Source organism: Cricetulus griseus (genome assembly GCF_003668045.3).
Source record: "Cricetulus griseus strain 17A/GY chromosome 1 unlocalized genomic scaffold, alternate assembly CriGri-PICRH-1.0 chr1_0, whole genome shotgun sequence".
Taxonomy (NCBI): domain Eukaryota; kingdom Metazoa; phylum Chordata; class Mammalia; order Rodentia; family Cricetidae; genus Cricetulus; species Cricetulus griseus.
Window position 1 is genome coordinate 12,942,993 of NW_023276806.1, and position 137,198 is coordinate 13,080,190.

Genomic DNA, 137,198 nt, shown 5'->3' on the forward strand with positions numbered 1-137,198 from the left:
CAGTGATGAGCAAAACTGTGCTCTGTGGGAGAAACTAAAACCTCTCCTCTGGATCAGAACGTGCTGTGCTGTCCGGGGCCTCTGCTCAGCACCCTACCCAGAGCAATCAGGCAACAGAAAGCCAGAGAGGCATGGAGATGGGAAAGGAGGAAGTATGTTCACAGATGAAATGATTTGTGGAGAGAACGCTACTGAGTCAAAGAGTCTCGGCACAAATAACCTAAAATCTGTCGGGTTGCAAAATAGAAGAAGTCAAGCCCACAAAGCCAATTCTTCTTCTATACACTCACAATGAGCAATCCACAACAAAAATCTGTAATCAAAACAGAGCAAAACACCAAGTAATAAGCTCGACTAAGGACACAAAAGGCTTATACACACTAGACTATAGAACGCTGATGTCAGAAATTAAAGAAAGCACAAAAAATGGGGAAAACCCTCATATTTATGGATCACAGACTTAAAAATGCTAAAATGTTCCAGACCACTCAAAGTGATCTACAGATTTAATGCAGAAAAAGAAATACTGAAATTCATGAAATTGCTAAATGTTTAAATGGTCAAAGCTAAAGAAGTCACACTTTCTGATTTCAAACCACATCACAAAGCTACAGTAGCTAAAATGGTGTAGGGCTGGCAAAAGGCAGCTGTATAGCTGCCCAATGGGGCAGAAGAGGGGTTCCAGAAACAAGCATCTGTATAAACAGTCAACTGGTGTCTGAGAGTGTGCTGAGAACATAAAGTGGGGGCAGGCTCATCTCTTTGACAAATGGCACCACTCATGTTGCCAATGAGCACAGGCCCTGGAACTATTCAGCCTCTTAGAAGCCTTGCTTATCAATTAGAAATCCACCCAGTTTATTTGTGCCTTGATCTACCCATCTGCAAAATGGAGACAATAAGAAAACCTTCTTCCTAAGACTGTTGGGAGGTTCGATGTGTGCAGACCATTCTCACACACTTCTGATTTGATTACTGTTTCATCAGCGCAACCTATGCAAGGCTACACCCTCTTGAAGCTCAGTTTCTTTGGCTATGGGAGGGACACAAAATGGAGCATGGGCTGTTGGAATGAGGTGAACATCTCAGTGATGCAAAGTCCTGGTCTCCTGCTATGTCTAGAAAACTCAGAGTCCAGTGGTCCCCAGGCTGGCTGTGGAGGTGAGGGGTGGGTTAGAGAGAACATCAGCCAGGAGAAACACAGGGATCAGTTTCCTCTGATGGGGTGGCCATCAGAACAGCCCCCCCAAAGCCGAGGCCTCCTCTCCTCCCCACTTAGTTCAGAGCCCAGCTGATACTTTCTCACCGCCAATGAAAACACTGAGTTTCGGGTGACTATGGAAGAAGAGACTCTGTAGCCAGCGGTGTGAGACTCTGCTGTTTAACCTTCTACCTGCAGACGGTCCCAAACTTACAGCGAACCCATTTAGGGTTTATTTTCACTTTATGTTGGCTGCAAAAGTGATGCCCATCATAAACTGTGTCTCAAATTCTGAATTTTGGTGTTTTTTTCCCTAGACTAGTACTATGTAGTGTGATGGCCTCTCCCAATGCCAGGCAGTTCCCAAAGCTTCCATTTCTGTGTGTGGTCTGTACTCTACAGTGTACCATGTGTCACTAAGGGATGGTACATGGTGGCTGGGGCATATCAAGGGCATTTCAACCTGCGACACTTTCCAGGTACTTCCAGGCTACCAGGAACAAAAGTCAAGCTTTTGCTGACCCATTCTGTCAAGGCATTGGAGCTGCAACATCTTCCAGCTTCCAGTGGTTTCCCTTTCCTTCCCATTAGATTGCATGGGGAGATGTCAGCACGGCGTGAGCAGACTACAAATGGGGTGCTGATTCCCTCTGGCCAGCTCCCTACTTCCTGGCCCGAGGCTCTTTTCATTGCACTCACCCTCAAGGTCTCTTCTTTTAGATAATTTTCTGCTCATCTAAGAAAGGGAATACACAGAATTGTTCTCTATCCCACAAGCTTTTATGGATTCCATAAAATGGTCCGGTTGTGATTAAAAATACTAATAACAAATAAATGCATCTTTCCTTCAAAATTCTGGCCAAAGATTATTGGGGAAAGAGCTCATATGGCAAAATGGAAATGTCCAAATGAAATAAAACACATTAGAGCAAACAGCTGTAATGTCAGCTTTCCTCCATCAAAGAACGCTTGGAAGAAAAGCAATGCAGTCTGTGTTAGTGTTCAGGCATCTGCCCTGGCCTGTCCATATGACAGGATAACGCCCTCCGCTGCAGCCACTAAGAGCACCTCCTGGGCACATGCACTGTGTTCCCCTTTAAAAGGGCCCTGTCTGCCTCCCGTCCCCCCCCCCTCTCTCTCTCTCTCTCTCTCTCTCCTCTCTCCTCTCTCTCTCTCCCTCTCTCTCTCTCCCTCTCTCTCTCTCCCTCTCTCTCTCTCTCCCTCTCTCTCCCTCTCTCTCTCTCTCTCTCTTTCTTTCTCTCCCTCTCTCTGTCTGCCTGTTCCTTTCTCTCTCTACCTCTCTTTCTTCTCTCCCACTGCTCCTGTCCCCAGAGTCTGGTCTTTCCCCCCTTCCCCTTTTTACAATTCTTTCCCCCTAATAGTAAAAAAGAAACCTCTGATTGAACTCTGTCACATGGCATCTTTGTCTCTCACTCTGCTTTTTTTTTTTCTTTTTGAATTACCACAGTAGAACAAATGATTAACTTTTACAAGGCTAGAGACTTCAGTTACCTGACTAGGCTAAATCAGGTAGAAGTAAACTGGGGCAGACCTGGGGCAATCAGTGGAAGTATAACTTTCTGGTTTCTTTGTCTTTCCTTCTGGTTAACCCTGGGATCTGCAGTCATAGAGAGCTTCGTGCATGTGATGGGCGGGTTCCACTGGGCTCCAGGAGATCACCCCCTCACCCACTCACTGATTCTCCTCTTCCCTGCCCAGCTAAAGCTTCTCACTGTTCAGGGTAAATGGAAAAGTGGGAGATAGATAGATAGATAGATAGATAGATAGATAGATAGATAGATAGATAGATATCCAAAGGCATTTATAAAGCTATAAAATCACCCCAGAACGCTTGTAATATAGAGCAGTGGAATCCAACTAGGGATAATTCAGTCCTCCTCCTAGAGAAACCCTGAGACACTTAGACACTGGCAGTGACACCACAGCACACACAGGCCATGTGCAGAGCCATGGGCTAGGGTTGAGAGCCATGAAGCTATGAGTTGGGTGGGAGAAACTGAAGCTGGTGAGGAGATTCGGAATTGTAGGGAAACAGGAAAGGAGATGAACATAGAGTGGTCAGCGAGGGGCCTTCATGGCAGGGAGACTGGTTGCTCTGCATAGACAAGAAATACTCATGATAAGCAGGAATTTCAAGGGAAGCTTTGCACTCGTACACAAAGGGAAAAGCAAAGAAAGGTTCTCCTTGGGAATAACATTAAAACTGTCATTTTTATAACACAAGGCCAAGTATTGAGAAGTGTGTGTGTGTGTGTGTGTGTGTGTGTGTGTGTGTGTGTGTGTGTGTGTTTACTTGCCAGTTCTGTCTTCTGAGAGCTATAGAAACAATCACCAGGGTAACAACGGGTATTAGGACGTTACACGTTGTACATTACATCACTAGACTTAGTCACCTTGACATAAATGGAACTTTGTAGTTTTCCATTTCCATGCCCTCCCACCCTACAGTGTACTGCTGAGGGATGCTCTCAATAATATACAATGCGCAGTGGTCATTTGCCAAGAAGGCAGATGTTTAGATGCTTTTCACACACCCAGCTATATGAGACGGAAGCATGCGAGTTTGGTTAAGTGTGGAAGTCATGTGGTGATGTGAGTGTATTGAGATCAGTGTATCAAAACATCACCTCCAACCCCTCAGATACACAGCTGAGAAAGGATGAACTAGTTTAGAGAATGTGCAAGATGAGCCTGGAACATACTGTGGAAAAACAGAATGAAAGAAAGAAAGCAAGGAAGGAAGAAAAGGAGGAGGGAGGGGGCAGTGGGAGGGAGGGAGGGAAGGAAGGAAGGAAGGAAGGAAGGAAGGAAGGAAGGAAGGAAGGAAGGCTCAATAAACGATGAAACACAAGAGGAACCACCACAGAATTTCCAGTGAGTACAATCCGAATATCAAAACAAACACAGACCTACGATGTCAACATACTGGATACAAAGGTAGTCTCGTGAGTGTTTCCTACTGTAAGTGAGCACAAGCATGAGAAGATGCATTCTTTCTGGAAGAGGATGCCAGCCTATACATGGAGGCGTGTTGGAGATTACAAATCACCCTTGGCAACCTTTACAGACATGGTTGACTCTTGCAGAAGTCATCAATGCATGTCAACTCTCACAGTGGAGGGGCAATGAAGAAAAGGCCACCAACATAGTCTAGAATCCTTCCCCCACAAATAATAATGAACTCAAAAACGAAAATATAGTGATTTAAGGTGGGGCAACCTGGCAGACACCAAAATAACAAAGCGATCAAGGTCTCTATCCCAGAGGTGGCATGGGGTGGCTGCATGTACCCTTGCTGTGAGAAACTGAGGATGGAGTTTTGTTCTGCAATGTTTCTGCTAGTAATCAAGACTTGAAGAGAGACCAAGGGATTGCCTTAAAGTTTCATTCATAAAACATAATCACTGTCTCTGCTAAGATCGTATATTTGCTTGCAGGCCTCGAGCAAACCTGCACACTTCTGCAGGGCTATTTGACCTCCACCCCAGCCCTGCCCCTGGCCAAGCCATCCCTTTATAACTCCACAAGTCAGCACACTGCTGAGTCAAAGCCAGGGCTGGAAGACCCCTCCCCCACCCCACCCAGCCTAGTGTCACACAGCTGTCAGAGGAGCAATTAGGGGGCCTGATTAGCAATCTTAGGAGGGACAAGGCTGGCTGTCCTGATGGGAAACACTGCCTGTCACATCTGATGAAGGGGGACAGGGCTCATGAGAGTGAGGTGACATCAGGGGTCATGGGCAGAAGAGAAGTTGAAAGCTGTAGGCAAACAGGAACAAGTTAGGGGGTAGGAGATAGACAGCCACACCGGGGTGTGGAGGAAGAAGAGGACTGAGGCCTGGAAGACCATGATGAGGAGGTGGCTATAACCCAGGCCCTTGGGACCTCTCCCCCAGGTGGTGCTTCTCTCTTGGCTTATGCTCAGGGAGCAGGTAGCATATGCCTTTCTGACTGAGAGACATGACTAAACTGCCCAGAGTTTGGGCTCGAGGCAAGCTATCATTTGGCAGAGTGACAAACTCAAGTCATCGGGAAGTTACTGAGCAGAGAGGATTGTATCCGGGCTCAGGGCCATTCTAACACAACTAACAACTGCTCTTCCTACTCTCTTCCTGACTTTAAGGGGGTCACTAGCTCTTGGGATTTGTGCACCAAGAACCGGGGTGAGAGACATTTTTAATCTTAAAGCAGCATGGAACTTTGCTCTGTGTCTTCCCTTGCCTGCTGTTTAGTAACCTTGGTTCAGCGATTAACTTGCAGTTCCTCACAGAGCCGTTTCTTAAGCTCTGCTTCAGTTTCCTCCCTGGAGTCTAGTATGACCTCAAAGAACAGGAGAGAGAGCAATGATGCCCACTGGGTCCTCAAGACAGCCACATGGAATCTCTGGCCCTCGTGTAACCAGTGTCTGCCTGGGATGGTCCACATCTGGATGCCCAGGGTGTCCACAACTGAATGCCCATGGTGTCCACATCTGGATGCCCATGGTGTCCGCATCTGGATGCCCATGGTATCCACATCTGGATGCCCATGGTGTCCACAACTGGATGCCCTGCCTCTTTAATTCCTACCATTATAAGGCCCCTCCCAGAGTACAATGCTTACATATAGGACTTAATGGGACATGTCATTAACCCATGCAGGTAACCAAGAATATAAATTATCAAACCAACTAAAACTGTGACAAGCAACACTTGAAAGGTCTCAGATCCCACAGAGACGGAGCTGTGATAAGAGCCTGGACTCTCATATTCCAAACACCCATCATTTACAAAGCACAAGCTCTAGACTAATGTTCTCACCCTTCCTAATGCTACGACCCCTTTATTACAGTTTCTCATGTTGTGGTGAGCCCTAACCGTAAAATTATTTTCATGGCTCTTCATATTTATAATTTTGCCATAGTTATGCACTGTAATGTAAATGAGTTTTCTGATTGTCTTAGGTGACCCCTGTGAAAGGGTCCTTTGAACCCCCCCAGGCTGAGGACCACTGCTTTTAGGCAATTATAAAGATAATTCCCTGTGTTCACCCACTCCCCTCACACCCATGGCAGAGCCAAACGATCCCTTCTACACACAAATCCAGGATGAGGACAATGCATCGTCAAGATCAGAGAGAAGGCTCACTTCCTGTAGAGAGTGATAGACAGCCTGGGGAAAGGCCTGTGGTAGATGAGAAGTGTTCCCACAGGCACTGCTTTTGGGGGTTGTGGTGACAAGGCCTAGCTGAAGGAAAAGTGTTTCTGAGGAAGGACTCGAGGCTTATAGCACTGTTTCCTGTCCCCCTAAGTCCTGATTCCCCCAGATGTGAGCAAGCAGCTGTCTGCTCCAGATCACGCCACTAGCGGGCTGGGCCTTCAAATCATAAAACAACGCAAGCGTCTCCTCTCTTAAGTAGCTTGATATCAAGACTGGGGTCACAGAAGTGAAAACAGAAACTAATCCAAGGTCCATGTCCAGGGATGGGGATCACACAAGAGAAGTATGTGCGAGGAAGTCACCTGTGGTTGGAACCTCTGTACACTCTCACTGGACAACGGACAAGTGTAGCCAGGTTGACATGAACGCCAGGACTTAACGTTCAGGAGGAAAAGGCCAGGCACCATTTTAGTACTTCCTGTATTCGAGGGACCCTCTTGAGTTCTCTTTTAATCTTGGGAGTTGAGTGTAATCTTCAGTTTTACAGATGAGCAAATTAAGGCCCAGGGAAGTAAAACAACATGCCTACGGTCACAAAGCCGGCTAGAACAAAGGCTGGGCTGCCTGGAAAGTCCGATCCTCCCTTTATGCCACATTAATAATGGCCTGAGTCTGGCTTGGGCCATTTAGAAGCTTACAATCAGACTTAACCACTGTGTGGGGTATAATCACAAGCCAGAAGGCATTTGAGCTAATGTATATGCCAAAGAGAGTGGCTAATGGGTCATTTGAGTTATAGCAATTCATATCCGAGTTTGCCCCAGCCCAAAAAATAAGGGGCTGGCTTAGCCTATGGTGGCTGCTGATCCTCAGGAGAAGGCTGGGAGCTTAGGGGAGAAGCAGCCACTCTTAGACATGAGGGTTCAGCTCCCAGAGAATTAGCTTTATTTGCTACCTGACTCTTATACTGTGTGTGCATACCATCTGTGCCTGTGTACTTTGGGGCGCGGAGGGGTAACACATTGTAGCATCTCAAATTCAGATAAAGCTACATGAAAAAAAAATCATTGAATATTTTAAAGTTTTCATTCATGAGAACATGTACAAATCAGTTCTGTTAAAAATCTTATAAAACAGCTAGACCCAAATAGACCTGATCTGATATAAAGACTTGTAATTGCTGAATGCATTTGGTAAAATTTAAAAGAGGGTTATTTGTTTCTAGATCAAAGAAAGCATCAAGGTTTTGAATACTGAAGAATAAAAAAATAATAGGGAAAAATTACTAAACAATCTATTTCACTGGCTATGTGGTATTACAGTGCAAATATTGTCCCCATGGTTAAATGTCCAGGGTCACAGGGTCTCCAAGGCATAGGGCCCACCTAACTGGCAGGGTTTGCTAGTTTAGCATTTTAGCATGGCCCAGCTTGCTTAGCAAACTTTATTAACTGATCCAAGCCTGTTCTGACTGCATCATTCCTGGGGAGAGTGGGGAGAGGAGTTCTAATCCCTGGCTCCCTGGCTCATTGGAACCATCACACAGGTTTGAACCTAAACCTCACTGTTAGCAGGACTGACAACTACTGGTAAAGAGTAAACCCGAGAACTCTCTTTAGCAACTCAGGCTCTGCGTGGAGAAAAGGCTGGGCAATGTACGCAACGTTCACACGCTTGCAAAGAGTTTGACTCGGACGACGTTTACTTTATTCTCAGATTTACAAACTACAAGGGGGAATCCTGAGAAGTTGAGCCTTTTACTGCTAATGTGACATTCCAAGATCAAGAGTTAGGCAGAACAAAACTGTTACAATGACAGGAGCAAATTATGAGGGGGGTACTTGGGGGGGGGAATATTCTATTTACAAATTGACCTCTAAGTGCTTTGGAGGGCCCTTTCCATGATCAGGCTTAGAAGACTAAATTGTTTGCAAAATTCAGTCAGTCCTCGAATCACAAGCCTGAGAAAATTCTAAGCAATTCCTGATAGCGATAGCGCAACTTGCACAGAGAAGGCAATGAAGAAGCTGATACAAAAACAAAGCACTCTTGTCCCCCGTGGTGAGGGAGATCCCAGAGACCTTTGGCTCATCCCTCACAATTGCTCAAGGCTGGTCAGAGTAACTATTTTCCAAATCTTGAGAGAATTGCACTCAGCTCGTGCTTTTACCAACAGACAGACCACACCAATGAAACTGTAAGGTGGAAAATGCCGCCTCCCAGGACTCTCGGGGAGAATCCACCAGACAGACTCCAGGGAGTTTGGAAAGCAGCGCCCCGGCAAAGCGCGGTGTGATGGAGCTGGGTGTCCTGCATCCTGCCAACCAGCTCACAGCCAAGGCCGATGCAGCCCGGTTTGGGGGCTTTTGCCTCTGCACTGATTTTTGCTCTTGGGAAACACGAAGTGGGAAAGGACGAGGTACGCCACACTTGGCGGGGAAAGTTCCGTTCCCGGGAGTTGAGAGCGGACTGGAGACCGGAGAACCCCGAGAAAGCCCCTGCCGGGAACCCCCTTCCCGCGCCGCGCACCGCACTCACCGCTCTCGCTCGCTCGCCCGCCCGCGCCGCCGAGCCCGGGAGCCGACTGTCCGGCGGCTGCCGCATGCCCTCGGGGGCGCTCGACGGGGCGACCGGGCGGCCGGGCTCCGGCCAGCCAGCGGCGGAGGACGGGGCACGCAGAGCCGAGCGCCTGCTCTCCAGAGTCCGCAGCGACGCGCCTGGAGTCCCGGGCAACTTTGCCAGGCAAGGGGGTGGGGGTGGAGGGGCGGCCCGGTCCCGCCCGGCCCGGTGCGTCTGCCAGTTCCCACGGGGAGCGCCCCCGCCGCCCTCGGCTCGCTCGGCCCAGGCTCGGCTCGGCTCGGCTCGGCTCGGCTCGGGCTCGGCTCGGCTCGGCTCGGCTCGGCTCGGCTCGGCTCGGTGCGGCGGGGAGCCCAGGGAGGCGGTCTGCAGAAGCGTGGTTAGGGACCCAGAGCAATGGAGGTGGCGGCTTGGAGAGGCCACCAAAGGCTTCCTAAAGGTCCAGGAGCAACCAGGGCCCCACAAAGACAGCCTTACCTCAGAGGGATCCGCGGACTGCAACCCACCGCTCCGACCCTCCGTCCCCTACGAGGAAAGACAGGTGTTAGAGGAGGCTGCTGGGACGCCTACTGCCAGGACCAGAGCCCATAGACACCCTACAGCCTGAACCCCACGGTCACCCTGGAAGTTCACAATCTGAGAGGCAAGGAACACTCGCCTTTCTGTTACAACGGGAAACAAGGCTTATCTAAGCTTCTTGTGGGAGTCTTTTTGGCCTCCCGCAGTGAACAGTCCCAGATGAGTGTTTCCAAACTGACCCACCTTTGGCAAAGCAAGAGTCTCAAGGCTTAGTTTTAGCACTGGAAAGCAAAATCTGGGTCACAGCGCGCTGGAAGGTGGGCCTTGCTGGCAACTTTTCAAGAAGACACTGTGAACTGAAAGTCCTACTGGGACTTGGGACGTGTCTAGAGTGTGGGTTCGGCTCGGGGCCACTCATTCAGTCACGTGCATCCAATGGGACCCTTCCCTGTGCCCACTGATGGCTCAGTTGGTAAAGTGCACATCTGAGAGTCTTCAATTGATTCTCAACCCCCATGTAAAGAGATGACTGTGCTACACACACACACACACACACACACACACACACACACACACCCGCAAGCCCCATGCTGGAAAGGTGTGAACAGGAAACAGGGTGATCAGCCAATCTGGCTCACTGGTGAGTTCCAGGTTCAGTGGAAAACCCTGTCTCAGAACACAATATGCAGAGTAATTGAGGAAGACACTGAAGGTCAGCCTCTGCCTCCACCCCCACCTCCACCCACCCACCCCCACACACAATGAATGAATGAATGAATGAATGAATGAATGAATGAATGAAACCACCTTCTAGGAGACAGCCTGTCAGAATTTCTGTGATCATGAGGGACAATGGGTCTGACAGATGTCCACGAGATATTCCTGCTTCTCCAGAGGATCTGAGATCTGTTCCCAGGACCCACATCACATGGCTCAAAATTCTTTGTATTTCCAGTTCCTGGGGATCCAACTTCCCTCTTCCAACTTACATACACACACAAATATTTTGTGTTTTTTTTAAAAAAAAAAACAAAACAAAACGGATTTGTGATCTCTGAAGACAGTGTTTTAATGACTCTGTATTCACCCATTGTATCTCCATCCCTTAAACGATGAGAGCCTCATGGGCCTCAGGCAGTCACAGGGATATGGCTAGATTGTGATCAGCATGGGCAGCGATCTATTATTATCTTACCTGTGAATTCAGCAAATCACTGTGCTATATTGCATGTGAACTGAATAGAGGGACACAATTTACTAAACTCATATTAAAGAAATATTGTAAGTTTACCAGAATAAGAAGGAAGCTGGCATGTGGTACACAGAATTGGATAAAAAGGGTAAGCAGCCACTCACAAACCAAGGTGCCCAAGGACAATGCGGTAAATGCAAAAGGTCTCAGACATCAACACTCAGGGTCCCTTTACTCCACAAAAAAAAAAAAACATAAATATCAAGTTGGTGCGTTGTTGTAAGCTGAACTAATAAAAAGAACTGTAAGCTCCACTCCCAACCTTCCATTGCTTAGAAAATCTGCTCCAAGCTACAAACAACCTAGTAGCAAATTTGGAAACATTGCATTGTAGCTTGGGAACTCTGTGAACTTTGCAAAGGAGAACCTTGATCCTGTGGAGTCAGGTGTGGCTAGTGTTGGCAAGGAATCCTTCAAACGGGAGAAAGGGAAAGGGGTGTAATGACCTGTGCCAAAGAAGAATGCCATTCTAACAGCCCCCAACTTTTAACAAATGGGGTCAGGCATGAAGTGAAGGTGCAGAGTGACATAGCTAGACAAGAGCCGTGGTGATGACCTAGACAAGGACAGGATAAAATGAAAAGACACAGAGAAGATGACTCCCCCAAACAAAACACAACACCACCAACTCTTGAGATGAAGTTCAAGGATTAGCCACCAGACTCTTGTTTAAGTCCTTGTTGCATCAGGGATATCTCACTTCTTTACCAAATGTTTTTATTAGTTAAAAACAAATTAAAATTAGTACCACTTAGCAAAAACAAATTAAAACTAATACCACAAATGGCAAGCACGATGGTGGCTACTGGTTGGAAAGTCATCCGAAACCTTTTAAACAAACACTCACTGAACAGCTTCCTTGTGTTCTTATATCTCTGGGAAAGCAAAGGGTTATAGCATTGCTTCACAGAGGAAAGGGAGGAGGGGGCTGGATGGTAGCCTTAAAGGAGCTGCACCCCTCCATCCCACACACCTGTGTGCTGCAATGTAAGTGCTACAAGATAAGGTGAGTGTTAACTGCTACTAAATAAACAGCAGCAGCGGCCCCTCACCACGGAGAGAAGCTACATGGACTCTGAGAAGGACTTCCCTGCCTGGTTTATGGGAAGGGGCCTGTGTTCCTCCATCCACTCTTGGACCGGCAATCATATGGCAAGAATCCACAAACCCTTCATTTTGGGAGCAATCTGAACAGAGGCTATGTTGAAATTCGCTGCCCTGGACTAGTTAGCAAAGAGGGTGCCCCAGCAGAGGGACAGACGTGTGAGAAAACGGAACGGCATAAAGGGGAAGACGTAAGTGGTACCTGAAAGCTTGGTTAGCTAGAAGGTTCTGAGGAAAAACTAAGCAAGCAGTTAAGAACATGGGAGACCAGGAGGAAGCTGTGACCATGTAAGCCGAGTAGGCGGCCCTGTGCTGAACATGTCAGCCTTGTGCTAACCAGCTCAAAGAGAAAATCATAGACGTGACCATACATTCCCCAAAATCAAAAGCCAACATGAACATGTGCCCATTTAGATTGAGGAAACTGTATTTCGTATGAAGTAGAATTTTATTTACATATGGAGTAAAAACTTCATCCATGATTGTCTGAACACCACTCTACTCTGCCTAGTTTTGCTCCCCGGAGTGACCGATTGGAAAATGAGTAATGAGGAGAATTTTGTGTTATCAGATGTGAAAACACGCCATAAAGCCATCTTACATAGGGTGGCCTGGGCACCAGTTTGCCCAGGACAACCCAGGATTTCTCCTACTATCCGAGCATAAATCACTTACAAAAGTGTTTATTTGTTTACTAAATTGTAAAATCATCTTAGTCAATAGTTAAAACAATACGACACTGGAGCAAGAACAGAGAGACAAAGCCTCGGGTGACAATAGCTAGTCCACTGGAACTTCTCAGAGAGGCTTCTATTTGCGGTCGATGGCATAAAATACAGAAACTCATAACTGGCCAAGTGCAGAGAATGAGAAACTGCTGAAGGAGACAGCTGTGCCACACCCCCTCCTCCCAAGGCACAGAGATCATTGCAGGGGATGGGGAGGAAAGACTGTGAATTACCACAGGGAAACAGCATCTTCTGGGCAGAACCGAGCAGTTGCTTATAGAACTCGCAGCCGTTGAGACTGAATGCATAAGATCGGTGCACGCTCTATTCAGACCAAATCCCAGCGTAGAGAGGGAGGGGAAGCATTGGTAGATAGATGATGGGAGGGAGAGGAAGTCAGTTTGCTTCAAGACTGTAGCCCATGGCAAGTCAACCACGCCCAGTGGAAGGTCTCACATCTGAGAACATACAGGGAGCACAAATTGGACTTGATGGATGCAAAATGAACAACAAAAGAGGACACAATATTGGGTGGGAATGTGGTGGTACTTGTTTACGATCTAACAAATAAAGCTTACCTGAAGATCAGAGTGCAAAGCTAGCACACTAGTTAGTTAGCCATAGAGGCCAGGCAGTGGTGGCACACACCTTTAATCCCAGCACTCAGAAGACAGAGGCAGGCAGATATCTGTCAGTTCAAGGCCACTCTGGGCTACACAAAATTTATCCAGTCTAAAAGAGAAACAGAGCTCACACAAAGGTGATCCCACCACTTGGATTAACACATCTTTAATCCCAGCATTAAGGAAGGGATATAACTGGGCAGAGAGGAATCTAAGGTGGGAGGAGACAAGAATTCAGGGTAGCAGTCTGAGGCAGCAGGCTGAGACAGCAGTCTGAGGTAACAGTCTGATAATGCAGGCTGAGGTAGCAGTCTGAGGTAGTTGTCTGAGGCAGCAGGCTGTGGTAGTAGTCTGAGGTAGCAGTCTGAGGTGGCAGTCTGATGATTCAGTCTGAGGCAGCAGTCTGAGGTAACAGTGTGAGGTAGCAGTCTGAGGTAACAGTCTGATGATGCAGGCTGAGGCAGCAGTCTGATGATGCAGGCTGAGGTAACAGTGTGAGGTAGCAGTCTGAGGTAACAGTCTGATGATGCAGGCTGAGGCAGCAGTCTGAGGCAGCAGTCTGAGGTAGCAGTCTGAGGTAGCAGGCTGAGGTAGCAGTCTGATGATGCAGGCTGAGGTAACAGTCTGATGGTGCAGGCTGAGGTAGCAGTCTGAGGTAGCAGGCTGAGGTAACAGTCTGATGATGCAGGATGAGGCAGCAATCTGTGGCAGCAGTCTGGGCAGCAGGCTGAGGCAGCAGTCTGATGATGCAGGCTGAGGCAGTCTGAGGTAACAGTGTGAGGTAGTAGTCTGAGGTAGCAGTCTGATGATGCAGGCTGAGGCAGCAGTCTGAGGTAGCAGTCTGAGGTAGCAGTCTGATGATGCAGGCTGAGGCAGCAGTCTGAGGCAGCAGTCTGAGGCAGCAATCTGAGGCAGCAGTCTGGGCAGCAGGCTGAGGTAGCAGGTTGATGATGCAGTCTGAAGACAGGATCGCCACTTTGGTCTGAGCGTTGGTAGAGCTCTCCAGTGGCTGGCCATTCTGCTTCTCTGATCTTTCAGCTTTCACTCCCTGATAGCTGATTCTGAGTTTTTATTATCAAGACCAAAGAAAATGTGTGCAGCATGGGAGGGGAGGGAGAACGGAAGGAGTTCGGGGAGGGGTGAATACGATCATAATGTACTCTTCAGATTCTCAAATTAATAATTTTAAAAAGTAATAGCTAGGCTGCTTACAGATGCTGTTGAAGATAAAGATATTTGCATTTGATGAAGTTGGCATCTTAAATCAATAAAAGTAAGACAATCCTGCAACTAAGTCCATACCACCCTTAGCATGCCTAGTCTCAGAAGATAAGCAGGGTCAGATCTGGTTAGTACTTGGATGGGAGATAGAATGGAAAACTTAAAAAGCATTACAATCAACATAAGAAAATACATGTAGTGCTAAGATGTCTTTAACAACAATAGAGTGGAAACAAGTGATGTAATGACTTGGAGAACAGACTCCTTTGGATCAGTGATATAATAATGCAAACATATGACTCAATGATTATATTCTTGTACTGTATTAGTTTCCTTATTCTGTCATAACAAGCTATAGCACCAACTGATTGGCTTAAACAACAGAAATATATTTTTGCAGATTTGAAAAAAGAAGTAAGACAATCCTGATGTTGGTACAAGTCATTGAGGGGGGAAGGGATAGATCTTTACAATAAGGTTCACATGCATAAAGAATGAATTCAGCAGGGTCCAGAGAGATGTGTAGCAGTTAGGAGCACTTGCTGCTCTCCCAAAGGCCTGTAGTTTGGTTCCCAGCACTTATGTAAAACAGTTTACAACCACTAGTAACTCCAACTCCAGATGATCCGATTCCCTCATCTGGCCTACTTAAATACCTGTATGCAAACGACATAAATACATACGGATACATACACATAAATAAAATACATGCAAATCTTTAAAAAATAATTTGTCCAACAGTCATGATATATTAGAAAAATATTAATATCTTACGTTTCCAAAAGAACTTCTTAAAAATAACAAGTTATAACATCACAGGAAATAGTCACTGATTTTACTACATACAAAGAGATATGCATGCATGTAACAAAAATAGTTCTATTTTTGTCAATAAAATGATTCCTAATGATATTGTACTGTACTTGTTGATGGCAGTCTAGCATAACCACCATCAGAAAAGCTTCATCCAGCAACCGATGGGAGCAGATGCAGAGACCCACAAGCCAAACCTTAGGCGGAGCTCTGGGAATCCTGCTGAAGAAGTGAGGGAAGAATTGTAGAAGCCAGATGGGTCAAGGACACCACAAGAAAATCCACAGAGTCAACTAACCTGAGCTCATAGGGGCTCACAGAGACTGAACTGACAACCAGGGAGCCTGCATGTGTCTGACCTAGGCCTCTGTATGTGTGCTATGTGTTGCTTGGTGTTGTGGGACTCCTAACAGTGGCAGCAAGAACCGTCTCTGACTCCTATGCCTGCTTTTGGGACACGTTTCCTCTCCCTGTGTCTCCTCATCCAGCCCTGATAGGAGGGGAGATTCCAGTCTTACAGCATGCATTGTTGGGTGAATATGCATGGGAGGCCTGCCCTTTTCTGAAGAGAAATGGAGACGTGTGTGAGGCGTCTGGGGAGTGGAGAGACGAGGAAAAGAAAATTGTGGTCAGGATGTAATGTAATATATGAGAGAAAAAGAAACTTAAAAAATAATTGCAGTTTTTAAAATAACGGACTAAAGGGCAGGAGAGAAAATGTCTGCAGCAGATGGTGACTGGGAGACCGGGCAGCTTTCCTAGAGCAGCACGAGGGGACTCCTGAAACCGTGTTAGTTTATCGTTAAATGTCTGTCTGTCTGTCTGTCTGCCTGGCTAGGTATGTGAGTGTGTTGGTGTTGTGTATGTGTGTGGATGTAGACACATGACAGTGGGTGCCTGTGGGCCCAGAAAGGTCTGACTCTCCTGGAGTTGGACTTAAAGCAGTTGTGATCTGCCCGATGTGGGTGCTGAGAACCATACTGGGGTCCTTTGCCAGAGCAGCAAGCATGTTTTACTGTGGGGCCATTTCTCAAACCCGGACGATTTTTAAAAACATTTCCTTTTATTAGTGTGTAGGTGTGAGTGGGTTCCATGTGTGCATGTGCCCTTGGAAGGTCTCTGACCCCTGGCACTGGAATTACAGGCATTTGAGAGGCTGTTCTGGGAACTGAACTTGTGTCCTCTGGGAGGGCGGTAAGTGCTATTAATCTTGAGCCATCTCTCCAGCCTCAAGAGCTTCTAATAGTTAAAAATTTAATATCAAGACAAAATTAGTCAAGCATGCCAACAACCGGAAGAAAACGGGCTGAAAATATGTGAAAATGCATGTCTACAGTCTCACTGTAAAAGAAGTAAAATCTGAAATGAAAGGCTATGTATTAGCATCCAAACTGCAACTAACTAATCCATGTGCTTTCCGTTAACATATGGATTGATGTGGGCTTCATTAGAGTGTGCACCCATGCTTTCTAGAGCTGCTCTCTCATCCTTCGCTTGCCCTGCCTCCCTGCACTCCTCCACCTGTCTCCCTACACTCCTCCACCTGTCTCCCTGCACTCCTCCCTCTGTCTCCCTACACTCCTCCACCTGTCTCCCTACACTCCTCCACCTGTCTCCCTACACTCCTCCCATGGCCTCCTCTATTTCCTATTGGTCCCCATTTTGCTTTCATATCACGTGGACAGTTTCAAGACCTACACAGCCCCTGCATACATAAAAACTACAATCTAGGGTCCACACATGAGAGGAAACATGTGGCATTTCTTTCTAAGTGTGAGAGACATAGTAATTTCCAGTTCCATCCAGTTTCAGGTAAGTGTCGTGTTGTTACACCTATCACATCTTCTGTCTGCATCTCTCTGTTGGAGGATATCTAGACAGGCTCCTTTCTCTAGCCACGGGGAATACTGTAGAGACTGACCAATGGTTTTCATTATTATCATGGAGGTGCCCTGCTATTGACTAAAATTTAAAGGGAATGTGTAACTTTAGGCACTGCTGATGGGAGCACAAATTAGTTGGGTAATTTGCAGTACATTACTTTCCTTCTCTGAGGTACATGTTTATGTGGGCTGTGCCTTATGGTCAGTGTCAACTAAGCAGCAATGTGGCTCTGTGGTCACTGTCACAGGGTGGAAGTTTTAAGGATGAAAGTCAAGGACTGGAAGAAAAGCCTGAAGCAAAGAAAGTGTTGTTTTTGTTCTTAAGGCTGCCCCGCAAGGCCTCTGATGGTGCCAGACAATCAGCAGGCACGCAGAACTGTACACTCACTCAGAAAAATGAGGAACTTAGGTGTGAATACTTTAGCCAAGGCTTTAACTTCTCCTTTACTGATACACAAAAATAAAATAGAAAATAATTGTTTTGTGTTTAAGTAAGCCCAGAAATTCAATAATCTCAAAAGGAAGGTTGGAAGTGGCAGGAAACTGTTTCTCTGACATCTCTGTACATACATGCATGTATAAAATAATAATGGTACACTGTTCTAACTTATGAGGCCGACATATGAGGAAGCTGGGACGTTATCACCATTTGGCTGTGTAATTTAACAGCGTTATCCCAGACACCTCCGCTATACACTCATGAAGACTTTGATGTATATGCAAACATTCCAGGATGATACACATAATTGATATACTATAAACAATACAAATATCAAATAAAAACCGCAGTGGGAAACTGTTTGAATATATGTCTGTTCATCAACAGAATAGTCTAGTATGCAGGCATAAAAATCATGTTCCCTGGAACAGATAATGAAAGGGTTATATTTATCCTTTCATGTGATATTTTCAATAAAAGCAGAATACAGTACTATATAATCAATTTTGCTTGGTTTTATCATGTAGTTTTTGAATGAACAAATACAGCAAGTCAATGCCCCATTTGTGTGAACTGATATAATTCAGAGATGGGAGTGTGTGTGTGTGTGTGTGTGTGTGTGTGTGTGTGTGTGTACAAATGGATGGATGGATGGATGGATGGATGGATGGATTGTATAGATGTTTCCTGAAGACTGTACACGAATCAGCAGCTGTTGCCACCCTCAGGGCAGGTCATGGAGTCATGGGATTGTGCCCATTCACACACCCTTGTTCAAAGAAGGGAGCTCATGAGATCCCAGGAACCCACCAGCCTGGATGAGCTCTGCCTGAGTCTCTCCTTGCCCTGGGTTTATTTAAATAACAAAAGGAGTGAATGGTTGGGGAGGGGATTTTCCTGTGGTGCAGCCGCCTATTGGTTGCACAGGGGACTTCCCAGGAGAGCTGCCTCTTAATCATGTTTGCTCCTGTTAGAAATCCTAATAAACTCATTGATTCTCCAAGCTGGAATCCTTTCGGAGGCCCTTCCTGCTTTCTCCAGACGAATATAGATAGTTTTCTTTAGGTTTCCCCAGGAAAATCCATGCAAGAGTGGTGAACCCCAAATAAATAGTCACTTCTTTTCAAACATAAACAATTATAAAGAAAATTATAGCACAGTGAAGAGTCAGGGCAGAACCCAATACTTTGTATCAATAATGCCATCAGATGAAGAAGTGAAGGCTTGTGGCATTTTTAAATTGTTCGTGAAACCAGGCCCTGAGCTGAGCTTCCTGTCCTACTCATTTGCTCCTTCACTCAAATGCCCCTTGAGTACTGGTGTGGCACACCTGTGTTTGACAAGAGCCTTGCCATGTGATCCCCAAAGGCATGATTCTTCATAGATTAGTCAGCCTTCCTGACTGTGAACAAGAGATGACACTCTGCCGCCGCTAAGGGAAGCATGCTTCAGAAACTCCCCAGATAGCGGCCCCCATGGGGGCTTTATCCTGGCAGCCTTCACTGTTTCCCAGTGGTGAAGTCACACCGTATTCCCCCTTGATTGGCTGTCTTTCGCTTCCCTAGGACTCTTCCGGCCCCACCAAGCCAAGGGAAAACATGAAATACAACAGCAAACAAGTGAACAACAAATCATTGGAGAAAAAGAGCGAAAAGAACAAACACACCCGCAGCTGCTAAGTTACAGGGAGACTGCCCCAACTCCAGCAGGAAAAAAACTTAAATAAAACAAGGTCCGTGGTTTGCAAAATCCAGTTCTCCAGATTGTCAAAGGCCATGGCTTTAATCCAAAGGCAGAGACAAGATGAAGAGCAAACCATCTTCCCTGGGCCCCAGACAGTTTCCTTCATCATAAAAACTGTGGCCACGGCACCACTAACACCTCACCACCAATTACCTAAGAGACTGACAAGCCCCTTATTAGGAACACGGGAGTCATATGGTAGATTGGGTTTTAACATACTCTCTGTTTCCTGGGATAAACCAAGCTTCTTTGTGCGTTGCTGTCAAGCTTCCCCCTTCGGTCTTGTGTGCGTGTATGGGGGGGGGGGGGTGTGTGAGCCTTGCTAACCTGCACAGGGCTCGTTCTATTCTATTTCCCCTTACCCGCACAGCAGTCATAACAGCTCCTGCCTAAATTCAGGAATGAAGACGCCGTGGAACCCATGGGGCTCCACACTGACTTCCTCAACTACTAAGATTTGGGAAACATTGGTCACCATGACACAGACCACTACATCCTGACTAGACAGAGAGAGAAGTGTGCCCTGACCTCCAACTGCAGCTTCCACAGTGTGCATCGGCTGTGTGTTTCCCAGCATAGCGCTATGGAAACCGGCCACGTGGCAGAGCAGACCCCGGAGACCAGCCCACTGCCGAGGGTTTGTGCGGGCCCCAGGAACGAGGGAAAGAAGCACAGAAGACAGTTACCTGCCGCCAATAAAGACCTGGAAAACTCCAGCAGCAGATGCAATGGAGCCGGGGACCAGAACCTGAAGAATGGCGGGAACATACCGTTCATAACCCATCTGCCGCTTACAAACATCTACACACTACAAATCACTTCAGAACACCAAAGACACAGCACGCAGAACATGCTGAGCTTTCCTTAGTTTGCCTAGAGTGGCAAACCCTGTCAGTGACAGAAACAGATGCAAGAGCGATTCTAGGCACAGGACAGCAGAAGTAGCTGGGTTTCACCTCCCTGAGTTTTCAGCCTATGAAGTGTATGCATCATGGCAAAAAGCTTTCAGAAAGAATGCTACATGCTACTAGGAGTTCACTCAAAACTTAAGCCATGTCTGGACAACAGCAGTATATACATTATATAATGAGCTGTCTTCTCCCAAACCTCATACTCCAGCTATGACTGGATATTTGCCTTGCCTGAGGCGATCAACAAGAACCTGCTACTAGCAACGCTTTCAGCTGTGCAAATATTTATTCTGGTAAACCCAAAAAGAGAAAAAGGAAATACTTGTAAATAAACTCTGCTAGAGTTTTTTGCATTCTATGTACTCAATGTTTTTCCTTGTTTTGCAACAGAAAGTTGTAACGTGATCCTGACATTCTCATCTCTGAGACTGATTTGTTTTTGAGGTTAGATCTGATGGATCCTGGCCAAATTAATATTTAATGTTCTTGTGTAATGTGAATAATAACACAGCAGACTGACCTGAATACACTATAAAAACAATTTGAGCTGTTACTCATTGGTCCCTTTAAGATGTAGGGTTGATTCATTTGAAATGGAAGTCAACAGATAAGCAGGGATTTTTTGTTGTTCTTTTTCATGTAAAAGAAAAATTTGAAATGAAAATCAGATAAAGCAGGATTCTGAAATATTGAAAATAATACATTGAAACAATGGTATCACATGATTTTATGCTTTGTTTTGTTATTATTAATAGTTTTCTTATTACCAACAACAAAAAACACATGTCATTAAAAATTACCTTGCTATCATAGAAGCTTTTCTAGGAGGATCAAATTTTAATCATTTACATGTGGCTTAGTTTAAGTAAGTTGTGTTGTGATCAGAGCAGATCTGGTGGAGATAAATCGTAATGGGGGAGTAAAAAAATTAAAAATTACTAAGAAGCATAATGACCTATGCATTTGAGAATAAGCAAATAACATGAATGAAAACCAGAAAAGAAAAATAAAAAATGTTATAGGGCTTTATCACAGCAATATTACTTAAAGTAATTATGATTCCTTTTTATTTTATTTTTTAAATTTATTTATTTACTGGCTTTTTCAAGACAAGGTTTCTTTGTGTAACAGTTCTGGGGCTGTCTTAGAACTCACTCTGTAGACCAGACTGGCCTTGAACTCACAGAGATCTGCCTGCCTCTGCCTCCCAAGTGCTGGGATTACAGGTGTACACCACCACTGCCCCAGCATAACTATGATTCCTAATCCTTGTAGCCACACTCAAAAGTCATAATGTCACCAGGCATGGTGGCACATGCCTTTAATCCCAGCTCTTGGGAGGCAGAGACAGGCAGATTTCCCAGATTTGGCTAACTGATCTACAGAGCTATTTCCAGAACAGCCAGGGCTACACAGATAAACCCTGTCTTGAAAAACAAAAAATCAGAAAGAAGCAAACAAGAAAAAAACCCTGTAGTGTCTTCTACAATATTCACTAATTAAACTTCACCCAATTTCACTGTCTCCACAACTATAAATAGTGTCTACTTTCAAGTACAATGAGAGTTAAAGGAACCGATATGCAATAATAATTTTAAATGACCTTATTACCTTGTTGTTTAGTGATAACAAAAGGATCGACTCATCAAATAACAGATTTTCAAAATACATGAGAAAAAAATTAGCTAACGGGAGAAATAAAATACCTGTAACTATGATTGGAGATTTTGGTGTTTCTTAGTAATTGATAGTAAAAGTAGGCAAAAAAAAAACTTGATTTAGCCTAGTTGGCATTCATGAAACAGTATCGACTACAAAATACACACACATGAACATGAAACAGTCACCAAAACACACATGCATGCAACAGCCATCAAAATAGACTTCATTTTGTATTGCAAGATGAATTTCAATATACCTAAGAGTTAAAATTATTCTCTGACCAAATTTGCAGTAAGGTAAAATGAAAACACAATATAAGGATTTAGAAAATCTTTGGAAATTAAATCCATACCCATAATAACCCATGAACCAACAAAGATACCACAAGAGAGTTCAGCAAATATTGTGAACCAAACATATGAAAAATTTGTGGGACTCTGTCTTGAAGAGAAGCGGGAATGAGCCAGTGTGCGGTATGTGATTCCCTCTCCTTTATACGATGCAACAAAAGGCTGCTCTCAGAGCACGCAGATTCCTAGGCAGTGTGTCTGGGCTGTCAGACCTCGTCTGTGTACTATAGTGGGTTGAAATGTGAGCTGTGCTGTCCTGGTCTTTGGGCGGACATAAGACTAGCACGTGTCTATGAGATAGAAGGGCACAGTGGTGCAGAGAAGGCTACAGAGAGAGTGCAGGACGCTGTCACTTGGGAAGGCACAGAGGTTAGAGTTTCCATGAAGATCTGACAGCCTGAAACCAGTTTGAAGGAGGCTTTGCTGCAGAGTTCTTCTTGGTCCTTCTGGAGAGCAAAGTGATTCATGAGGGGGCACTGCATGAGCCCCAGAGTGAACAGAAAGGGGTGAGCAACTCTCTACAAATGAGATATTATCCTCTGAGGGTAACTTCGAGTAGCTTGATCCTGGGGTGTGGTGGGTAAATGATGAGAAGCCCAGAAAAATCTCTTGTGAGAGAAAGCACAGCAACTGAATATTTGGGACCAAAGTCATCCAAGATGGTATCAAGCAGTATTATATGTTTCTTTTCTTCCCTAACCTCCTCCACACGTGTTCAAACCATAGTCGAAGGTCACATGCACCCCAGGATAGCTGTAGATGTGAACAACCCAAAATGGTAGATAAACTCGCCTAAAACATCAAGAAGCCTTTGCAATTATGATTTAAACCTCAATTGCATGGTCCTTGAGTATGAACTGAGCAGGTAACGATGCTGTATCAGGATGTCTAAGGAGTAGACAGTCTCAAACAAGAAAAAGAAGCCCCAAACCTCCAGATGCCTCTCTGACACAACAGACTTCCTAGCTGGGAAAACTCAAGCGTTGGAATGAGAGAAATTTTAATGTTGGGTGAAATTCAGGGATGTTATGATTATAAATGGCACAATACAGTTCTAAAATAAGACAAGATGCCTAACTAGTTAGTGATGACTAGAACCTCTCGGAGCAGTGGGAAGGGCAGTGAATTGCAGTGGGCAGACTGAGATTTAGTTTATCTTCCATCATATTGCATTCAGTTCATCTTCTTTAAGAAACCCACCTTTTAGGAAGACACTTTTGAAAGAAAGGTCATTATAAAATAAAAATAAAAGTGAAAACTTGACTTGTTAAAAATACACAGTAAAACCCTTGAGTTTTCTAAGTAGCTGGAGATAGACATAAGGAAGGGCAAGGCACGTCTGGGGAATTCCTTACACGGAAGTAAGAAAGGAAATTGAAAAATCCAAAGTGTTTGTAGTCAGACATAGGAAGCAAGACCAGATACAAAGGCAGAGGGCAGTGTCTACAAAAAGACATGATTAGATGGGTTTTCCAGATTGGGACGGACATGGATTTCCAGAGCCAAGAAACTTAACTAGTTCGAGCAATTATAGTGAGTATACACTTCCGTCTTCTCAAATTGAAGGTTTTAAGATGAACAAACAGCATTACTAATTACTGAGAAAAGACAGATGAGTTGATCTGATCCCAGACTTCTCAGCAGCAATAGAGGCCAGAAGAAAAGGAAACATCACTCCCAAAGTGTGGAAGAAAAATACTAGCAAGCCAGAAGTTAATTTCCATCCAAAGAAGTATTGAAAACTGGGTGGTTTTTTTTTTTTTTTGTGTGTGTGTGTGTGTTTTTTGTTTTTGTTTTTTTGTGAAGATCAAGCCTCAATTTTTTAAAGAAAGGAAGGAAATGAACCCCAAAAGAAGAAGTGGTCTGCAGAGAGCATTTTCCTTGTGGTGAGTGGTGAGCCTGTGAGTAAATGTGAATCCATACTGTCTGCAGCCAACAAGAAGCAAAAATTACAGTGAAGGAAAGAAGAAAAAGAACTCAATATTAAACAAATGACACGTAATGGAGAGTAAATAAGACTGAAGGTGAGCTGGAGCTAAAATCTCAGATCTGTGGTTGACTGGCCTTTACGCAGGGGAGGAGCTTAGTCCCACCTAAGCTTGATGTGCCCAGCTTTGTTGAAGCCAGGGGATGCCTGCCCCTTTCTGAATGGAGACAGAGGAGGAGTGGATGGGGAGGGGAGATGGGAGTTGCAGGGGGGAACGGGAGGAGAGAAGGAGGGGAAACTGTGGTAGGTATGTAAAATAAATAAAAAACATGTTTAAAAAAAAGAAAAACTGATGTTTAGAGTTTATAAGTCAAGTAAAAAAATTACAAGATTGAAAAAGTACTAAAAGAAATGACACTTAGGGGAATACAAAAACAAACAAAACAACAACAGAAACAAATAAACAAGAAATGCCATTGATCCAGTTATTTTTTTTTTAAAAAAAGCATGATTTACAGAAAACACAAATGAAGATTATAGAAGTGAGTGAAAACATAGCAGCAACCACAATAAATGGAAATAAGACCGTCTGTCACATTCAAATAAGGGACCGCCACGGTGACTCCATGGTGCCCGCGCCTGCTGCTGCCCCTGACAACCTCAGGAACAGCAAGGTGGAAGGAGAGAACCACTCAGTTGTTCTCTGACCTCCACAGGTACCCCACGCTCACACTCCTCAAAATATACACACAAATACATAAGTAAATCAATAGCATGTGAACCAACAAATCCAGCTACATGTTATTTCAACGAGACACGTTCAAATTGTAAAAGAAAATTAACCTTAAGCAAACAGTAAAGAAAATTCATGTTCGCTTGAAACCTCCAGCTCTCTCCCCTCCTCTCTCTCTCCCTCCTCTTTCTCCCTCTCTCTCTCTCCCTTCGCCCCCTCTCTCTCCCTCCTCTCTCTCTCTCTCTCTCTCCCTCTCTCTCTCTCCCTCTCTCTCTCCTCTCTCTCTCCCTCTCTCCCTCTCCCTCTCTCTCTCTCTCTCTCTCTCTCTCTCTCTCTCTCTCTCCTCTCTCTCCCTCTCCCTCTCTCTCTCTCTCTCCCTCTCTCTCTCCCTCTCTCTCTCCCTCTCTCTCTCTCTCTCTCTCTCTCTCTCTCTCTCTCTCTCTCTCTCTCTCTCTCTCTCTCCTCTCTCTCCACATCCTTCTCAGAGAATCTCCAACAAAGGGAAGGCACCCAAAGGTCCTGTTCCACATTCTCAGCAGTATGGCAGCTTCCTCCCCTGAAGTTGCCAGTTGTCCTGCCTAAAGCTTTCAGTTTTTGGTCATACTTGGGTGCCCCTGGCCTACAAGCTACATCGTCTCCCTGCTTTAGTTCCAGCATGTGGCTTCTCTGGTCTCCATCTCCGGGACTGGAGAGCCAACCTGGGACTTTTTCAATTTTTGGCTTGATTTTGGCTTACCCTGTTGGTAGAGAAACCTGTTATTGGGGGACAGAAAACCTATTCGTTCATGTAACTGATATAAAACAAAAGAGACCTCACAGGAAAAAAAATGTTGTTTGAAATGAAGAAAAGCATCTTTGCCTATAAAACCATCATTTCACAACCTGCTTCTTACCATTCAAAAAACTATTCCTATCTCGCCTCTCAAATACTCATCTCTAAAACTACTAAATCCAGTTCCTTCCTCTCTCTTGCTGAGGAACCCGTGACAATCTAGCAGGGGTGAAGTCACTCATCTTCTAGCAATGTCAAGACAAACGGCTCCTGTTCAGTCCTTGCCTTGTTTTATTTGCTCCACGGGATACAAAAAGCAGCCAAAGGAATTTAAAATAAAGCAAGAGTTCCCTCTTTGCAGGTTGAGGGCATTGATTCCAGTGTATGAACAATAATGTTAAATGTTGAATATTATCCAAAATAAGTCCGAATTTCCAGGTGTACCATCCAGTAGTCTCAGGATCTGAGGTTTGTGCTAGCTTCCAGATACATCTTTTACAATCTACATTCACATAGAATTACCTTCTCCCCGATTTCTCTTTATGGATGAGGAGTTTCCCCGTGTATGGGGGTGATGACACACAGTGTTACTGTGAGGATAATGATAAAGGGTGAGTGTGAAATCCCTTTAAAAGCCTTTTAGTGTTGTGTGGGTGTGAGAGATTATTACATTGTGCGCATTGTCAACATTAAAAACCACTATTTCTAGCCTGAGCAAGGTATCCCTCCAAAGAGAATGGGCTCCAAAAAGCCAGTTCAAGCACTAGGAATAAAGCCTGGCCCTACTGTCTGCAGCCCCACAGACTGCCCAAGCCACACTCCTGTCCCCCGCATTCAGAAGGCCTAGTTTGGTCCTATGCAGGTTCCCCTACTGTCAGTCCAGAGTCAGTGAGCACCCACTAGCTCAAGTCAGCTGTTTCTCTGGGTATCCCCCAACTGGGATACCTTGCTCAGCCTAGATACAGGGGGGAAGGCCCTGGTCCTGTCCCAAAGAAATATACCAGACTTCATTGATTCCCCATGGGAAGCCTTCCCCTCTCTGAGGAGTGGATGGTGGGTGGGTGGGGGGATCTTGTGGGGGGAGCAGGAGGAGGGAAGGGAGTGGGAACTGGGATTGGTATGCAAATGAGAAAAGATTGTTTTAAAATAAAAAAATGATTTACAGAACACTAGTTCTTGGACGCCTTTATGAAATCTCCGTTATCTGTTATCATGTGGCTTTTCTATCTTTATGTATTTATTCGTTTATGTATTTATTCAAATATAAATAACGGCCAAGCGAATGTTCTCACCACTCCCCTTTCTGTCACTGGATGAGCACACAAAGCCTAGAGGACGGAACACAGTCTGGGAGCTTCAGGCAAATAAACGCTTCTCCACCTCCTCTTCCCTCAGTCATGGCACGGGCAGGGGCGGGTGTCTCTTTTAGAGCTGAGCGTTCAGTCACTCACTCTCAGCAATTTGACCATCTGTGCATTTCTGCATTGATAGGATTTCTGCCTCTATCAGAAAAGAAGTTTCTGTGACCAATGTTGTTCATTCACTGGAGCACAGGTACCGTTCCAGTATCCGCATCTTAAAGAATGTTTCATCCTCCCCTGAGGCTGCCCCTGCCAACAGCTCCTCAGTAAGGGGCGGCTCCTTAAGAGCTCCACCCCAGTCATGGTCGGACTTGGATCCCATGCAGGCACCCAGGGATGCTGTGAGTTCGTGAGTGTGACTTCCATGCTGTCTGTAAGACAGCGTTTCACAGCACTCCTCCTCATCCTCTTACCTCACGCCAGTGCACATGGTGCAGCACCAGTGAGACTCAGCAGATAACAAAAGAGGGCATGAAGTCAGGAGGGAGATGTGCTGTGTGAGACAGCTGGGGACAGTCGGAGGTGGAAATGCAGGTGGATGTGATCACGTTTCATTGTGGACATATACGAGATCCCAGAGACTAAATTTGAAACCATTTTTCTTAGTGACGGGTTTTATAACTCTGGTAAACATGACTCCGTTGACTTCGCTTTGCTGCACTGCATCTGGGTCTTAAGTTTTATTTAGATAATACTGAATCTTTGAGGTAGACTGCATGAATCTGACCCAAACAACAGAAAATGAATTTAATGAATTGCTTAAAAAAAATACAAATTGCAGTGCTATCCCAATCATTGGCTGATTTGCTTGGAGAAGTCATTGAGGGGCTCACCCCACCTGGCTGCATCCTGAACTCGGGATATAAGGGAATTGACCTTAGAAGGAGATTTGAGCCCTGTATACCCTATGACCATAGCACCACTAGGGAAACTTGACATCATGTCAGTCAAAAGAAGAAAAGGAACGGCACATTGAGGGTAGACCAACAGCACTGGATGGTTCTCCCTGGGAAGGATGCTGTGAACCCTGCCCAAGCTGCGCAGCCTCCAGATAACTAGAGGCAAACATCAACAAACGGAGATTATAGTGTTATATGTGTGAACCAATGACCAGTTACTAAAAATCTCTGTGCAATGAAAAGCAAAGGCTGAAGAGCTATCTCAGATTAAAGAAGACCACAGAAATAGATGCCTAAAGTTAGTAGTGACCCTGAGGTGAATTTTGTGCTTAAGGCTAAAAGAATGCTGTGAGAAGAGAGCTATTGAAGCAAGTGACAACACTGGGTTATAGATTGGATATGATAAAAAGCAAGTTTAAAGTCCCCGAGCCCGACCACTGCACCCTGATTAGACAAGGGACTAATCTTGAGTTTAGGGGAGACACATGGGAGCATTAAGCCACCATCCCCTTCAAAAGTATGACACTCATGCTGTGGCCCTTTCATCACAGTCAACCTTATCTCAGAGTGTTCAGAAAAGTAAATTTTGCAAGTTAGAGAGGTCCCATGGAGCTGATCTTCTGAAAGACGCATTCCCTAGGCTGCGTGGACAGCTACTGACGTCATGGGTGATGGGACACTGCACGGAAGCCTGGAAAGACCAACATGTCGTAAGGTTGGCTCTCCTGACTCACGGCCAATGGCAAGAAGCACAAGCTGAGTCCAGTTGTTATGGGTGAAGCAATAATCTTTTTCATGCCCAATTATTTGGTGGCTTATTGCTCATTCCAGAAACATTCCTGGAGGATGCATTTTTTAAAATTTCTTATTAGCATATATCAATCCTCCTAATAATGGCTTTGGGTATGACATTTTTATATGGCTATACAATGCATTTTGATCTTAGACACCCTCTCCTCCACAATCCCACTGATCACTCCCTCTGTCCAGTTAGTTCCCCTTCGGCTTCCCCAACACACCCCACCCTTAGTTTTTTTTGTTGTTATTGTTTTTGTGTGAACCAAGGTTCCTTATAGAGGTATGGGCAACTTACCAGTGGCTACACCACTGAAGAAATTCCTCCCTCTCTGGCAACCACCAACCACCATGAATCTTCAAGGAGGGCAGGATTTTGTGATATCCTCCACCCCCACCCCCTGCAGTAATGTGGGGTTTTTATTATTATTATTATCTTGTTTTTTTGTTTGTTTAGTTTGGTTTTTGCTTTTACAAGACAGAGTTTCTCTGTGTAACAGCCCTAGCTGTCCTGTAACTAGCTCTGTAGACCAGGCTGCCCTTGAACTCACAGAGATCAGCCTGCTGGGATTAAAGGCGATTGACACCACTGACCAGCTAATGCTGTTTTTTAAAGGAGTAGGAGTCTAATTGTACCTGTGCTGGCTTTTGACCCACTAGTGGCAACTGCCACACTGACTTACCTTGAAGGATTGGAGGGAAGCGATGGCTTGTCTGTCCACACATAATTTGAACTACATTTGGAGATAGATACTGGGCTGATAAGGATTCTGTAGTCATCTGAGACAGACTACCTGCTTCTCACAATTCTTACACAAATCAGCCTTAGGTTTTACACAAATTAGTCCTTCAGGTTTTATCTTGGTTCACCCAAACAACGACAAGCCATGTAGTGTTTTCACAGCTTGCCTCACACACTTCTCCTGGACATCCCATTGACCCAAGAAGACTGTGGCTCTCAAGAGGGGCTCCTTTGGTCTCACCTGGCTCTGGCAGTTACCTTGTGTGACCCAGACTATATTACTGAATCTTTCTGTCCTCTCCATTTCATTATCTGTATCCTAAAGATAAAGATTCCAAGACCTAAAGCAATCGCCCAACTTGTCTAAATCACCAAGCAACTGAGTGTTAGACTGGGAGCCCCTGAGGGCCTTCTGACTCCTCCACAGAGGTAAGAAACGATCTTCTGATATCCGTCAACCCCAGAGTGTCTGGTGTTGCTTGAAACACAAGTCCTCCATCTCATGAAGCAAACTTGGCATTTTTCTGCTGTTCAGTTTCAGTGAAGCATTTCCTCACAAAGGCAGACAGCAGAAGGGGAAGGAAGGAGGTGGCTCAGGTGTCAGAACCCTTGTTGAAACCAACCTTCAACACCTTCTCAGTGCTTGGTTTTGCTCCAGTAAAATGGAAATTTTTCTGGGTATGTATGTGTGCATGCATAGGCCAGAGGTCAAAGAGGTGTCTTCCTTTATTAATCTTCATCTCATTTTGGGGATAGCCTCTCACTGAGCCTGGAGCTTACCAGTTGGCTAGAGTGGCTGGCCAGTGAGCCCCAGTATCTGCTTGTATCCACCCCTGACACGCCACCACTCCTAGGACAGCTGCAGATGCATGGCCACTGTTCACAGCCTTAGAAATTTGGTACTTATCCCTCATGTTTGTTAGGACAAATAATAATAAAATATGTGGATATTAAGGAGTAAAATCAAACATAGTAACTAAAAATACATGTTGTCTATACATGGTGGCCCTGCACTCAGAGGCTGAGTCAGGAAGATCACAGTGAGTTTAAGACAAACCTGGGCTATATAATGACCTCCAGGTCAATCTGGGCTACAGAGTAGACCTTGTCTTAAATAATAAAATAAAAGAAAATGGCTTTGTTGAAGGCCTGCCGCTCTCCAGGGACTTTCAATGAACGAGAGCCAGAAAGCGGTGAGTAATAATCCCTTGAGGAGCAAGACTTCAGATGCAGTCAAAATATGTCCCCACTTTGTACTTTTGAAGTCTTATTTCCACCCCTAATTTTATGAAAGTTTTGTTGTTGTTCTGCTTTGCTTTAGATAATAAACTCTATCTCGTTTTCTTTTTTTTGGGGGGGGTGAAGTGTTTCAAGACAGGGTTTCTCTGTGTATGTAGCCTTGGCTGTCCTGGAATTCACTTTGTAGACCAGGATGGCTTCAAACTCACAGAGATCCACCTGTCTCTGCCTCCTTGGTGCTGGGATTAAAGGCCTGCACCATCACACCCCTCTTACCTGGATTTTAAAAATGGTCTCTTGAAGTCTTGAACTGAGGAAGTCCTTCCTGAGCCCTGGGGTCCGATCAGCCTTCATCTGTATGTTTCCTCATCTGCTTCTAGGCTCTGTTTTCTCCACGTTGAGCTCTATAACAAATCTGGCATGTCTGAGGCTAAAAGACTCTAAGGTATGGAGTAACTGTGGTCCAAACACAGAGTCCTCACTACACAGCTCCCTGACACTCACTCGTGGAGCTCGGCATGAGTGTATTGTCTTCTAAGCTGCCTACTATGGATCACTATTCTTCAAAAAAGCCGGAGAAGAAATGTGTACCTGTGAGGTTTGTCCCATTCAGTTCCTTCATTGTGTGATATGATTGTGTGTTTTGTACATGTTCATGTGGGCGTGTGAACACATATTTGTGGGTACACATACAGCATACGTGTCTGCTGATATGTATGTGTGCATGTGAATACATGTCCGTATGTACCTGTACACGCCAGAGATTGGCATGGTGTCTTCCTTTATCCACCTTATATTTTGAGACAGGGCCTGCCGCTGAGTCTGGATCTCCCTGACTTGCCTGGGCAGGCTGGCCAGTAGGCGCTAGGAACTGTCTCCACATTGATGGTGCTGGAACCCCCGATGTACCACTGAACTGTTTATGTGGGTGCTGAAGACCGGAACTCAGGTCCTTCCTCCTGCAGGGCAGGCAGGAGTCTCCCCAGCCTCTAGTTGCCTCATTCGCAATGCAGAAAGTAAATGAGGGTCTTCTGTGTCGAGCAAGTGTGGACATGTTGACAAAGTATCTCATGTAAGGCCTAAAGATCGAGGCCTCCTTAAGCCTAAAGAATCAGAGAGAGGTAAGCATGTCACCACTCTCTCAGCCGCCCCCACACCCCAGCATCCCTTAGTGTGAGGTCCCATCTCCTTGTGCTCATCTTTTCCAAAGTCCTGTGGAACCACTGATGCAAGAAGATGAAGATTAGTGGAGGAATCGGCACAGATGCACCGGCCCCTTCATCCGTTCTCTGATGCCTTACAAGCTGGTCCAGGAACGTGACCTTCAGAGGAAGAGAGGAGGAAGTCATCCGCTTCTGATAGCACAGTGAGTGGGGAAAGTGAGGAGGGGCTTGGGGAAGAGGCGTGGGGAGTGTGGTTGATACACCCAGAGTCGCTCCCTTGGAGAAAACTGCTTTCCCGTTGCCCGGCAGGTTTCAATCGCAAATAACTCCTCGGTTAGTGGGGTGGGGTGGGGTGCTGTCCATGTCCACTTCTCTTTCTCAGGCTGGGATTTTGTCCAGTTTGAACCTGTCCATGCTGTCACAGTGTCTGTGAGTTCAGCTGCACCCTGGCTCTAGGTGCATAGTCCCTCCCCTCACTTTCCCCAGACACACCACACCAGCCCCAGGGAGTCATTTTCTTGGAACAGTTCCTCCCGGGCAGTCACATTCAGTTAGCAGTCTTCACAGTACCACTTCCAAATCTCCCTGGTGGTCATACTAAGTGGGTACCTCCATTACTTACGGAGGGTAAGGGGTGGGGAACAGGGAAGTGTAACAGGTGGGGGCAGGGCGAGGAAGAGACTTCATGGAGTGCACGGCCAATGGTGATGTTCGCAGTCAGGAAATCAGGCTGCTCCTTAACACCCACCTCTTGTCATCTTTGTAGACACAAAACTGCTGCAGGCCGGGACCAGGGAACTCACAGGTGTGTGGGTGTCAGGAGGGTAGGGAGGGGTGACACAGAGCAGTGTCTTGGAGAAACGCTTTTCTTCAACCCTCCCTAAAAAGGGAACTAGCTGTGTGCTAGAAACACTTATCACCCATCTGTCCTGTATGTTCCTTTGCAGACAATGTTTAGATAAATTTTATTATGTTTGTCACCACATTCAATAACAAAACCTCTCTCTCTCTCTCTCTCTCTCTCTCTCTCTCTCTCTCTCTCTCTCTCTCTCTCCTCCCCTGGCTTTCCTGCCTGTCTCACTGCACTCCAACCCATGCAGGTCACTTGGCTCCTCTCAGGTCTGCAGTCCTCTTAGGGTTCACAGAGACATAGGTCTGTCCCGCCTGGTCACTGCTTTAATCTCGTCTTCTATAGTTTTCCCTATGCATGATCTCCTGTCTCCAAAGTATACATTTCCTAGCTGACCATGTTCTATCTCAGAAGTCCCTGCCTTTGCTGTTCTGTTCCCATAATTGCCAAAAGGCATGCACCCCTACTTCTCAGTTCTTGGGTTGTCTATTTAACTCCACCTCATTTCACCCATCAGGGAGGCTCTGGTATGGCCTTCCTGCTCTCCTGAGGGAGGCTCTGGTATGGCCTTCCTTCTCACCGCCCTGAGGGAGGCATGGGAACAGCCTTCCCGATGTCCTAGGACACCTTGGTTAGAGCTTGTGCCCGAGCATCACCCTTGCCTTTGATGTGAGGTCAACTTACTGAGAACAGTGATCTTGTCATTCATTCCTTACAGCCTCAGTACACAGCACAGTCCTAAAATTTAACACATCCAAGTGTTGAATTCATGATTCTTAATAGTATCATCATTTTCCTTCCTACGCCATGTAATTATCTGGTGTTTGTCAAAATTAATAACGCTTACCCCTCCCCTTTCCTGCCACTGGAAACACCCATGCTTATTACCTAAGTCCACCTTTAACTCTCACAGTGGGAGAAGATTAAATTCTGATAGCAGCACCCTGATTCCCTCCCTAAAGGCAAACCAAGAGGTAGGACCGAATGCCCCGCCCTACCCTCGTGGACAGTGTGGGTGGTATGACACACACACAGGCCATCGTCCAAAGGTGCTGTTAGTGCCTTCCCCTGTGACTTAGTGAGTTGTGCTCAAAGGAAAGATACACGTCCACTTTGTCAGAGCAAACGTTCCTCTTGGGGGCCATCAGCTTAACCTGGAGGAGAGAGTAATGGCCACAGCCCACTGGCAGCAGGGGATGAGTAATTTAATGTTGCTAGGCAATTAGTGCTGCTGGGGGAAGCCTTTCATTTAAAATTCTCTTTAAACCATATGTATCATGGCTCAGGGGATAATTTATGTATCATTAGGAAGTAGGAAACATATATCACACTAATAAATTGTCTTTCCCATTCACCACAGTCAGCAGCTCCCGAGGGTCTTTAAGAAGTCGGGCTTCTGCTGTCCTTATTATGCAAGGGTGTGACAGGGTCCATGTTCTCATTTCCTCCCTAGCTCACTCACTGGCAAAGACTAATGGCACAGAAACATTGGCCATGCTTTTTACAGCTGTTTTTTGGCAGCATTTGCTATAAGGGGCCCCATGCAGAACAGCCATGCAATATATTGTTTCCCTAACAGCTTAAGCATCTATTTAGAGATTCGGTTTATCTCTTCCAGGGCTGATGTTAGCCATGCCACAAATCCTTCAAATCAAGGTGGCTGTGGAAGCACTGGAAAATTTGCAGGGTTTGTGTTTGGGTCTCAAAAGGCCAAGAGGGTGAAAATCCAACCCTGAGAAGGATGCTCTTCTCTGAAAGACATGAGCCCAGTGCCCCGAAAGGGATCACATCTTCATCTACCTCAACAGCACAGGCCCTGACACCACCATCCCTGTGTTCATTCTCCTCCATGATCAGATAAAAAGTAGCCCACAGTCACATATTTGTGGGGACATGAAGGATGGCATTATTATGACATTTTTGTTTGTCTGTTGGTGGTAGTAGTGTCTTGCTTTGGTCTTATTTAGTTTTGCTTGTTTGTCTATTTTGTGCTTTTGAGGAACTGAACTGTGTGTTTATTAAGTAGTCAAGGACCTTGAATTTCTGATTCTCCTGCTTCCACCTCCAAAGTCCTGGGCTGACATTGGTTTATTTGGTCCTGAGGATCAAAACCAGAACTTCCCACAGGCTGGGCAAGGCTCTACCATCTGAGCTCCCCTCACCCCCCTCCACCCAGGAGACTGTGAATAAGCAGTTCCATAAAAAGACTCGGGGGAAATGTGGCTAACACTTGTGAGTGAAATAGATCAACGAGAAAGGGCGATAGACTGTGGGAGTCCAACCAGATTACACACCCCAAGAGGAAGAGAACAGAGGCCATGCAAAGATGGGGAAGTAGTTATGAAGACCGGGGAAAGAAGGAGGCAGAAAGGACCAAGCAGAGTAGGTGGTGTTTACAGCAGGGAGAGCACTCTGCATGAATGTCCAACAGTGGGTGCTATGTCACATTCTCCCATCCTTCATGAAAGTCTAACAGTGGGTACCATCACACAGCACCACCAAAAGTGAAGCCTAATGCAGCTATGAGCTGTGGGTGGCAATGAGCCCGTGCAGTTTCACAGATGGGCTTGACATCCAATGTACCATTCTGTTCTGGGAGCCTGGTAAATGGAGAGGCTGGGCACCTGTGGGAGGAGAGAAGCCGTGAGAATTTTCCTGTGAACCTAAAACTTCCCTAAAAAGTAAAGTTTATTGTTTTAAGAAGTGCAATTCCAACTCCAGTTCACTTATTTTTAGTATATAGTTTAATTAAAAGGTTCACTTGGCGTGGCACATACCTGTCATCCTAGCACTCAAAGAGGCTGAGGCAGGGGGATTTCTGTGAGTCCAAATTCCTGCAGGGCTACATAGTTAGTTCCCGGTCAGCCTGGATTACCCAGGATGATCCTGCCTCAAAAACAAAGCAACGACAAATACAAATACAAGCCTAGGTTTCTAACCCTTTCTTACAGGCATGCTTCTTCCGAAATGCTATAATCTCAAGAGAAGGAAAAATGAAATTGTTTAAAGCATGCCTCAGGGGCTGGAGTGGTGACTCAGCAGTTAAGAGCAACTCCTGCTCTTGCACGCCACCTCAATTTGGTTCCCAGCACCTTTGCTGGGTGTCTCACAAACTCCATTTGCCGGGGTTCAATATTAGATTCTCTGAGTACTTGCACACTGAGATATACAAAACAAATCAGATAAATGTGTACTTTTTAAATTAAATTTAGGGCTGGAGAGATGGCTCAGCCATTAATGACTAGGCTCACAATCAAAATTAAATTAAATTAAATTCAAATCTAAATTTTAAAAGCATGCCTTTAACCATTGAGTAAGTCATATCAGGGTGAGCTACTATCCTTGCAGAGCCCACTGAAAAATGAACACATAGGGCCTCTTGTCCGAAATACACTAAGAATTCCAGAGTTTTGATGACAGGCCATTAAGCCAAGTGCAGGGCCCTTTGAGAATGCGCAGGTCATACCACCACCAAGCTGACCCAGATACTATCCGGGACTCTCAAGTGACACAGAAAATCCCTCCAGTTCCTGGGCTGTGGCACGCCTTTTCCTGCACTGTTGGCACACAGTATTCTGTGCTTGGGATAGCTCCTGGGTCCTCTCCACCCTGTCATAGAAGAGGGGTTCACATATGCTCTGAACCATGGGAGGTTCTAGGTATTTGGTAGTGAACACAAAGTTGAAGTGTTCAAACTCTAAGTCAGACAGAGCAAATTAAATTTGCCAAACTCACATGAAAATAATGGTGGAACCAATTCACAGTGAAGTCAGCTGGTCCAACGTTACTGCAAGAAAGGGCTGTCGTGGGTAAGGGAATCACAGCACCTGTATTGTCAGCAAAGGACTCTGGCCAGCACCAGAGGACAGTTCCCGAACACACTTTGCTAGTGACCTTTGGACTCCTGGTGCAACGCCAGAGCCAGGCTATCTTTAGGTGAAGGCGTTCGGGACTGCTGTTTGCTCCTCAATAAGAAGTTGTGCCATGGGCTTCCTGTGCTCATCAAGGCTGCAAGCCTGGGTTCTCTATGGGCCAGGGTTCCTCTAGATGCTGAGTAGAATGTGATGAAAAGCTTGTCATGGTTAATCTCATCAACTTGATGTGATTAAGAAGTGCCCAGAACATTAATGCATCACACCTGGTGAGACTGTGAGAGCATTTTGCTAAAAGACTGATTTTGGAAACAGAAAGTGAGGGAGCATTTCCCCTTTCTCTGCTTCATGAAGGAGGTATGTGTGAACAAGCAGCCTCGTGCTCCTGCTGCCATAGCCAAGAGCAGTTCCCAAAGCCATGCCTTGTCTTTTCTTCCATGATGGGTTGGCTGTGCCTTCAATTCTAAGTCTGAATAAAAATAAAGTTTTCGTTGTCACACAATCAAAATTGTACTGTGGGGCTTTGGGTAAGGACCCCTCACCTCCTATACACCTGCCACATAGGATAAATGGGCCAAGGATGAAGGTGCCCTTTATTTTGCTGTTGGGCACGTCTGGCTAAGGACACAAAGACTCCTGACAGAGGACTGGAGACTGGGAGAGTCTGTGTTCCTCAGGATCTTTACTGTCTCGTCTGGACAGTTGGGTGACCAGCCCCAGGACATTTAGGCTGCCTCAGCCTGAACACTCCACACCCACTTGTGGACTTCGAGGGTTGGATTTTTGTGCCCCTAAAGTCATACCCAAAACAAAGTCCACCAAGAGTGTACAGTAATCACACAGAAAAAATGAAGCTCTCCCCAGCCGGCCACGAATAGATGTGCACACTGTAAACCAAGCAAGATGACTTGATAGTGAAGAATTAAGAGCCATGCCGCTTCCTATGAACTTTAGTTTGACTCTTAATTTTTACAATCTCCATCTTGCACATGGGGAGATGGAGACACACTGTGTGGTGTCCAGAGATGCCCAGAAGAAGACCCCTGACAAACTAGCTCTGAGGTGAATGTTCTGTGCCAGCACCACGCATGAATGGATGGCTTCTGCTCCTAAACATGGCAGAGGATGCTGTGGAAAGGGGCTCACAGTCTACACTAGTGCCACAGTCTGCAGGAACCATGAGACTCAAATCTCAGTCACTGAGATTTTTCACCACCACCTCAAAGCAGACAGTGACTTGTCCAGAGCTCCAAACCCACAGGCTGCGTGGAACTGTAACTCAAGGGTCTCCCATGCCGGGCTTGTTTCTGCCATGCCAAGCCAGCAAGCTTAAGATATTATGTGCACCTTTGACTGTGCCACAGTAACCCAAGGAGGCAATTTCTGCAAGAGATAGAGAGTCTACAATGCAACTAAGAGGTTGGAAGATGCATCCCCTGTCACAGCGAAGTCCCCGGGTTAAGGTCTAAGAGGAGAGAGGAAATGGTTTGTCCCAGATTTGCCTATTAACAGTCACCATACCACATTGTTCAATGACATCCAAAATATAACAGTGAGAAAAGTGGCAAACAATGTTTCCATGGTGACCTTGAAAGAGATTTTTCTATCTGAAAGTACTAGAGCCAACCAGAAAAAAAAAAATGAAAGCCAATTTAAAAACTAGCTGAGAATGAGCTAAGAATGGGTGAGGCCATCATTAATTTTCTGTTCCTATGGCAGTCACAGCAGCAGACTGGAAATCTAGACTGTTCAGAGCCAACCATAGCCCTGAAATGAGTCACTTGCTTACAACTTTAATGTTATTGACAGTATGATTTTTCTCTGCCCATATTTGATGTCAGCACATGATAAAGATCAAGGGTAAGGAGCAAGCAGAGAATCAGACAGATGGTTCTTGACAATGGGGTCTTGGGGTATGAACAACGCCCGGGAAATGTAGGATTTGAGATGCCAATTCAATTTCACTCAGCACCAGTACATCTCATGGCCCCTGAGATAGCTCAGCTATGCCATAAATCTATGTTTAAGGTGATCTTAATCTCCTGCCATTAGGAGTTTACTAAATAGTTTCTATGGACCAAGCCCCGTAGCTCCTCCAACACTTGTTCAAAAATGAGAGATCTCTCATGTAGACAAAGTGGTTAAGAGGGGTAGGACATGAAACTTCCACTTGGCAGCTGTCGAGAGACATTGCGTTTTAACACAGTAAGAATGCGAGACGACACCATGAAAATAAATTTATTTACGGAAACATACACTACATTTCTTTGCTTGACAAAGGTAAATCCCCACCACAGTGGAGATGACTGATGAAACAGGTGGCCACTCCAAGTTTAGCACCACTCATCTGTGTGTACAGGCCAGGGAAAGCTCAGCTGAGGAGATATCCAGATGTTCTGTTTCATCCCACTGCCTGTGCTAACAGACACTGTGTGGCATGCCCAAGAAGCGAGTTCACAGTACAACCAGCCAAGATCTGAATTCTTCTAGACATCTTTCTGTTAACGTCCGAGTGTCAGCCTTACATGGTTTGCCAGTTCTCCAGATTCAAGCCTTAATTTGGTATTGAAACCAAAAGTATTTCTGTGCTGACCATGAAGTAAATGTCTTTAATTCCAAGGATCACATTTTAAAACAAATATTTTTCTGGCGATAAACATGTATCTTTACCTGGCTTTGAGCATTGCTTACACAGTCTGAAATGCTAGTATTTTTTTTCCATCCTAACATTTTGATGTCACAAAGGAGCAGACTACTGATAAATTTCATTATCACACTTCCATTACATTAAATCTCAGGAGGGGCCTACCCTCTACCCTCCACGTTTATTAAAGAGTAACTTGGAATGTCACTTCTGGTCAGCAGCTGGCAGACACCCCTCCTTTTGGATCCACAATTCAGTAAGACAATCTTTTAGTGAACTTCTGCTCCCTCCAGGGTCTCTGCGCTACCACAGGAGAAAGATGTTTGGACTTGATTGACATTAGCAGAAGGGTTTTAGTCAATGAGAATCAAGTGGTCATCACTTCCTCTCCTGTAACAGAAAAGTAAGAAAAAAGACAGCAATGACTTAAGAATTTTTGTTTGGGTAGCTGTGTTTTGTTGTGGTTGTTTTAGGTGTGGTCTTATGTAGCTCAGGCTGGCCTCAAACTGTGCAGAGGAGAATGACCTTGAATTCCTGGTCTTCTGCCTCCCCTCCCAGAAGGCATGCCTTACCATGCCTGACACTCACAGTTTTTAAAACTTTATTATTTATACAGCGGGGCTGGGGATCAAACTGAGGGCCTTACCCAGTCTAGGCGAGTGTTCTACCACTGAGCTACACCCCACCCTGACTCCCCAAAAATCATTACAAAAAGCCTAGGATAGTCTACATTCTAGATGCACACAGCTTACATGAGCTAAACGTGAAAGAGGAAGAAAACTGAAGAAGGGAAATGTGCGTTGTCTGAGGCACGGATAGACGCTTCTGGAAACAACCTAGAAGCAGCCGCCATCTCTCAGGACTCTACTCTAGCACAGGGCCAGGCACTCCTTCACAGCAGGGAACACTCGACAACTCTGTATCTGCTCAGCCAACCCTTTCTCTCCATGTGAGGCCCAGGAAGAGGACTCAGAGGCCGCCAGCCTCACCCTGACTGACTGCAGGCACCAAGTGGCTCAGAAGAGGCATCGGTGTATTCATCTGGGTACAACTTTGGGGGTATTTGTAGAGATGTTTCACTGAGAAGGGAAGACTACCCTGAACGTGGGGAGCCCTATTTCATGGGCTTGGGTCATGGGATGAATAAAAAGGGGGGAAGAAGACTAACTGAGCACCCCCACTTATCTCTTTCTGCTTAGCTGTGTGAGCAGTGTGACCAACTGGTCACCAAGCTTAAGTTCTTCAAAGTCTGAGCTGAAGGAAACCCTTCTTTCCTTAGGTTGCTTCTCATCGGGCATTTTATCACAGCAGCAGGGAAAGTCACGAATATGAATCCACGAGAGCAAGGCAATCCCAAGAGACCTGCCTTACCCTTCCCATCCTTTAGGAGGTCATTGCCAACTAAGAAAATCAATTCTCCACAGCAACGATTTGATGCTCTGAGGCGATGAATTACAATCTTGAAACCAACTCAGAAGACCGCATTTTATGTTTGCCAGACATTCTTTACATGTGCTCAGTCACTGTGATGATATATTGTGTGATTTATTAAAGCCACTGGAGATTGAAATTGCAAAAGCAGCCATACTTGTTAGCCCTAGAGCTAGGTGGTAGTGGTACACACCTTTAATCTCAGGACTCAGGAGACAAAGACAGACAAAGCTCTCTGAGTTCAAGGCCACCCAGGGTTACTTGAGATTGAATCAGTCTAAAAGAGTAACAGAGCTCATGCCTTTAATCCTAGGACTCAAGAGAGGTATGTAAGACAGGAACAGGGTCTCAGAGCTGGCATTCGTTCTCCAGTCACATTGAGGATAGGAATGATTGGTTCTCCAGCCATTCTGAGGAGAGGCAGCAGTCTGAGACTCGGTGAGAGCTCATGGAGACAGGATCAGCCCTTTCAGCCTGGGGTAGAGGTAAGAGCTAGTTGCTTGGCTGCTTTGTTTTTCTTATCTTTGGCTTGAAGCTTGGACCCCAATATCCGTCTCTGGGTCTTTTATTATTTGTGTTACAAATCACCTCATTGCAAGCCCCAAGATGCAGTGTGAATCATGTGTGTATAAGTTATGGTCTCCCCTCTTCCTGCAGGAATTTGAATTATAGAATCCTCCTCAAAAAACATGGGTACGGTATACCTTAAAAATTCCTACTTCCAGCCGGGCGGTGGTGGTGCATGCCTTTAGTCCCAGCACTCGGGAGGCAGAGGCAGAGGCAGACGGATCTCTGTGAATTCGAGAGCAGCCTGGTCTACAAGAGCGAGTGCCAGGACAGCCTCCAAAGCCACAGAGAAACCCTGTCTCAAAAAACCAAAAAAAAAAAAAATCCTACCCCCAACTCAGGTGAAAACACAGATGGATGCACTTAAGAAAACCGTCACCATATGACCTCCATCCTGGTCCCCACACAACTGTGTGATACACTCTGATCCATATCCTTTCTCTGAGAGTCCAAACGGCCAGCAAAGCAAGGCTGAGCACTGAAGAGCTACTGACGCATGCTTTTAACCAAGAACATGTTGGTGGCTTGAAAGATAATGTCCCCCATAGGCTCGTATATTTGAACACTCAATCCCCAGTTGGTGGCGCTGTTGGGGGGTATGGCTTTGTTGGTGGTGTTTCACTTGGAGTGAACTTTGAGGTTTCAAAACTTTAGCTCTCTTTGCCTTGTGTTTGTGGATCGGGATGTGGCTGCAGCTACTGCTCCAGTGAGTGTCATGCCCGCCTGCCACCATGCTCCCCACCATGAAGGTTGTGGCTTCAACCTCTAAATCAGTACACCCCAATAAACTCTGTCTTTCTCTGTGTTGCCTTGGTCATGGTGTTTTGGCAGAGCAATAGAAAAGTAACTAGGACAGACACCAACAGCCTCCTCTCCACTGGGTCTCCATCTGTCCAAGGAGCTGATTTGTACCACATTCTGGAGGGGAGAAACATATCTGAAATGCCTGGAAGTCCACCTCCAAAATACCTTTGGTCCCTTCAGAGTCCACCGTTGGTCCCTTCAGGGTCCAGCCTCTTGACTTGGGTCGAAGTTCATCTCCTCATGAGGCACTTATAAGGTCCCTAAGAGTTTCAATCATGCCATGGAGTTTTCTACACAACCTTGTTGTATAGAACACTGTTTTATAAGAAACAATTCATTTCTCAAACAAATTTGTGTTAGGGAGGAAAGAAAAGAAAACCCAACTATTTCCCACCATAAGCTGACTTCAGAGTGCAGTATTAACTTTCTTCCAGCTAAAGACACAACACTGACCTCCTCAGACAGCAGACACAGGACAGCAAGGCTGGTGGCTCTTTCTGGTACCCTTCTTTGCTACTGTGTTCCTTCAGGAATTTCTGCAGATCCGTTTCAGGAAACCCATTTTGCTGGTATTTCTTTGGAAAAGCACACACTGCCATTACCTCCTCTCTAGAGCATGAGAAATTGTTCCCTTTGTCAACAAAGCAAACCCACCTTTGTGAAATGACACTCCCGCAGTACCAGATCCAAGAAGGACTATGAACAATGATGACTCATTCTGTCAGTCCCAGAACAGCTAAGCAAGGGAGGCTATGGGAGCTGAGAACAAGGGAAAGGAAATCTCCAGAAAACAAACCATTGGGGAAGGGAGAAACGGTGTGTTGAAAAGAAGAATGAAAGAAATAGTCAGAACCACAAAGCTAGAGTGTTAATAATGAAACCAGCAGGCAAATTTCACTCTGTACACTGCCCACCTAGAATCTGCAATGAAAAGGCTGAGGACCATGTACATGAAGAGGCCGGCGAAGGAATACAACCCAGACATAAGCCCCGTTCTCTGCATACGTGGAAGGTGACCACAGAGTGACACAGAGGGTAGATTTCTGCCAACAGACAGAAAACACCTAGCTTCCAGTCATGGTTAGTAAGGTCATCCAGCTCAGCACTGATACTTGCCCCACACAAGGACACTGCCATGTCAAAGACATGAATCCTTGTGACAAGAGCCTGCAAGTCTACCCAACACACCCTGCCACAGGGACCAACTTCCATGCACCCTCTGACTCTAATCCCTCATACGGATCACCGACAGCTTTCTTCTGAGTTAGCCTGGGAAGGGCTGAGCAGAGGGCAGCACCCTCTGTGGCTTAGGTGCTGGTCCTGAAGTGCTTTGGCCAGCACAGCCGTCCGCTGTGGAGATAACAGCTCCAAAGATAACAGCTCCTTAAATTCTAAATGGACCTCACAGGCCCATCTGAAAGGGTGCGGGGTACACCATGGCTCAGGAAAGCTGGAACCTTCCTGTTCTTTACCTTAACAATGGGGCACTACATGCGTGCCTATCACCAGGTATGAGGTATGTCACTATCTACCCAGTTGCCAGGGTGACAATCAACTCCTATCACTGGAATTTATCCTGAAACTTGCGTCCCAGGTAGCCACGCAGGCAGAAGCACCTGGCAGTGCCAAGAGCAGCCGTCTGGTTGTTGAATTAATCATACCCAGCGTCTCTGCCTTCCCTCTTTCCCAGCATACCTCCAAACCAAGCCACCTTCATCAGGGCAGCAAGTAAAATGTTTCAAGTACCGTGTTGGCCAGTTTTATGTCAACTTGACACAAATTAGAGTTATCTGAAAGAAAGGAATCTCAACAGAGAAAATGCCTCCATAAGATTTGGCTGTAGGGCATTTTCTTGATTAATGATTCATGGGCCAGGGCCCAGACATTGTGGGCGGTGCCATCCACAGCACCCCTCACCGCCATGGCCTCTGCACTAGCTCCTGCCTCCGGGTTCCTGCCCTAACTTCCCTCAACGATGGAATAAGATGTTGAAGTGCAAGCCAAATAAAATAAACCCTTTCTTCCCCAACTTGCTTCTGGTCATGGCATTTCATTTTACAGCAATAAAAAACCCAAGACAAGTCCATATTTAAAATTTGTCATCAGAACAAAAAGGTTAATTTTCTAAATGTTTAAAAACTTGAATAAAATTATATTTTAGTAAGATTACAGCCTTTTCTCATGCTCCAACCCACACAATGTTTACGGTGCTTTGGGGCAGCAAATACTGATTGTGACGTACCTTAATTGTGTGATAAGAATCGGTGATGAGAGCAATGAAAAGGCTGAGGACCATATATATGAAGAGGCTGATGAAGGAATACAAGTAGAGGCGGCTGAACAGCCACACCAGGGTGCTCTTCTGCTGGATCTGAGCGAAGGTGGCAAACATGTCATCACCGTTGACCAGAGAAAACAGGCACTCAGACACTATATTCAGGTTTTCAAACTGCAGGGGCAAACACAAAGGAACTCCTGAATCCTGGCACTGCATGGTAGGAAGCAGGGAGTTGGAGCTGGCGTGTTCTCTTCTAGCTGCTGTTATCATTAGTAGAACTGTAGTGTCTGTGTCTCTCAGCCAGCTACGTATGGAAGTGGCTAAGACAACACAAGATCAAAGGGTTTTCCTAAGAGGCCATACCATAGTCTTGCCAACCACACTGAGGAACACTTTTCCAGGAACTTCCAACCTCCACAAGTGGACAGGCCACAGCTAAGATAGCCAGCAAGTTCCTGTGGCAGAGTTGGGGTGGGACATACAAGGCCAGTGGTGCACTGAACTAGTTCTCAGCAAGGGAAAGAAAAGGTTGTATTCATGACTATGGAAACAGTGACTATGGAGACATGTGGTGCCGAGACATAGCAATGGCTAAGCAGAGACACTTGTGACGAATTGCCCTCAGTGACGTGGGCATACATCAGGTTCAATCCAGCTCCCAAGCAGGCTTGAGTGAATGACATCTGAGCCATGGGAGTGACGTGATTTGACACATGCTTCTTTAAAAACTAATGGCACATGGGAGATCTCCTAGAGCAGGAGCAGCCCAGGGGCAGGTGCCAGTCAAAGGTGACATTAGGAATCCACTTGAGGCAGAGAGTCCTAACCAGAAAAAGAGACTCTGGAGAAAGTCTACCTGCAGGGAAGTAAGGGTCAGGGCTGGAATTATGTGATGGTGAATATTGCTGACACGACAGGATCCAGAGTCACCTAGGAGACACACCTCTGGCAGGTCTTTGAGGGGTTTTCAGAGTAGTCACACTTAGGTGGGAAGATCCACCCTATATATGGGTGGCTAGACATAGATATATGTGTGTGTGTGTGTAATCCATACTATAATATGTTATAATAACTATAACCAATATAATAATGCACTATATATTCCCAGGACTGAATAAAAATGAGAAAGTGAACTGAGCACCAGCATCCACCTGTCTCTTCTTCCTGACTGCAATGTGACCAGACACCTCCTGGTCTCACCACCATGATGACGTCCCCACCACAATGAAATGTACCCTCAAACTGTAAGCCAAAGCAAATTCTTTCTTTAGTTTCTTTTGTTAGCTATAGAAGAAAAATTACTAAACATAGGCTTTTAACAGACAGCTTTAGACCCAGCACATGTGAGGTACCAGGTGGGAACTCGGATGGTAGATGGGTCAGCTGAGGGTGTGCACACAGAGCTTAAGCACTGATCCGAAGCTAACACAGGGTATCACCAGAATCCACAGCCAGTCATCCCAGCTTTGAGAAGCTATCAAACTGCTATTCATAAACATGCTATTCATAAACATGTCCCAGTAGCAAGGGGTTTAAACAATAGATTACATGAAAAACTTATGGAGCAATAATGACTAAATAAACAAAAGACAGAATTTTCAATCAATTCTCAGGGTCTCTGTGTTCATTAATTGAGCATTGGGAACGAACACCTATGGCCTCAATAAACATCTGGGACATCTCCCCAAGAGGGAGGAGGGACATGCTGTCACTTTACAGGTAACAAAATGAGCCACCCATCATCCCACCCAAGAAAAGGGCTTTCCTTCCAAATTCCTCTGTCTGTAATTGATTACAGCCTCCAACCAAAAGAAACAAAATAATCGGATACATTCCACTTTGTGCTGGCTTGGCCAGTCTTCCCACTACCTTGGTCCTCTGAAGCCTTTGTCTTCCATTCTGATGTCACTGCTAATGCTGGCTTATTCCGGAAACTTCTGGGGAAGTCTTTTAGCATGCCAGTCTCTCCCTCCCCAATCCAAACTGAAAACAAGAACCCCAGATCTCATAGAGATAGCTTTAAAGCCATTTCTCTTGCTTATGGCCATGAAACTGGAAACATAAGCACAGAAGTTTCCAGTAAGTCCTCATTCTGTGTTGCCTCATGGTTCCTGCTTGTCAATATTAACACTGGAGCTTAGCTCTTCCTATAACACATTTCCCTGGTAGATTTAATCTCTTCATCTCATATATTCTTCCTTCCTCTCTGTGTCAAACAAAGTCAACAGTCAAGGGCCAATTCAAAGTCTGCTTGGGGACAGAGCTCTGAGCCAGCTTCAGCCCCTGCTCCACTGTCAGCAAGAACTACAGGGAACATGGTAGGGCAGTCTTCTCACTGCTCTGAAATGCATTTCCACACCTCAGTTGGAGAGCAAACACCATATCGTACACGTGTTCTCCTACACACACTATCAGTATAAATGTGATGCCCATCTCAACATTAGTGTATTCATAACCATAATATCTCTCCCTCTGTGGGCAAAGAAGACCTGTTCCAACCTTCCAGGTTCAAGCAAAGACCCAGTAAGGTAATTAATATACAGGCTCATTTTTTCTACCACAAGAACAGATTATAACAGAAATCTATTTTAATGGCCAAACTCCAAACACATAAGCATAAAAGAGGCCCATGGTCAGGGACTAAAGTATCACCAGTTATATAGCACACTGGTCACCTCCTAAAAACAGCAAGTCCCCATGTCTAGCTGCTTTTCTTGTCACTGTGAACAAACGCCTGGCAAGGAGGGAGGGTTATCTTGCTCATGGCTTGAGGAAGATACACAATTCATCTTGGCAGCAAGTCAGGGCCGTGGGAGTGGACAGTAGCCACTTGCTCACATCTCAGTGGGACAACAAAGTCAGGGGGCTCCCCTGGTTCTCGTCCTTTCCCCTTTCTATTCATTCTGGGCTCTGATCCTTCCACTGGTGCCACCCATGTTCAGGGTGAGTCATCCCTCCTTGCCCTAGAGGCATGTATCTGAGGTGATTCTCAATCTAGGCAGGTTGATCGTGCAGAGTAACCTGGAGACAGATCAACCATCTTCCAGAGGCAAACTTGCTGAGCACCTGACACATTCCAGGCCACAGGGTGGGCACTGGAAACATGAAGAGGAAGGAGCCACAATCTCTGCCTTCTAAGAGCACTTTCCTGACAGAGCTGTGTGTGCAGAGATAGTAAACAGCCAATAGGTATGTGTAGATGCACAGATTAAGATACATGGGACTAGCACCTGTGACCACGCCCATTTGGTGTGGCTGGTTGGATCTCTCACTTACAGGTATGTCCATTAAAAGTTCTGGCGTGTTCAATGAGATCACAGAAAGAAATATTTATGTCACAAATGACGTTTGTGAGCAAGTCAAAAGACCTTTCGTTTGAAGGCAGATATAACCTATATTTGCTTCAGTAAGGGAATGTTTAATGTTTGCTCCAAGAGCAGGTAGTAAGAATTTCTTGTAATATTTAGATTTATCATTTCAGCTGGCTTGTGATTATTTTAAATAACTAGGGTGCCTGGGCAATACTGCCCTAGCAAAGTGCAATGATTTTTCAATGCCTTGTTCTTCTTATTTATAAAATGGGACAATGCAAAAACAATTATTCATGCATCATAGTTTTAGAAAAAAAGTCCCCTGGAGACTGGAAATGTAAAAGCCACATTAGAGAAGTGCTAAATAATTCAAGACAAGGTTGGAAGATCATTGGCAGTCTTTAGCTCTCTGGGCCCAGACGTCTTCAAGAAGCATGGTGCCAAAGTCCATTAGTGCTGGAAATGGACATCGATGTGACACTTTTTGTTCCTGAGTTAAATGACTGTGATCAGATGCGTGGCAGGAAGACAGGAAGCTAAGGAATCTGGGGCGCTGATTCCCACTCAGTTGCATCGAGTGAGGATTTTCATGACAGTGTCTCTTTAGAGCATTTGTTGGCTTGTTTCTTTTAAACAATGAATTGTTTCCACACCTCAGGTTGCTGTGATTCTCAAACTACTAACAAATAACGCTGTGATGCCCAGTGGCTCAGAGTCATTCAATGGCTGGTGGAATAACCTGGACATTCTAGCAGATAAGGTTGGGTGCTGCCGCTGCTGGGGGCAGCACAATTTTCCAACTTTAAACTTAAAGCAGCAGCAATGTGGGGCAGCATCAGGCTGTCCTGCCTTCATTTGCTGGCCCATGCATTTACTGAGCAAACTCAGCCACTTACACGCCCAGACTATCAGCCTGACCAGAGGTGGTAGTACGACGTCATCGACTGACCAGTCAGGGGTGCTAGAGATACTGGGCATCACTTCACTTTGAGGGAGACAAAGGGAAGCTGGCACAAGTGAAAAACATGTCCAAAACTGTAGCCACCCACTATGTGTGGTTGTGGAGCACATGACATGCAGTCTAGGAAACTCAGATATTTGGGGATGTTGCTCAGTTGGCAGAGTGCTTACCCACATGGACATTCATGGGTTTGAGCCATAACCCTGCACACACAGCCTGTGATCCAAGGACTCAGGAGGAAGAGGTGGGAAGACGAGAAGTTCAAGGCCATCCCCTGCTATATTGCAAGTTTGAGGCTAGCCTGGTCCACATGAGAACCTGTCTCCAAAAACATTTTTACTAACTAGGATGAGACATGTGGGAAACCCCCAAACCACGAGACTTCAAAGAGGACAAAAGACCAAAGAGGAAGGCGCTGAGGCTCTTACATTGCTTAGGAGGCAAAGCTAGGATTTGGGCTTTGCTAGGCTTGACAGGATGCATAGTTAAAATCAACTCCGTCCTGCTCTTCCTTATTTTTAATGTGGATACTAGAATATTGTGAAATGTGCACAACGGCTGCGTCTGTGGCTCAGATTTTGTGTTCTTTGAACAGCACTGGCCCAGAGCACCCCAGCTCCACCCACATTCTTTGGAAGGACAAAGATGAACATACGGTAATGCAGTCGGGCTCTCAAAGCAGGTGACAAGTTTTCCAGAAGGTAATCTTGACACACATCAAAGAAACACAACTGATGAGGGGGCTTTTGTCTTACAGTTGAGCCACAGTACAGCCTGCTTCTCAGATCAAACTGGATGTCCTTTTATAATGGTTGGCATTAGACAATACAAAGAAAAGCACCAGGGGGTATAATCGGTCAAAGAATGATCCCTGAGACTGGGCAGGCCGGGTTTGATGCTGTGATTTGCCATCTGGGTAACCACAGAAAATGGCTGGTATGTTAAGGTTCATACTCTACGTAAAGGCTGGTATCGTCTCACAGGGAGAGAAGATCACGTGCTGTAGCTTGAACCTCAAAATGTCCCCCAAATACCCATGTGATAAAGGTTGCATCTCCAGACTGTGGCACCCTTAGGTACCCATAAGAGATAACACCTACTGGGGGCAGTACCCCCTTAAGAGGTATTGCCCACTGGGGGCCTGCCTTGAAGGAGTGACTGGGAACCCAGACATTCCTGTTCCTGTCTTTCCTTTTTGGCTACCATGATGCAAACAGGTCTCCTTCTCTTGTCCTGCACTGTCTGGTCACAGGCACCAGGGCCAAGTGACCCTGGACTAAAGCCATGATATAAAATAAACCTTTCTTTCTTCCAAGTTTGTCTGTTGGACATTTTATCTCAGAGGCAGGGGGCTAACGGGACCGGTAACAGGGGAAGGGTGATAAAGAACTTGGACAGCAAATGGGACTAACAAAAAAGCAAAGCATAGCAGCCATCCCATAAACTTCAAACAGTATTAACTGAGAACCTTCCAGAATAATAGTGAGGGATGGAAGAACAGCCAGAAACGAGTGACAAAGAACATAGGACCACTTGTCTGACTGTCTTGATGGAACCCAGATTAGGCTCAGTATTTATTCCACACGGTGCAACAGTGCCCTCTAGTGACAGAGAGATGGAGACGCTCCAGGAGCAGGAGGCAAGCAACAGCAAGAAAAATGCAGTCTCTGGCTGGGACTTGGTCAGACAGTGAGCATATCAAAGAACAGCTTTTACCTGTGAGTCATCTTCAGAGAAGCGACACGAAACAGAAAAATCAATTGGCCCATCAGGACTTACTGTTAAGCCGCAGGCTGTCCCTTTGTTCACTAGACTTTTTTTTTTCCAGTAAGAAAAATAGGGACTCTTTGGATACATCAACTGTGACAGAGAGGGAAGCCTGGGTGTTTCAAGCTGTGTAGGATGCAGCGGGGGGGGGGGGGGGGAGGGGAGAGTCTGGGTGTGTATCACCCCGTGAACAGCTTACCAACCACATGGCCGTTAATGTCAAGGTCAGAACTTAAGGTTGAGCTGTTACACAAACTCGGAGGAAATCCTGTGTTCTCTGCCTCATTTCTCCTTGCTGGGTATCTGAGGACACCAGTGTGTGCATGAAGGAGCTGTGTGTGACACCAGAGAGACCCTGTAATGTTCTTCACAGCACCTACCCCACTGATAATTGGTGCTAACTGCTGTCATTTCTACTGTTGTCTCAACAGCCAGGAGACCGGGGAAGAAACGCTGTAAGATGCACCGACTCTTTTTACTGTTTGGGTTGGAACACAGCTTGTCTGGTTTCTTCCCACGATGTTCTGTCAATCAGTTATGACACCTTCTTGAGACAAAGACTAGCCCTGAGCTCACTGTGGTCCAGGCTGGCCTTGAACTCACAGCACTCCTCCTTCCTCAAAGCTCTTGGGATTATACCATGCCCAACTGTCAGCCTGACTGTAAGCCCAACGGTCCTGGACTCATGACGCTTAAGGGAAGTAACAATTAGAGACTCCAATTCTGATCTTTGTTACTGTGGAGACCTGAAGCTTGGTCAAAGCCACCCTCACAGATGTGAGCTGGTTTCAAGAGAGATGAAGTGCTCAAGCCTGGTAGAGCTATCCCTCCTCTCCGTTCTCCTCAGCCAGTGGGGATGTCAAGCCTGCTACTTCACACTGGAGCGATTCTGCCATATTTTCCTTATATTTTAAGTTTTGCTAATAGTGATCTCATGTGCAAACATCTTTCATTGCTAGTCAGCTGGCTGACTGTGTCAGGTCCTCCACCAAGCCCAGACTACTCTGAGGGGAGTGTTCCCCCATCTCCTGCAGTTCTTGATTCTTGATCCTAAAGTCACCTCAATGTCCTGAAAACGAGAAGGCAGAGAAATAGAAAAGAAAGTCCTCTCGGCACTGACATCAGGGTGCTCACTGGAGAAGAGTGAAGGAGGCGAGCGCCGGAGGCTCCATCGAGGTGAAGGGCCCACCTGCCCTGGGTGCAGAGAGAATTACTGCCACTCACCTTCTCGTGGTACGGTCCCAAGACAATCCAGCCGCAGAAGGTGTACCCCAGGTAGATCATACCAGCACAAGCACAGAAGCGGAGGACTTTGGGCAGCGAGGCCTGCATGGTTAGGATGAGCACCTGAAAAACAGTTAAAGCGGTGGACGGGCTGGAGGGTGGAAGCAGCTGGTAGAACCCAGAGAAATGAGCATCAAGCTCGACACCGCTTCTGAGCGCTTACATTGTATGTTTGAAAATAGCCCAAGTATCTGATGACTCCAACCCAGACAAAGAGTGTTGACGTCCCGAGCAAAATGCTGCACAGATCATAGTTTGTGAGGTTCTGAGGAAGGAAAAGAAGACACAGGTGAGGAAAACGGCCTGCTCTCCTGGGCTGGTTTACCTCCCTTTATGGGTGAGATCTGACTGTCCCTGCCTACATTTGCCACCCTGGCACTTGGGGGCTGAGGCTGGAGAATGACCATGAGTTCCCAAGGCCAGCCTGGACTAGATAGTAAATCCTAGGGCAGATTTAACTACATAGTAAGTTCTAGGCCAGCCTGGGCTATAGAGTGAGACCTTGTCTCCAAACAAAAACGAAGAAGGGGGAGGAGGAGGAGGAGAGGAAGGAGTGGGGGGGAGGGATAGGAGGGGGAAGGAAGAAGAGAAGGACAAGGAAGTAGAGGGAAACTTCAAATGTTCGGTTTGTATTTTCTTTTAGCATTTTCATTGTGAACTGATATCTTTTCCAAATATCATTTTGAAATAGGACGCGCATTTACCACTGGCCTCGGCATGAAAGAACATGGTGTTTGTCAAATATCAAGCAATACAGCCCAGCTACTTTTGGAAGCAAACTCCAGTGTGATTAGCCAACATCGTTCCTGCTCTCAAGAGGTTCTAGGCTTCATTGAAGAAACAGAAAATAAACACAATTCTAATACAATATGCTGAATTCATGGAAGACACAGTGGCCACTTTTCACAGAGACTCTCCAATGGGCATGCCCCAGAGATAAGCTGGACACACAGCACAGGCTGGAGAGAGGTCTGCAGGCTCATGGACAGAGACTGAACGTCACCAAGGCTGAGATCTGGGGGGTAGGAGAGCAGGATGGGAGCCAGAGACCAGTGAGGAGGCCTTAGAGGCCGTGATGACAGGAGGCCACTTCATCTAGATCCTGGGAGGCAGAAAGCACTGTCACAGCAAGCTGGATATTTCCAGGAAGTTTGCCCAGCCACTGTACAGCTGGATCTGTGGGATGTAAGACTAAACACAGAAACACCAACAAGAAGGCTGCTGAGACAGTCCAGGCCAGAGGAAGTCAGCCTGAGAGAAGCCAGGGGTAGCTGGAATGGAGACAAGAGGGCAGGAGGCCCTGTAGCCAAGAGGAAGACAGCTCTGTAAGACTGACAGCGAACAGAAGAGAGAGTGGCTGAACAGAGGACACAGAGTCCAACTGTGAGAGCAAACCAATTAACTAACATAAACAACTGGTCAGACCTTGTAGACACTCAAGTACTCCTCATCCCTCCCTTAGCTATCAGGGTACACGGCACACACACACACACACACACACACACACACACACACACACACACACACACCTGCCACTAGCTCTTCAGATATATTCAAGAGAGGTGACTGGTCTGTGTGCCAGCTGCTTCCTTTGCAAGCTACAGAAGTAAATAGACAGATAAAACTAATTCATAATAATAATAATAATAATAATAATAATAATAATAATAATAATACAAAGGAAACTCCCAGTCTTCCCAGACTTCGATTCCTGTTCTAAAGATACAACTACACAAGCCTGGAGGAAGGCCGTAGACATCACCTTCCACAGTGCACACTCTTCCAGAGGAAGACTGAGGCAGCTTTATGTCATGGGTGACATAAAGGAGAAAACACAAGAATCATGCTGGTCTCCGGAAGCGTTCTGCATCTCACAGTGCCAAGATACAAGATCCTAGGTGGTATGTCACTTACCTTAGCCTTGATCTCCATCTTTAATACGGATCCAATTATTGTCATGAGGTCGCTGATAGTGACCAGGACATACCATCCATTGATGAACTCCCATTGGTCAGCATCGCACACGTGTCGCTTGTACTTCTCCAGGAAGAAGTTTAGAAATCTCTACCGCAAACATTTAAAAAGCATTTCTTACAAATCACACTGCCATCTGGAGGCAGAAGACAAGAGCGAACAGTTCCAAGATGGCTGATCTGCCTCATGGGGAGACACAATGCCACACACTGAGTCACATTGTCTACTCCAGGGTGAGCAAGCATTTAGACATCTGTTAAATTAACCCAAACGCTAACACTGCATATCATGGTCTCATTCAAACTGATGGATGGAACCCTTTGAACTAGGATGCTCTTGTGGTCCGGATATGAGCACTGTGTTCCCAATGCTGTAGCTGCGCTTGGCGGAGAGAGACCTCAACAATGGATTCGGAATATCTACAGGGTTGGAAGGCAGATATGGAGTACATATTTACAAAGTGAAAGTCAAGGGGCTGGAGACATGTCTCAGCATTTAACAGTACAGGCTATTCTTCCAGAGGTCCTGGGTTCAATTCCCAGCACCTACACAGCAGCTCACAACTGTCTGTAACTCCAGTTCCAGGAGATCTGATGCCAGCTCCTGGCCTCTGAGGGCACAGGTTGCACATGGTGCACAGACATACATGGTTCAAAACACTCATACACACAAAATAATAAATCTCAAAAAATAATTTAAAACCAACATGGAAGTCAAGATCAAAGAAAATAGACCATGGGCTGTTTCCTGCTCTGATGATGGTATTTCAGTGTCTTCCTGCTTCCTCCAGCCCCAGAAGGAACCTACACTCATGCCTCAAGCCAGAATAAGACACACGGTGAGCTGCAGTACATACTCCTGAGAATACATACTGGGAGAGGTAGAAGGTACAATGAACCTACTTAAAAAACCAAATCCAAGTATTTTACGCATCATTATCGCCCATTTACTGTGCCCTCTTGTCAAAGTGAACTCTTGCTTGAAAAGATGGAACCCACACATGCTCTTAAGATCATCCTGGAAATTAAAATTTTATTCTGGAAGCTTCTAAATGCTTAGGAGCTTACTACAATACTTGTACTTGTTAGCTCAATTTCAAGCAGAATAATTATCTGACCTCCTGAAAGAAGTTAAACCTTTTCCTTCCTTTGAAAGTTTTGATGCATGCATATGTGCACGTATGAATGTTGACATGCGTGCAAAAGTGTGTACACATACATGTGGAGGCCAGAGGTGGAAGCCAGATGTCTTCTTCAACAACCCCCCACCTTATTCATTTTAAAGGTCTCTCACTGGCTGGCCAGCGAGCCCCAAGGAGCCTCCGGTTCCCACCGCCCCAGAGCTGGGTTTCTAGGCATATGTGGTCCGGTCTGGCTTTTTTATGTGTGCTGGGGATCAATCTCAGATCCTCGTGCTTGTGTAGCAAGCACTTTACCAATGGGCAGGTCCCAGTAGTCCCCAAGGCCTCTTCTTGTTTCCTGTACCGCTGGAGGGTAAAGGAAATGAAGAGCCCAGTGCCGTTAGAGGCTTGATGTGGGCGCACGCAGGCTGCAGACGGAGAGTAGAGGGAGAACGGGAGGAGCCGTGCTTACCTTCCTCAGCCTCAGAGCAAGAACAATGGACCTGGTGCACAGGATAAGGGATGCCAGGCAGACCATGATGACAAATGCATCAAACACCAGCACATAGTGAGTGCCTCTCTGGACTGCAGAACAAGGCAGAATGCAAATGTTAAGTACGCCTTGCACAAACTGTGGAGGATGACTTCCCACCAAATGGCAGCCTGAAGGGAAATTCAGAGACAAATCGATTTATCTATTGTTAAAACAGTAACTATCAGAGGCAAAATCAGACTGCATTCATTCAGAAGTCCACAGACAAACTAACACACCCTGGAGGGAAGGGCCAAGAACTTACAAATGTAGGCAATGTTAGTCAGTGAGCTAAAAACCCTTATACATATTTACTGTAAGGCAGAAATCAACATTTAGGCTCCACTCAAAAGACGTGAAAGTGCCAGTATAACCTAAGTCTCTTCACATGAAGAGACGGACGACAAGCTCGCCTTACTAATAAGAAAGCGAATTAAAATGCCATGCTGAGAAGCCACAGTTCCGCTCATCAGCTTCACCGTGCACTGAAACTAGTTTGCCTTGTAGAAACAGCTTCCAAGCCTGAGTTTGGGAAACACTGGTTCAGAAATAAGCACTGCTACTCTGACTAGGGAAGGAAGCCCCACACCCTACTCATCCCACCGCACTGGCTCAGGCTATCCAAATTCACTAACTCCCACCCAGCAATAAGCAAATGGTATCCCATCCCCCATCAGCAGGGAGCCCTGCCCACCAGACTTCCCAAGCCTCCTTATAAACTCAAGTTGGTGAAGACCAGAAGCACTGTGGGGAGTGGCTATCAGGAGGCAGATGAGGCCCACCTGGGAATGGGGACACTGCCTGCGCTCTGAGGAGATGTGGGTAAATGTGGATAATGACGGGAGGGGGGAGCAGCCCAGATGCTGAGCAGAGGGAGGGGACATCAGAACACTGAGGAAACAGCGGCCAGAGCCCATCAGATGTTGCCTCTGCCCTTGTCTCTCAGGCAGGGCTGTTTAATCCACCACACAACTTCAAATGAAAGAGGGGGCCATCCCCTAAACTGGTTCCTAAACCTCAGCTTTTTAACAGTTTCACAAACCTTAACTTTATCTTAAGTGTATGTTTTCCTAGTGACGAGGTCCAGTTTCTTAAAACATGGCTGTAAGAACAGCACATTTTAGCCGTTTTTTCCCACTCAGGTCTGTGTGGCATGTGCTTCTCACTGTTGGCCACAAGGGGGAGGTAGAGCTCCTCCTTTCTGTACATAGGTGTAGGTGGGGCGGGGGAGCCCCAATGTCTAAGGAGCCATGGTCTGGGGACCCCGTGACACCCTTTGATCCTGGTGGTGACTACTGAAAATCACATTTTAAATATGGCAAAGGTGACTTTTCCCCCACCCCAGGACACAGCTGCAGCGTTTACTTGGACTTGGGGTGGCGATCTGTGAGTGAAAGAGTCTCTGCTGTGGCCAGGAAACCACTTATCAGAACCCAATCTGGGTGTTTCCTTTAGGAATGACGGAAACCCAAGCTAGAAAATAAAAAAGGAAACTTCAAAATCATCAGTCATTGTACAACTGGAAAAGGAATGGGCCACAATTAGAATAGAAATCACACGTCTCCTATTTTATCTTTCTGGTCAGGTGACTCAAAAGGGAATTCGTTTAAACAACGCTTGCCAATTCACAATGCTAGCCATCTTTCAGAGACAGCGCCCTGACCACTGAACAACCAAAACGGGCCTAGGCTATCCTCCTCTAGGTTACCCCTGTGTAACCTAGGCTGGCCTTGAACTTGAAATCTCCCCGCATGCATCTTCCTCCATCGTGCTGGGATTGCAGGTCTGTGGCACCACCCCTAGTGCACCAAGGCCATCTTAAGCAGATGGACCATGAGGTGACTGAGGAAATGTCCCATGTCTATTCAGACTGCCGTCTGCACTCTGGGGTCTTTTCTCTGTTGTTCAAGGCTTGGATCAATTCCCACTCAGCCCTGGTCAAATCTATCACTTTCCTTCTTCCTCAGACCTCTCATACTTCCTACCCATAATGCACTAGAGATCTGGTTGGTCACTGCAGTCTCTCTCACTAAGCCTTTTTCTCCTCTGTTAGAGCCGAGCAACAATGAGGACACCTGTTCTCAGCACAGAGTGCCTACCCTGTTGACAGTCTGTCACTGCTCTTGCTCTGCAAAGAATTCTAAGACAGAGAGGCCAACGGCAAACAGAGCCAGAATGGAAGCCCAGGCGACCTGGCTGCAGAGGCTGATCTAAGCCACTGTCTCATGCTAAGTCCTCCAGAGAAGCAATAAACCCTTGTTTACTTGGAAAGAAGCCTCGAGACTCATGTTTGAGTTTTGTTTTTATGGAACTTTTTTCCCTGCCACCATTGATCGATAAGAATCACATAGGTTCTCTAAGTCCCAAGCCATCTCGTAACACACAAAGGGCACGTTGCACAGCACACTTACTAGATCCAGATATATTCATGGCTTTACATTCTTCTATGTTGGCCTCACTGTTAAAATAGACTTTGACTTTTCCGCTGTGAGCTGTGTTGTCGAAGGTAATCTGGAGACAGAAATGGAGAGGTTAGAGTCCAACAGAAGGTGGGAGTCACTAGCTCACCTACTTATGAAAGTCAGCAGCAGCAGCAGCCTGTCTGCACACTGATATAGACGTCACACCCGTGAAAATGCCCCGGCACGTGGGCTTTGCTATAGTTCCTGTTACTGTGATAAACACTGGCCTTAAGCAGCCTGAGGATATTTCAGCTTACAATTCCAGGCTCTCTCCACCACTGAGAGGAGTCACAGCAGGAACTGAAGGACACACCCACTGCCTGCCAAGGGAGGCTGCTTACAACTTTCACTTGGCCGGGGACCACCTGCCCAGGATGGCAGTGCCCATGGTGGGATGAGCTCTCCTATGTCAGTCTGCAGCCAAGATGTTCCACTGAGCTGCTGACTGGCCTGTCTGATCCGGGGAACCCTCTAGTGGACACTCCCTCAGATCACCGTGGGCTGTGTCAGGCTGACAGCTGAAGCTAACTAGGAGGGTTCTTTTACAGATTTCTTTTAGTAGTGAAAAATCCAGTGTAATGGGTTTCTGTGGGTGTCAGGGATCTGAACTCGGGTCCTTATGCCTTAAATACTGAGCCATCTTCCCAGCCCAGGAATACAGTTTCAGGGAGTTGGAAAGGCCTGGCCACATCTTCACATGAAACAGTGTCTAGATGAAACCACAGCATCATTAAAGCTGCTCTGGCATAGCAGCCTCTAACGTCTGTACGCTGAGGTGTTCATCCTCTTCTACAAAAGCCATAGGAAACAAAACAGACAGAGGCTGCTGGGCAACAAAGACACTTGCCGTATTCTGAAAGCTATAGCAGTCTGGTACCTCTCGGGAATGGATTGCCTGCAGATCAATTCCTTTGAGGGCAAAGGAGATTTCAACTCTCACAAGCCTAAAGAAAACACAGTAAAAGGCACGAGTGTCAGTGTCTCTGTAATACTGTCCAACTCCCCCACTCCGCTCCTGGGGACTGAGACTTGATGTTCTGCTTACCGATAGAAATCCAGCCTGAAGAAAGGAGCCTGTGTCCAGCCCTTGGGTTCCTTGTCGAGCGCCTGGAGGTCTAGGTGAGTGCAGTCTAGAGCAACAGACAGACAAGGAATGGTCACTTCTGCAAGAGTCTGGCGCTGCAATGAGTACAGCAACCATGTGACGAGAATCAGGGCCCTTTGAACGTCTCAAAGCATCTGCCAGAAAGTATCGATAATCACAACACGGTGCCCAGTAACCCTTCCGCGGAGAAGCTGGCCAGTGCCACTTTTAGTGGGGACCTTGTCAACATCGCCAGTCTCGGGGAGAAGCAGGTGCCTCCTGACACAATGCACTGTGAAGGGCACAGCACCCATGTGACATTCCTTCTACAGACACATAACCTCAGCCAGCTGTGATGAACCAAACATGCCTGGCGGGCTATTCTCCTTGAAAATGCAGTGATCAGCAGAGCATGGGTGGCATGGGTCTTTAGTCCCAGCATTCGGGAGGTGGAGGCAGGAGGATCTCTGTGAGTTCAAGATACAAGGCCGTTGAGAACAAGAGGACAACTCTGGTGTGCCCTGCTAAACCCTCCCAGCCTCCGGTGCTTAATAAAAATGTGTTCCCCTGGGCCAAACACCCCGTGGGGCATGGAACTGAACAGACAGTTCATGAAACAGCATGCTACAGACAACGTGCTTCCGCCAAGTATGTCCTCTGGTTAATGAACTGTTGTCTCTAATCCTCAACTCAAGTGCAGGAGATGGAAAGTGCTGATACCATGTCACCGCTGAAGAGATGGAGGCAGAGATGTCAAGGAGCTTCTCTACTTCTCTATGGTTGTGCAATGGTTGGCTGTCTATAAGATACACAACCACCCATTCTTGCCTCCACATCCCAAGTTCTCCCAAGGCTGACCTTTCTTCTTGGTTTTAGACCCCTTTTCTTGCATACCCTAGAGGAAGCCTGCTAATGTAAACATGCATAGGTTGATCTCACGAATTGGAGGAAGCTTAGTTCTTCAAATTTCCTCTTACTTTGCGATTCCAAAGCTACGTGTTAGCTGATAATTCAGCTAACAACAGCCTGTAAGCCACTCTAGCAAATCCCATATATATATGGGATAAACACACTCGCGTGCGTGCGCGCGCGTGCGCGCGCGCACACACACACACACACACACACACACACACACACACACACACACACACACACACATCTCCTCACCCCAAATCCAAAACATTCGTGGTCCCACAAATATTGGATAAGGAACACTCAAGCTGTATTAAAATGATGGCCACTTAATTGTTAGGGGATTTTATTTACAGGATTCCCAACAGTCCCTTTAGTAAGGCAGAACGGTAAAGATACATTTTTTTTTTTAAGCAGAAGAGGGAGTCATGTCCATCAGAATAAACAAAAGCTAAAGTCAACTTGATCTACATAAGCTTTTGCAGCTTGAGCTTCAGCCCACTAGGTGGCTGGCCACACAGGCGATTGTCTGCATTTGAAACCTGAGGGAAATGCCACGTTTACAAGTAGCTAAGACAGGACAGCATCTACCAAGTCTTCTACTTTACCTACAGCCACATCCCAAGGGAGTCAAATGTGACCCACTATCTGGAGGCCTCCAGCGATGTGAAAATTCAATCCATAATTACCTCATTAGCAGATATTCTCTGATGTATACAAGAAAATTAAGAATCACATTTTTAAAAACCTTTATACCTTTTCAGAACATTTACAGATTCTCATCGACAGTTACAATGAATAAGATCAGAGAAAGCAATCTCTCCTAAAATCAGACTAATAAGCTACCTCTCTCCATTTACTCTAAAATATCCCATATACTTCAGGAAGGAGATGAACAGTGTCACCACTGTACAATAGTTGGGAAATAAATAAACCTTGCTTTTTAGCCCTGTTCATCTTCTCTAGCCACTGATACTGATCACGTTTCTTAAAGAAATAGCTATATTTCATTAAGCATTTTCCCCAGAAAATGTAATCAGGGGGAACAAAAGCAAAACAAGGCATATGTGCCACTGGGAACTGCTGTATGGCACATCCTACCTGAGTCATGCACTTCAAAAGGAAAATGGTACCAGGACCAGCCTTCAGCCCCGACTGTGATGTGCTCCCATGTCAGTTAGAGGAACAGTCTGCATGGGGAGGCTTGGCTGAGCTCCATGTAAGAGATTGCAAGTGAGCCCTACTGGGTAGCTATTCCCTCTGGCCTTGAGCATTCCCTCAGGGACGTGGACACTGAGGGTGAGGGCTGCTAAGACTCAGAAAGCTAAGGAGACTTACAGGGCTCAAGAAACACTCAAAGCTACAAGATCCATGGAGCGATCTCCGAAGTCACAAAAGCAGTGGACTCTTGCTGGGTCACATGACTTCTTAGTGGACAAGGGGCTCCATGGGATGTGGGATGCAGCTTTTGAAAGTCACCACCTGTGCTGGGTGCACCGGCTTTCCATAGAGTGTGGCTGCATTTGAGTCACCCTCACTCCTGTATACAACCCCAACCAATTCATCGGTTCACTAGCGACTGTGTGTGGAGTCAGCTCTTTGGTCTGTCATTGGTGTCCTATCCTCATCAAATACACATTTGTTCACATTTCCCTAGGGAAAGTCATATAACTACAAACAGGTCTCAGGCAAGCAAAAGCCACCACCTTGGAAGACCAGGAACATTTCTATGGTGGTGGTTGAATTACCAAGCAACTGGCCCCAGGATGGACTTTAACAGCAGTCTCGAAGCCAGACACTGCCTGGGCCAGTGTGACCCACTGACCGCTTCTTCCAGGACCCAGAGCCCAGGGCCCATTTGCTCACATATGGATTCTAAACAGTCAACTCAATGAAGCAGGTAAAATCCCTGTCCTGTGGGGGTGTTAACCTCCTGTGTTACCAAAACACCTCAAGATCAGAATAAGAAATACGGCTAAACAGCCTATGAGATGTCATTTAACTAAAGCCTACCCCACTGCTAGGACCCCTCCGCCTGAACTGCCTGGTACTTAAAAGCCAAAACAGGTTGGCTTTGGCAACCCCATGACAGGAAACAAACGGTGAGTGCCTTGTGTCTGTTGACTCAATAGCAAAACTCCGAAGTCTTGAAGCACATGCTGTGTGCTCACATGTCCTTTTACATTGTTAACAGAATGGCCCACAGTGGCTGCATGGCTAGCTGGTAAGTTTCTGTCAAGCAGTCTCCTAAGAGAATAAAAGTCATTAACCTCGACGCACCTTTGAAGAACACTGTATATTTTATAAGGAATAGGGAGGGTACGGTGGTCACACCCTTGGACCCATACTTGGGAAGTGAAAGCAGAAAGTTAGGTGGGTAAGAACACATCCTGCAGAATTTTTGGAAGTATCAAAGAGGCAGACCAAAGCAGTGCTCCCTCCCCATCGCCAGAACCTTCGGAGGGCACTGTGTAAGTGACAGCCTGTGCCTGAGGAAGCCTGCTCTATTGAGCTCCAAAGAGCTGCTAGCACATGGGAGCCATTTTGCTCATCACAGAAAACAACAAAGTCACATGATGAAATGGTCACCGATATTACCTGACTCAATGTCAGTGTCAATATTCAGAGTCTCGTTTGAGGAAAGCATGGTGCCTGTCTTGTAATGCTGCTTACAGAATCTCAAGCCAGTTGTGTTGTCTCCATTTTCTCCATAATCAATGGTTGCCAGGGAAATGTTCTTTAGGTGATGATACTGTTTTAAAAAAAAAAAAAGTTAAACTATAGTCAAATACACACACGAGTTCTTAAAAACAATAAGTCATACCATATGGAATGCAATTTTAGCTACTTTTATCGCTTATACAATGCTTTTTGAGGAGCAGTGTCCAGTTCAACACAGCCTAAAGTCATGTTCTTCATTTGAATGGACACATTGCCTCATCGAACTCTACACCAAAGCAATATCCCTAGGGACACTCCTAACTTCTACCCAGCCAAAACCAAGGTCTTCCCCACCTCCCAGACTTTATCTCATACCGAGGTCCCTTGGTTCTAACTCTGTAAAACCAAACTGGCCTCCAGGCAGTTGCCAGAGCTTGACAGACATACTTCTTCCTCTGATCTTTTAGTTGCCTCTTTCTGGAACTCCATCTCTATCTGCTCAGTTCACTCCTTCAAGTCTTGACCAAATATCACCACTACAACAAGGTGTTCACTCACTTGGCTAATGAAAATTGCAAACACATACCAAAACTTCACTTTGTACCTCATTGTTATAACACATAATTATATGGTGGTTAAAATAATAAAAATAAGGAAAAATTCAAAACTGTAGAAAACAGCACTATTCATCTATCCCCAAACTCCTCATCTCCTTCCTCTCCTCACGTCACCGCTCACACTAACACAGCTAACACTCTTACATTAGCACATTCTGCTACTGGCTGCCTTCACTAACAGGGCTTCACTAGCGCACAACTTCACTGCTGTGACTTTACTATGAAACATTTACAATATCACAGGGATGCTGCAAACAACTCCTAATGATTTCAAGAATATTAATAAAAGAAAAGCTGAATGTGGAGGCACAGGCCTTTAATCCCAGCACTCAGGAGGCAAAAGTAATCTCTATGAGTTCAAGGCCATCCTGGTATACATAGCAAGTGAGATCCTGCCTCAAAAAATGAACAAAACAAACCCTTATTAACTTGGCTAAAATTAAAGATTTAGTCTTACAATTTCAGGAACCTGTGACTTCTTCCCTAGCCTTCACATGCCCTGTCCACCAACTTTAAACAATTGCTACATTGTCTTCACCCAATTTTTATCAAGGCCCTTTCAAAAGGACCCCTACCCCACCAAGGCATCACTGAGAATGATCAAAGGAAATTTCTTCCTTGTCGCTGCCAACAAGAAACTCAGCTGTCCTTAGTAGCATGTTTTTGGGTTCTCTGTCGTTGAGGAGCCAGGCTTCAATACCATGCATCTCATTTCTCTTCATTTACCTAGCTCTCTCTCCTAGAAAGGCCAGAATTTTATCTGTTCTAGTCACTGCTACAGCATCAATCTGTAGAACTTGCCAAATACCAGGGACTTAAATACTTATTGAATTAATGAAAGGGAAAACAAAAAACAAAACACTATCCCAAATGCTTTCATCAAATCTACCTCTCTCACACTGTTTCATGTCCCATATTCTTAATATTTAGCTAGGATTATTAATGCTTATGGCATCAAATCTGAGACTACTACACACTCTCAGAGTGTGTTTCAAACCTTCACAGAACCTGATTTTATAATCCCTTAACTCTTTAGTCTGGGATACTCTCCCCCAAAGTAGTGCTTCTAAAACAATAAACTAAAAAGATTAAAACCTAGAGAAAATTTTTAATGGGTAAGTTCTATTATTAGTGCCTGAAGTAGCAGTAAAGATGTTGCCAAGCTATGCAAAATTTACGTGAGACAATATTTGTTGGTTTGCTAAGACAGCACAGCCACACAGCAATGTAGCCTTTAAAAATAGACCGTTTAAAACACTTGCCTGCTTTATAGCAAAAAAGATGCTCTCATAGGTGTCCTCTTGGGTGTATACGCTACAGCTATAGTCATCTTCATCAACGCCAGAAAAGCCTTTCAAAAACAGGTGCTTAAAAGCAAGCGTATTATCTTCTTTGAAGGCCACCACCAACTGGTTACCCAAGCCAAACCGAACAAGCTACAAAACAAAACACAAGAATGTGGCTTTAACCGTTTACTAGGGAAAGAGAATGGCTTTGGATTCTCAGCAATTCTCACCTCTAAGCATCTGAAAAAAAAAAATCCATTCCCTGATTTACACAGTAAGAGCATGAAAGACAGTCACCTCATTGCACCTTGTCAGAAACTCTTAGTATAAGAGTGTTGAGACTCAGAAAACACCCCAAAGAATAGGGCTGGGACGCGCCGGACCTTGAGCTGAGGAAGCAGCCTAAAGGCTTCTCCCACCCTATCTCTCCTGAGACTTTCTCTGGGGTTCCTTCACCTGACAGAAGTGCCCTCAGAGAGACAGAACTGTCATGTGCTTCTCTGTCTCATCAAGCAGGGAAGAACAGATGACTCATAGAAAAGACAGTTGACACAGCACCCAGGACTTTGCTCCTGGCTGTTTTCTATCCTTTCGGATGTCTGCTCCCTTAAAAACCACTTACTGATAGGCATAGCGACCACTCCTGCAAAACCAACATTGAGGAGGCAAAAGAAGGCTTGCCATGAGTTCGAGGCCAGCGGGGTTATATAATGAGACCCTTTCTCAACAGCCCCCTCCCCAAACCATCTTTTTACTGACATCCGGTTAAACACTCAAAGGGGTCTCTTTACCAAGAACAATAGTTTTCCTCTTAGACTCCATAAGAGGGAAACAGCTAGCACCAAAGGTTTATAAGAAACCAGGAAGCTGCACATGTCCTGCCCAGGCACATGCTGAAACACAGGCATGACCCCCTTCACACACACTGTGCACGTGTGCACACACCTTCACCCCTGTACTCTGTCACACACAGCACACTCTCACTCAAAGCTGCCAGTACTGGTATCTCCTGCAAGGGAGCTGAGGAAAGGTCAGGTGGTCTTCTCAAAGCTAAAACTATAAACTAGGGAAGCAACACACAGGATTGTCTGGAAGACTTAGAAGAGGCCATTCCATCCCCGCACAGCCTGAGCAGCAGCCCCTTGAATGGAACACTCCAATCATCGTGTGTAGGATGGCCCCTCCCCAAACTGGGGTGAGCGAGGGTCAGGTTGTACAGCATGCTGAATAATTACTCATCACAGAGTACCAAGGATTGTGGTTTGAAAAAATGTATAATGACTTTTCATTTAATCCCCCCATTAAACTGGACTCCGTGAGGAAGAGGCTTTGTTCGTTTGTTTGTTTCCATAGCACCACTGAAGCAGAAAGGGAACGGCACCCAACTGTGACCATCAAACTGACTTGAGTGATGTATGTAACACCATTGTGCACATTACAACCTGAAGTCAGGCCATATATTCAGGTAAGTGTCCAAGGGGCCAAACACGGATTTGCCTTACACTACGGCCTGCTAGTCCTCTCAGCCACTCTGTCACACTCTCACAGCAAACGCTGCCACTTGACTCTAGACAGTCTAGACAGGGGATTAGACTCTTCCTTCCCACACGCCCAGTGAAGTCAAAGGAACATAAAGTGTCTGAGCAAGGAATCGACAAACTGGTCAAGAATAGGGCATACACTTTGTTGATATTTAAAGCCACTGCCTTATTTAAACTTAAAGCCATCAACACAATTCTGAGATGAAGAGAGGGTGGCGCTGTGATCTCTGCCTGGAACCTCCTCTGTCTGGGATGAAGAACAGGACATTTCCCCAATTCTCTTGTTCCTAGAACAAACCAGTGTCCCTATGCACAGTCCAGCATCATCAGGGAAGGGCTGAAACTGCCGAAACTCTTAGGAGAGATGACCGTGAGAGGGAAATGGCATAGTCTCTGTGGCCTTGACGGAACCAACCTCTCCTGTGCAGCCAGAGCAGAGGAGGGAGGTGTGGACTAAAACTTTATTTTCAGAATGCAAGTGGTAGCAAGAAACTGCATTCCACACCACTAACTAGATGCCAAGATTTGCTGTGAACAAGATACAAAACAGACACAAACACAGACACAGACACAGACACAGACACAGACACAGACACACACACACACACACACACACACACACACACACACACACACACACACACACACACACACCTCATTAAATGTAGCCTGGCAAAGCTTGGGAATCAAAGCCCTCATTATGAAATCAGTGAAGGAGAAAACATACTGTACCCAGTAAAAGCAAGATGATTCTGATTGGCGTAAGGGGCATGGGATGGAAAGATTTGAACTTAGGAAAGAATGCAGATGGCTTCTCTGAGATCATAAATCGTTGCAGAACAGAGTTAGTTTCTTTTTTAAAAATGTTTCCTACTCTGAAACCCAGATTAATGTCTCTGGTCTGGTCAGACTCCCTGGATTAGGAGGAAGGAGAGGAGGGGTTGATACAAGAAAAAGTGAGCAAGCCATCTATAACTAGGTAGAATGAGGCTACACAGGAATAAGATTTTGACAGGCATAGGTTGTGATTTGTAAGATTATATTAGCGGAGTAACAGAAATCCACACAAAAAGTAAATTATCAGTTCCCAGAATTAGCTTATTTTTAAAAATAAAATAAGTGATGCAGACAGCAAAGCACAGTAAGGGACAGCTTGTAACACAACTCGAAGGCCCCTTTATGAAAGTTGCAACTGTATTTACAGCTGAGACCCTCTCATTTCCAAATGGAGGCATTCCTTAAATTCTTTATATTATATTTTAGAAAAAAATCATCCTTATACACTTTTGGATTGATGGTACCAGTGGATTATGAACCAGTAGAGCTAAAGATTTCAAATCAGTACTGGTTTGTTTTTGGTTTTGTTCAAATGTAGTTGCCTACAGGGAAGTCAAGCTGTAGTCAAGGCCACAGTTCAACAACTAGAAGACAACTCTGATGGTCATTTCAATTCTGGTGGTAAACTGATCTGCAGTACGACCTTACACTAAGGTCCAAGTGTTAACACCCAGACATTCTTGAGTAGTGAGGCACAATGCTACGGATTAAAGAAGAATTTAGCATTTTCTACGTCTGAAGTCTTTCAAAAGCATAGCAAATAAAGTATGATGGATTTTTGAGACCATCTTAGCAGCCTGTGCTGGATTAGATGGTAGGAAAATTAAGAAACTCCCTTCCACATGGATCTTATCTGTTTTTTCAAGCTTCTGTGGAGAGATGGCCTCATGAACCCTTATTGAAACCAGGTCGTGTAACATGAAAAATGAAAACCCAGAGATTGGTATTGGGGTTCAAGCTTCAAGCTGCCTTGTGGCTAGCTTTGCTTTCTGAACCCTCAGGCAAGCTTTATTAAATCATAAATAATACATCACCCCAGGTCATCGGAACTGAACTTCACCCTGCCCTCTGCCCTCTGCCCCCTGGAGGTGACTTAATTTTTGTTTCATGAACTTGAGTGTGAGTCTTGCTGATCATCGAGCAGGGCACATGGAAATGCTTTGACCTCAGGGGAAGGAAGGAGTCATTGTGTGAGTTACCTGTGTGGTTACCATGGCTATCTTCAGGATCTGCAAGCCCAGCTTCCACGGGATCTGGCGTCTGGCTCGGTATTTCTCACAGGGGTTCATGAAGTAGAACTTCAGGTCTTCCCTCAGACACACTTCCCTCACCTCAGAATCAAGAGATGCCACTGCGCTTCTGCCACAGAAGACAGTGTTTAAATACCCCGAACAGGAACAGCCCGTTTCTCACAGCACTCCTGGTCTGCACTTCCTGCTCACATACTTTACCTGGCTCCCCAGACGCAGGACCCTCAGACCAGTGAACCTCTCGTCTCTAGAAACCCAAAAGAGGGTTCCACGCCTTTGTTAACCTGCCTTTGTATATAACCACCCATCTCATTCAAAATGCCCACTATGAGAATTAACAGCTTTGCCTGTCATTTCTTACATCTCAGTATACAGCGCCTCCTGTTCCTACAGAGTTAGAAGGAAGTGTGTGAGAGAGTGAAAATGTGAGAGTTTCTCAGTGTGAGCTGTTACACCAATAAAACCAGATGGGAATCTCTCATGACACTTGGTTTTGAAATGATTGACATTTGATATAGATAAACAGCATTAAATTGTTAAGGAATTAGAGAATCTTTATTCTATAAGTTTGAGAAGGATTATGTCCCCCACTCATGGATAAATATCAGTGATTATGAGACTCCAGAAGAGAGAGTGGTGGGGGATATGATAGTAACACATTACATACATGCCTGAAATTGTCAAAGAATAAACATTTAATTCTAAAACGTAAACAGCTTGAGAAAGCTATAATAGCAGCTCTCTGCTACGTCCAGGCATATTTTTGTGAACTTAGTTCATTAACTCTAAACTCATGGCTAGACTTGTGATTCACCAAGGCCAGAGACAACCAAAGAGATATGGTTACATAACTGTAACCATAACTGATGAGACAGATGTCGTTTAATAAAGTCTCCAAAGTGAGGAGTGCAAAATATGCCGGGGGTATAGAAATTATTGATGCTTGCATTTGTAACCCCTAAAACTAAAAACATGAATGTTATTAGTAGTTAATATAGCATAGAACATGTATAACACAAAATTAACCTAAATTGCATATGTAGCATAATAGAACAATGTGTAAAGTATATTTAACAGTAGCATGTAATCAGTATGATTATAATAGGAGTATTTGATAAACTCTTACTGTTGGGACAGAGTCAACAAAGATCAGAGACCATAGACTGAAAGAATGGGCTGTGGCTGTGAATTTGGCAATCTGAGGGGGAATCTTCCACCATAGGTGAGAGCTTCCGGGAGCTGGAGCTCACCCCAGAAGTTAGAGGGGACAGACGCCAAGTTTAATAGTGATGTCAGAGTGTAGGAGGAGTTTCTTTTTGACCACCAGGCCCAAATAATGTCATGGAGACTTATTATTAGTTATAAATTCTTGGTCTTTAGCTTAACCTTGTTTCCAGCTAGCTCATATAACTAGCTCATATAGCTTGTTTCCAGCTAGCTCATATTAATCTATGTTCTGACACTCGCATTTTTACCTCTCCTCCATTTTGTGCATCCAGCTTGCTCCGTGTCTTGCTGGCATCTCCTGCACATGCCCTAGATTCATCCAAGTTCCTCTCTTTCCCCTAAGTCCCGCCCATACTCTGCTGATTAGCTGTGAGCATTCAGCTCTTTAGTAAACCAATCAGTGACACTTCTTCACACAGTGTAAACAAATGTCCCCCAACACCAGAGTTCCTGGCTCCAACCATCTCTGAAGCTGTCTATCTCAAGACTTTCAGATCAAGCTTAAGTGGAGGAGGCTTGTGTCAGTTTGAGGAGGCAGTGTCTTCATGAGTAAGTAAGTACTGCTGGGCCAGGATTGCTCAAGTTACAGATTTCTTGGGGAGCTTATGGTTATTCCTGGGGATTTTCTTATAGAGATTATTTAACAATGTCTCACACGTCTATGATCTGTGTTGTCTACCTGGACTAACAACTTTAAAAGAAGCTGAAAGGTGTGACAGGGTGGGTCATGCACATCATGATGTTTGAGGGAGAACAGAGGAGAGCTTAGTGGAGCCCGTTCTCTCCACCCACCTTTTTGTAGGATTGAACCCAGACCACCAGTCTTCCACAGCAACCGCCTTTACATACTGAGCCATCTCCCTGGCTCTGGCTTTCTCTTTCTAAATTGATTTTCTTTTCCCTTTCTTTTTTAAATCTCATTTCTAAGATTGGTACACTAGGTTAGCTAGAACCATCCTGCCAGAAATAAAAAAGGAGGTAAGAAATGAATAAATGAAGAAGGATGGAATGAAGGAACGAAGGCATGCGAAGACAGAGGGGGAAGAAAAGAGAAGGGAGAAAGAAGACGAGAGAGTGTCTTAGCTATGGTTTCTGTTTCTGTGAGGAAACACCATAACCATTAAGCAAGTTGGAGAGCAAAGCATTTATTTGGCTTATAGTTTCACGTTGCTGTTCACCACTGAAGGAAGTCTGGACAGGAATTCAAACAGGGCAGGAACCTAGAAGCAGGAGCTGATGCAGAGGCCATGGAGGGGAGCTTCTTACTGGCTTGCTTTTCCTGGCTTCCTCAGACTGCTTTCATATAGAACCCAGGACCACCAGCCCAGTGATGGCACCACCCACAATGGGCTGGACCTCCCCCATTGATCACTAATGAGAAAATGCCTTACAGCTGGATCTCATGGAGGCATTTCCTCAACTGAGGTTCCTTTCCCTCGGATGACTCGAGCTTGTGTCAAGTTGACACAAAACTACCCAGGACACAGAGAGAGCTGGAGAAAGTGGTTCCTACGGAAGGCCCATGCTGCGTGAAGGTGCCTGGGGAAGAGCCTGTAAAGACGGAGGGTCTGATAGTAGACGGCTCCTGGGGCAATCTCTCCAAGTGTCTACAGCTGCCGCCAACTGCCACTCATGCACTCTGGGACTCGGTAGGTGTGTGGTTTCCTGAAAGGAGACCAAGAAACCAGAGCTCAGACCAGGTCCCTCCATGAGCTGACAGTGGATTCCTCTCTCATGCAGATGTGTACCCCAAAGCACTCCCCTCTCAGGAAGCAGGCTGAGAAACTGCTGCTACAGCTACCCTGAAGACCAGACTGACTCCATATCCTATTTCCAAAGAAAGAGGAAATGAAAAAGCAACCCCATTCCCAGACACACTAGCCATAAACCAAAACCAGTGAGACTCAACGCTAGGTGGCTAGGGTACTTCAAAGTGTTGGGTTGCTTGAGTGGAGGGGTTCCAGCTGTGTGCTCGGATATGCAGTGGATGAGCCTCCAGGGACTTGGAACAAGCTAACAGGTAACTTGTGAGATATGGCCAGCATCTAATTAAACAGAAGCAGAGCAATGGCAGCCAAGTAACAATATAGCTTAGAATGTGGCAGAAAGTGAGCATACACCACTACCTGCATTAGGACTGGACGCCTTAGAAAAGAGCCTAGCTGGGGCCGGAGAGATGGCTCAGTGGTTAACAGCACTGACTGCTCTTCCAGAGGACCCAAGTTCAATTCCCAGCATCCATACGTGGCTAACGACTGTCTGTCTTCAACCCTAGGGGATCCAATGCCCTCTCCTGGACTCTACAGTTACTACACACATATGGTGCACAGAGCTATATGCAGGTAATACACCCATATACAGAAATACAAAATAAAAATTAAGGGCTGCAGAGGTGGCTCAGAAGTTAAGAGCACTAGCTGTGTAGGGGACACCTGTAGCCAGCCCCTAGCAGGCGTGGTTACGGTGATTGAAAGGAGGTGTTCAGGCTTGGACACCTCTCTCAGATGACTTTAGGGTTTAGTTAAAATAGATAGTTATGATGTGACATAAGCAGATTGTTGTGTCTTCTTATATTTCACTTTTATGATTGTTCATTTTGGACACTTTACACTGTTAAGTTTTAATCCTCTTTTAGACTAAAAGGGGAACTGTAGGGGACACTGTAATCACGCCTGCTAGGGGCTGGCTACAAGTGTGCCTGACCACGTGCCTGTGAGGGCGTGGTCATGGTGAAGAAGAGAAGGTTTAAGAGTGAGGAACACGCACGTGGGCTTCCCTTCTTCCTTTTTATCTTTGGCTTGCTGTACTTACTGCTGCCCTGCATGCTGGCTAGGTCACTCTGTAAGAAAGGCTTTTCCCTAATAAATACCCTTGTATTTTTACCTGACTCTATATTGGTAGTTCCCACATTATAGCTGCTCTTCCAGAGGTCCTGAGTTCGATTCCCAGCAACCACATGGTGGCTCACAACCATCTATAATGAGATCTGGTGCCCTCTTCTAGTGTGCAGGAATACAGGTAGGCAGAACACTCTATACATAATAAATAAACCTTTAAAAATTTTTAAAAATAAAGTTAAAAGCAGCTGTGAACACCACCCAGCATGGGTGAAATACTTATAAGATAAACTTTAATAAACAAAATACCCTTTTTTAGAAAGTAATGATAAACCAACTACTAAAGAAGTCTCATTTCAAAGACGAAGCTAGATATTGTGGCCCGTGTCTATAATTTCAGCACTCCACAAGCTGGGACAAGAGGACTTTAAGGACTTCTAGGCCAACCTGCCATCCATAATGAGTTCCAGGCCAGCCAGTGAGTTCAGACTATGTATGTGTTTGCACTGAGTGTGCTATAGGCAGCTCCTTAGTCAGCCTAACTGACTGAATAGTCACTTACTCTGTGGGCTGGGTGCTTGGGACAGGACATGGGGGTGAGAAGGTTTGTTAAAGGTCACATGCTCAAGCTCCAGCAGGAGAGACTTGGCAACACATCATTGTTAAGCAAGTGAGTGAGGGTTGCACCACAGTGTACCCATGATTGCAGACACAAAGTTCTGACTGTGAGGTAAAGGGTTCAAATGCGAGGAGAACCCTCTCATGGTCATAATACACAGATGTCAAAGCCACAAGCACTTGACTGGGGAGATGGAGGGACCCAGCGCCGTCTGCCTGAGCCTGAGTCAGCTGCTCACAAAAGAACTTTAGAGCCGGGCGCTGGTGGCGCACGCCTTTAATCCCAGCACTCAGGAGGCAGAGGCAGGTGGATCTCTGTGAGTTGGAGGCCAGGCTGGTCTACAGAGCAAGTGCCAGGATAGTCTTCAAAGCCACACAGAGAAACCCTGTCTCGAAAAACCAAAAAAAAAAAAAAAAGAGCTTTAGAGCCTCGTGAAGACAAATGTGAGCTCTTAAGGTTGTGCAAGTGATAACTTTAGAGTCAACAACTGTCATGTTAGCCTAAAGGATCCACTTTGGCATTTCATGGTATGCTTTTCATTGACTAAATGTGAAAAGATGTGTACTGGATCACTAGAGCCCTGACATAAGGAGAACACACACACACACACACACACACACACACACACACACACACACACACACTCACTCACACACACACACACACACACTCACTCACACACACACACACTCACACACACACTCACACACTCACACACTCACACGCACACTCACACACTCACACTCACACACTCACACACACTCACACTCACACACTCACACACACACTCACACACACATACTCACACACACTCACACACTCACACACACACTCACACACACACTCACACACACACACACACTCACACACACTCACACACTCACACACACACAAACACACACACAAACACACACACTCACACAAACACACACACAAACACACACACTCACACAAACACACACACTCACACACACACACACACACACACAAGAGTGAGAGGGAGGGGAAGGAGGAAGGAAAAGGAGAGACTATGCAAGAAATTCTGAACCTGAAGGAAGAGCTTGTTTTTTCATAAAACAGTAAAAGCACAGGGCATTTGGTCAAGTGAATGTCTGGAGAGCCAACGGCTGCTGGAGACATTTCTGTGTCTTCTAGAACTCAGGCCACTGGAAGATGTGAGAACAGGCAGAAGCACTGTAAGATGTGTCAGGAGCTATAACTGATGTATGGTATGTCCTGGGGCAGAGGACTATGCAATGACGCCCAGCAGCTTCAAGAGCGTCCAATAATGTGCGCTCCTGAGTCCTTTGGCTGCCCCAAGACCCTTTAGTAAGAAGGCCGCAGAGCTGTGGAGATGAAGCACCTGGTAAAGATCTTGCTTTATAAGCAGGAACTGAGTCTGATTTCCTAGAGCCTACATGAAAAGTGCCAATCATGATGATGTATGCTGTACTCTCATTTCCAGGGGAGCAGAGACCAGAGGCATCCCCAAGACATAGCGCGCGCATGCACGCACACTCGCACGCACACACACACACTCACACACACTCACACACACACACACACACACTCACACCACACACACACACACACACACACACACACACACACACACACTCAGATGCCTCAGGCTAAACCAGAAAAAGATAACAAAAGCAACAAAGTTTCAAACTGCCAAGATAATAAGAGGTAGCAAAGCAGGAAAGTAAAACTCATCATGACTTATCTGAACTACTGTGTCATTCCAGATTGTTCCTTAACTCAATAGGTGTCACAATGTTTCTAATGGGAAGGATTAAACGTGTTTAACTCTCCTAAAAAGCATGTCCCTCCACCCTGGAAGAATCAGTGGGGTGAGACCAGTTGATAGAATGACAGACATACAGAAAAAAAAGTTGACATAATGAACGGTCAAGATGAATTTGACTTAGATTTTAAAACACCTAAATTTTGGATAAAAGTAAATATTATTTGGGCTCAAAAATTCTAGTATGTCAAGGGAAAAGTTTAAATGTATAAGTTATTGGGACTTTCCTGAAAGTTCTTTCTTATTCCCCTCTTCCCGGTTTGTAGTTTTGTCCAGCTGCCTAGTAGGTGAGGGTATTTATTGTAAAGGCACAGACATTGCTATAGCAACAACAGAGGGGGGTAAAAAAAAAAAGAGACAGAAAAAAAGTAAAAGAAGAGCGGGCAATATGTCAGGACAAATCATCCATTCATTCATTCGACAGACAAGTTCCCATCACTCTCTGGTGGGGAATACCGGCTTGGAGATGGGCACAGGGGCTTGAAGACAGCATTCACTCATGTTCATGAGCATGAATGAGGTCAGAAGGCAGGAGAAAGGCTGCAGCTCCCACCAGCGAGATAGCGATCAGCAACAGATCCAGAAAAAAGGCAAAAGCTCCACGTGAGGGGAGGTGAGAACGGCTCCACCACTGCCTAAACCATAGGCACCTGTGCAGATCTAATGATGCCAGCCCGTTAGCTGCAGCAGCCACGCACTGGCACTGCAAGAAACATGTCAGGAGAGCATTTGCAAATTACTAGTTTAACTAAGTCAAAGGAAATGCATGGCCCCCACTGTTGTACACATACATGTATACCTATGTGTGCGCGCACATGTGCACGCACTGTGGAAGGCAGAGGTTGGTATCGGCTGTCCCCCTCACTATGCTGATGACAACAATGATGAAGATGAAAGCGCCTCTCACTGAAGCTGGGTTAGACTAGCTAGCGGACCAGAGGGCCCTAAGGATCTTCCGGTGTCTGCCCCGCCCCCGCCCCAACGCTAGGGTTACAGGCAGGAGGCACAGAAGCTTTTGTAAATACTAAAGATTGAGCTCTATTCCTCTCGTTCATGCAGCAAGCCCTTGACTGACCAAACCAAGGTCCTAGCCCCTAATCTTTTATAAGCCTATCAAATAACACTATCAAAGACCAAATCACCAAATCACCTTCTCCAGGCCAGGCAGGGAAAACACCGTGTTAAAATAAAATATGGAATAGACTAGAAACTCAGCCAGATAATGGGTTGAACAAATGCTAGAAAATGTGGATGTAAGATGAAGCCTGTGGCTGGTCAGGTGGTGGGAAGAAAAAGGAAGCCGGCCACTGCTGTGCTGGCTCCTAAGAAAGCCTACCCTTCCCTAAGTAACGGGACCGTGTGATGGTTGGGCTTAGGGCAATTCTAGTTTATCAAACTAAGTCTGTGGAAGCCTGACATGTTGAAAGACAACTATCAACAATGCTTAACTGTTTTGGGATCATAACATTTCACTGTGGAACAAGACAAAGGTTCTTGGCCTTTGCTTCTGAGAAATGCCTACCTCAGGTGCAATAATGGCACCCTGCTGGCAAAGATGCGGCCACTCCAGACTGCTATTGTGTTGAACTTCCACTTGGCTGACCCTTACTCTGCCTGACAAAAGTGACAGGATGATTCTAACGACTGGCCTGCTTGGGAAGTGGCCTGTGGCTACCTCCTCATGCTACCAAGGAGGCAAGCAGGTACCCTGAACTTGATACAGGCTCCAATACAAAACTCTGGTTTTTACTGAGACCTCTGTCTTTGGTTTTTTCTTGACACCTGAGTTAGTGCTTCTTAAGGACTAACGGATCATCAGGAACGGAGAAGGCACGTCAAGTTCTGATATGACTTCAGTGGAAAATGTATGACAACTTGGCAAAACACCTAATGCCTAACTTCAGGCGACATCTATGCTCTCGTGTGACCCGAATAAGAAGAAAAGAAACCACAGGCCTCGGGAGAGGAACCTCTGAGCATTCTGTGAGGAATTCATTGAGGTGGGGAGACCCAGCCTAAATGTGGGTGCACTGTTGCCTGGGCTGCGTTCCTCTGCTGAATAAAAGGAGAATGTGAGCTGAGCGCTGGTCATCTCTCTGCTTCCTGACTCTGGATGCATGCGACCATCTGCCTCACACTCCCGCGGCCGGCCGTGACTTCCCGGCCATGATGGACCGTAACCTACAACGATGAGCGGAAACAAACCCTCCTTTCCTGGACTTGCTTTTAAGTCGGGTATTTTGTCACAGTAAAGAGAACACAACCCGCACAACTGGTTTCTGTTTCCTTTGCTCCATAATACTTTTCAGAGTAAACAGCCTGCGGGTCCCCAACACTTCTGGGGCTGGTGGCTAAGCAACGCAGCTAACTGCCATCTTTCTGGCACCGCCCTTCTCTCAGCTTCTGGGACATTTCATTTCTTTGGCTTCCTTCCACCTCACTGGCCCCCTCATTCTCCTTCACTGGGTTCTCTTCTCTTCTGTCTGACCTTTAGATTAGATGCCAGGCCATGGTCCCATGGCTCTTCTATTATCTGGCTTGTATTCTAAGCTTATCCCATCCTGTGCCTTCAAACACTAAGCACCTGTGGGGCTTTCCACCCCTTTGCCTTGCTCCCTCCTTCCTGGAAACTCCGCCCCCAGGTCTAGAACTCCCAAACCTATCCTCTACCTGCCTCCTCGGTGCAGCCGCCTGTGACATCCTTCCAGACGAGTCTATGGTTCCTTGCCAGCTTTGCGGTAGAGCCGAATGGGCCCTAGGTCCTAGACGTTTTGGCCCGGTTGGCATGCCGTATGAAGTGGGCATCGAGATTCCCAGGCTATGGCACTGAGAAGCGAACACTCTCACATCTCATCTGTTAATCTTCCCTCATCCGGAGCCTTCTCAGCTCTGCTCCTACCACAGCCCCTCTCTGCTCTAAGCATCTCTCTCTTTCTTGATCACAGGCCTGGCTTCCCACATCACAGCTAGAAGGGGATGCGTAAGACTGACTTAGTTACCTTTACATTGATTTCAGCTCATTTCCCAAGTTAGACATCATTTCCCAGCTGAAAACAGCTCTGGGACTTTCTGCTCCTCTCAGAATAAGCACTGAGCCTCCCACCACCTTCTGGCATTGCTTACGAGACTCCAGCCCACTCCTTCCCACAGTCCTCTGCTTCCTCACTGAGCCCAGAGAGTCAGCATTCCCCTCACCTGGGGGTTTGCACTTGGTGTTTCCCCAGCTCTTTGCATATCTGGGTCCTTCCTGTCTTCGGAGTTTCTCAGCTAGATGTCACCTTTTTACAGAGGCCTTGGGGGGTTTTCTTTGCAGGACTGAGCACTGGATCTTGGACCTTAAACATGGAAAGCAAGTGCTCTTAGGCTACACTCCCAACCTTCTTTTTACTTTTTATTTTGACGTAGGGTCTCACTAAGTTGTCCACACCAGCCTTAAACTCACTGTTTCCAGAGCATGTCTTGAACTAGAGATCCTCCTGCGTCAGCCTCCCAAATAGTTGGGATTACAGCCCACCTAGAGAGGCCCAGCTACTCATGCCCCCATTACAACAAGTGGCCTTTCTATTCCTTATTGCAACCTTTATTTTCCTCTGATTCAATATCACAACTGGTTTTCCTCTGAGTGTTTCCTTAAGCCCTGCTCCACTGTATCTGGCAGCATGCAGCAAACTACCTAACACACAGTAGGTATAAACTACCTAACACACAGTAGGTATTCAATGAATATCACTTGGAAGAAATGAAATGAATCAATGAATGAAGCAACTACTCTGGCTACATAAACTTTTTCTCAGTCAGTGCCCTTTAAAATCAAAGCATAGCAACAGTAATATTAACTACATAACAACCAAAAATGGAAAGTGCTAGAAAGAGCAAATGAATGAAATAATAAAGTCATGTTTAGCCAGGATGATTAGAAGGTTCTAGGTGGTTTAGGTGCCCAGTTTCCTGATAGAAATACTACTTTATTTTATTCACTAATTCTGTTTTTGATTTGTTTCATTTATAGAATCAACTTGATAATTACTAACACGGTGATCTGCTGGTTTGACCAAATAGTCTTCCCAGAAACAGAAAACAAAAAAAGACAACAATAACAACAACAAAAGAAATGTTTGCATTAAAAAATAAATCAGATATAAAATTTAGAAAAAGAATGTGTCTTTCTAAATACAGAGACACTCAGAAGGCATGGGAATGACTGGCAAAACAACACGGCCTCCAAGTTTAACACTTCAAAGAGTCAAAAGACAGTGGGCTGGGGAGATGGCCCAGTGGATAACATGCTCCCTGAGCAAGTGAGGGGACCAGTGTTCAATCCCCAGAAGCATACAAAAGCCAGGCGGGTGTGAGCGCCATCTGTAATCCCAGTACTCTGGAAGCACAAGTAGGGCCCTCTGGGCAAGCTGGCTAACTGGATAAGCTGGCTAACTGGACTGCTACGGTTTTAGCAAGAAATTCTGTCTCAGTAAACAAAAAGCTTAGCATGACTGAGGAAGAGGCTCCCCTGTGCATTCACATCCATGTAAATGCACACAAACAGGAACACACACACACAGACAAGCAGAGTCAAAAGGAAGTTTTGGGAAAGGTCTGCAAAATACTGAAACAGCCAAAAGCTTACTGCTGATAGTAACTAATAGGTGCGGGGTTACTAATAGCCCTAACTATTAATAAGAAAAAGACAGCCCGGTATGGGCAAAGGGTCTGGAAAGCAGGTGGGCATTTACTACCTGAACTCCTATAGCAATCAGGTCGGTGCAAATCCAGCTTAACTCTCCTGTATCAAATACAGGGGGAAGTCTACTGGGAGAGATGTAAGTACTAAAAGGCACTCTGTTCATTATCTATGAGTGTTTGTACGATTGAGGAACCAACATTTTATGTATTTTTTCTGCAAATTTGGTCATTGCTATCTATTAAGATGATTATAAACTTATTCATTGCAACCAGGCTTGAAACTGTGTATAAACCAGTAAATACCTATTACATTTTTAGTTATAAAATAAATATAGTACAGTCCCATTATTTTTGAAAATGTCAGTGTTTGTGTCCATATGTCAGCATTTCAAAACATCTAGAGCTAGCAAACAAAAAGAAACAAAGCATTGCCTACCCACAAGATTCTGGGAGTGTTTCTTAAGTGATCTTAATTTTCCTCATGTTTTCTCTATGTTCTTCAGTGTTGGTGAGTAACCTGACAATTATTTAGTTTCTATCACAAGTTAAAGTAACTTAATTAAGGTTAAAGTAAGGTGTCTAGTGTGTATCAAGGAAGCAGCTACCCTCTTGCCCTTGCTTCGTGTGTTATGAGTGGGAAGACAGAGTGGACAGAGGCTAAGTCTGAATGGGTAAATGTGGGGTCCCACAATGGTGGCTATGTGGGCCCCAGGACAAGTGTCATAGGGCCAGTCTGGCCAATGAAGACTGTCCACTCCTGACAACTCCCATGTGACTTCTTCACTCCATTTCCTGTTACGAACTAATTTCCTCGTGAATTCCTGGTCTTCTAGGAGAAGTTAACTGTTGCCCAAGTCAAGGAGGTTATTTAAAAAAAAAAGTAAACTCTGGTTCCCTTCTCGGTATATCTCTGGAAAGATAAGTGTGTGGTCACTAGATCCCTGGAAGAGCCCTGACAGAAGCCAAAGGGGCTTTCCGATGCCACCAGTCCTCTCAACAGAAGAGGAGCACGCACAAGTTTCAGGGTTTCCTTGAAGACAGCTGTGCTGCTGAGTTCCTGTGAAACCATCCCTGCTCTCCTCTTCATTGCCTCAGACTACCAGGAATGCAGAAGTAGAGATGCACATGTTCAAAGTGCTTTTTCTCAACAAGTCACACTCTTTCTGAAAACATAAGAAGAATCTTCTCCCTAGGGCCCACGGAAGCAGGGAGTCACTGCTTCTCGGGAAAACAGACTGTGAAAGGGGAGGACTACAGATGCAATGATGGCCTGCCCTAACTAACCTTTTCTTTCCTAAAGTTTTCAACAACTATCTGATTCTGATGTCCTGCTCACCAAGCCTGTGAGTCTCTTGGTAGGCCACATCTCTTGGAAATGTGGCATGGGTAATAGGATTTCCCTCTTAAAGTCCATCATTTAAACCATGGGTCTTCAAGAATTGGAACATGGAGGACAATATTCCAGAATCTTTGGCCTCATGAGTTAGTTACTTATTACTACCCAGCAGGAATTTTTAGCTGAAATCATGAAGACATATTTCAAAGAAAGGAAAAAAAAGATAACTTTTGACAGAGAAGAGACGAAGTCAGCCTTCTGAGAAGGGAGGAAGTTGAACACCTGTGCCTACAAAGTCTTTCCTCTTAAGGGAGAAAGAGCCCGGCAACGGGCTCACAACAGAACAGGGTTTCTTCTTCAGATGGGTTGGAAAAGACTTGGGAGGGGAAGTCCAAGTGGCTGCAGAAGCAAGTGAACACAGATGGACACAACCCACACTGAATAGAATGCTGTATTCTGCTTCTTTTTTTTTTTTTTTTTTTTTTTTTTTTTTTTTTTTTTTAAGTGTCTGGGGCTGGAGCAGAGGCACCAAGGTTAAAAGTGTTTGCTGCTATTCCAGAGGACCCGAGTACGGATCCTGGCTGTCACCCATTACCTCAGCTCCAAATGATAAGAAGCCCCCTTCTGCTCCCATGGGCACTTACACAGCACACATACACACACACACACACACACACACACACAGCATGCACACAGACACATGTACACACACACACAGGTGCTCTAAAGAGTCATTTCATTCCTAAGAAGTGATATTGAGAAATTAAACTCAATAAGCTGAGCATGGCTCACTTTAAGTTTTAGGGCCAAGTTGGCTTTCTTTGGCAACTGTTTTTACTCACAAACCTCAGCCACAAGAAGCCACCTGGCTGTCAGCTTTTGTTTTTTTTTTTCCACTAAGTTAGAAAAACAGTCTTAATTTAGGCTTCATGTCACTGATGGGGAAGCCATTGGCCAGAGAGATTAGCTTCCAACTGTGTGGCCCCTGACTTTCAGTTCTCCATTCCCCAGAGTTCCATTCAAAATGTGTTCCAAGTCTTCTCCCATTGTTGGCAGACTTCAGTGTTGTGACATTTTTTATAAATAAAAATCAACCTCCTTGAAAGAGAAGAATGTGAAAGTCTCAATATTGGAGGTTACATGAGAGGTGCCCATTTAATAAACAGATCCTGGCCGTAGGACCTGGCTTAAGGAAGGCTGAGTGAGAACGGTGTGCCATGGGGAGGGGCCAGTTCAGGTGAACAGGAGCTTAACACGTCTTGAGATTTAAAGAGGAAGATGAGCGAAAATCTTAGCAGCACTCAGACTCTACAAGGAAAACCTATAAATTGCCCCAGACACGTGCTGTTAGTGTAGAATGCCGTGGATACCATGAGCAGCGCCTGGCAGTGCAGAGTTCACAACCCACTTCCAGAGAGAGTTGCATCCTTGGTCCCTTGTACACAAAATTACAGGACTTGCATCCTGGTAGCCACTGGCAATTGTTCCACCTCCTGCATCACCTCCCTTCTGTTCTCAGTTTACACCAACATGGTCTTATCTCCCCACTAGCACTGGACAGCCAGGCACCTGCCTGTGGTATATTTCACATCTGCAAGTCTTCAAACTCTGTCTCCATGAACATCAAGTCTGTGCCCTTTAGCCATGCACACAGCTTGCAAAGACACAGAATATGCCAAAAAACCATTTAAGCCCTGAATGAAATGTGCTAGGAAAAATGTCAAATGAAAATAAAACTGAAGGTTATGCATCGAACCCAATATGAACACAGCGAGCCCATGAACGCAAAGGCATTTGCGCCTTACTTTTGAGGACAGTGCCTTTAGGGATAAGACAGAGCAGAGGGTGCACAACTTCTACCCATGTGGCCAATTACAAATAAGCTCGTCTACTTCAGAGAGGTAGTTTGTGATTGTAAGACATTAGTCATTTTGATGTGACACTCACAACCCATTACAGTTGTCAAAGTTGAACCTTTTTTTTTTTTTTTTTTTTTTACCAATGTGTGTATATTCGTTTACATGCAAAAGTGTGCACACGTGTTGTGCCTCTGGGGACGACCTTGTGAGTCATTCTCAGAAACGAAGCAGGCCTCTTTTGAGACATGGTCTCCCATTGGTCAGGAGACTGGCTGGCCAGTGAACTTTGGGGTCCTGTCTCCTGCCCCTCCTGTGTTATGATTACAGGCGCTGAGTATTTTTACCTGGTTGTTGCTGCTCCGACCCCATCTTTGAACTCACAGGGAACCGCCTCTCTAGCCCCACCAATGTAGGTTTTATAATTCAAAATCGGTCTTTCAAAGTTCTGGGAAATCTATGCTACCCTTGCAGAAAATTATCCACTCGGAAATGATCACAGACTAAGTAAATTCCCTTCTGGTTCACTTTTCCTTGGTGGCCTTGAGAGCACCCTGCTGGGACTGCAGGAGCTGCTCCTGGCTGCCTTAGAAAACTTTAACAGCCCACCACTATTTGTTTTAAGAGCAGCAAGCAGGAGCCAAAGGCCACTTTGTCCCCACCTCTCCTCTTGGCTCAACTGTGGGCCAGCAGAAGTTTAAGTACATAGGAGGGGCCTCTTGGCAGAGCCATCGGGCTTGACTGAACGCTTTTTCATAGAGCTGGAGAAACCAGGGTTGACCACACCGAAACCCTCCCACCTAAGAAAAGGCCTGTTTGTTCCGGAAGGTAAAAACTGGCCTTATTTAACTAAGTGCATGTAGTTAGCGTGGGCCTGCCCAAGGTAGGAAGAAGGCTCCAGTGTAGTCAACCTGGAACTTTCAGAGTCCTGTCTCCAGAAAAAGCCTCACCAGGACTTTAACCTAATAACATTTCATCTCTCTCCAGGGCCCTTACCTGGGAAAACCGTCAGGGTGCAAGGCCAGCTCTCTGTCCGCCTTTGGAACTTTCCAGGGCTCCGGGGTCTAGAAGGAGCTGGACAGGGGATCCACTGCTCGCCCATTTCCCGCCCCGAGGGACATCAACCCCCAAGTGGAAGCCTGGAGTGATCCAAAGCCTTTTACCCTTCCAGCCAGCGCTCTGATTGCAGCCCCAGGCCCCGCGGCGGCTGTGTGAGCCTGGCCCGGGTTCTCCCGCCACGCCCCCGCGTCCCCACCCGCGGCCACTGCCTTCCTCCAGAGCTGGGCGACCCCGGGCGCTGCTCTGCCGGCCGGCGTGGCGAGGGACTTTCTCTACGTGGCCACTAGCTGGAGGCGGGAACCAGGTATGGGCGCAGGGACACCGCGGCTGGGCCAGTCCCGGAAGGAGATGACGCTGGAATCCAGGAGGCCACAAGACGTGGCGCCCCAGGGGAGTACCCACCTGTGGCCGGGGTCCCGGGCCGGGTCCGGGGCGCGGCTCCACGCAGGCAGGTCCAGCGCCTCCTCGGCTCCGGGCATGGCGCGATCGCCCCCGACGTGCGAGGCTCCCGCACCGCCTCGGCCCGCCGGATCTCTGGCGCGACACCTGGCTCCGCCTGCGGTGTCTGTGGGAGGCAGGAGGAGCAGACGCCCTTATAAAGGGAAGTCGCCCGGGGAGCCTGCAGCCAGGCTCCCCCCCGAGTCCACCCCGCCCCGCCCCGAGTCCACCCTGTCCACCCCGCCCCGCCCTGCCCCGCCCGCCCTGCCTTCCGCCACCCCGGCTACCCCCACCCATTCCTCCCCGAGTGGTGTTTGACCCCTTCAGGCGTACATTGCATTTCTTTTGAGCTCGCTCTGTGGCCCGGACTCGCCTCGAACTCAAAGCAATCCTCCTGCCTCGGCCTCCTGAGTACTGGGATTGCAAGCATGTGCCACCAACGCCCGGCTCGTCCGCTTCCTTGGCCAGTTCTATTCTGCCGTGTTAAGTGTCCGTACTATGTTCTATGGGATTAATAAATTGCAGTCCCTCCGTCTAGGAATCAACAAGTTGGTGGGGATGGGCTTCTTCATTAGCGAGTCTTGGTTCTGATAATCCCCTGACAAGTAGTGGGATGGGAGGCGTGTCGGACAGGCATGTGGAATGCAAGCGCACCTTCTGCAGCCACAGTCTGGAGAACCCTGGTGAGCCCACAGCAGCAGACCCCAGCGGTCGCCCTGCCCTTGCGCTTTGCGGCCTGAAACCAGGAGCTTCCAGACGATGGCTCGCCTCCGTTCGTGAACCAGACTACAGAGCTCCACCTGAAGCTGGCAGGACATTTTGGACAGAACCCTCCCAGGGCTTCCTAACTTCACCAGGAGCAGCACGAACAAAACCCCTACGTTTCCGGGCTACGTACATCAGTATGTGTTCAAAAGGTCCCCAGGGTTAGCTAGGGCAAAGGACAGTTTGCAGAGGATTGTGTAGAAACAGGTGGACAGAAAGACGGGTGTAGAAGCGTTATTGACCCTTTCTGTGAGGGGTTTTGTTGTTTTTTGTTTTGCTTTTGTTTTTAATTTTGAGGCAGCCTCGTGTAACCTGCCCAGGTGAGCCTCCAACTTGATCCTTCTGCCTTCACCTCACAGCTGCTGACGGTGTTAAGGAATATTCCACCCTCATCCCGCCCCGCCCCACCCCCACACAATCTACCCTCGTTTAAAAGTCACTTCCCAAGAACCATTAGGTAAAAAATACCCCCCTTATTTTTTTCTTTCAGAATTCCTCTTAGCGGAAGTGCCCACTGGGTATAGAGAGCCCGGGGAGTCCGTCTGAGAAGTCACAGCGCCCACCATACCAGCGTGCTCAGGATTCTGTACACTGTCCCCACCTGAAGCAGCTAGATGGGGCCAGCAAGATAGCTAAGGCAGTAAAGGTGCTTGCAAGCAGTCCTAAGTCTGACAGAGACAGCAAGCTGCCCTCCGCTCTCCACATCAGCGGTGCCTGTGTGCTGTCCCTCTTCCCACCACGAAATCAATAAGGCTTTTTTAAGGGAGGGGGAAGGGAGACAGGAAGCGGAGGAGGAGGTCAGAGAAGTTTGTTATTTCTCCAAAGTCATCCTCTGACTTTGGGTCTTTGACTCCCCAAAACTTTCGTTCTCACTCAATCCACCCGCTGACAGACAGACACATCGGAAAGACAGCTTCTGGTGTTCTGTAGTTTTCCTCATCGGAATGATGGTCTCTAAACAGGTTCCAAACTATGAAAATCTAGAAACAGTTTCTCAAGTGGAGAAAACATGTGTTACCTAAATAGCTGTAAAAGACATTTATTCAGGCAGGCCTTCCCTGTCATTTCTAGGAGACAGGACGTCACAGCTGACTGCCTGGCATCCAGGTTCTTTCTGCCCCCTCTTCCAAGATCTTCCCTTGGGCAGGCGGTGCAGGGGTATCCAGTGCAAAACAGTCAGTCCTGAAATCATGTGTACAAAAGCCGTACTTAGATGAACTCAACCCCACATAGGCAGAGACAAGATGAGCAAAAAGAGGTCGTCAATTTTAGAGGGAGTGAGGAGGAACGTGGGAGATGTTGGAGGGGAAACAAACAAACAAACAAAAAAACGGGAAAAGTGATGTTATTATTTCAATTTTAAATTAATTTAATTTTTAAAAGTAAAATTTAAAGAAGTGTTTAAACAGCTGTAGTCAATGAATCTTGTATCATGAATAAGTATAAAGGTAAGGTTGGGTGTGGTGCACTGTGTCTATCCTGTAATCCTGGCACTTGGAAGGCTAAAACTGGAGGATCGCAATAGGTTTGAGAACAGCCTGGATTATATAGTGGGTACAGGCCCGCCCAGACTACGTAACACCACACTATCTCAAAATTTAATAAAAAACAAGTATAAGAAATATAACCAGCAGGCAAATTCTTTTCTTTAAAAAGAGAATTTTATTTTATTTTTGATGTATACCTGTGTGTCTATGTATGAGAATGTGTATCTGAGTGCAGGTACCTGAGGAGGCCAGGAGAAGGTGTCAGATCCCCTGGGGCAAGAGTTACAGGGAGTTTTGAGCCTTCCTAATGTGGGTGCTGGGATTGGAACTCAGATCCTCAGGAAGAGCAGTGGTCTCCGATCTGTTAAACCGTCTTTCCAGTCCTGCAAACTCTCATAGAGCATTGGAGGAGAGAAGCTTCCCAACAGAGGGGAGGGTGCTGACTCTCAGTCCTGGCCCACACATGACTCCAGGCTAGCTCACTGGGTACTGACTCTCAGTCCTGGCCCACACATGACTCCAGGCTAGCTCACTGGGTGCTGGGTCTCAGACCTCAGCCCCACATGACTCCAGGCTAGCTCACTGGGTGCTGAGGGTGCTGACTCTCAATCCTGGCCCACACATGACTCCAGGCTAGCTCACTGGGTGCTGACTCTCAGTCCTGGCCCACACATGACTCCAGGCTAGCTCACTGGGTGCTGGGTCTCAGACCTCGGCCCCACATGACTCCAGGCTAGCTCACTGGGTGCTGGGTCTCAGACCTCGGCCCCACATGACTCCAGGCTAACTCACTGGGTGCTGGGTCTCAGACCTCCGCCCCACGTGACTCCAGGCTGCCTGGCTGGAATCAGGCAGTGCTCTGCACCCCAATGGGAAGATGCTACTCATGCAGCAGGTGCACATGCTGCTCTTACAGTAGCAAGGGCCCCCAAATGACTTAACCTAGATGTAGGAAGGAGCTGTGGGTAGAGAAGAGAAGACAAGAAAGATGGAAAACAGAATCCGATGGCTGGAGGGTTTGGCTACCAGGTTCACTGAGAGACATGAATTATCATTTCCAGGCACCCACTTGAGCCACTCTCAATGGTTAGACCACCAAGGTCTCTTGTTTTACAGTGAATCCCAGCTCGTTTCTCAGTGGATGACCATAGGCATTGCGTTGTGCTGTGTGCTGGTCATTCCAGTCTCAGGTTTCTGCTCTGCATACCACACTTCCAAGTTTGTATCTTGACTCAGCTTTGTCATGACCAGACAATACAAGAATCTTTTGATCAACCCTGTACTGTGTATCAGACAACTTTTCAGGTTTGCCAGTCATAGTCATAAATTTCTCTAGTGGGTTTCCTTCTTAGGACAATTTCATAGATAAACTGTTAAAAGGAATTTCTTTAAAGTCCTCTAGAAAATGTGAGCCAGGGTAATGGTAGACCAGCAACAATTTTATAAAACAGGCAGTCCAAATCAATATCTATTGGGAAGTCAATATGGAGGCAGAGCACAATAAAATAACAGGGAAATGTGCCTTTTGTTTATTTGTTGATGTACAAGAAAGTAGGCTTTGTAAATACATTATTTGATCCTTAATCTCTGAACTCACTCCTCCTTGGCCTGGGTCTTTCCTTCTGCAGTTGGAAATTCACCATGATGCCTATCTTTATGACCTGAGTGTTTCTGGTGTCGGGAAGTAAGGTTACTCTCGAGAGCCACGGGTATTCTGCTTCCTCTGTAGGCGCACGATTTTATCTGCCCTATCAAATTCCCTGTGCTTCAGCTTTCACGTGGGTGGAAGGTGAGGGCGGCTCGGCTACTCTGCAGAAAGTAACCCCGCTCAGCAAAAACAGCCTGTAACCTGGGTTGGTGATCTTTCTGTCAGGAGAAGGGCTGTGCTCTGGGCTCCATGAATGGCACTGCCTCTGTGGAAACTGATATGTGATATAGATACTGGCCCAGACAAGAGGGAAACAAACAAGAAATGGTTTTGTTTCTCCAGCCGTGGAAATATTATTATGTTTTTAAAAACAGAATTTTTTCTCAGAGCAGATACAGGCTCAAAGTGAAAGCGCAGACGCCTCCTATATGTCCTCTGCCTCCCCAGCAACCAACACCCCACATCAGAGTCTCCCACAGTCACTGGACTGCGGATCAGAAAACTCGCTCTCACTGGCAACACATCTACTGGCACCTTGACTTTGACAATTCCAGCTCCCAAAACTGTGGGAAATGATTTATCGTTTGGTTTAAGCTACTGGATCTATACTACTGTGTTATAGAAGCCAGAAGTGACTGATAACACTTTGTGTACCAGCTACTAATCCTCTCATCTCCAGTAACCCCTAGGAATGATGGATCTTTCTACTGTCTCCGTTTTTTCCTTTTCTAGAATGCTGGAATCCAACAGTCTGTAGCATTTCATGTTGGCATCTTTCACTTCATAATACAGACTTAAGCGTCTTCCTTGTTGTTTCATTGCCTGCCAGCTCACTACTTTTTAGCAATGAATACTATTCTATTGAATGGACATAGCACGGAATATTTATCCATTCACTTCCTCAAGTGTACCTTGGTTGCTTGCATATGTGAATTTTGAAGACAGCTTCTATAAGCATCTGTGTAAACATTGTTTTTCTTTGTTGTTTAATGTTGAGCATGCTTCTGGATCCTTTAGATAAACCCTGAGAAGCTCAAAGTACTGCTAGAATGTATGCCATGAAAATATAGTCTTGTAAGAAACCTCCTATATTCCAAATTGACTATAGCATTCTGAATTCTCAGTAATAAACAAGATTGTTTGTCACTTCACATCCTCAACAATGTCTGGGAATTTAAGTCTTTTGAATTTTGACTATTATAAGGATGTGTGGTAGATGAGTTCATGTGCAGGTCCCTAGTGGTATGTGAAGTTGACTATCTGTGACACACTTCTTTGCCACCTGTATGTCATCTTTAGTAAGGCATTTTCCAGCTATTATATCCACCTTAAAGGGGTAGTCTTATTGCTGAATTTTGAGTTCTTTGTATATTATGTTTGAGTATCATTAACTCTGGGGTTTTTTGCAAGTGTTTTCTCCTATTCATCTATTTCTCTTGGTATCTTTTGCAAAGCATATACTTCTGCTTTAAAGAATTATTGATGATTCATTTATTTAATAAACATTCCTTATTCAAACTCTCAATTCCTTACCTATATTTGATGCCACATGCCTTTTATCCCAGTCCTTGGGAGGCATAGATAGGCAGAGCTCTGGGAGTTTGAGGCCAGCCTGTTTACATATCAAGTTCCAGGCAGCCAGGTCTACCTACATAGTTAGAGTTTGTCTCTAAAATAAAATAAAAAGAAGAAACAAAGAAAGAAAAATGTCAACTAACTATTCTCCCTTGTGTGAAGTTAGTTCTTCTGTTACTGTAACAGGAATGCCTGATACTTGGTAATTTATAAAGAAAGCGTTTCATGTGGTCCAAAATTCCAGAAGCATGTTACCTTCGAGGAATACTCTATGGGGCTCGGACCTATGAGAAATCAGAAGGAAGAGGAGGGACATGCACACGGGAAAAGGAACAGGCCACAAACACTCAGGATGACTTGCTATTCCCACGAGGAAAACATATGCACTCTTAAGCCTCTATCTCCATGGACCAAATGCCTCCTGATAGGCCCAGGCTCTCAACACATGGGCCTCGGGTGGAACATACTCAAACTGTAGCCTTCCTTCTTTGTCCCCCATTCATGTACTTCTTGCTATGAAAGATACATTTATTTTGTCCTAATAATCTCCACCTCTCAACTAGTTCCAGAATCATCTTCAAAGCCCTGTGAAGTGTGAGGCTGTAAAATCAGGACACGCCATCACCTTTTGAGATGTAAAAGCAGAACAGGCTTAGGGTAAACACTTTCATTCCCAAAGACAGAAGTGACCATAGGATGGATAGCACCCAACAGAACCGATATTACATCTTAAAAATCTAGAGTTATCTAGGCACAGGATAGAGGTGGGCTCCCTAAACAGTAGGCAGCTCTGTTCCCACATCTTTTGGGCATTCAATCTATGTGGCTACTGTAGGGGGAAGGGGAGGAGAAGTCTTCATTGCACTGTGGGATCACAGGTGCAGACCCACCCCTACACTGCCACCTCCTATCCTGGCAAGTCTCCAGTGTCGCCCCCAGAAGGTCCAGTGAGTCTTTTGATGTTTAGTTGGTGGGTTATACACCTTCACAGCCCCTGCGTTCTGCTCACCTACTGAGTGGGTACCTCTAGCATCTGCTTATTGTGTCCTCTGCAGCAGCAGTAGAAGGCACATCTGAGCCCACTTGAGGCACAGCACGCTGCCCGGGGTTTGCTGATCAGGTAGTTTGGATTTGAGACCGGAGCCATATCTGGATACACTTGAGCCAAAGCTGGGAGTGGCTGAGTAGAACCAACATGTGATTCGAGGAGCAGAATCCTTGGGCCACTAGAAGTGATAAAGCCTTGGAGGGTCGGTCCCCTGGAACCAGTCACCCCTTCTAGGGTTCTGGGTCTTGGCTGAAAGAAATAGACTCAAAGGCTCTGAAATTGCTTGGTGGCCTTTCCCCACTGCTCTGCTAAGTAGGACCTGCCTCATCTGTGCTTGCCCTGGCCTGCCTCACAAACAGCGGCTCGGCCACACACTTGGCAATCTCTGTTGGCCATGCTCTTTGACTCTTGCATGACCAGGCCACTAATTTCCCCAGTTTCAGTGCTTAACTATGACTCCCAGCATTACACACCCCTTTGCTGTTGCGTCCCAGAAGTTACTAGGGAGCATGGCCAGGGAGTGTCTAGGACAGGTGGCTCTTCCTCCAGATACACCATGCTGTCACCCTTGTCTCCACAGAGTGAGAAAGAGCTCATACAGCCCCCTTCCTTGCAGCTGTGTAGTAGGGTGACTTTCCCTCCACGTCCCTGAAAGACATCCTCATCTCTACCTACGTCTTTGCTTCCCTTCTGTCAGGGAAGACAGACGTCTTTGCTTCCCTTCCCTTACAGCCACAACTATTTTACTCCCACACTGTCCTTAGTCCTGTGTTTTCCTGAGCTCTCCCCAGAATTGCCCCAAGTTTTCTACATATGACAACCAGCTCCTTTCCTGGCGCTCACTCCAACACTGCTGCAGCCTGGGCCCATTACTCAGCTTGACTACAGCCTCCACATAGTCAAGTATTGTATAGCCATGCTCCATTACTTATTTCAATGCTCCCCATTTATTTCCTGTTGCTATAACAGAATGCCTGAAACTGAGTAACTCACAAAGGACAGGAGTTTGTTTTGCCTCATGGTTCTGAAGCCAAGAAAGTCCAGAAGTGGCAACAGCTCTGCCCTACATCTGGGGTGGGCAGGACTCAACCAAACGCAGCCCTGGGTTTCTAGTCCCAGCCTCAATGGGACTCCAGCAACGCCTCCTCACCAACCAGGAACCCTCTGGCACGGGGCAGCTGGACACTATCATGATCTCTCTGTGATGAGGAAACATTGTCCTGCCCACCGCCATGATGGATGGAGCAGGACAAGGAGACCCACACACAGGCCTGGGTAGGTCCACCCTAGGCTCCAAGGAGAAAATATGGGCCCACCTGGCACCTTGCAGCAATGGCAGACAGGCACTATTATGATGAACAAATGTATGGTGTGGTATTGGAGGGGAGAGAGAGAGAGAGAGAGAGAGAGAGAGAGAGAGAGAGAGAGAGAGAGAGAAAGAGAGAAAGAGAGAGAGAGAATGGTTCCTAGCCTGTGGACAGAGGCCTATGTAAAGAGGTGAAAGCTGTGAGGAGCAGGTTGAGATGGTTGGCTTGATTGCAGCCCAGGGCCATGGTGATGTCTGGGCCTGGGCTGCTGCTGGGTGGGGGAGAGATGTCTCCCCTTACCCCTGCCACCTGTGACAGACAAGGGAGCCGATTCTTCCCCTTATCAGATATCAAACTCAAGGAAGTTGCATGGGCAACACAGTAGAACTGATCCTTCTGGCAGAAGAGCAGGTGAGCTGGTCCTGAGTGTGTGATAGTGGGATAGCTGGCCACACCCCTCTCATCTGCCATGTGATGATGAGGGTGAGGGAAAGACACTCTCCGGCCCCCTGCCCTTGCCACCTGTGGTGGGCAAGTGAGCTTACCCCTCCCCCTTACCAGCTGCAGCACCCGGGAATGTGGGACAGCACGGCACAGCTGGGCCTGGTATGTGGGAGAGCTGACCCTGAGGGCCTGAAAGCAGGAGAACTGGCCCTGCCCCTGGCTCATCATCAATACAAGGGATGAACTAGCCAGGGCAATGCTGGAGAGCTCACCCTGGTGGTGAGGACAGGGAAGAACTAGCAGGCTGACCAACCCTGCAGCTGCCCAGGCCCTGAACCAGGGTTATGGGTTGGCACACCCCAACTTCTATCTGTGATCTGCTGCATGTGAAGGGCCGGCCCTGCAGGCCCAGAGCTCTCCAGCCCTGTTAGTCTACAGCCAGCTTGTCTGCGTGCAAAGGGAAGCAACGCCAGGCCCAACCCCAGGTTTTGTGTTTCCAATGAAATATTATAGTTAGTCCAAAACCACTCAAAGAGAGTAACAGTAAGGAGTTCTTAGATAGTAAACACAGTTTTAAATTTCATGTTGCATCTTAATAAATTGCAAGATAAACATGATACCCGTTGTGGGGGGGGGTTGAATGTCTTTGGCCCCCATAATCTCCTAGGGAGGTGTGGCTTTATTGCAGTGGGTGTGGCCTTGTTGAAGGAAGTGTATCACTCGGAGTGGGCTTTGAGGTTTCCTATGCTCAGGGTGCTGCCCAATGTCTCAGTAGACTTCTTGTTGCCTGCAAGATGTAGGACTCTCAGCTATTCCTCCAGTACCATGTTGGCCTGCAGGCCGCCATGCTCCCTGCCATGATGATAATGAGCTGAACCTCTGAAACTGTAAGTGAGCCCCCTCAATTAAACATTTTCCTTATACGTGTTGCCTTGGTCATGATGTTCCTTTACAGCAATAGAAACCCTAACTAAGATACCCGTGTTAGAGCTAAGCCTTAACGCTCTCACCTGAAAAGCTTAGGCACCACAACTGTAAGCCACAAGGACCTCAAAAGTGTCTTCTATTACTGTAAAGCCCCACATTGCAACATCTGGAGTCATTCTTATGATTAAATATCAAGATTCCAATGTCACCAGGGGGTGGTGGAACATGCACTTTAATCCCAGAACTTGGGAGGCAGAAGCAAGTGGATCTCTGTGAATTCCAGTCCAGCTTAGTCCACAGAGCAAGTTTCAGAATAAGAGCTACACAGAGAAATCATGTCTCAAAAGAACAAAAAGAAAAAAAAAAAGATTTCAATGTCTTATTTTCCTTATGTCTCTAGCACAACATTAAAATGTTAAAGTTTTGATTTTCTAAAGGTGCTTTTATAAAGTCATTATTACACATAATTGAATTAATATTTACATAGATAAATAGTACACAGAATGAGTACATACCATAAGAACCTCAATACTTGCCCATCAGTGGACTACAAAGTGTAGAGACTAATTTAGTGCCTTTTCAAGCTGCATATATTTATTTTAAAATTTCTAGCATGCGTTCTAGAACTGCAGTCCATGGAGCCCACAGATCCTGACCCCACATGCCTATGGAAGGCACGATGTATCACTAGTTTCCCCACGCTGCTTGGATGCTAATAAAGCCATCACTGTTTAATCAAATATTCCATTGGCACATGCTTTAACTTCCATTCATGTGTAGAATCTCTTCCAGCCTTGAACCTTAACACTGGAAGGCAGAGAGAGCTTCTCAATGAATATGAGAACCATATAATGGCTGTCTCTAAGAGCCAGGCATCGCTCCGCCAGCTGTGCTGAAGGCCTCTTTCCTGTTCTGTCTTCTTTTAAGGGGAGACTCTAAGATGCAGTGATGTCTGATGTGTGATCATTTTCCCAACTCTCAGAGAGGGACACTGGGTCACCCAAAGGCATTAAGAGACCGGAGCTCATTCTCCAGTGCATGACAAGCCACACCGTCAGGAAAAGGGGGACTAGAGAACAAACACAGGCAAGAGCTACTCACCTAAGACAGGGCAGTGATCCAGTAGTTCCCTCATCAAATCAGTTATCTTTAAAATGCTAATGTAAGCAGAAAAGATGTTAAATATATTAAGACATAGACACAGGTCTTGCTAAATCGTTGCGAGTTGGCTTAGAATACTCATATCTGAACATACTGTTGCGTGATCACAAGCCATCCAGATTGTCTCTGACTCAGCCACATACTATGTTTTCTTCTCCAAGCACAGAGAAAGCCCACGGTCACTTATTGCAGCAGCAGAATAAAGATGTTGGAGGGTTATCTTCTAATCTGTATTTTCCAGAACTGGGGAGGTCTTTACAGTCTGCTATAAACTTTCGGAGCTCTGTCTCTGGGAAGCCGTCTTGCTGGTAGTGCTACACAGAAGAAGAGAAATGTACTTGTGAATAGGACTCTCTCCAACAGCTGTATTCCAAACTCATAATGGAGCATTTGGCGATGGAAGGGTCTCTCTGGGAGGTTACCTTGCACTCCCAGGCATTTCTAGGAATTGTCACCTCCAGAGCCACTCTTAGGCTAGGCGGAAGTGAAGCAGGCCTGAGACTCAGCATCAGCCCTTCTGTGCTTGCTCCTCCCAGTCTGCTTGTGAATCTTGCCCTGCCTCCTCTCCTGGGAAATACTTAGCCAGCTTTGCCCTAAGCCCTATGATGTCCACCATCAGTCTGCCCTACATCCTCTGAATTTCCAGGTGGACAGTGTGAAGGAAGCTCCTTGGGTGGACCCTGGCTCAGGCAGCCAGAATCCCAACCTGGTTGGGATCTGAGCTATGAACATCCTTCACAGCTCAAAATGTTGCCTTTCTCAAATGTCTGTTGTGTACACCCAATACCTACTGACCATTATTAGTGTAACAAAAGATTATAAAATGTACTTAAGGGTTGGGGACATACAGTTCAATGGCATGGGTGTGCCTAACACATGCCACATGCCAGACCCTGGGTTTAATCCTTAGTACAACTAACAGTGAATTTTAAAAAAAGAAAAAGAAAAAAGAACTCTCTTTTATTTTTGACATGAATACTGAGAAACAAGACATTCAACATTATAGAAATTTCATTTCCCTTTACTTTTTTCTATTCCCCAATTGTTAAAATTGGGTTGCATCTCTCTCCACCAATGTCCTCCATCTCAGCACTAAGCTGCATTGCCATACACACGTTCTAGAAGAGCGGTGCCCTGGCTTTTGACGAGCCTACCTTAATCGTTTCGTACGTGTCTGTGATCAGCGCAATGAAAAGGCTCAGGATCATGTATATAAAGAGGCTGATGAAGGAGTAGAGGTAGATTCGGCTGAACAGCCAAACCAGGTAACTCTTCTGCTGCATTTTTGCAAATGTGGAAAACATATCATCTCCATTTATCAGAGAGAAGAGGCACTCGGAGACCCTGTTCAGAGACCGGAACTGGGGGAAGGGGGGCAGAAAAGGTTTAGGATTTTTCCAAAGTGCCTTCATGTGGGAGACTTTTCTTCATGACATCATCCTGAAAATGGTCAGACCTGCTATTCCAGGTGACACTTTCCCAACAGCCACCCCCAGGTAACCACAAGCATTTGCTTTACTGCGTATGCTGTGTCCTAGCCTGCTGCTTCTTCCGGGGTCAAGCAGCTCTTTCCCGATGCTCCTCTGAGCTGCAGCAGCCTTAACAAGAACAGGAGAAGCTGCTCTGCTCTCCAAGGGCCTTCAGAGCCATGCTTTCCCTTCCTTCCCTCCCTCCCCTCCCTTCTCTTCCCGTCCTTTCCTTTCTTCCCTTCCCTTCCCCTCCTCTCCCTTCCCTTTCCCTCTCTTCCCTTCCCTTCCTTCCCCTTCCTCCTCTCTGCCTTTCCCTTTCACAGAAAGAAACCCTTGAAATACTTTAAATGCTTCTGCAGAAACATCCAGGTTCCAGACTCACAGGTCCTTTGCCTCATTCTGAAGCTCACCCAAACTCAAGATAATGTCTAACAGTCAAGACAACAGTTCTCACAGCAAACTTTTCAAATATTCCTAAAGCGTTGTTTTTTTTTTTCTCTATAGTTGTATAGATGTATCTCAGTGAATTCAAATGGACTAAACAACTTCACTGGTTGTTAATGGAACGTAATTATCTAATACATTCCAAACAGGATTTCAGGCAATGGAGCGGATCAATGACTCTCGCAGGGGGCTCACATTTGACTGATTTATAAATAGTGATGCACTCACTCTTGGTCCCTATGTGAATGTAGATGTATGACTTTCCACATCTTAGACTCAATCACATGACCAAGGGAGTTCATCTAAGAGGGATAACACTGATAGCAGGTGGTGGCTGTTGGCTAGCGGAGTCAGTGTGGGTCGTTGGTAGACTGACCATACTACTGTGGCTGGCTCCACCCATATGTACATGTGGAATGCACTAACTGGACTCATTGGGTTACAAAAAAGAAGACATGAAGTAAGAATCTGGGAGGAATTGGGAGGCATAGGGATAAATATGATAAAATATGCTATGCATTATGTGTGAAATTCTCAACGAATAAATAAAAGTATTAATACTTTTTAGCTGGGCAGTGGTGGCGCATGCCTTTAATCTCAGCACTCGGGAGACAGAGGCAGGCAGATCTCTGTGAGTTCGAGACCAGCCTGGTCTACAAGAGCTAGTTCCAAGACAACCTCCAAAGACAAACCCTACCTCGGAAACCACCCCCCAAAAAACATATTTAACACATGGGATGACAGGTTGGCACACACCTGTCATCCCAGCACTTGGGAGATATAGGCAAGAGGACCAGGACTTAAGGTCATCCTTGACTACATATGTGAGTTCAAAGCCAACTTGAACACAAACAAAAATATAAATGAATAAAAAGTAGTAATCATAAAATCAAAGCCATTGTCCTTGTTGTTTGAGGTTAATAGTGTCAGGAAGAAAGTTGGCTGTCAGTACCTTGTCATGGTAAGGGCCCAGCACAATCCATCCACAAAAGCAATAACCTAAATAGATCATAGCGGCGCAGCAACAGAACCTGATGACGTTGGGCAGCGCTGCCTGGAGCGTCAGAATAAGGAGCTGTGGAAGGAAGAGGGGACATTAGGATCCCTCTGCCCTTTAGTCAAAGCGTGGGATAAGATTCTGGTCAGTTCCTTAGGATCGCTTACATTGTACTTCGCAAAGAAACCCAGGTATCGGATGACGCCAAGCCACACAAGCATGGTCGAAGTCCCAAGAAATATGCTGCAGACATCATAGCTTGTGAGACTCTAGATAGAAGGGGAAAGATTGGTTAAGTAGCAATATGTCAGTTGGGCAAGAAATGTTAAGTAGTTATGCACCAGGAGCTGTTCTACGTGTGAAGGATAAAGCAACTGACAAATAGGTTTTTACCCTCATGAAGATTAGACTCTAGTGGAATGTGTGGAGCACTGGATGGACACAGCCTTGGGTAAATGCTGAGGAAGAAGGCCGATCAGAGAGGGAGAAAAGGAATGAGCATGGGTTTGTAACTTGAAATAGGACGGGCAGGAACAAGCTCAATGAATTAGTGACACGGAATCAAAGATCTGAAAGAAATGAGCAAAGAAAGTCAAGCAAGAATCTAGAAGACCCTTTGGCATACAGAGCAGCAAGTACAAGGGACCCAAGGCAGCCAGGAGCCAGGCAAGAAGTGAGCAACAGATGGAGTGTGGGGATATGGGGGTGAGGGGTGGGTACTGGAAGACCTCATGGGTACTTAAGGCTGTGTTTTTTGTCAGAAAAGGTTAGTGAGATTTGAGAGCCTTGAACAGGAGCAACATGACCAAATAGGGGTGCTATGGTTGGCAGCAGCCTGCTGAAGGGATGAGAAGGTTCTGGAAGAAATGCAAGTGAGAGCTGGTGATAACTTTGTTCAGGCTGGAACTGTAAAGGTGATGGGGTCATTTTCAGAGGTAGAACACCTAGGCTCCCTCTGGGATTCAGCATGGGAGGGAGGAGATTCATGAAAAAGAGGAGCTTCTGTGAATGCATGGTTTGGGGGGGACACACTGAGAGCTGCTGTTAATGGACATTGGAGAGGCAATGGGAGAAGTGGATTTGGGTTGAGGACTGGGGGAGTTCTGAGTTGGGTGTGTTAAATCTGAGAAGATACGTCGGGAGTCAAGAGAAGATATAGGGTCAACTCTCAGACATTCAGGATACAGCACAGAGACTTCCAAGGTGGAGTTCCAGGTTGGCAAACACTGGCAAATAAATACCAAAATATCTGGTCAGGATGATAAACACCAAGGCAGTGGCAGAAAAGAGCTGTCCAAGCAGGATGTCTCACACGGTGTTTGGCCAAGTGAGAGGGAACCAGCGAGGAAAGCTCTGACTGCCAGCCAGGGATCGGGGGGGGGGGGGGAAACCTAGGGAAGTGTCACTTCAGCTAAAAGACAACTCATCACAGATCACAGTGAAAAGCTACTGATGGGAAACGGTCCACGGGGCATCTGCAGAAAGGAATCTCCATGGGGAAGTGAGGCCACGGGTTGGAAGACTTACTAGAAGAAGGTGGGGGAGGACGGATGGACGAGACAGAACCGTCGACAAGGTTAATTACTATTGTGAGATCTTTCGTTCAATGGGGTGGAGCAGAGACGTTGGGGAATCGTTGGGTAGAGGAATTGGGATTTTAATTTTACAGAAGAAGCAACAGCAGTGTGAGAAAGTTACAGGAGACAAGAATTGCCAGAGAGGAGAAAGAGTCGCTGAAGCTACATCCTCCACTGAGAACCTGGGATCAGCTTCTGAGAGGTACCTGAAGGAGCTAGCCTTGGACAGCAGCCCAAATCATTCACAGCATGAATGCAGGGACACTGGAGATAGTGAGGGGTGGGGTGGGGGACAGACGACTGTGGAAGGCGTGTCTCTGTTCTGAAACAGGGAGTGAGGGGGGGTGGGATCGCTAGAGGTTTCAGAAGAGAAAAAGAAGGTCCCGAAAATGAAGAAAATGTTGGACACAACTGAGGGCTCACTGAGGAAATGATAGTTGAGGTTGATAAAAAATAAATAATTGTGCCATGTATGGTATGTGCCTGTAGTCCCAGAATTTGGGAGGTGGGGGTATGAAGATCAGAGTTCAAGACCAGTCAGCTACATGGTGAGTTTGAAGATAGCATGAGATGCATGAGATCCTAGTAATTAACTAAATAAATAAATATGTACTGCAAATCCACCATCTTTTTTTTTTTTCTTTTGTTCCCTAAAGTTGAACTACTCAAATGGCAGCCATGTACCACAGTGGCTATCCCATCGTGAACAACGGTATGTATGCCCCGCCTCCTTCTCAAGCAGGTGTCTATTTATTTCCCCAGATCTCCTTGCAGGTGAGTTTGACAGCTCTTCTCCAGAGCATGTGAACAGAAATGAAATCTGCTAGCCCTGCACCTGGGCCACGTGACACGTGACAGGGGAGGGCTGCCACCAGCTGGTGTTTTCACTTCCCATAGGCTGAGTCAGTTCACAAGGCAACACTGTGTCAGCCATGAAGCCAGGAAGAGTCCTCAACTTCTGACAAAGAACAAATGAAGAGAGTTCAGGTTCCTGAATGCCCTGCCAACCCAGAGCCCCACCCTGATGGTTTCAGAAAAGAGAACAAGCTGCCCTTTGACCCAGCCCCGGTGTGTTGAGTCTCTACCTAGGTTTATAACCTGCTTCCTAGGTGAAGTGCAGTTAATGCCAGCAAGACGAGGAAAGTACAAAGTTGAGCAAGATTCATTTGAACATTGTTAATTTTTTAAATTTTTGTTTGTAGAGAGTGATTAATCCTAGACCAGATTAATCTTATTTCAAGAGACTAATATCAATGGCAAAAGTAAGAACAAAAGCATGCAGGGGTGTGGGGGGGGACATAAGCACATTTGTGAGAAGAAACAAAAATCCACAGCGTCATGCTTGACGTCACTTTCCCTCCCTGTACCCCTTTTGTTGTTGTTGAATATGTAACTCTAACATTTCCTTTGAGAACTCTCAGCTAGTTTCCCTAGTGTACACATGGCTTTGGTGTCTGTGGCCTGCAGAGTTTGAACTCTCTTGGTCTAGCACAGAGCCTTTTGTGAACACTCATGATTCTGACCTATATTTATGGATTACGACTTGTAAAACTCTGACTAGGAGACTAATGCTAGAGTTAAGAAAACTACGCTTGTCAGTTTCCATTTAACTGACCATAAGGCTCAGAAGAAAGCGTTTGCTTTGAATTTCTTCACAGTTTGGGAAATACATTTTACCATTGTGGTAACACAATCGGGAAAAAGAGTTTCTACCTTGGCTTGGATTTCCATTTTCAGAACTGACCCGACGATGGTCAGTATGTCACTGATGATAATCACGATGTACCATCCATTAATGAACTCCATTTGGTCGGAGGCAGGAACGTCCTTCTTATAGTGGAGAAGGAAAAAGCTGACAAATTCCTTTGGGGAAGAGGAGAGAGACTGTGAGCATCCTGTCCCTGTGGCTGAGCGTGTCGGTGGCTTCTCGGGGAGCAGCGCCCTACCTGCTGAAGCTGAAGACCCCTAACCACAGACCTGGCGCAGAGCACCAGCGAGGACAAGCAGGTCAGAATGACAAAGGCATCGAAGACCATCATATAGTGGGTATTCTTCTGAACTGGAAGACAGAGAGCCCTGGATGTTCATGGATGAGGCATTAATATGATGACGTTGGCTTCTTTTTATAATAATTTAGATAATTCAAGCATTTCAGAATGACAACAACAAAAAGAATTTATGAGCCATTCTTCCCATTAGTATTTAAAGAAAGCTGAGGGTGCTTCTTTTTTTTTTTTTTTAAAAAAAAGATCTTTAATTATCAGTTTGTAGTCTTTATGCTGAAAAGGTTTTCCTTGCTGGATGTAATGGTGCATGTCTACAATCCCAGCACTTGGGAGCAAGAATCAGAATGATTACCAGGAGGTCTAGGCTAGCTTGCATTATCTACTACATTTGAGGACAACCTGTGCCACATACAGTGAAATTCTTTCCAAAAAAAAAGTCAATCAACCAATCAGTAAGCCTCCCCACATTGCTTGTTAACGTACTTGGCAGGGTATAAAATATTCATTAAGTACCCCATGCACCTGTCACTTTTCTAGGTACTGGGACACAGTGGTAAACAAGGCAGACAAGGCCCCTGGCCTACTGAGAGCGTCTATGCCGGCAAGAAAAGCAAAGGGAAGAGCAGGGCACAAACAGCTCATACAGATGGAGGGATACAAGAGCAGTTACACCACAGCCACACATTTTGCTCAGCACACCTCTCGCCTGACTCAGTTCCAAGCACCCTGTGTGTACAGGATCCTCACAAAAGCTCCTGGGAAGCTGCCATGATTTCCCCCCACTTTGCACATGAGAGAACTGAAACACAAAGAGGCCACATAATTTGCCTAGGTGACACAGTAAGTGGCCCAGTTGGCATTCAGTCCCTCACAGCCTGCTTCCAGCACCCCCCCCCACTCTTCATCAGGCTCATTTTGTTTTGTTTTAGAATCATTAGGGGACATCCTCAGCTCTTGCCATAAACTACTGAGCCAGAGGTGCTGTGCCGCTAGGCCCTCCAGACAAGGCTAATGTTTCAGAGCCATCCTGCCATGCTAGAGGAGGCAGCCAGGAAACAGGCCTCACCAAGGCTTTCACAGAGCCTTGGGAGACAAGAAATGACCAGCTTCGGACAGGCTTGGTGGCACAAACCTAAAGTCCCAGCACTTAGAGACCAAGGCAGAAAGATTGTGAGTTTGAGGACAGCCTGAGCTATATAGAGAGACCCTGTTTAAACTATGGAAGAAGAGGAGGAGGAGAGTGAAGAGGAGGCAAAAAGAGAGGAAAAAAGAAAAAGGAAGAAGAAAAAATGGAGGGGAGGAGAAGGGAGGGAAAGGGGGGGAGACAGGAGAGGAGAAAAGAGGGGAAGGGTGGGGAGGGAGGGAAGAGAGAGAGGATAGCCTTTGTTCAGCCACATTGAAATCCTGGAGAATCGAAAGTGCGAAGCCATGGCCCACAAGATGAGCTTATCTCCACCAGTCAGGCTGCTGTGAGCTGACACAGTGATGAAGGAGTTTCAGAAAGTGCTGGAATAAAGCAAACCAGGATGTTCCAAGTGGCTTCTAATGGCTGCCCAAACATCTAACTCTGCCTTAGAGAGACTTAAAAACAGATTGCGTGTGCTCCCATTTTCCTTTGTGGGATGCTGCTCACCTCTCACCGCTGGCAAAACAGACCTCCTGCACCCCACACAGACAAGTCTGTGACAGCGATGAAGCTTGCGATGTGAGAGCCTCGCACACTCAGCTGCCTCCTGTGCAAATAACACCATCAGGACTGTTTCACTCCACAGACTCATCATGGTCACCTGGGGCTTGGCAAACCAGTCAGAAACAAACCCTGCGACAGGGATTACCCTCTTGTTGGTCTGCTGAGCAGCACTGACACATTCTGGACCCAGCCAGACCTACTGACTGTCTTGGATAAAGCACAGGAACCTGTGTCTTAGCAGGTGGCCAAGACACTCCTCCTCGGCCATGACCCCTGAAGCTCTCATGTAATCATTCTGTACAGTGCAGCCTTCCATTCACGCTACTTAGAAAGTGACTCGGAAATCCTTTCCTGGCAGAATTTTCCAATTCCTGACAGGACTCATTCTGACCTGAATTTTTGTTCATGTTTTTAGGACAGACTTTTTCCCACATTACTTTACTTTTAAAGCCAGATGGAAGACAACTACAGTGTGTCATAGCTTCGAGGTCAAATCCCACCTGACATCTCCCTCGCTGTAAGACCACAGGTCACACAACACTTCACTTCTGAGCCTTGGTTTCTCCACTTTGCTGCTCACTGAGATATTTAAAAATATCAGCATGAGGAAAATAGGTATGTGTAGGCTTGTAGTACAGACCTGAGTGTGTAGTTAGTAAGGAGGAGGCAGGTGAGGAGGACTTGTGGAGAAGGTAAAGAGCCACTCAGTGCCGCATACTGTCTGAAACACCAGACATCAACAACACCGTGATCTGCTTACAGAACATCAAGAGACTTGGAGCTAGCTCAGTCTTTTGCTTAGTGGTCCTTGTGTCCCGAAGGCAGTAATTCAATGTTTAATTATGGAATTAGCACCCTGCAAATGAGTGGAGCTCACTACTCACTTGACCCGGATACATGCCAGTCTTTGCATTCTCTGATAGAAATGTCATTATCTAGACTGATTTTGATTCTTCCACTGTGAGCCTTGTTGTCAAATGTTATCTGTAAAGACAAGAGAAAGGGTCCAGTATGCTTAACTATGTTTTAGAGTCAAACTAGCTCTCTGACTACATCAGGAAGCAGTTCCCTGGAGGACATAGGAGATGCTGACCACATGGCAACTGTTGGTCCCTGAAGAGAACCATTTATTTCTCTATGGGTCAATAATATTGAATTAGATCTGCTATAGAGAGATTTTAGTGTATAAAACCCCTGTTTTTCTAGGATGCATTCCAGCCCTGGACACCTTAGGTGAAGGTCCTTCGTTTACTGCTCAGTCCTAAAAGAACCTTTGTCTCACCGACCACCCCCATGCTCAGGGAACATCAGAGAGGAGGGTGCTGGAAGACTGCCAAAGCCAAAAGATGGGGTGACTGCTGTGGAAATGTGTCGTGTGAGGCCACGGCACTTGTGAGGCAGTGGTGGGGGAGAGACGCGCACGAGACACCCCCCACCCTCCCCGCTGAGGGGCCATTGTCAGTGATGGCTCCTGGAAGAGGAAGAGTCATTTGTGTTTGGGCGTATGGCCTCTGATGCGTTGTCCACGCTCTGGGGAGTGGCCTCATACCCATGCAGACACAGACAGCCTAACTGGACCAAGTGTGGGGGGTACAGCAGCAGGGTGTAGGGCAGGGTCTGGAAGAGGGGGACAGTGCTGGCGAACACGATCAAAATACATTATGTTTATCTATGAAATGCTCAAAGAACTTTTTAAAATGCTCAAAAAAGCTCTGCCATTTAAATGAATTTTGTTGAAGTTTCTCCACACAGGGGAGGCAGACAAAGCCCAAGGGACTAAAATATTGCACAATGGCATAATTGCAACTACTATAGCAAAAACTAAATCCCGATTACAACAGTTTGGGAAGAATTGCTCATATGTCTCTGAAAGTTGTTTGTATCAGATGACGGGGACATGCATTGCTAAGATATGTGATTTAAAGTCACTTCAAAGGGTCTAGTCACTCTGTGTCCCCTCACAATGGAGTGTCAGCTTCGTTCCCCACACACCTGAGGCCACTACCATTGGCTGCCTTCCCCACAGTGACTGAAGAACACAACTAACACAAGGAGACATCAGTGCCATTTGATGGGGTGAATGTAGGGGAAACTGTAGCCACGCCTGCTTAGGGGCTGGCTACAGGTCTGCCTGACCACGCCTGCGAGGGCACGGTCAGGGTGATGTAGTGTAAGAGCTTGAGTTGGCTGAGTTTCGCCTTCAGTTTGATGCCCCCTTTCGGCTTGCGTACAGACTGATGCTGCGCCAGCTGGCTAGGTCGCTCTGTAAGTAAGGCTTTTCCCTATTAAATACCCTTATATTTCTACCTGGCTCTGTATTGGTAACTTCCCACTACAGGTGAAAGTATCTTTTTCACAGCAAGAGCCTCAAGGACTGTTAGGAACTCAGGAGATGTCTTGGGTTGCATCTCAGTAAGCCTCAGCAGACGCCGAATCTCCCCAACAAGAAAGGATGCTGACTGAGGTTTACAAAAGTATCAGAGAAGTAAAGGTAGTAACGTTTAAAGATGCAAGCACTCACTATGCAAGCCTGAGGCCTGGTTTTCAGATCCCCAGAACCCATGTGCAAGCCAGGCTGACACGGTGGCTGCCTCTAACACTTGAGAAACTAAGACAAGGAGTCTCCTAGGCAAGCGGGTTAGCCAGACTCGCCAGAATTAGTGAGCTCTGGGTTCAGTGAGGGAAACTATTGCCCTGCCCCAATAGATGAAGAGGCAAGCAATCAAGGAAGCCTCCTAACGTTAACATATACACACACCCACATATGCATGTTCCCACACACATGTGTGAACACACATATACACGTGCACATACACTACAAATGCACATCATGTGCCACACACATGTGAACACATACATATACACACCACACACATGTGAACACATATACACAACACACATGTGAACACATACATATACACACCACACACATGTGAACACATATACACAACACACATGTGAACACAACATACATGTGAACACATACATATACACACCACACACATGTGAACACATATACACACCACACACATGTGAACACATACATATACACACCACACACATGTGAACACATACATATACACACCACACACATGTGAACACATACATATACACACCACACACATGTGAACACATACATATACACACCACACACATGTGAACACATACATATACACACCACACACATGTGAACACATATACACACCACACACATGTGAACACATATACACAACACACATGTGAACACATACATATACACACCACACACATGTGAACACATATACACAACACACATGTGAACACATATACACAACACACATGTGAACACAACACACATGTGAACACATACATATACACACCACACACATGTGAACACATACATATACACACCACACACATGTGAACACATACATATACACACCACACACATGTGAACACATATACACACCACACACATGTGAACACATACTTATACACACCACACACATGTGAACACATATACACACCACACACATGTGTATATCACACACATGTGAACACATATACACACCACACACATGTGAACACATACTTATACACACCACACACATGTGAACACATATACACACCACACACATGTGAACACAACACACATGTGAACACATACATATACACACCACACACATGTGAACACATATACACACCACACACATGTGAACACATACTTATACACACCACACACATGTGAACACATATACACAACACACATGTGAACACATACATATACACACCACACACATGTGAACACATACATATACACACCACACACATGTGAACACACATATACACACCACACACATGTGTACACAACACACATGTGAACACTTATACACACCACACACATGTGAACACACATATACACACCACACACATGTGTACACAACACACATGTGAACACTTATATACACCACACACATGTGAACACATATACATACCACACACATGTGAACACATATACACACCACACACATGTGAACACATACATATACACACCACACACATGTGAACACATACATATACACACCACACACATGTGAACACATACATATACACACCACACACATGTGAACACATGTACACACCACACACATAGTAGGCACACACAAAGGAACAGATGCTTATACACCTAACGAAGAGGCTCAAAAAAAATCATATGAGGCTTGTGAATGCAGATGGGCATCTTTTTTCCATTATGAATCCAGCTTAGCACATGCAGCAAAAGCTAAATACTTTTTCAAGGAATCTAGAGTTAGATATCCAAGTTGAGCCATTGGAAAGGGCCCAGCTTTCACGAGCATTTTCTTGATTCATTCAATCAATATTAGAATCACCTACTGGGTGTTGTTTGAGGGGAAAGATATTAGTAAAAGGATCGAAAGCTTCAAGGAGCTTCCAGTATAACAGAGATGATGTCAAACACCTAGAAAATTATAGAATAAAGAGTAAAGTGTCAACCACATAAAATATAAAAAGGGAGAAGAGGAAAACAAAATGAAAGCTGAAATGAGAACAAAATAAATTAGGGCGCTTCCTGGAAGATTATAGAATGTGTTTATAACTGAAGCATCACTAAAAGTCAACCAAGAAGGCATCAAGATTGTAAAAATTCTGAAAACATCATTCCTCAAATTCAAAATAGAGAAGACGTGATATCTCAAAATCTTTGCTATCAGGCAATATTGGTAATTCATAGCTTCCTGGTTGATACCAGGATTGACATACATAGCATGGCTCAGAATCCTCTTCAGGTCTGGGTGCTTTTTCATGTTAAACTTCTCCATGGCCATTCTATTACATGAGGGAATATTTCTTCACCCCTACTCCTGAAAACCCCATTTTCATCAAAAACCAAATCATCAAGCTTCATGAATACAAGCTACTGCGAAGGCCATATAAATGAGGCAACATATGTATGGACCAAACAACAGTAAGGTGAAGCACGATGAATCAAAGACCCGGAGACTGACACTCGGCTTCAGGCTTCAAGCTGAAGATCAGAAAAGCAAAACAGCCAGGCACTAGCTCTCACTCTACCTCAGACTGAAATGTGATCCTGGCTCCCCTAAACCTCAGACTGAAGCCCCTCAGCATGGCTGGAGAATCCTGAGACTTCAAGGTCTTCCTATCCTCAGTGTGGCTGGAGAATGGATGCCTGACACTGACTACTGAAGACCCTGCTCCTATCTTTTATGCCCCTCTAGTGCTGGGATTAAGGCGTGTGATCCCAAGTGTTGAGATCATCCTTGTGTGAGCTGTTTCTCTTTAGGACTGTTTCACTCTTGTGTAGTGAAACAGTGTTGCATCTTGCCACCACTTGTGTCTTCTGAAACGCTGACCCCTCTTGAGAGCCCCTGCGCTAAGGGAACCTGGCAGCTCCATCTGCTCTGCAGCACATACAGTACACAGGGCGTGGAAGAGAGGAGAGAGGCAGCACAGAGCACTCGGGGCCACACAAGGAGCTGGGAGCAATGACCCAAAGGCTGCAAACATCAGCCATCACGGAGCTCAATAAAGACCCCGGGACAACAACAGAAAACTAACTCTCTCTCTCTCTCTCTCTCTCTCTCTCTCTCTCTCTCTCTCTCTCCCTACGTCCCTCCCTCCCTCCCTCCCTCCCTCCCTCTCGCTGTGTGTATATCACACACTCTTTCATACACACACACTCTCATACTCTCACACTTTCACTTGTTCTCTCACTCACATACTGAGACACACACTCACTCTCTCACACACAGAGAGGAGACACACACTCACTCTCACACACACTCACTCTCTCATACAATACTCTCTCACATGCACAGTTGCGGTTATACATACTTTCTCTTTCTGTGTATGTCACACATAGACTCTCTCTCACACACACTCTTCTTTTCTTTGTGTCACACATTCTCTCTCTCTCTCTCTCTCTCTCTCTCTCTCTCTCTCTCTCTCTCACACACACACACACACACACACACACACACACACACACACACACACACACCTGATCCTTTGGTATCTGGTCATCTCATGCGCACACTGCATACAGCGGCAGACAAGCTAAGTCCCTCCTTACAGGACATGCAATGAGGTGCAGATGACAAACAAGTAAGCAATCTGCAGGGTAGCGCTGCTGCAGCAACGTCCCCAGGCACATGTGGGTGGGACATGCTATATTTTTCACCATGCCTTACTTAGTACCAATATGTGATCCTGAACCGTACACCTAGATAAAACAGATTTTCTCTAGACAGGAGCGGCCTTCATCACAGCCCACACTTACAGTCAGAGTAAAGTCATAACAGTCAGGAAGCTCCTGGTGGCGAACGGTCTGCAGGTTAATGGCTTTCAGCTTAAACTGAAGCTCCACTGTCAGGAGTCTAGAAAGCAGAAAATACTCGAGATGAGGGGACGTGAGCCCCTCCAGAGGATACATCAAAAGAGGGCACATACACTGACCAAGTTATGGGCCCCCCAGAAGACCCTGAGATGAGGGGACACACAGAGTGAGCTGTGAGCCCCTCCAGAGGACACTGAGATGAGGGGACACACAGAGTGAGCTGTGAGCCCCTCCAGAGGACACTGAGATGAGGGGACACAGAGTGAGCTATGAGACCCTCCAGAGGACACTGAGATGAGGGGACACACACAGGCTGAGCTGTGTCCCCCTCCAGAGGACCCTGAGATGAGGGGACACACAGACTGAGCTGTGTCCCCTTCAGAGGACACTGAGATGAGGGGACACACACAGGCTGAGCTGTGAGCTCCTTCAGAGGACCCTGAGATGAGGAGACACACACAGGCTGAGCTGTGAGCTCCTTCAGAGGACACTGGGATGAGGGGACACACAGAGGCTGAGCTGTGAGCTCCTTCAGAGGACACTGAGATGAGGGGACACACAGGCTGAGCTGCGTGCCCCTCTGCTTTCCTCACCTATGGAAGTCCAGGGTCAGGTTGAGTTTATTTTCTCCAGGTGTTCTGATATCAAAAGGTTCATCAGGCTCTATAAGGAAACATTCTGCCACAGCAAGGAACAAAACCATAAATAAAATGCATTTTCATAGGATGAAGATTAAGACCAATTATCCGTGTTATTACTTTTTAGAATCAAGACTGTGGGAACTAGGTATCAATGCCACTTGGTCTGACACTCCTGGTTTTAAGACATAAGACATTTCTAGAATGGTCAAAGATTTAGACACATTCAAACTCTGTCTCAGAGTGTCATCATTCTCCCAGTCTCTATTTCCTCAATGCTTTATCTGTCAGTAAGTTTTTCTTTTGAATTCATGAGTTGTATACCAAAGATTCACATAGAAGCTGACACAGAAGAACTGTACAGTTCTTCCTACGCCATAAGAGCAGAGGGTTAAGGTTAGTTATCATGGGGCTTAGACAGAAATCAGGGAGTTAAAAAATACAGTTCAAGGTTATAGGAGATCATCACCTGTTTCAATTTCTGGGTCGATGTCAAAGGTGTCATTCCCGGGACAGATGGTTCCTCGCTTGTAAAAGTGTTGACAGATTGCCATAGCCGATTGCTTCGTCCCCTTGTTCTCATAAGCATGGTTGCCAACAGAAATGTTACGAAGCTGCAAGTACTTCATCCAGAAAAGAGAGACAGGAATGGAACACCAACCAGGGCAAAGGGGTGCCAGGCAGGCCAAAGCAAAGCCATGATAACCCTTCCTGGCCATGTCTTGAGAGGGTAGGTTCCCATCTCCCCTGGGGGTGCAGACATTCCAGAAACACACACTGGGACACTGCATCTGAGTGGGTGGCTTTAAGAAATAGCAGCAGAGATCAGAAGGGACAGTAGAGTCCAGAGAAAGCCCCATAGAGGCCTTGAACACTCAGATGCTTTGTACAATCGACCCAGGAATTCTCCAGGTCAATGGCCTTCTGACCACAGGCTCTCTCTGCACTACACTCCTGTTCCTGAATCTCCTGGTTTCTCACGTAGATGCAGCATCTCAGGTCATTCTTTGACTGGTAAAGTAAACCAAAGTTAAGGATTCTTAGTCAAGCACTGCACTACAGAAATAAAGCAATCGTACATTGCTCAATTGTGCTCCTTCCCTGTCACTGGAACACATACAATAAGACACAACATTTTTGTGTCTCTCTGATGCTTCCGTCTCCATGGAGGAATGTCAGCAAACGCTATGCTGATGAGGGTTTAGATTGCTTGGACTTGAACAGAATGTGTGTCTCTCAGCTGCATGAGCAGTACTATATGGTAAGAGTCGTGATTTCTGGTGGGTTCTTTAGAAACCCGTGCAGAGGTGCTGGGGACAACTGCATGAGGACTAAGAGAAAACACCCGGATGCAGGAATTAGCATGCTGAGTTTGACTGTTAGACCAAGCAGTTCCAGCACAGCAGGGATAGAGGGACTATGTGGGCCTTCTGGCCCTCTGTATTCTTCCAACAAGAGCTGAGTATGTAGACATCTTGCTCTTAGCCTTCCACACCTACAGAACTGTGAGGGGACACTGCTCTCACTTATTATCCTCACAGATATTTTCCTATAGCATCAGAAAGAAATGTGGCAGCAAAGGTCAGTGCTCTTCATGGAGAGAACACGCAGATCTAACAAGCAGTGTGGCTTCCATGCCAGGCACAGTATTTTGAAGACTGAATTTAGTTCTAGTGATAAAGGTAAAAATGTTTTATAAAGAATTTACTGGGAGGGGCTGGAGAGACGGCTCAGAGGTTAAGAGCACTGACTGCTCTTCCAGAGGTCCTGAGTTCAATTCCCAGCAACCACATGGTAGCTCACAACCATCCGTTATGAGATCAGGTGCCCTCTTCTGGTGTGCAGATATACATGGAAGCAGAATGTTGTATACATAATAAATAAATAAAATCTTAAAAAAAAAAAAACAACTGGGCTCTCACCAAAACTTCTCTAAGATATCCTACTGTTGCCCCGAGTTATGGAAATTCTGGGGCTATGGTTCTTCAGGACCAGTGTAGGAAATGATTTTTAAAAAAAAAGAAAAAGAAAAAGAATTTACTGCGCCTTTAGTTAGGCATAGTGACTGCTTTACAGAGGTGGAGGCAGGAGACTCAAGAGATCAGTGCCAGCCTCTGCTACAAAGAGTGTAAAGTCACCTTGGGTTACCTAAGGTCCTGCCTCAAAACAACAAAATGCAATGGACTATTTACTTCTCGTCTCTACATAACACCTAAGAAACATATAAATTTGGTACCGTGCTTTACAGCTAATTAATGCATTTAAAACTTAAATCTAGGGCGGAATGACGGCTCAGTGTGTAAAGCACTTACCACCAAATCATGAGGACCTAAGTTCAAATCCCCAAACCTATAGAAAACTAGGTCCAGTAGCCTGCATCTGTAATCCCAATTTTCCTATGGTGAGCTGAGAGGCAGAGACAAGAAAATCCCCCAAGAAGTTTGCAAGTCAGCTAGCTTAGCATGTGCAATGATGAATAAAGGACTCAACAAGGTAAAAGCTGAGGACTGACAACCAAGGCTGTCCTCTGACCTTGACACAAATACCATGTTATATCCTGCACACATCATACTCTCTCTGTCTCTCTGTCTCTGTCTCTGTCTCTGTCTCTCTGTCTCTCTCTCTCTCTCTCTCTCTCTCTCTCTCTCTCTCTCACACACACACACACACACACACACACACACACACGTATGTTTTTAAAAAGTCTCTAAACTTATCTTCACCACTAAGCTATTTGCTATTGTCCCTCTAAAAATCGTCGGGCATGACTGTGTTTACCAACTTTGTTCAGCTTTTGTCTCTAAGTTCCTCTTTCCACTGCCAACCAAGAGCCTTGGCTCCATAAAGATGTACTTCACCCCAGCAGCTCATGGTTGCTGCTTGAATAGGTTGCCTCTAGAAAATGCAGAGTCACGATTGCTGGGGAGCAATGCTTGAAGAAGGGAGTTAAGAATATTGAAATGTAATCTGTAACCACCCTAGGTTAAAAAACGCTGTGGTATTGCATACCTTTAATTCCAGCACTCAGGAGGCAGAGGCAGGAGGATCTTGAGACCAGCCAGGTCTATAGAGCAAGTTCCAGGACAGCTAGGGCTGTTATACAGAGAAATCCTGTCTCCAAAAATAAGCAAACAATACACTGACTTCAAAAGCATTTTTAATTAACCCTTCAAAAGAAATGATTTCAAACCTTGAGAAAACACAAATTACAGCAAGAATAACCCAGAATGAAAACTTGACTCTGGAGTATGAAAAACAAGTTTCCTTTTTGTTAGCATCTCAGTGAAATCACCAGGCATGACAAAAAAGCCTTGCTTATACGTGAGCTTGAAAGCCTTGGTTGTTACACAGACTTTGAAATTAAAACCCTCATTATTTGTTATAGGTCTCTGAAAGTACAAGCTTTGAAGAGGTAATGACTACTTATATCCAGGGTTATCTTAGTAATTTCAAATATTGAAGCTCTTGATTGACCCTGCTCCTTTTAATTAAGTCATTGAAATTCAACCTTTCTGATAGTTGGAGATGAAAGCTCTTACCAATTTCTACTTGTATAAAAGTTTGTTAACAATATTTTTCAATCAATTTTAAATATGTATTTTATTTTTAGGTGTGTGTGTGTGTGTGTGTGTGAGAGAGAGAGAGAGAGAGAGAGAGAGAGAGAGAGAGAGAGAGAGAAAGAGAGCCTGTGCCCTGCATTTAGGGAGGGGTTATCTGCATAAGCCAGAAAGTCAATGGATCCCCTAAAGCTGAAGGTACAGTGTGGGGGCTGGGAAGCAAACACAAGTCCACTGAAGACAACAGGTGCTCTTAACTGCTGAACCATCTCTCCAGCCTTAAACTATATTTAAAGTGTTTATTCCTAGGTCACCTCCAAGCAGAACTGTTCAACACTTGAGTGTGGGTTTCTATGTAATCTGTTGCTACCATTTGTCCAGCCGTTCTTTCTCCCAAATAAAGTGTACACACTGTCTGGGTATCTCATTATTAGAACGCTTGCCTAGCTGTGCAGGGCCCAATTTCAACCCCTAATACCTAAAATGAACAATCGAAATCAACAGCAAATGCACACAATTGATTTACCTGGTTCACTGCAAAGATGATCTGGTCGTACACATCATTCTGAGTGTACACTGCATATGTGTCATCCATTCGATCCATGTATCCTTTTAGGAAAAGGTGTTTGAAGGCTATAGTGTTCTCTTCCTTGAAAGCTACTACCATCTGGTTACTTAGTCCAAACAGGACCAGCTTAAAGGAAAAAGAAACAGCATGAGGATGAAAAATCTGAACAGAAAAGAAATGGAGACACATGGTTCAGGGGCTTGACTGGCAAGAGTTTGCAAGCGATTTGGCGGGATATTTGGAAGCTCACAGCTTGGGGGTGGTTCATGGCTCAGTGGGTGGAAGTACTTTCCTTACTAGTATGAGGACCTGAGTTCGAATCCTCAGATCCAAGGAAAAGCCAGATGTGTTCTAGCAATCCAGCACTACTCTAGGGACAAGGGACATGGAGACAGGAGAATATCTGAAAGCTCACGGGCCAGGTAGCCTGGTGTACACAGTGGAAAACAACAGACCTGGTTGGAAGCCAAGGACTGACACACTTTGTCCTCGGATCTCCACATGCATGGTATGGCAAGTATGCACTGGCATTCATATGCCCAAAAGTGCATACACATACATTGCACACACACACACACACACACACACACACACACACACACACACACACACACACACACCACGCATACAGACAGAGACAGAGACACACAGAGAGACAGACGGGGGAGGGAGAGCGGGAGAAGGAATGCTCACACTCATTAGATGACAAACTAATAAAGCCCAAGTCATGTGAAAAAGCTAAGGTCCTGGACCTGTTTCCCAAGTTGTTCCAATAAGACCCAAAATGAAAGCCATACTCTCTAAATTAGAGTATGCTAAAATAACACTCGCTAATATTTAGGCACATCCTAGAGCCTTCATCCAGTAGCTGATGGACCTTCATGGGTTCAAAGCCAGACTGGAGTTCCAGTCTGCTCATAATGCCCTATAATTCTAGACCCAGGAGAACTGGCACCCTATTGTGGCTCCTGGAGGCACTGTCACACATATGGCAAATACACACTCACACACACACACACACACACACACACACACACACAATTTAAATGCAGTTTTTCTTTCAAAGATTCTGAGGGAGAAGAGCAGGAGGAAGATGGGAGGGAGAGAACTTGAATGCTGGGTCTGGAGGCCGCGTCTGTAATTCCAGCCCTGGGAGGCTGAGGTAAGAGGAGTGCACTGACTTTGAGGCCAGCCTAGTCTCCACAGCGAGTTCCAAACTAGCCAGGGCAATAGATTGAGACCCTATCTCAAAACTACAAACAAACAAAACAAAACACTTACCTAAACACCTTTGTGTATTTCTTACCAAAAGGCTTAAACTGACTAACATCCCTCTTGACCACTCTAATAACTACTGGGGAGTCTCTAAAGGATGAGGGAGTATGTATGAACATAAGTTTGTGAGTGTGCAAATCTAAGACCGTGCATCACTGTTCTCTGCTATAGTTTCTTATATCAGGGAACACAATCACGCTAAGCCTAGCCACTGTCTGAGAGACAGAGATATACTGCACAGGTTCAGTTTGTTTTAAGTCCCAGCATGAGCATGTGTACATATTGAGCTTGGCACACAGCTGTCACCCAAATGTGCCTATCATTATTCTATGTAAATAGCATTTCTATCCGAGTGGCACAGGATCCCCCATAGAAATGACACAAATAGGCTTTTCGGTGCTGTGACATATTGCATTATCACCTGGATAATTATCAAGTGCAAGTTGCCAAGTATTATACTGAGAACCAAGTGTGTTTTCACGGTGCTATATTTCGGGGTAAGTGCACCTGTCTCTGTTGTCTCCATGTAGCCATGTGTGAGTCATGAGGTTTTTACCCACTGCAAGCATCAGTACCCTTCTCCAGAAGGTGAGAGAGGGTTTCCCCAGTCGGAGGATGGCTACAGCAACACGAAATGAGGCCCTGGGATGGAGTGGTCACCCAAGCTAGGGTTAGAAATCTAAATAACAATTACACCAACTTCAAATGATTCTAACAACTGTTTACTGTTCACTTGTTTTCAATAAGCAATTAAGATTAGCCATCTCAACATTAAAAAAAAAATTCTCCTTCAAGAACAGGTGTTCACCAAGACAGAAAATAAAAATGCTAACCTAAACTTGGCCTTCATTTTTTGTCCTTCTGCTTTAAACAAGAGATACTTCCTCTCACCAGCAGGAAAGCCCAGTTTTTGGCATTTATCTATTTTGTTTGTGTGTTCACACATGTGTGGATGTCAGAGGACGATTGACAGGAGTAGGTTCTCACCTTCTACCATGTGGATTCTAGGAATCAAATTCAGGTTGCCAGGCTTGGTGTGGAAGCACCTTGACCAGCAGAACCCTCTTGCCATCCCCCAGAATCCATTTTATAATAAACCACAACAGTATATGCAACAATCACAAATCATGGTTCCTCAAAAACTGTTTAAGAGAAGCTATGGAAAATAGATTGAAATTTTCCCTCCTCACAAAAATGGAGGTGCATATTCCACAGGCCAGGGCAAGCCCCCTTCTGCTGACTCCACATTCTTCCATGACACAGCTCTCATGATCCAGGCCTGCAAGAATCCAAGAGATAGCCTACAGCAAAAATCCACGCAGTTTCTAGAGAAAGAAATGCCCAGAATATTAGGAAGAAAAGAAAAACCTCTTGTTGGGCATCAGCTATTATCTGTGGAAATTAAGGTACCTCTCAAGGAATGTCTTCATTACCATCCAAATGTTAGAGTTGTTTATTTGTTTAAAAAAACTATTATAGTAGTAAAGTTATAATAATGAAAAAAGAAAAATGAGCTGGATGTTGTGGTGTACACCTTGAATACCAGCACTGGGGAGCCAGAGGCAGGTGGATGTCCATGAGTTCAATCTCAGTCTGGTCTTTATAGGGAGTTCCAGGCCAATTAAAGCTACATAGTGAGATCCTGTCTCAAAAAAAAAATTTTTAAAGAAACGTAACACTCATGAGGGAGCAGAAAGGTTGAGTCAGGTGTAGATTAGAGGAAAGGATATGTGATAGGGTTTTAGTTGCGGGGGGGGGTGGTAGGGGAGGATAGGAGGGAGAGGGAACTGGGATTAACATGTAAAACAATCTTGTTTCTAATTCAAATTAAAAAATGATAAAAAACATAACACATATACACACAGAGAGAAACACACACACACACACACACACACACACACACACACACACACAAAAAAAAAGCCAAAGTTTTTCACAAATGTTCAAGGGAGAAGGGTTTAGAGTTGTTGAGGTGGTTTGAATATGTATGGTCCCCAAAACTCAAGTGTTTGAATACTTGGCCCATAGGTGGTGGCACTATTAGGAGGTGTGGCTTTGCCGGAGTAGGTGTGGCCTTGCTGGAGGAGGTGTCTCACTGTTGACTTCTCATGTTCAAGCTAAGCCCGGTGGGACACACAGTCTGCTTTTGCTCATGTGGGATCTCAGCTTCTCCAGCACCGTGTCTACCTGGCCTCCACTATGTTTTCCCATTGAAAGACCCCTGCCCCTTAGCCCTTTCTTTCTCAAGTTTGTCTCCTCCTCCTCCTGTCGGTGGCTTCCCCGATCCCCACCCCCGGCGGCCTCCACTTCCCCCACCACCTGCCGCACGCCCGGCCCGAGAACGAGCACCAGGTGGGCAGGCACGAGAACGAACACCAAGTGAGCCGGCCTGGAGCCCTGCCCCTGAGCCTCCGCCCGATGAGAAACACTCCGTCCCAAGGTCTCCGCCCCCAAGGTCAGCCATCTGGACGCAGAAGGGGGGGGAATTGAGTCTGTTGTACCAGACACCAGACCTTGAGAATATGCTGATCTGGAATGGCTCTGTGTCTCATTTGAACCATCCAATAGAAATGATTCTGTATTTCGCCTCATTTGAAAGACTCTGTGTTTCACCTCATTTGAATAACTCTGTACTTCGCCTCATTTGAATAACCCTGTATAGCGCCTCATATACATTGACCAATGGGAATAGCTCTGTACAATGCCAATTAGAATTCATTAGAATTATCCAATAGAATCCCTGCTTCTAGCTTGCGCCTTTTTCCCTATATAAGGACCCCTTTCCCTTGGCTCGGGGCGCTTGGCCTCACAGAAGCTAAGTCGCCCGGGTACCCGGGTCTCCAATAAAGCCTCTTGCGGTTTGCATCCAAGTTCGTGGCCTCGCTGATTCCTGGGTGCGGGTCTCCTTCTACGAAAGTACCTCTTCGGGGGTCTTTCACCATCATCATGATAATGGACTGAACCTCTAAAACTGTAAGCCGGCCCCAATTAAATGTTTTCCTTTATAAGAGTGGCTGTGGTCATGGTGTCCCTTCACAGCAATGAAACCCTAACTAAGACAGTTGTATCTTTTTTTTTTATGTCTTCATGCATGCAGTTAAAAGTTGTCTCATAAACAAGACCCTCCTTCTCTGCTATGCAAAGATGCTTGCACATAACCTGTGTTGGGAGATGCTAACCTGGGCAGTCACCATTGCGATTTTCAGAATTTGTATGGCAAGTTTCCATGGCTTCCTACCCCGAGCCCAGAACTTCTCACAAGGATTCATAAAGAAGAATTTGAGTTTCCGCCTCATCTGGTCTTCTAAGAGAAGATCCTCGCTGGGGGATGAGCTCTGGTGGAAAGCGCAGGGACTTTCATCCTGGTGGGAGCTGCAGCTGTTTCCAGCCACCTCAGGGTTCGCCATCTCTAGGGAGGGAACCAAACATTTCCACTCAGTGGGGAGAGGCAGGGGCCCACATCAAAGGATCGCTGTCAGTGAGGCAGAAAAGAAAGACTGGAAAGCGGGGGACATGAGAAAGGAATGGCGTGGGCTCCTCGCTCAGAGCTTGGTTCAAGCCTCTCACCAGCTAAGAATCAAATATTCTAGCACAATTAACATTTGCTTAAGGCCTCCCTACATTTCCAAAGCTACACCTGCAGTTTTCTAGAACTCTCAGTGGGAAACCCCCTTAACAGGAAAAAGACATATTACAAACCCCTTGCATGGCCCTAGTGGCTCTTAGTTTTACTTTATTAGATTATAATTCCATCCTAAATATCTCTGGAATCACCTGTCATCCTAATTATCAAAGTGGGAAAGAAAGGAAGTTTCCCAGCAATGCTTGGAGATGGCTTAAAGTCACCAAAATGGTACACAAGGTTAACACTTGAGACCCTCTCTTGAGAAGCCCATGCCCAGGCATGCAATGCCTTACTCTTCCTTTGATGGGGGAGGTCCTTCTGTGTATATGTTTGTCTTATTGGTTGATAAATAAAACACTGTTGGTCAATAGGGAAGCAAGTTAGGCAGGACTAGGAGAGAAGGAGGATTCTGGGAAATGTAGAAAAGGGAGGGAGTCACCATGTGATCCCAGGAAGAGAGAATGCATACAGCCAGCATCCTCGGTAAGATAAGGCCCTATAAAAATATATAGATTAGTAGTTATGGTTAATAATTAAGACTGAGCTATCAAATAAGAAATCCTAGTCATTGTCCAGCAGCAATGTAACTAACATAAGACTCTGTGTGTTATTTGGGGGCCCTAAAGTGGCCGCAGAACCCAGGCAGCTGGCGGAAAGAGTTATCATTACATTCCTTCTTGGGCCACCTCTCTCTGTCATTCACCCTCATGCTTTAAAGATGTATTAAAATGTCATTTATAAACACTCACTCAGCCTCATGTTAGCTAGTCCTGAAATTCCTTTCCATATCAAAGCCAAGTGTCCAGCTTTACCCCAGTGGAAGTACCTGAAAGATTAAGGATACCCCCAACCCTGCTGCAGGTGGGGGTGGAAGGTTGCAAACTACTTTGGTTAGTATGTCCAAGAAAGCTTGCATGGCTACCCCAGGGTCTATAGAGTTGTCTTGTACCCCACCACCACCATCTTAGATGGGTATTGGTTACAACAGAGGATATCAATTTCCAGCTGGTTTCAATTACTTACGTGAATTCTCACCTAGTTAAAAGTTAGCAGATTCAAGTTCTGCTCCTATTAGTAGAAAATTGCATTTACATGCATGGCTGTTATGTGGTATGTGTGTGCTTTCTGGCTCATTGGGTACCAGATACAGTCATCGCAAAGATCAGAGCCTGAGAGGATGAGTAAGAACTTCAGAGAGTTAATGACCCTGAGATGATATGCAGATTTTCATGTGGATATGGTCATTAATTTCCCTCTCTGGGGAGAAACAAGAACTTCATGCAATTATTAATCAATCAATAGGTTTTTCGAGAACCAGTTTGGATCTTTATGCTTCTATGACTTGCCTCAACTCACTCAGTCCAGACAAAGCCTCAGTCCTGTAAATGATAGTATCTATCTTCGGAAGACTTCAGCACACATGAAATAGAATGAAAATAAGGCCTTAACAAAGAGTGTGAGTGGGCAGCCTCACTTACTCTCTAACACTGGTGAGATTTCTAGGGACTGTATGAGCCTCCAGGTCTGAGCTCTGCTACACAGGAGAAGACTGTCCTCCACTGCAGCCTAGTTCCCCAACTGCCCAATTCTTGAACTTGCTTACACTTATCCAGCACATTTTACCCTTTCAAGCATGTGTACATGCTATGTAAAGAAGCTTTTTCAGACTGAGAAAGAAGTCTCTGCAGAGACTAGGAGTTGACCCCTCCGAATAGTAGTGATACTATGGAAACCCAGTCAAATAACCCCCCCCCCCACACACACACACACTCACCAAGAGAGTAGAGTCCTTCCACACAGAGCAGAAAGCCCTTCTGTGTTAAATGGTCCCATAATGCCGTGTACTCAACAACAAAGTGGGTGGAGTTTAGCCTACAATTACACATCTGATAAATCAGACCTACTGCTTTCAAAGTCTAGAATCACACGTTGGACACGGATTACAACATTCTCCACAATCCAACATTCCTGAAATGTAGATTTGGACTATAAAATCCAGTCATGGGGAACACTCCAAACTCATGATTAATGGAAAGATTAATAAGGCCACTGCTTAGTGAAGATAATAATGCACAAAACATATAACTATGCAATAAATAAAGTCAGTTCCTTCCAAAGAAAACCATACCGGCATGCACTGAAGTGTGGTTTTCCTCCAGTGTCACAAGGCACCCCAAAACATGAGTATATACAATAATTCCTGGGTAAAGACACAAAGGAGAGAAAAGAGCATGGCAAAACAAATTTTAAAATGCAATGGGGTGTTTGGGACAGCATTTGCTTGTTTTTGTCATGTTGGGGACAGAGCCCACAGCATTGTTCATGTGAGACAGGCGCCCCCTCAGTTACATACCCAGCCCTTTGTAGTCTTTTGAAGGGGATAAGACATTCTTGAGTGAAAATCTTAAGGATTGATGGCTTCCTTCTCTCCTTTATGTCTGTGGGACTTCACACTACCCAGGGATGGCTACTCATTTCCCCAAGTGTACACTTGACACAATCCAGTCATACCGTGGAAGAGGGGATCTTAATTGAAAAAAATGCCTCTATAAGATTGGCCTGTAGGGCTGGAGAGATGGCTCAGAGGTTAAGAGCACTGACTGCTCTTCCAGGGGTCCTGAGTTCAATTCCCAGCAACCACATGGTGGCTCACAACCATCCATTATGAGATCTTGTGCCCTCTTCTGGTGTGCAGATATACATGGAAGCAGAATGTTATATACATAATAAATAAATAAAATCTTTAAAAAAAAAAGTAAGATTGGCCTGTAGGCGTGTCCTTAGGACCTTTTCTTAATATTAAGCTAGGAGGCTCAGCCCACTTGGGGGAAGGGGTGGCCATCCCTGGGTAGATAGATGGTCCTAGGTGATGTAAGAAAGCAAGCTGACCTCCCCATTACTCATCTGTCATGTTGTGGCATGAGGGAGAGAGCTGGCCCTGAGGTCAGAAGGCAGCAGAGCTGCCCCTGTCACCCACCAGCTGCAACACTCCAGCAGGCCCTACACCTCACCCAGGCAGCACAATAGAGCCAATCCTATTGGCAGAGCTGTGGGTGAGCCAGCCCGGTAATGAGCGTGGGAGAGCTGTCCCCATTAGTCATCTGTCATGTGGTGCACAGGCTGGGGGTGGGGGTGGGCGGGCTTCCCCCTCCCATCAACATCTGAGGCAGGTGGGAGAGCTGGCCCTGAGGCCGCAAGAGCTCAAGAGCTGGTCCTGCCTGTCATCAGCAGCTGTACTCAGGAGAGTGTCCCCTATGCCATGCCTGGGTAGCACAGGAAAGCTGACCCTGAGGGGTAGGTGTGGGAGGTCCAACCCGGAGGACATGAAAACAAGAGACCTGGCCCCATCCATCCCTTGCTCACTGCTTCAAGGGGTAAAATCACCAAGGCAGTTCAGGAGTTCTCACCCCGGTGGTGAGGACAGGGGGGGCTGGCAGGCAGACCAACCCTGCAACTACCCAGGCCCAGAACCAGGGTTAGGAATTGGCCCACCCCAACATCCACCTCATCTGTGATCTGCCTGAGCACGTGAAGGGATCAGTCCTGCACACCCGAAGCTGCAGGATTCCCACAACACAGGGCAACAACAGGACAACTAAGAGGAGTCCCAGTGAGGGCCCAGCACTGATAGTGTAACAGAAATAGAGGCCTTGAACCAGACTTCTTTGCAAGGACACTTGCAAGTAAAGATATCTGGATGTAAGGGATTACTTCGTGACTCACTGTGTCATGCTACAGTTTCCATGGCAAAATGGATTTTTTCCTTCTCACTTATTTTCTTTTTTCTCTCTTAAATTTTATTTTATTTTGGTGGGTTGCAGAAGTTGCAATGGCAGAGGGCAGATATGAAGGGACAGGGAAATGAATGGGATGAGAGGCATGAGGTGAAAGCCTCGAAGAACAGATTAAAAGAAGAAAAGGAAAGGAAGGGAGGGAGAGAGGGAGGGAGGGAGGTAGGGAGGGAGGGGGGAAGGATGGCAGAAAGAAAGAAAAAAGAAAGATGAGCAAACCCTAAGAGACAAGCCAATAAGAAGTGTTTCACTATGGCTTCTGCTTCAGTTCCTGCCTTGCTAAGTTCATGTCCCCTGCCTCTGCCCCGACTTTCCACAGTGACGGACTGTGATCTGAGAGTTATAATCTGAAATAAACACGTTCCTCCCTGAGTTCCCCTGCCTCTGCCCCGACTTTCCACAGTGACGGACTGTGACCTGAGAGTTATAAACTGAAATAAACACGTTCCTCCCTGAGTTACTTTTGGCCATGGTGTTTTATCACAGCAATAGAGAACCTAACTAGGAGAGACTTAAAACACTTTCTCCTGGTTACTCCATATGAATAACTACAACAATGAATTTGTTGATAGTAAAGTGTTTGGTGAACTACTGATTTGATATCCCACTAAGCCCTTTTCCGTTATGATAAAGAGAAAAATAAACTTTATACACACTAGCCATGCACCATGTAACAGTAACCTACAGGGACAAAGAGAAGACAGCCAATCACCATTAATTTATTCAAAACACTGCTCAAGTTGTTCCAGAAGCCCAGCTTTCATTCTGGACTGAGTGCTAAGCTTACAAACCCCGGGGAGCCACACTGGCTGGCGTGAGCCCCTGCCCAGGGGATCTCGGGTGTCCAGGTGCTGGCCCTAGACGGACTCAGACTTATTTATTCTCAGCAGCCAGGGGCTAAATTGGGTTGAGCTGCAGAAATGTAGGCTAGAGAGGGAATGTGTAGTTGGTGAAAGCACCGCAAGCTGCCACAAGCTGCTTCTTCAGGGCTGCTGCTTCCTACCAGACCCCTCCTTTCCTCCTTCCCTCCCTCCCTCTCTGCTTCTACAATTCGACAAGTCTGTGACTTCAGGCAGCTCACTAGGTCCTCGCTGAGCCTTAGCTTTTGCTCCTGCAGAATGAGAACTGTTCTATTCTCTCCGCCGTCCCTCCTTCCTCTTTCTTCTTCCACGCCATGGACTACCTCCGTGGTGCTGGTTCCCAGCGAGAAAGCCAAGTCTGGCCTGCTGCCATCCCTTCACCACACCCTGAGATCTTGGCTTCTGCAAGCCGCGGGAGTCCAGACTACTGCAGAGCCCCTGCTGTTGCTCCCATTTCTACCCTGGGCACAGCCTTTATAAAGAAAGGGCCCAATTTAAGAGCAGACGCGAAACCACTCCAGGAGTGGTCTCTGAGACCCTGGCGGGAGTCCAGTTGGCCTCCGAGAGAGAAGGGACACTCTGGGCTCCAGTGGCTGCCTGCGCTGGATTCTCACCTGCCTCCTGGAAAACACAGCTAGCATCCACAGGCGCGACTCTGCTGTCACCTCCAAACCTTGCCGAAGTGACACAGGGAAGGTGCTCCCACCCCAGCCACGAACCCCACTGACCTGTGGTCCATGGCGGAGCCCCAGTGTTGCCAAACCGGTGCATCTCGCACTCTGTTCCCCTCTGGGTGCCCTCCATGGCTAGCGCAGGTGTCCTGGGCCCCTACCCTCCCTCTTTGTGTCACCCAAGGCTGGAAACAACGGGCTCCCTCCCCGAGCGCCGCCGGCGAGGTTCCCACGACACCTGATGCCCGGGGCAGCACTGGGCTAGGCTCACCTGCGGCCCAAGGCGCGCCTAGGGGGCACCTGCGGGAACAGCTGGGACCCGCCGGGAAGAGTCAGGTCCTGCTAGCTCGAAGGGAAACTCCGAGCGCGACGGGCTCCAGCCATCCGCCCTCCTCGGGAGCCCCAGACTCGTGACCCTCCTCCCCCAGGCTCGAGGCTCGGGTTCCCTGCCACGCCCTTTGTGGGGCGGCCTTCCTCTAGACAGGTGGGGAGGGGGGCCGTCTGAAGGAGTGTGGCTGCTGTCTCCTCTCTCCCACACCTCCAGCTGCGGATAACATCCCTATGGGCTGTCTCTGTGAGCTGGAGAGTGACTGGTGAGGTGGATCACGAGGGGACCATTCCAACAGGTGGCATGGAGCTGGAAACGCTGTGTGGACACACTGAGGCTCACCTGCAGTAAGTTCACCTGGCTCCCAGGCCTGCTACACTCACTCAAAAAAATATATATAAGGCGTCCATCCGGAGCCTTGGATCATGGATCAAAGAATGGGAAATGAAGGGCTGTTGACTCTCCTCAAACCAGGGGACAGAAAGAGACCTGAGGAGCCCTGAGGTGCTATGTGAACACAAGCACATCAGGCATGGGTACAAGGCTGAAAGGTTGCTTGGTTATAAAAACATTTGCCTTGCACTCTTGAGGAACTGACTCAATCCTCCCAATCCATGTGGCACCCACAATCCCAGTCCTGGAGGAGATCGAGTTCACTGGCCAGCCTGTCTAGTCCTATTGGTGAGCTCGGGGCCAATTAGAGACCTTTTTCCACTGAATTCTCCAGTGTGACATATCGTAAGCAGTCCTCTGGCCCCCACAGGCATGCATGTGCACCAGCATGGCCACACAGAGCTGCATCTTTACACAAGCTGGCACATGCTCATACATGCATTTTCTGTTTTAGTTTTTATGTGCATTGGTGTTTTGCCTGTATTTATGTCTGTGTGAGCATGTCAGATCTCAGAGTTACAGACAGTTGTGGGCTGCCATGTGGGTGCTGGGAACTGAGCCCTGGGTCCTCTGGAAAAGCAGTCAGTGTTTTCAACTGCTGAGCCATTTCTCCAGCCACCAAACATGCATTTTTCAAAAGTGCCAGACTGGAGAAATGCCTCAGCCATTAGGTGCTGCTTGCTGCTCTAGCAGAGGCCCCAAGTTTGGTTCACAGAATCTATATAGTGGCTTACAACCATTTGCAACTCCAGTTCCAGGATACCAGATGTCCTCTTCTGGCCTCTGAGGACACCGTGTAGACACGTGGGGTGTACATACAAGCATGCAGTCCAAACACTTGTCCACGCAAAATAAAAATACACCCTTAAAGCAAATGCTTGGGAAGAGACTTTAAACTGCAACCCTTTCTTCATGAATTCCTTGGAAACATTTGGCATTGGTTCTACTGCTTACCAAGAATAGCAGGAACTTTAGCTAACTTTAATTACAATCACTCGAGATTTGTTTTAATTTACTATTAAATTATTTTTATTATCTTGGGACATGAATACTTACCCGCCAGGGGAGATTCCATGATTGCAAAGATGGTTTTCCCAGGGCGAGGCTTGCCCATTGCACTCTGGATGTCCTGACCCCTGCGATTTCCCCAAATGTGGGAAACTCAATTCATAATACGTGGTAGTGGGGGACTGTGTGCATTCTCTCCTCTGAAAAAAATAAACACTTTTTAACATTGTAAAATAAGCAGATCTCCCTAACAGGGCATCCCACAAACTATATCCAGAGTAGACAGACCATTTTGGAAACTTATTTTTCAACTCCTAGACCAGTTTGCACAATGTATAAATGGAATTACCCTTTCTTGTGTCTGTTTGTGTGGGGAAGTGTTTTTACTTTTTGTTTTGCAATGAAGTGCAAATCCCAAGTGTGACAGACAATATGGCTGCTGAGAGGGTTTAATTGGCACACTCTACTCTCAAGTGCAATTTGGAAGTATAATTTAATCTCTAACGCTGTCTTCTTCCTTGCTGTAGCCGGTTATTATCATTGTAGCAAGAATTTGAAATGCATAACTGTTCAGAAACGATCTGAATTTTGGGGAGGTTTGCAAAAACGAATAGTGAGCCTCCCTCAGCCCCGATGGAACTGAGCTGTGTCTGATAGTGAATGAAAAAAGCTGGGCGTTAGAGTCAGTTCAATGAGGCCCAAATTCCTCTCTCTGTCACACACCGACTTGTTTGTAAGAAGTCATTTACTCTCTCTTCCTCTCCACGTCTTTCATATCTAATCTCTCCAATGAAAGGAATAGTGAATATTTATTACTCAATTGATATTAACTAATATTAATATGACCTATGTGAATTATGGGTCATGTTATGTGCTGACAGGTGTCCATTCTTGTCTTTGGGACAATCAAACTTAATGGAAAAATCAACCCTGATCATGAATTGCAAAGACTCAGTATTGTTAAAGATCTTGGGTTTTGCTCAATTCATTTATAGTTTGGATCCAGTCCTAATGGAAATTCCAACAAGCTGGGTTGTTTTTTGTTTTTTTTAATTTTGACAAACTCATACAGCAATGCAAAAAACCTAGAGTACAGAACAGTTTTTATAAGAACAAAGCTAGAGTATCTACCAAACCCAGTACCAGGACTCCTAAAGCTGTCTGAGTGAAACAGTTGCGTAATATACAAAAAGAACATGTCTAAACGCTGTAAAGGGGTCTAGAAATAGGTTCTTATGCATGCATCTGGTCTGTTAAGTTTTAACAAAATATAAAGATAATATAAAGAGGGAAATGAGGCTCAATAATCAGCATAGTAGTGCTATTGGCTCAGCAGAGTCCTCTTTCAGGACTGAAGAGGTGGCTTGGGGGACAAGAGAATTTATTGATCTTGCAGAGGGCCTGAGTTCAGTTCTCAGAACCACATAGCAGCTCTCAACCAACTCTACCTCTGACATCATAGGATCTGGCACCCTCTACTGGTCCTGCAGGTGCCTGCACACGTGTGGTACACAGGATCTCATTCGCTCGCGCGCTCTCTCTCTCTCTCTCTCTCTCTCACACACACACACACACACACACACACACACACACACACACACACACACACACCAAGAACAAATCTTTAAAAATAGAAATAGTCAGGATATGCTGGCATGAAGTCAAAAGAAAAACATCTTTGGTACCAGAGTCAAATATCTGGGTGGACATTTCTGGAAAGCAGGGAAGAAGTAGGAAAGAGAAGCAGTTCTGATTCAGTCAGTCAGTCTTGCGTTTACCATGTTATAAGTATGTGTTCCTGTGTTCCTGAACTGCTGATGCATCATTCTCAAAATAAATAAATAAACGTGAGCACATTCATACACACGAAACATATCATACTAATCCTATGGATGGCTATTCCAAAAAGTAAGCTTTGGAAATATTATAAATCCCCAAATTTCCATTTTAAGTTAAGATTTTGTGTTCATTAGTGTTGCTAGGAAGTGCAAACATATTGTTTGAACATTATCCAATCCCAATCAACTCCGCTGCATTTTCCAGGCACACATTGCATAAGAGTAATTTGGTCAACAGCACATGACATAAAAGATGGTGGTTCCATGAGATGAAAACAGAGCCAGAGAGTCCCCATAACCTAGCGATACAGCCACCATAGCAATTTAGCATCTCTTGGGATGATGCGGGCATGAACAAGTTGGCTCTGCTACCAGTCACACAAAGCGTCAGCACACTGATGTGTATTGTGCACGACACCTGTGGTGGTTTGGGAATGCCCTCCAGAGGCTCATGGATTTGGACACTCGGTCCCATTTGGTGGCATTGTTTTGAGATTTATGAGCCTTGCTGGAGGAAGTATGCCAGTGAGGGCAGGTTTTAGGAGTTAAAACCTTGAACCTCTTCCAGTTTGCTCTTTCCACTTGATGCTTACGGTTCATATGTGAGCTCTGGGCTCCATCCCCAGCTGCCATGCCTACCTGCCACCTCCACCCGGCTACCGTGGACTCCAACCTTCTGAAACTAAGACTCAAAGTAAACTCTTCTGCAAGTCACCTTAGCCATGGTGTTTTATCACAGCATGAAATAGAAAAGCAACTAATACAGCATCCGAGAGTGATAAATGACTAAGTTGCTGTCGTTTACAGTTTATTTCTACTGTATTTTGGAGTATATTATATTTTTGAAGAAAAGATGACTGTAAAATATACTTAAGAGGACTCCCCTTGGTGGGATTTCCAGAGAGGGAATCAATGTCAGAGGCAGTGGCAGCTCTGGGCATGTTGCTGCCCTTGAAAACCGTCTGGTAGGACAAGGTTCTCAAGTGAGGTAAAGAAAATGGTGATCTTGACCTTATATAACCCTGGGCCCAGGTGTGGTTTTTTGTCTTCATTTTTAACAGAAAGTAAACAACAACAACAAATATGACACGGCTTGTAAGGGTGTAGAGAAAACGTTTTGTTCAACTATACAGAAGCTTACCATTATTTTACTACTGTCAAGATTTTGCAGTTTCCTTCTTTTAATTACTTTTATTATAAATGACTACAAAATAGTGATATTATGTGTGACTGAAATGCAGTCTTTTGCATAATTTTTATTTGATTTCCGAGACTATCATATATGTGTACAATATAAAGATCATATCCATCCCTCCATTTCCTTGCTCACCCCCCAACTCCATGTTCTCTTCTTTGTCATCTTTGTGACTCACTGAGTCTTAACTAGTGGTGTCTGTAACAGGCATGGGTGTGGGCCCATGCACTGGAGCATAGACAGCCTACCAGTGGGCACACAAAGAAACATACCCTCCCTCCACAGTCATCGGGTGCCCAGGATCTAGAACAGCCTAGGAGACAGGCCTCTGGGCATGCCTGTGAGAGATTAACTATATTGGGTTAAATGAGATGGAAGCCCACCCTAACTGTAGGCGGCATCAGTCTATGGACCTGGGCCCTAGAATTAAAAGGAGGAAGTGGGCTGAGGAGCCGGCATTCATCTCTCGCTGCCTCCTTCCTGACTGTGGGAGCAATAGACCAGATGCCTCAGTCTCTTCCCTGGGGTGATGGGCTGTCAACTGTGACCCAGATTAAACCCTTTGCTCTCAACCTGCTTCTGTGAGAGCATTTTTATCACAGAGAAAGGAAAATTAACCAACTGGGGGATGGGGACACAGTTTCTCTCACAGATATACATGCCCATGTTTACATTTCAAATTAATTATTATTTGATTATTTTCTTTTAATTAGAGATCTCTTTTTCCAAACTGGACAGCTTTGGGGACAGCACACCAAACTGTTGAAAAGTGGGAGGGGAGCATTGGCCAGCCTCAGGGATGGGAGAGTTTTCTTCTGATTGAACCATATGACTTGTCCCTCACATGACAAAACTGTTTAACACAAATCTTATTTTTAAATTCAAAGCTGTCTACTTGGCTGAGAGAAGAATCCCTGCATTCTCTCCTCTGACTCCCTCTCCCTCTTCTCCCCTTCCTCTCTCTAATAGAAAGTTCTTTGTGGCTGAGGAGCCTGCCTGTGATCTACAAGGAAGGCTCGCCCCACCTTTGTCTGTCTTACTCTGAGGGAAGCACTGTCGCCCCACACACTGAGATTTGGAAAGTTTAATTTGTCGGCGGCAATTGTCTAGACAATAACATATAAGGCTTCAGTATAATTATTTTGCTTTAACTGTAATATTATCACTTTAAAAAATATTAAAAGTGTCCTTTTAGGTTAAAAGTGTCCTTAAAGGTTAAAAAAAATTATTAACATCTGGTGCTTGTTCACCACAGCTCAATGCCTGCTCACACCAAAGGTGTCTCACCAGCTCTCAGTGGGCTCCATGCCTGCTCACACCAAAGGTGTCTCACCAGCTCTCAGTGGGCTCCATGCCTGCTCACACCAAAGGTGTCTCACCAGCTCTCAGTGGGCTCCATGCCTGCTCACACCAAAGGTGTCTCACCAGCTCTCAGTGGGCTCCATGCTTGCTCACACCAAAGGTGTCTCACCAGCTCTCAGTGGGCTCCATGCCTGCTCACACCACATGTCCTGCACCAGCTGGCAATGGCTCTCCACCCACAGCTGTTTCTGAGTAGAGAGCGTGAAGACTCATGCAGCCACAGACACTCTGCTTCTGGATAAGGATCTTGGTTTCCTCCTGGGCTGCCACACTGGCCTCTCTGGAGTCACCTGTGCAGACAGCGCCTGAGTCGTTCCAAGTCCCCACTGGACTAACTACCCTGCAGAAGCGATGAGGACGCCTCCTTCCTCTCGTTCCCATTAGTGTAGCACACGTTCCAAATTCCCACCAATGTTTTTTTAGATTTACCTTTTTGTAATTACCACAACTGGGGCCAAGGAAATGACTCTGTCAGTAAAGTGCTCACTGTACAAACCTGAGGGCTGAGTCTGACCCCCAGGACCCACCTAAAAAGGCCAAGCATGTGGTGTGTGAGCGTAGTCCTGATGTTGGGGAGGCAGAGAGGGATGGACTCCTGGGGTTTTATGGCCAGCCAGTCTAGCCTACTTCGTGAGATTCAGGCCAGTGTGAAAGCCTGTCTCAAACATCTAGATGGACAGGTAGTGAGAACAAGATCCAAGGTTGCCCTCTGCCTCTATGCACACACACACATGCATACACACACACACACCTGCACACACAGGAACTTGCACTCTGCCTCTATGCACACACACACACACACACACACACACACACACACACACCTGCACACACAGGAACTCGCACTCTGCCTCTCTGCACACACACACACACACACACACACACACACACACACCTGCACACACAGGAACTCGCACTCTGCCTCTCTGCACACACACACACACACACACACACACACACACACACACACCTGCACACACAGGAACTTGCACATATGGGTGTTTACACACACACACACACACACCTGCACACACAGGAACTTGCACACGTGGGTGTTTACACACACACACACACACACACCTGCACACACAGGAACTTGCACACATGGGTGTTTACACACACACACACACACACACACACACACACACACACACCATATTAGAACTGGTGCTTTCCAATCAATGGAAGTTGAATTTACTGTACAAAGTCTGACAAATTAGAGATAAGACTGACTTTTAAGCTTTGCCCCAAGGTCAGGTGTCTCCATCTGATGTGCTCATTTTGGAAGCTGAGGATTCACTGGGGGGATGTTCCCCTGTTCCCTCTGCCATAGGCGAAGACAGTTTCCCAGGAACCTGAAGTGATCCCAAAAGGTTAGAGCTCAAACATGACTACCCCTGTCCTCACCTGTCCTCTCTCCCAAGGACACTGATGCAAATAACGGTAAAGAGCTCCATTCTGAGCTCTTTAAGAAACAAAATAGAAAAACAAAACAAAACAAAACAAAACAAACAAAAAAAAACAGTCTTATCTCTAACTTGCCAGATTTTCTAGGATCAACTCAGTTTGAAGTTTCTCTAGGCATCCTTATTTTCCATTGTAACTTCTTGACTCACTACATCTTCATTTAACTAACAAAACTGAAACGAATTTTGAGTGTCTTTGAGTTTGAGACCAATTTAACCCACAACCGCTGGGAGTACATAGGTGATCACTAGTCACCCTGGCCCCCTCTTGTGGCCATGCCCATTAAAGAAAGGATTATGTCAGCCACAAATCTGCAAGATGAAGAAAGCAATAGTCACTTCCCTTTTCTTTTATTACTTGCTTAGTATTGTGACTTTTGACTCATTTGTTGGGGTGTGTCTAAAGGAAAGATGACAGCAGGACCCGTGTCTCAATCAAATCACAAGGTTACATCGTCCTTAAATCCTGTTATTGGACTGTGGGGGAAACTTTTAAAGGAGAATATATCATTTAAAGGATTTTTAAAGGCCTTTGTTAATTTCCCCTGCATTTATGTTCTAGGATAAGAAATTATATATATTTATATTTACATGTATGAATGTTTATATGAGTTATCTCATCCAGGAGCTGTGCTGGATGAGATCCATTTAAAGGAATGAGATATGCCCCAGCCTCACCATCAAGAAGGGAAGGACCACATAAAGTGGCCAGAGCTGCACACTGTGAACTCAAACGCAGGAGCAGCAAAGAGTGACTAACTCCTGTGTGCTCATGTGTCTGTGCAGAGGAGAGAACGTCTGAGTTGAGCCCTGAAAGACGAAGGGCCTCATGAAACAGTGAAGATGGAGAAAGGGACAGAGACTAAAGCAGAAATCAAAGCTACACCACCGTGTCCAGAGGAAAAGGCTTCCATGGGTGTCAGCAGGAGCCACTGGGGACATGCTGTCCCCTGAGACAGGAAGTCAGAGCTGCCTAAAATCAAGTGATGAGCACGTGATGGCCGCCTATTTCTCTTTCTATCAATATTATGTCTATTTTAGTCAAGTGTAGGGGACAGTGTAAGCCACGCCTGCCAGAAGCTGGCTACAAGTGTACCTGACCACTCCTGTCAGGGTGTGGTCAAGGTGAGGTCAGGATGACGAGGGATAGGGTTTTAAGGGGCTGCAAGGCACATGGGAGCCCCTTCTCTCTGGCCTCCCTGCCTTGTCTGGCACACTCTGGCTTGTGTTTGGCTGGTGTTTATCTAAATAAAGATATCTTGACCTTACAGACTACGGATCATCTCTCGATAGTCAACAGTGACTCTACACATTTTAAATTGATGTAAATATGAACACATCATGGAGAATAATGCCAAGCCCTTCACAAACTTAATCTTTGTGTGAATGGGTCATACAGCCAGTGCCCATGTGGAGGGAGACTTCATGTGGATGGCTTCAAGTTTCCTGTTGTCACAGCTCATCTTACTGTGCGAGCACTGGGATTGCCCTCTGGAGTCTTGGATCTGAACCTGGGTCCTCACACTTGCATGGCAGGTGCTCGTCCCTTCAGCCTACTGCCAACCCTTTACCCCTGAGCCTCCATGCCCTGGTTGCTAGAAGTGGATCAAAAGCGCTGGGCGGAACCTGGTTGCACTTTGACGATGCAGCAAATGAGGTAAGAAGGAACCGGGTACCTGCCAGGTGTTCAGGCCAGAACAGGAATCAGGAATGGCTCGGATTTCTAGTTTTGTCAACAGGACAGGGATGCTACTACCTGGGGAGGAATCTGAAAAGTATCTGAAAGATGGGCTGAAGAGATGGCTCAGAGTCTGTGCCTTGCAATTGTTAGGGCCTGTGTTGGAATCCCCAGGGCCCACACAGAGCCGGGTGTGCCAGTGCACACCTGTATTCCCAGGGCCCACGCAGGGCCGGGTGTGCCAGTGCACACCTGTATTCCCAGGGCCCACGCAGGGCCGGGTGTGCCAGTGCACACCTGTATTCCCAGGTCCCACGCAGAGGCCGGGTGTGCCAGTGCACACCTGTATTCCCAGGTCCCACGCAGAGGCCGGGTGTGCCAGTGCACACCTGTATTCCCAGGGCCCACGCAGAGGCCGGGTGTGCCAGTGCACACCTGTATTCCCAGGGCCCACGCAGAGGCCGGGTGTGCCAGTGCACACCTGTATTCCCAGGGCCCACGCAGAGGCCGGGTGTGCCAGTGCACACCTGTATTCCCAGGGCCCACGCAGAGGCCGGGTGTGCCAGTGCACACCTGTAATCCCAGGGCCCACGCAGAGGCCGGGTGTGCCAGTGCACACCTGTAATCCCAGGGCCCACGCAGAGGCCGGGTGTGCCAGTGCACACCTGTAATCCCAGGGCCCACGCAGAGGCCGGGTGTGCCAGTGCACACCTGTAATCCCAGGGCCCACGCAGAGGCCGGGTGTGCCAGTGCACACCTGCAATCCCAGGGCCCACGCAGAGGCCGGGTGTGCCAGTGCACACCTGCAATCCCAGGGCCCACGCAGAGGCCGGGTGTGCCAGTGCACACCTGCAATCCCAGGGCCCACGCAGAGGCCGGGTGTGCCAGTGCACACCTGCAATCCCAGGGCCCACGCAGAGGCCGGGTGTGCCAGTGCACACCTGCAATCCCAGGGCCCACGCAGAGGCCGGGTGTGCCAGTGCACACCTGCAATCCCAGGGCCCACGCAGAGGCCGGGTGTGCCAGTGCACACCTGCAATCCCAGGGCCCACGCAGAGGCCGGGTGTGCCAGTGCACACCTGTAATCCTACACATAAAAACAACAAATGAGGTAGAAGGTAAGGACCAATACCTGAGGTTGTCTTCTGACCTCCAAACATGCATGGTGGCACTTGCCTACCCACCCACCCATCCATCCATCCTACAGCAGTAAGTTCCTACCATATACAAAACTCTTTAGACCAATCATGGCGGTCAACTGCATTACTTTACTGAATTTTGCCGGGTTACAAATTAGCACTTCTAATTTGTATTTTTAAAGAAAGAAGAAGAACAAGAAGAAGACCAAGAACAAGAAGAGGAGGAGGAGGAGGAGCCTGGAGAGGGGAGAGGAGCTCCGGTCTAAGCATCCCAGAGGAGAGGGCCGGTAGTCAGATGAAATGGTCCTTACAATCAATAGGGACCCAAGCTTTCCCTCTGAGACTCGTACTTCTGTCTTGAGTCAAACTCGGTAGGAAATTACTTTGGGGGCGTGAAGGACAACTGGAATGCAGCTTCCGCTCCACACGGCAACTGTACCCGGGTTCTAGGTGCATCCTGCTCCCTACAGTGGAGTCACTGCAGATGGCTGTCCTGGGGCCGCCCACGCGCACCCCGCAGGACGCTGCAGCGGGTGCCCCGCCCTGGAAAGACCGAAATTGCCAGCGCTCTCCTGACTGTGGGCAACTGTCCGCTCCCCTGGGGTACGTTGGGTGACGTCACAACACGACAGCCAATTACAAGACTTCTACAAAGAAACTGTTGGAAGCCAATACGGTATTGGTGAGGGGGGTTGTCAATCTCAGCAAAAGAGACCCCCCCCTTAGCAACGGACGCGTCCTAGCAACGCCCGCCGGGCGGCTGTGGCTGGAGATTTCAGATATATTTTTCGGAGCGAGAAGAGTCGAGCTCCCATCTCCAACCCTCAAAGGCGCTTTTCTCCCGGGTACTGCCCAGAGGCTGCCTCCTTTTCCCATTAGTGACTCCAGGTAAGGGTGGTTCCGAATGGAAAAGGAGGCGTGGAAACACTAGGCAGAGAAACCTCCCCAAACGTGCTAGTGGCAGTGAAGTCTACCAAGTAAGCAAGGCTTTTTCCACTGCTCTAGAAACGCTTCCAGCCTAAGCGGTGAGACAAAACAGCCGTGAGAGAGCAGGTAGCGCGGGCGACCTAAGGATGCTGCGAACAGAGAGCAGATCCTGCCTTGTTCTTGCTCTCGCATTGCATTGCCTGGCACACAGTAGGAGCGCAAAAAATTATGCATAAATGAATAAGGGAGTGACGTGGTCCTGGTTACTCATCAACACTCTGGGAGATGAACGTGGGAGGAAGTGGGTCTCTGGGGGGTGGGAGAGGCCTAACCAGGAAGACGACACAGATCGTGAATTCTTTGAAGGAAGCTTTTGTTTCATTCCCTTAGTGACTACTACTATATCTAGGACCTAATTGCTGCTCGGTGCGTGCGTCTCCTCCCTCCTAGCACTGTATGCTGAACGCTAAGCGAATCCACAGCGACCCCTCGGGCAGTGCGGTTGAGGACCGGTGTCAGTCACTGGGATTTGTCAGAATAAGACTGATTCAAGCTGAGTGAGGAAGCAGGCCACCAGGGCAGCGTTATCTTCCCACGCGTGCTTCTAAAACGCAAAATCCACTCTGCAGAAGTTGACGGGACTTGGGAAATTTGCATTTCAAGCGGCGTCGATCTTATACTCCAAGAGAATGTCTTTGTATCGGGAAGTGACCTGAGCATTTTATGCATATATAAATAGCATTCACTGTGTACAATATGCCGTGAACAGTTGTAGTCGTATCAGTATTATCACCTGTGTGATTGCCCACGCTGCAGCTGTGGGAAGCCCAACGGTGTTTACAATGTTGTTGGGTATTTTAAGCCTAATGAAACTGGAATAGAAAATTCAGAGGGATACACTGATGAGAATGGTGTCCAGGATTTGGATTCATGGTTCTGGAGAATCTGAAAAGCTGGGAGAGCCATTTATCACAAAATACTTCAAAGGTAGAAATTTGAGCCAGTGAGGTGACTCAGTGGGTAAAGGCACCTGCCACCAAGCCTGATGACCTGAGTTTGCAACAAGCAACTTGTCCCCTATCCTCCACGCATATACAAAAAAAAATCAATAAATAAAAGCTAATTTAAATTTGGTTAAGTAGAAAGTTCAGGACTGAGGAAATAAACTTTGCTGGTTAAATGCCACTGCTCTCCATGTCCTCTCATCAGTGACCTGACCCCTCAGGGCTTCATAAAATGAAGATGAAAAAATGACAGCAATAATAACTGAGTAAGATTAAGTTCACAGAAGAGCTGAGGCAGGAGTATCTGAAACTCACCTCCAGTGTGGGTATAGGCAAATAAGGAAATCCTGTCTCAAAAAAAAAAAATCCATTGACTTTAAAATGCACACATAATGCTTCAAACTGCCTGGTGTAAACACTTGTAAGTGTGATTTGTAAATATTACTATTTAAAAATAGGCATACTGGACTTTTGGGGCTCAACATGAAAAGTGCTTGCTGTGCAAGTCTCACAGCCTGAGTTCAATCCCAGAACCCACATGAAGGTGAACGGAGAGAAACGGCTCCACAAAGTTCTCCCTCAACAGCCACACAAGCGCGCACACACATGCACAATAATGATAAATGGTGTTTCAGTGTGTGCAAGAAAGACATTTATAGGCAAGCACACAGACACTGTACTTTGGTCAAGATTCTGTAACGAAGGGACTGGGTAAAAATCAACAAAAACTGACAGTGTTTTAGCCATTGGCTGCAAGATAATGCCCAGCCTGTGTTGTGGATTTTACAATAAAACAAACCTCTCTGAGGTAACAGTCTTAATGACTTGATTTTTTTTTTTACTACTTTTACTGAGCCTTCCTAGTCACCTTCTGAGGTAGATTTTATTATCCCCACTAAACAAAGAAATACACAAAGACTAAGAAGGTCTGTGGTTTTCCAGGACCATTCAGCTAAAAAGTAGAGACTGTCAATCCTGGTGCATAGACCCCTGAAATTGCACGTCTTATGCTGTAGCCCAGGTTGGACTCAAATGCCTGGCAATCCTCCTGCTTCAATCCCCCAAGAGATACGATTACAGGTTGAAAATCACATTTTCAACCCCTTAATAGGATAAGTCTGTCTTGACAGGGATGGCGTCATGGGATGACATTGCCCCATGCCTGTCAAAGCGTCCTGGGATGGCGCAAGTAAGACCTGAATGGTTACATGCTAAGATGGAGTATGACAAATTATACCCAATAAAAATTAAGC

The 137,198-nt window shown here is 46.1% G+C and overlaps 2 protein-coding genes and 1 non-coding gene across 4 annotated transcripts; 1 reads left to right on the forward strand and 2 right to left on the reverse strand.

Annotated features, from left to right (window-relative positions):
- Positions 1 to 38,797: 38,797 nt before the first annotated feature.
- Positions 38,798 to 83,760, reverse strand: Mcoln2 (mucolipin 2). The gene is made up of 14 exons (XM_027395915.2): positions 83,684 to 83,760; positions 67,810 to 67,969; positions 64,209 to 64,382; positions 62,267 to 62,420; positions 58,718 to 58,802; positions 58,520 to 58,616; positions 57,622 to 57,721; positions 55,151 to 55,263; positions 53,499 to 53,648; positions 51,748 to 51,849; positions 51,525 to 51,647; positions 44,226 to 44,432; positions 42,437 to 42,558; positions 38,798 to 39,571 (listed from the first exon to the last, which is right to left on the reverse strand). The coding sequence occupies exons 1-14, from the start codon at positions 83,758 to 83,760 to the stop codon at positions 39,535 to 39,537; spliced, it is 1,701 nt and encodes a 566-aa protein (XP_027251716.1). The 3' UTR covers positions 38,798 to 39,534.
- A 10,500-nt stretch (positions 83,761 to 94,260) lies between these two features.
- Mcoln3 (mucolipin 3) lies at positions 94,261 to 118,067 on the reverse strand. Of its 2 annotated transcripts, XM_035451820.1 has the most exons (12): positions 117,840 to 118,067; positions 113,344 to 113,511; positions 109,730 to 109,883; positions 109,216 to 109,300; positions 108,566 to 108,662; positions 103,149 to 103,248; positions 100,515 to 100,627; positions 100,282 to 100,431; positions 97,159 to 97,260; positions 96,947 to 97,069; positions 95,236 to 95,442; positions 94,261 to 94,395 (listed from the first exon to the last, which is right to left on the reverse strand). In XM_035451820.1, exons 1-12 carry the CDS (start codon positions 118,065 to 118,067, stop codon positions 94,261 to 94,263), a joined length of 1,662 nt encoding a protein of 553 aa, XP_035307711.1. The 2 variants fall into 2 exon arrangements, with proteins under 2 accessions (XP_035307711.1, XP_035307712.1); XM_035451821.1 differs by lacking the exon at positions 113,344 to 113,511.
- Positions 118,068 to 125,376: 7,309 nt separating this feature from the next.
- LOC113831187 lies at positions 125,377 to 125,537 on the forward strand. The gene has a single exon (XR_003481329.1). It is a non-coding gene; the product is annotated as a U1 spliceosomal RNA (small nuclear RNA).
- Positions 125,538 to 137,198: the final 11,661 nt, after the last annotated feature.

What these genes read in the sequence shown, in the direction of transcription:
- Mcoln2 (XM_027395915.2), bottom strand. Translation starts at nt 83,760, where the DNA reads ATGCCCGGAGCCGAGGAGGCGCTGGACCTGCCTGCGTGGAGCCGCGCC. An exon ending in TCTTTTTTGCTATAAAGCAG is followed by an intron (nt 62,421 to 64,208) that starts GCAAGTGTTTTA and finishes TTTTTAAAACAG; the next exon opens with TATCATCACCTAAAGAACAT. An exon ending in TGACACTGACATTGAGTCAG is followed by an intron (nt 58,803 to 62,266) that starts GTAATATCGGTG and finishes CTGTTGCTCTAG; the next exon opens with ACTGCACTCACCTAGACCTC.
- Mcoln3 (XM_035451820.1), bottom strand. Translation starts at nt 118,067, where the DNA reads ATGGCGAACCCTGAGGTGGCTGGAAACAGCTGCAGCTCCCACCAGGAT. An exon ending in AAATGGAAATCCAAGCCAAG is followed by an intron (nt 97,261 to 100,281) that starts GTAGAAACTCTT and finishes CCTTCTATCTAG; the next exon opens with AGTCTCACAAGCTATGATGT. An exon ending in TGGGCCCTTACCATGACAAG is followed by an intron (nt 95,443 to 96,946) that starts GTACTGACAGCC and finishes CCCTTCCCCCAG; the next exon opens with TTCCGGTCTCTGAACAGGGT.